General features: G+C 39.1%; 4 protein-coding genes across 7 annotated transcripts in view; 2 read left to right on the top strand and 2 right to left on the bottom strand.

Moving 5' to 3' along the window:
• Positions 1–17,956: 17,956 nt before the first annotated feature.
• Positions 17,957–57,321, bottom strand: heatr3 (HEAT repeat containing 3). The gene is made up of 15 exons (XM_052028442.1): positions 56,875–57,321; positions 54,020–54,192; positions 53,563–53,650; positions 53,104–53,216; positions 50,138–50,247; positions 35,809–35,949; positions 34,761–35,053; positions 32,076–32,166; positions 25,399–25,544; positions 22,524–22,606; positions 22,303–22,439; positions 19,734–19,822; positions 18,955–19,101; positions 18,541–18,717; positions 17,957–18,358 (listed from the first exon to the last, which is right to left on the bottom strand). Exons 1-15 carry the CDS (start codon positions 57,223–57,225, stop codon positions 18,245–18,247), a joined length of 2,253 nt encoding a protein of 750 aa, XP_051884402.1. The 5' UTR covers positions 57,226–57,321; the 3' UTR covers positions 17,957–18,244.
• Positions 57,322–59,395: 2,074 nt separating this feature from the next.
• On the bottom strand, positions 59,396–66,439 carry cnep1r1 (CTD nuclear envelope phosphatase 1 regulatory subunit 1). The gene is made up of 6 exons (XM_052028388.1): positions 66,320–66,439; positions 66,153–66,224; positions 63,578–63,651; positions 62,608–62,717; positions 62,161–62,215; positions 59,396–60,382 (listed from the first exon to the last, which is right to left on the bottom strand). Exons 1-6 carry the CDS (start codon positions 66,345–66,347, stop codon positions 60,341–60,343), a joined length of 381 nt encoding a protein of 126 aa, XP_051884348.1. The 5' UTR covers positions 66,348–66,439; the 3' UTR covers positions 59,396–60,340.
• Positions 66,440–66,504: 65 nt separating this feature from the next.
• On the top strand, positions 66,505–88,530 carry LOC127577439 (nuclear receptor coactivator 5-like). Its single transcript, XM_052028654.1, has 10 exons — positions 66,505–66,582; positions 68,874–68,938; positions 69,372–69,419; positions 74,713–74,789; positions 78,501–78,630; positions 81,089–81,288; positions 83,307–83,588; positions 84,460–84,525; positions 84,823–85,014; positions 86,855–88,530. Exons 2-10 carry the CDS (start codon positions 68,880–68,882, stop codon positions 86,893–86,895), a joined length of 1,095 nt encoding a protein of 364 aa, XP_051884614.1. The 5' UTR covers positions 66,505–66,582; positions 68,874–68,879; the 3' UTR covers positions 86,896–88,530.
• An 11,307-nt stretch (positions 88,531–99,837) lies between these two features.
• znf423 (zinc finger protein 423) overlaps positions 99,838–138,766 on the top strand; it is a 295,490-nt gene continuing 256,561 nt past the window's right edge. For 2 of the 4 annotated variants that reach the window (XM_052028341.1, XM_052028340.1), the window contains exon 1: positions 99,838–101,919. In XM_052028341.1, coding sequence (XP_051884301.1) covers positions 101,880–101,919 — 40 coding nt within the window. In that variant the 5' untranslated portion in view covers positions 99,838–101,879. The remainder of the gene's footprint in view (positions 101,920–138,766) is intronic. The other 2 variants (XM_052028339.1, XM_052028338.1) reach the window with 1 other exon arrangement.

The following is a 138,766-nucleotide window of genomic DNA, read 5'->3' as shown; positions in this document are numbered from 1 at the left end:
ATGGTGCTCTCCCTTTCCTCCCAAAGACCGTTTCAGAGGCTTGGTGAGCATCTCGCACATTACAACTCGCATTAGCAATGATGCTCCTTTCACTATTTAACTATGCCGTGAGGACCTTGGAGTAACAGTACACTTAGGAAGTTCTTTTCAGAAGAGCACTGGCTTGGCCACGAAGATAACACATGAACTTAATGTTGGATTTTGGGATTGTAATGATACAGCTTTAAAAATAATGCAGATTCTCCATCAGCTGACGACAAATTAAGAGAAATTCGCACAAGCGCCTAAACCCGCAAGATGTAATATTTTCGTTTCTCCGCAAATTGCGCTCTTTTGTAGCCTTCACAGCAATCGAGGTAAATTAATGTTGGCAAAAACAAATTGAAGTGTTTGAGAATTAGTCTAATTATAGAATAGCTTGAAAATGTTATGTCATGCTTTGTTGTTGATTACTGCTGAACAAACTGTGGCCCTGAAAAAATGTAATTTGACCTATAAGGGTTGTAAAGCCCTCAAATAAATATTAAAACGTATAATGGATTTTAAAATTAACATCTTATTTATGAAGAAGTTACTTCTAATATTTCACCTTCCATTTTAATCATATGTTTATATCTCAAACGTTCTTGCACTCTGTAAACTTTAAAAGGCTAAAACAGGAAGAGTACTTTTCTTCCTTGTTTGCTGCCGACGAAAATTCTTCAGTGTGATTGATTCTTTGGCCTCTCGATAAGTTCTCAGTTGAAGTACACCTCTTGAATGGTACATGAAAGCACAATGGTTAAATTAGAAATCCAGCACTTGACGAGTGATCGGGAGACCAGTTCAAATCCCACCACAACAGCTGGCAATTTTAAATTCCAGTCCCAGTTTTTCAGGTAAGGGAGTTGAAGAGACCATCAAATTACCCTAATAGGCTTCAGTGCTAGTTTCAGTTATGTTCCTGATGGAGTCTCCTGCTATCTTTTCCAACAATCTAGTGGGATTGGGGAAGGCTGTCATCAGCTATATTTTGGGGGAACGTCCTTTCTCCTCAAGCAGCCATCTTTTACATTCCGGGATGGGTGGGAGAAATGGCTGCAATTCAGAATGGATGCATTATGACGGTTACCAGCAAAGCTGGCACAGACTTGTGTTATTATTCTGAGACAATCATACACCACATCATAATTGATGGAGTGGAAATCCATCTTAATATAATTATGTACTTGCTTTCTGGTACTATACTAACTACAAGAGACCAGTTGATTATGCCATGAGCACAAGGAATCTAGCTATTATGGTAAATCCCAGAGCTTCCCCACCTGTCTGTTGGTATTTATAACAAAGGTCTGCTCTGGCAACCATGATATTGATCACCTGTTGGGTGCAGTTTTGCAGAGCGGACTGGAAGATCCCTTTTGCAACCTGCAGGGAACCTGTGACAAAAATGTTATGCTGATGGCAGGTTCAACAGCCATTTGCAAAGCTTGGTCTCTTGGTCCAGTGAGAAGGAAATTCACCTTCAGGGGGTGGCATTTGTCATGTCATCTGTTGCAAGTAACTTTTGGGTATGGTTTGGGTAAATCCTTCTGCAAGCAGCCTCGTGACCTGTGATCTGTCTTAGTCGACCAGGTGGCTACTGCAAGTTTCTAAACTATGAACACAGTTTTTCCTGCACCAGGTATTGCCTGATATGCTAAGTGTTTTCAGTCATTTGATTTCCAGCTTCCTCAGTATTTTGAGTCTGAGCGTTAACACGGATATGTAAAGGGATAGGGATCAGAAAGAACAAAATGGATGCTTGGAATTATCCCAGAAGTGCTTTACTGAAAGTGACACACAGATCTAAAGTGCGGCTTTAGATTTGGCTTCAGTAATACTGGCTAAGTTTGTGAACTTTCATTTCCCCAATATTGGGAAAGATGAATTATGTCAGATCTCTGCACACTTCAAATATTACTGTTTCTCCCAGATGGTCTTCATCTTCTGAAGCTGGAGGTCCTGCATTCAGATACAAAAAGGTAGCATTCTGATCATCTTATTGTCAAGGAATGTTCATTTCCCCTTGCATCACTGTGATTGGGGCTTGTGCCCATGACCTTTAAGGTCAAAGTCCATCGAGGTTAATTTGCAAAGTGAATAGATTTAAGCTTTACCGTTTAGAACTCACCAGTCTTCAGGCCTTCTGCCCACTTTTCTACATAGTAGCCAGAAGATAATGAGAAAACAAACCAGCACAGGATGATATTTATTTGCAGCTTTCTTCATCTGCATTTTCCAATTCAAGGCCTTTGTAACGGGTTAACAGAGGCGATGTGAACAGGCCATGTAAAGAATAAAGCCTGACTAGTATCTGTGTAATAATGCAGCTGTGGGAATTAAACAATGAAAAAAATGAGGAACCTGATGTATGTCAGAAGTGTTAAGGCAACACTATGTTATCTGTTGATTCCCTGTGGCATTCTCAAGAGTAGTCCTGTTTTCTAATGAGGATATCTCTTCTGGTGTTGTTTGTATGTCATCTGAATTTGTTTTTTTTTTTGCTTTATGACTGTAATAAGAACAAGGAAGAGAGTTGGGCCATTCAGCATCTCAAACATCCTCCATCGTTTTATGACCTAACACTGGAACATACCCTCCATCTTCCTTAATACATTTGGTTTAATAAAAAGAAAACTCAATCCCTATTTAAAACTTGCAATTCACCTTGCATCAATTCCTGTTTGGAAAAGAACATTCCAAATTTCTATCACCCTTCACATATATGTGTTTCTTAAGATATCTTTATTAGTCACATGTACATTGAAACACAGTGAAATGCATCTTTTGGATAAAATGTTCTGGGGGCAGCCTGCAAGCGTCGCCACGCTTCCAGCGCCAACATAGCATGCCCACAACTTCCTAACCTGTACATCTTTGGAATGTGGGAGGAAGCCAGAGCACCCAGAGGAAACCCACACAGACAAAGAGAGAACATACAAACTCCTTACAGGCAGTGGCCGGATTTGAACCCAGGTTGCTGGCGCTGTAAAGCGTTACGCTAACCGCTACACTACCATGCCTGCCCTGTTCACTCGTGGAAAAACCTGGCTCAACTTTTTCTCTTAAACAATGCTTTCTGATGCTAGACACTGCAATCAATGCCCTTGAAGTCTAACTATCACCCTGATACAGTACATCTATATCAAACTCCTCCCATGGCAAATAGGTCTTCTTTAAGTTGCAGTACTCATGGCATTATCTAACCAAGCCTTTGTTTAGCTGCACTACAATTTCTACTTCCTGGAAGACACAAAAGACAACAGATGCTGGAATCTGGAGCACCAAACAACCTGCTGGAGGAGTTCAGTGGGTTAGGCAGCATCTGTGGGAGGAAAGGAATTGTCAACATTTCAGGTTCACTGAAGATGACGTCAAAGAAATAGAAGCAAGAAAAGGCATATGGACTCTTGAGCCCATTGTGTCAGTCATAAGACCATGGCTGATCTGTTAAAATAAATCCATGTTAAGCCCAATTCCCATGTCCCTTGATTCCCTTAATGTCAAACAAGTCATTCTCAACATTTAATATTCTCAGTAAACTAACATCCAGAGGTTCTTGGGCTAGAGAGCTTGGAATCTTGATAAATATCTGAGTGGATAAATTTCTCTTCTTCACACTGACACTCTGTTCCCTACTTCTCGACTCTCCAACCAAAAGAAAAAACCTCTCAATGTCCACCCTTTAAGCCATTCTTGTCTATTTCAATGAGGTCATCCCTCTTTTTTTTAAAAGCTCCATTGAGTAAAGGCCCACCCTGTTCAATTGTAGAGAACAATCTCCTCAACCAATGATCAGTCTAGTGAATCTATACGACACATCCACCAAGGCAAGCATATCCATAATTAGCTCAGAGACCAAAACTGCATACAGTATGGCATAATTAGCAAACTTGGATACAAGCTATTATGTGCTTTCATCCAGTAGATTGTAAACATTGAAGGACCAGTTCTGATATGGCATCCAACTGGTTTGTCAATCTGAAAATGACTTGGCTATTTTCATTTCTATTTTTCTTTACTTTCAGTTAATCCAAAAAAAGATGCAAAGAGCTTGAATTTTGATGTTTGGCAGCCAAATGCCAATGCTTCCTCCTCTTCTCCAGCTTCAATTGGCCTTTCTATGATACCCTGGTTGAGAATTTTGTGGACAATGTTAGCTTGAAATTCCAGTTCTGCCCTGTGCTACAGAAGGGATGTCCACAATCTCATGGAGGGCTGGCATATTGGGACTGCAGAACAAACCCTGCTCGCACAACTTCAGAAAAAACATTGACAACCTCTTAAGCCATGACCTGAAACATGGACTCTGTTTCCAGACTTGCTGCCTGACCTACTGAATGTGTCCAGCATTTTTGTTTTTATTTCAGATTTTTGGCATCTGTAATTGTTTGACTTTCATTCCCTAGGCCCAGCTGGTTGTCACAGCCTTTAAAGTGACAAAAGTTATTGACATTACCATATATAAAAAAATTCTGGTTAACCTAATAACTTACACATTTTTTAAGATTAAAAGTTTAAGAAAAAGATTCTGATAAACCAAAAGAGAAAAAATTAAAATAAATCTATAATTACTAACACATGGTTTAATCTTCCTCAGCTACTCTTCTCCCAGCCAAAGCTGGTGGGAGAATGTGAGCTGTCGGGAGGATGCAAAGATGATCCCATTTAATATAGGTTCAGACAGATTGGTAGTTTGACATCCCTGCACACTTAAGCAAGAATCCTGAACTTGCTGACATTTACCACGAAACCCACAAGCCCTCATTTTACACGATAGCCTTTTAAATGACAGCTAATCAAATGGCTTTTGAAAATCCAGATATACTGCATCCACTTGTTCCCTCTTAATGATTCTGGCATATGTCCTCAGAAAAACTTCTTAGATTTATGAAGCACCATATTATTATGTTGACTTTGTCTTGTCATATTATGATTTTCTAAGTTTTTTGTTGCCATATTCTTGATGTTTTTATTGTTATTGATGCCTAGAAATCCATTTATCACAGCTTTGTACAAATATCTAATCGAGTAGAATATCTTTGTTACTTTATGCTTCATCAACACTGCTTACCATAGGATCATGGGCAAACCTGTGTTTTCTAATTGGAAAATTGGTAGAAATCAATTGTCACTCATAATACAACATTCCTAAATTCACGAGAGATGTAAATTTCCTCGGCGTTTTCACTCCATTAACATCTATAAACAACAGTGCAGGTTTATTCTGGAGGGAAAATTGGGTAGAAAGGATTCTTTCCCCACCCAGCCCCCTCCCCTTAATCTTTTTTTTCTAATTAAAGGGTTCCTGAGCTATTCCCTTGCCTGATCTTGACAAATTACATTAATGGATATTACTATGAGGCAAATGAGTTTCCTGTGCATACATTGGATTATGTTAGGTTACTTAAACTAAGGTGTAACAAGCATATCTTTGCCTGAAATGGTGGATGCAAGAAGATTTTGAATTTTAAAATTTAAGAGAATTTTAATAGCAGTTTCTTCAGCTGAAAAATGCTTTTTAAAACAATCTGCTTTTTTTTTTACAATTTTGCCGGCAACCATCAAAAGTTGGTTCTTGGGCCTGACAGAAACACAGCACACCAATGATTATTCTCCTGAATGCACTGATGGCATTTCCTGCAGACATATTGTATGCCAATAACACACAGGAACAAAAGGTCACATTGGAACCAAGGCTGCTCAGATGGTAATTATGGATAATGCATCAACAATCTGGTTATTCCTTCTATTGAATATAGACATAGTTATGGGCAATGTAAGATTATTAAGAAGTTTTATTGAGAAGACTCTAATTCAGTAAAGGTGCCTTGCGGCAGTTCTGTCACCAGCTTCATGTTGAACTGCAACTGCGCACAACTCCCTGCACTATTCTACCTCCAGTTTGCCATAGAATAATAGGCACTTGTGGAGTCACTAACACTTTTGTAGGAGAACCGCCGACTTCATCACCTCCAGCATCAGAGCAAGGTAGTAGTGAGATATTGGAATTGGTTTATTATTGTCACATATACTGAGGTACAGTGAAAAACTGGTCTTGTATACCGCACAAGGTAAAATACAGAGTGCAGAGTAAAGTGTCACAGCTGCAGAGAATGTGCAGTGCAGGTAGATGCAAGGTCATGACAAGGTAGATTGTGAGGTCAAGAGTCCATCTTATTTTACTAGGGAACCATTCAATAGCCTTATAACAGCGGGATACAAGCTGTCTTTGAGCCTGATGGTACGTGCTTTCAGGCTTTTGTATCTTCCACCTGATGGGAGGGGAGAAGAGAGAATGTGTCGGGTGGGTGGGTTCTTTTATTATGCTGGTTGCTTAACTGAGGCAGCGAGAAGTATAGACAGAGTCCATGGAGAGGAGGCTGGTTTCCCTGATGTGCTGGGCTGTGTCCACAACTCTCTGCAGTTTCTTGCGGTCCTGGGCAGAACAGTTGCCATACCAAGCCGTGATGCATCCAGACAGGATGCTTTCTATGGTGCATCATTAAAAATTGGTGAGCGTCAAGGGGGACATGCCAAACTTCTTTAGCCTCCTGAGGAAGTAGAGGTGCTGGTGAGCTTTCTTGGCTGTGGTGTGGTTGGACCAGGACAGGCTATTGGTGATGTTCACTCCTTGGAACTTGAAGCTCTCAACCCTCTCGACCTCAGCACTGTTGTAGATAGGTGCATGTGCACCGCCCCTCTTCCTGAAGTCAATGACTAGCTCTTTTGTTTTGCTGACATTGAGGGAAAGATTGTTGTCGTGACACCATGTCACAAAGCTCTCTATCTCCTTCCTGTACTCCAACTCATCGTTATTTGAGATATGGCCCACTATGGTGGTATCATCTGCAAACTTGTAGATGGCGTTAGAGCAGAATCTGGCCACGCAGTTGCAAGTGCATAGGGAGCAGAGCACTGAGGATACAGTCTTGAGGGACACCAGTGTTGAGAATAATCGTGCCAGAAGTGTTGCTGCCTATCCTTGGTGACCAACAGACCGCAATCAGTAAGTCAAGGATCCAGTTGCAAAGGGAGCTGTTGTGTCCCAGGTCTCGGAGTTTGGAGATGAGTTTGCTTGGAATTATAGTATTGAAGCTGGAGCTGTAGTCAAAAAACAATAGTCTAACATAGGTGTCTTTACTGACTAGATGCTCGAGAGATAAATGTAGGGCCAAGGAGATGGCGCTCGCCCTAGACCTGTTTCGATGGTAGGTGAATTGCAGTGGGTCGAGGTTTTCTGGGAGGCTGGAGTTAGCTTTTGTTTTCCACGCTGTCCAGACAGATCATGCCATACATAATTACATTGAGGTACTAAAAAAAAGATAGAATGTCAAATATAGTGTTGCAGTTAGCCGTTATAATCCCGCCCCCGGACCCCTCAGCCTTGCAAGGTCACTAGGTGCCAACTTTTATATGATGACTGAAATCAGATAACTGGGAATAGACAAAGCAAAAACCTTCCTGCTCTGCATCAGTCCACAGTCATCGCTGGTGGCAATTGACTAATAACATTCATAACTTTTTTCCATAATAGAAATTTTCACTAAAGAAAGAATACTGTGTGTTTAGCTGTCATATACTAACACTAAAAAGTAATTATAAAATTCACTATAATTATTAAAAATAGAGTCATCCAACTCCCTGTTAGATAGATTTCAAGTATATGGCCCATGTCTCAAAATCATAAACCCATTTATAAAGAACAATGGCTTAGAAATTAATTTGATGCTTCGTGGGAGCAGTAACATCACAGTGACTTGTTCATCTATGCCGATATACACTGGATCATTTGGATTATGGTTTTCAATAACAATCCTAATGCAACAGTGCAGACATTTTCATTAGGCTATACTTCCTAATAAGGGAAACAGTATGTGTGATGATACTTTGTCATTGAATTTTATGCAGCTGCCAGCACTTTGCTATATAGCTAATATGTCAGAACTTCAGTTCTTAAAGGGATCCTCTGCACAAACTGCTGCAAATGGTCTGCTTATGCAATTATGGAAAGAGATTTTGGCGTGGGAATGGAATGGTTCCATTCCACCACCCACTATCGACAGCCCCTCTTTGCCCACACACTACTGACCACACCATGGAGAGCCTGGAGGATGAAATTCTTTCTGAGAGGGAGATGCTATGTGGAAGGAATTGGAAGGCTTTCAAGAACCTTGACAGCTGGCATGAAATAGCAGCAGAACCCTCATCCACCAGTGAACCTTCAGGTAATATGGAGCAATGCAAAAAAAAAGTACCATGACCTGACAAAATGTGTCAAGGTGAGAACTCAAAGATTTCAAACTGCACATCAAATGTCCTGCATTCAGCTGCAAAACTCAGGCCCCCAAAGGCACACACATACTGCTATATTTAGACATACACAGACACACATACTCTCCTGCACTCAGACAGACAAACACATTTGGAGATGGCCACTAAGATATAGGTATATAGATCAAATAAGAGAAGCATGTCATTGATGCAGTAAGTAAAAGAGACTCCTCTTTGTCTTTTAGGCTTTCCCTTAATCACCAACTGGCAAAGCAGAGAAGGAGATTACTCTCAAGCTCACAGCCTGATCAGGACGGAGGAAGAATCCTCTTCCTCATGGATATTGGGCAGCCAAGTCTCATGACCCAGATACTGGAGAGTTGGTGTTGAATTTACCTAATATGCATACATCTTATGGACCCTCATGATCACTACGTAATGCACACGACTACATGTGTCTTTGCATGTAGCCATGAACTTTTGGTCTTTATTGAGCAGGTTCTCCAGTGAAGTCCATCACCACCACCCCAAAACCAACACAAAGCCAGGGGTAAGAGGGACCCATAGCATCAAAGAGCCCAATTCTGTTAAACTCTAAATTCAGATGAACTCTTGATCTCCCAATCAACCTCATCGTGGCCCTTGCACTTTATATGTCTACCTGCACCGCACCTTCTCTGTAGCTGCAACACTACATTCTGCATTCTGTCTTTTTACTACCTCAGTGTAATTATGTATAGCATTTGTCTGGACAGCATGCAAAACAGAAGCTTTTCACTGTATCTCAGTACGTGACAAACAAAACCAATACCAAAGATGGAGATTTTATTTTAATTCACTACCCAAGAGAGTTGTGGATGCTGTATCATGAGATAGTTAGATTTTTGGGCTGTAAGGAACTCAAGGGTTATGGGATTGGGAAGGAAAGTGGAGCTGAAGCCAACAATCAGATCTTATTGATAGTGGAGCTGGTTTAAGGCACTGTGTGACCTACTTCTCCTGTTTCTTATGTTAGAAACCCCTCATGGTCCAGGTCCACCCTTCCATGTTGCTGCTGAATGCTTCTCTGAATACTGGAATTAAGTTTTTCAGTAGATTCCACATCAGAAGTCCATCAAAGAATGGCCTTTCCTCAGTGACTTAACACCATGGATCTTTGTCAAATGAAAATATTTGACTGTTGCTGTATCCCCGATTCATCAGACCCACAGTGGTCGATGTATATGACTGAGCTGAGAACTTGTGGACTGTGGTCTTCAGAAGATCCTGTGGATCATTAAGTGGTCCCTGACTGAACATCCAGTTAGGGTCTATCTTCTGCAATGCTGTGTCACCTGCTGTTCCCATTGCTGATCTTGCTGCAGTTGCTTTCCTTCACTTTCTTCCCCTTCAGTTCCTTCTACTCATCTTCTTGATGATGCTGTTGGATGAGAGATCTGCTCTTTCGTTAGCTCAGGTGTGAAGGATGCAGTAGATAGAGAGTTGTGTAAGCCACCCCTACAGAGCTACATTTTGAGGAGGCCAGTGCCTGTTTCTACGAGGTCACGTGGCTTTCATTCCAGAGGCACTGAGCTGCTGCGGCTGAAGAACTGACAGGAACAAAGGACTATCCAGTAACCCTCAAGATCCAATGTTCAGGGTTATGGAGCTCCTTAAATACATTAGATTAAATGGTCTACCTAAAAATGAATGATTTGTAAGCTCCCTAGTTATCTGTAATTAATCAGATCTGATGATTAATGTGGAGTGAGTAGTCGTCCTTTTGATGAACAAAGAGCATTGTGGGCAATACGAGTGCCGCTTATCACCACTTTATCAATTAATTCATTTTAGGAAACCCACGATGCTGACATATTTGTGAACCTATGCAGGCTTATGTTATCTGCTAAAAGAAGGGTAGAATAATTCCCTTTTCCTTAAGGATACAGTGCCCGTGACTTCCACAATTCTGTGGTAAGCAGAACACTGTGCAATGAGATACAGGTCAGCCAACATTGCCTGGAATGATCTGGAGGCATGGAAGTTGAAGATAATAATGAACTTAACTTTGATAATGGAGAACAGACCAGGCGTGTCATCTAGTCATGAAGCCATTTGGAGCATTCCTTGTATTAAAAATATATAAATCTAATAAGAGTATATCGCAACTGAACGGCAAACTAACTTCTACAAAGACATTGATCTCCCTAATTGGTTTTGTTCAAGATGCTATATCAATTTTATCGAAAAAGATTTCTGAATGGCTACAGATGAGCTGTGGGGTTACCATTTTATCCACATGTACAACGGTAAACAGAAAACACCATAAATGCACTCAAACAATACAATTAAATATACTCCAATAACATTTTTTAAATATTTTTACTTAACAAAAATCAGGCTCAATAATCGAGGGGAAAAAAGTCAGAACCATCAAAAAAAAACTCCTACACTGTTTTTCGTCTTACCATTTCACAGAGAAGAGCACAGATATTAAGGAATCTGTGTGCCGACTTTAGATGTTAAGATCTCATCACAGACATTGTCTATTACTCATATTTACTTGCCAGCCAAAAATGCAGTTTACCTACCTTGTGGCTAGCTGACAGTATTCCATATCCATGTTATTATATCACTTCAGGATATAAAATTTGAGTTTCATTCTGCTTGCTTTATATTTGGTCCTTCATAATTCAATGATCCAAAATCTGCAGCCTTTTCATTGCCAAATAATTTCACTGCTGCTTTTATAAAAGCTGTATTTGATTTAACATCTCTAGCTGTCACCAATGTATTTACAGAAAGCTAATGTGTCCATGATACCTTTTTGGGCATGTGCAGATCTATATGGAGTCGAACAGAAACTGGCCCTTCAGCCAAACCATCTCTATGTTGACTATTGTACCTACTTATTACTAATCCCATTTACCCACATATGGTCCAGATCCTTCTATACCTTGACAATACAAGTGCTTGTCATGATGCTTCTTAAATGTTGTAAGAGTATCTGCCTCCACCACCATCTCAGGCAGCCCAGTTCCAGATTTCAACCATTTTGTGTGAAAAAATGTTCCCTCAGATCCCCTCTAAACCTCCTACTTCTCACTTTATACCCATGCTCTCTTGTTTTAGACACCCCCATCGTAGGAAAAAGACTCTTACCATCTACCCTGTCTATCTCCCTCATAATTTTGTATACATCTATCAGGTCACCACTCAGTCTCCCCCACTCCAGGAAAAACAAATCTCTCCTTATTGCTGAAATGCTCCAATCCAGGCAACATCTGCCATTGTTCCAATCAACTTTCCAGCATGACCAATATCATAGTGTAGCCTAAGACAATCCTTGCTATCTGCAACATCACAAATTTTCACACAATATAGCTGAACCTTATATCCAAACAGAATTTGTAATGAATGGTCAATTGTTGTGAAATGATCATGTCAAATAATTATTCTTTCTTACTCATATTGTTGATTTTCAGCAGTGGAAAGGGTTTGCAGCTTCAAGCTCCTGGGCATCAACAACTCAGAGGATCTATCCTGGGCCCAACACAATGATGCAATCATGAAGAAGGCATGCCAGCGGCTCTACTTCATTAGGAGTTTGAGGAGATTTGGTATGTCACTGAAGACTCTTGCAAATTTCTATCTATGACTGGTTGCATCACCACCTGGTATGGAGGCTCCAATGTGCAAGATTGAAAGAGGCTGCACAAGGTTGCAGACTCAGCCAGCTCCATCATAGGCACAACCCTCCCCACCATTTGAGGACATCTTCAAGAGGTGGCTCATCCATCATTAAGGACCCTCACCATCCGGGACATGCTCTCTTCATGTTACTACCACTGGGGAGAAGGTACAGAATTTGAAGACCACACTCAACGTTTCAGGAACAGCTTCTTCCCCTCCGCCATCAGATTTCTGAATGGTCCACGAACCCATGAACACCACCTCGATATTCCTTTTTTGCACTATTTATTTTTGTAACTTACAGTAATTTTTATGTCTTGCACTGTACTGCTGCAAAACAAATTTCACATGTCCGTGATAATAAAGCTGATTCTGATTTCTATCATTCAACACGTGCACGCACATCATCAAAGAATTCTAATGAATTTAATGGCAAATATTACCCTTTCATCAAGTTAGAAAAATGTAATCCTAAAGTAATTGAATTCTATTTGTTGCATTTTCAAACAAATGTCTGGTTCAAAGAATAACAATAGGTTTTCAGAATTTTTAGCACCCAAGACAATGAGGATTAGTATTATTTCTGCAGCAGCTATCTCTAACTAGGTATTTCCAATTCATTGTGAAAAGTGAAAATGGACTGCAGTGTGGAGCATTAAAAGTTTATTTGGATGTGATGGAGATAGGGAATGGCTCATGATACATTTTCATGAATTCTGCGGTTAATCTTTTGTGCATCTATTGAAATCTGCATAAATTAAACTTTGCTACTGATACAACTAACTGATTAACTTCTGTACTATTGTTCTGTCGTTCAATTATGAATGGGCAGTATCCATTAGAAACAAATCATCCCCTCAGTAAAATTGGGACAACTTTTGGGTGCCAAACAACTGTATACTTCCTCTTCCTTTCCTCACATTTTAACAGTACCTGCCTTTGTTCACTTGTCAATAATTTTCCATTTCCTCACAGTCGAGCATTTTAACTAACTGTGTTTTGCTTCCGTGACTTCAGAAAATAAAGCTGAGCTGTGTCGGTCTCACATTAGCAGTTCTTTTCACATATCTTGTACTTGGTGCTGGATTGAATAGCACTCTCTCTGGATTGGTGTGCATGACATGGACGTGCATCAACTTCATCCTTTTACATCAGTTTGTTTCTTCTTCCTCTAGCTATTAGGCTGCAAAAGTCAGGATTACCAAACAGATAAAATCTTTTCTCGGCTGTTAATATTTAAAGGATTTTCCCATTTAGTCCTTGATTAGTGGTGAAAATGTTTGGAACAGGTTAAATTAATATTCAAGTATTACAAGTGAACTTCAGACTACAGTTACTGTATAGTATTACAGGCAATCACCCAATAAATCTAACTCAAAAAACTTACAGAAATAGTTGTGATGTTTCTTTAGGATAGAAAAAATAACCACCATATGATTAAGATGCTTCTAATATCCTGGTTTCTAAAAAGTGCTTCTTAAATAGTTTTGAAAAATAGTTATTTCCAAAAACCTCAAGATACCAGTGTATTTGAAAGGTACCCAAATATGTATGAAATTATGGAATACACCTTAAACTACCCTCTTGCTCTATTGTTTTACCTGTAGGTATAGCTCATTTTTTCCAATTACTATGTAAATATGCTCTTCATTCTGAAAACTTGGAAACCCCTCCAAAGATGTGATCTTTATTGATCTTTTACAGAAGATTGAGATGCTTGCCTTGGATATCAACATGTTACCTGAAAGACATGAGGCCATATCTGTTCTGTTATGTCCCTCGAATTAGTGGCCAGGTGAGTTAAAGTAAAAATACTAGCATGTACATTTGCATTTACTAATATATATTTTCCTTACATCCTGATGACATTGGAGGCCATTCAGCATATCAAGTCTGCTGGTTACCAAAGCAATCCTATTCCCTCACTTACTTCCCTGTAACCTATTCTCTCTCACATGACCATTGTTACCTGTCTGATTCCAACCAGCCACCTACACCAAGGATAATTTACAGTAGCCTGTTAACCTATCAAGCAGCATATCAGGGATGTGGGAGGAAACTGGAGCACCTGGGTAAAACCTCACAAAGAGAACTCCACACAGACGGCAGCAGAGGTCAGGATTGAGCCCAGGCTGCCAGAGCTGTGAGAAAGCTGCAGTATCTGCAGCACCACAATAGCCCCCAAATGTTCCCAAAACCTCCCAGACATTAGTTTTTAAGGTGATGTCATTGTCACATCACCTATTGTCTTCAAAGCAAACACTACTGTTCATTTTGCACGTGAACCCAAGATAAATCTTACTTTCAGCATATTGAACAGACTTGCCAGTCAGATTTTTTTCCTGAGCAGTCTGCCCTCCCTTTTTAATCTTAGCATGCTAAACTTACTCATTCCATTTACATTTTCTGGGAACATATTTTATATTTCCTTCTATCTCTTGTATCATTTCAAAATGACCATAATAATCCTCACTTTAATGCAAAATATGTCCATTATGCTTTCTAGTTACCGACAGGTTGTAGATTAGAAATATACATACCAGGATACATACTGATATTTGATGTCTGATTTATGCTGTTAGCCAATCTGAGACAGCAGTAGTAGATCTATAATTAGTTTTTCAACTGACATTGATAAGAATACACATCAATTACCCCTATTGGAAGAACAAATGTACAAAGTTGTCAAAGTTGCAATAGCTACTTCCATCAATTCTGAACCTGAATCGTAGAATCATTTATCAAATTGTTTAAATGATCTTCACAACAACCAACCTGGAATCTGTAACTACAAATGGTTTCTTTGAACTGTCATATTGCCAACTGATACCTATTATAAAACTGGTTGCCATTGCATTTTCCACCATGAATTTCAGCAAAGACATAAGGACAAGGAATAGGATGGATACAAACTCTCCTTCGGTCTTTCAATAATAAATAGTTTTCCCTCACGCATGAAATAAAGCCATCCAGATGGCGCTGCAGATGGGAGAAGCTTCCTGGTTTATAATTTGAATGAAGTGTTTCTGTGTTGGGCATATACTTCCCAGTAGAATTTTTGAACTAAGCTGATGCAAGGGAGTACAGCTGTTGCTTCATAACCAGGGAACAAGAGGATCACTTCTGTTGCTGTTGAGCAATGAATCCTCAAGTCTGCCTTTGGGTTTTCAATAGGAGATGATAGGAAAGGTAAAGTAAGATATACAAAAGATAAAGAGCCACATAGAAAGAAAACGTGTGGGAAAGAAGAAAATAGAAAAATTGTGGAAGAGGTAAAATAGTTATAAAGGGACTCAGAAGAAAGAAACAGAATAAGACAAATAGCAGATGTTTTATGGTGAAAGAGCCTAATGTGTGTGAGGGCTGTGAGAGGTGTGTGTTGCATAAACAGCGAGTGTTTCAGGGCTGGAACTGCATCTAGTATTTGAGAGTTTGAGCAAACAAGTGAGATTATGCAATGTTCTCTTCCACTGGTCCCAGGTTCACAGTAACTCACGGCTCTCTCTGGCAGCAATCTCCCAGTGCCATTTCATTTCAGGCTTTGTGCAAGAAGCACAATGGAAAATTGTCCTCCAGCTGGGTTGCAATAACTAAATACGAGTTCCCATTGCAGCACCACTTCAGTGCCTGAAAGTCAGGGCAGAAGAATTGTTTGCCCTGTTTGTTCTGTGTTTCAAATAAAAACAGCAAAATATTATTTGCTGTCAGCTATTACTAAAACAAATGGCCAAATTATGCGATTACATCCATTATCTCCTTTACAAGGCTGTACAGATAGGTTTTATGACAATTTAGGGTCAACCATACCCATCCAGCTATTGTAGAAGGCAGTTAGAAATGATGTTAAAAACACAGCAGTTGATTTTCCCTCAGTGACCCAAAATGTTCATTTTGCCATACACTGAGTGAAACATGATGTTCTGGTCTACATCTGGATCCCTGGCAACCTCAGATAGCCCTGGGGACTGGCCAAAGACAGGAAGTCAAGTATTTTCTTTTCCCCTGACAATGCCCCCTTTCTCAGCACCTCCAAATTTGGTAGCCAGATGTCCTAATCACAGAGGCTTGACATGACTGCAGCTATCTTCAGATTTCTGTCCTTTCATGTTGGCACAAGGCTCTGCCAGGTAGTGTTGTATGCCATGGATGCCTCCTGGCACTGCTCACAGCCTGGGAATGAATTATCAGAACTACTATAACTCCAGCTGTACAGCTCCATTTAGTGCGAGGATAGAAGGGGTGCCAGGAAAATCAGTCTTGTGCATTTCATTTTAGCTGAAAGAAAAAATACCAAGAATATCAACCAAAACTATTGCCAATGAACAGGAATTATTCGCATTCAAGGCAATACCAGTCACTAAAATGAGTGTGGCATCCCTGTAGGTCTTGAAGCAAAGGATAATAGAAGCAACAATCTTTCTTTTCAACAAAGTGCCCCAATATAGTTACTGATAAAAAAAATATTAAGGCAAATTGTTATTTGGAATTTGAAGTCATCTTAAATTCCACCCGCTCCCCCCAATTATTAAATAATCCACACGGTGTCAGTTTTTCCTCCATATTTGAGTTTTGTTTTGCAGATGGTAAGTAGACTTCTATTCAGTCGCATTTCAGTTGGAAGAAGGCAAATTTTCAACCGTCTTATGCCTCTAATGACTTTCAATGCCTGTGGCACTATAACCTAACAAGTTGGACCTGGATGTAATGTGGCAAGTACCACTGGGAAACTGCTTCCATGAATCCATCTGATTCAACATAATCTGTTGAAATGAATACTTGTACTTTAATGAACCAGGTCCTTGAATCATCAAGTATTGGTGTCATAATTGCAAACATCCAGTGAAGAATGGAGGCAAGATGGTAGGAGATCTAGAACTGATGCCACTTTACATCACTTAGAAATCAAGTTTGTGAGAATTCTTCCTCGATGACATGGAAATAACTTCTCAAAGTGAACACAGGAAGATAAATAGAAATAGGAATAGATCATTCCGCTCCTCACATCTGCTCCACGTTGAATTAGATTGTTGCTGAAAGGCGTAACTGTTCATCACTATTTTGTTGATCTTAGTGGTTTGCCCTCTTGAATCAAAACACTCCCATATCCAATGTTCTTCAGCAGAATAGATGGCAATGAACAACTGCAATTTGTTTTTACAAAGCATTCAACATCCATTGAGTTGAAGTAATTATGAGAACTCTGCTTGTAGCACAATCTTAAAGTCTGGTTGATGGCATTTCCTAATCTAGTCATGCACCTGACTGGAGACCATCAACTATTTGACAGGCTGGCAAATAGCCATCTGGATTAGTTCCCAGGTATCCAAATACAGCTGGGATTCCAGGATGCTGATGTATCTAATGTGCACTAAGGGCTGAGAATAATACTTCACCTTTGCTGAGGCCACAAAGTATAGCTCCCTTCTACAAACCAGTTTGTACTTGGTGGAGCAAAAATATAACCAACTTCAATGGTTTGCAAGATTTCATTGACGAATCACTTCAGGCAGAAAGAGCAGCAAATATGAAAGATTGCAAAGCTCCTTCCATTACAGCAAGTGACAGTAGTGGAATATGGCCAGATAATTTGATGTGTAAACAGTTTTCAAACTTGTGCACCATATAAGGGTTGATTCTTGGTACGGTTTAAGCTTTATTCTTCTCTCCTCCCCCTTAGGATTCTGATGTCATTGACGAGAAAGATGCCAAGCTGTTAAGAATAATTGAACTACTCTACACTCTGGAGTATCTGGAAGGCACTGTAATGCATAATGGGAAAAAGAGTGCAGTTGCAATTCATCTATTCAAGATGTGCTATGTCCCTGATAATTTTCCCAATTGGAAAGTTTGCCAACCCACTGATTCTGAGATAGAGCTGAAGATAAATGCTTATATATAAAGTGTAACCTTTATTGCAATCAATCCTCTTCCATGTGAATTATCTTGATTGACGGTTGTTACCTGCACTATAGGCAATATTTGTCATGTTACAAGGTGGTTTAGTTATGTTTTCGAAAAGAGTTTTTAATTTGACCAACATAAGAAAATTAAAAACTGGTTTGCTTTTCTAAGTAGTTATGAAATGAACTATCAATATTACTAAATTAAAAGCTTTTTAAAAGTATACTGAAACTTTAATAAAAATATTTAATGCACAAATCCAGTTTTTATACACTGATTACTAAATATCAGCCATTTTACAATTGAATGTTGGAACAAGTTCAAGTGAAAATACAAATTTTGGCTCAACTTCAAACCAGCCTCCATGGATCTCTGCTTATTTTTTCATTAAAGCTTCACGGTAGGCAATAAATCGCCGTAGATTAATCTTCACGTTGTCAAGGACCAATCGTTGATCTACGGTGAGGTTACCTTTTCCTTCCTTTTGGATCTAAAACAAAAGTTTACAGTTGGAGAAACATAATAAATGTAAAGAAATATTTATATTTATGAATATTTGTTTAACAGCCATTTTACAGATCAAGATCAGTCACGGTCTTGCTTAAACAGAGTTTCATTACTACGTATACAGTATATTACTACTGCTAATACGGTGTATTTTACAGCAATTACCCTCAATTTGAAAACTGGTTGGAAGGACTTCAGGGTATGGACCAGCTTCATCTCATCTGCTGCCTTGTCCGCCTCTTTTCCATCAGCAAAGACATCAATGATGGCATCCAGGGCTTCACCTACGACTACGAGTGAAGAATCCTTGGTGACTACTTGGAGCAAAAAATTACCCATCATCTGGAATTTATAAACACATGGTATGATAGAAGGTAAAATATTTACCAATAATGTAGGCGACTGACATTTTTTTTAAACTCAGTTACACAGTGGGTGCAAAACTACTGCAACAGAGATCTTTCACATCTTTGTGTTTGCTATATTTGCATAATTAAATAAGTCAATATAATTTGGTTTAAACTCAGGAACGGAGTTGTGAAAACAGGATATTTGATGTTGTATATTATTTTCTGATACCTTGAGAGTTTCAGCTGTGTTATCCTCTTTGGCAATTACGTTACCACTAATTCCCATCATGGCAACCACATTGACTCGAGCACTGGTGTTTTCGCACTGGGCTCCTGCTTCACATAATATCATTAGCTGCTCTGCACTCATACATTGCTTTGTGATGGAAAAGAAAGGGTTAAAATGAGATGGGCCATTAAGAGAAGCTAGGCAAAGTATTAACTGGAACATCATTGACTTTTACGATTTTGAGTTATCAATTGTGTTTCAACCAGAAAAGCCAGTACTGTGACTATATTATTTCATTGGCTGAGGTGAGACAAGCTCATTAACTATATCATAATATAGTACATCTTTCCACCTTAACTTAGTGCATTTCTTATGAAAGCCTCCTTGTGATATTTCATCATTACAAATTTGGATAACTTTATGCGAGCTAGCCAAATTCCAGTGGACAGGATTTTTAACCTCAGTACCAGGATTTTGCAATTGCGATACAGAATCACTTTTGTCTCAGTTTGAAGTACAAACATACCAATACAAACTTTAGGAATGTTTGAATAAAGGAAAACCAGAGTCCATAATCATTTGGACTAACCTCATTTTGGATAGATCTAAGACACAAGAATTTCTCAGTTTAAAAATCACTAAAAAAGGGCATTTAGAATCCAACACATCACCTATTATGGCAGCTGCAATCTCTTGCTGACCTTTTATTTATTTGAAACTCATTTTGAAAGGCAGCCTTCAAACAATTTCAACTGTTGTTAGTAAATCTACTGTCTTACTTGAGGAAGATTATGGGAAGACATGATCTGCATCAATGACCTTATAGCACTTGTCACAGCCTCTAAGAACTCCGAGTCCTTTGGGACCTCTGCAACAAAATTAAAACAAAGATGTGACAGACACAGCAACTACATGAGGCAATCAAATGTAATCACATTAAACGTCTGAATTTCAAGCTATTCAAGTTCACTGCAGCATGGCTCTTGCGTATTACAGTAGATATATTAGGGCCTTGAATTTGTGTTTGTTTCCAGGGCGTGTTGACATCAAGACAGAGGTGGTGTAGGGGTTCTTGAAGAACATTAAGGTGGATAAGTTCCCAGGGCCTGATGGGATCTATCCCAGGTTATTGAGAGGGGCAAGAAAGGAGATTACTGGGGCCTTCACCAAGATCTTTGTATCCTTTGTAGTCACAGGCGAGGTCCCAGAGGACAGGAGAATAGACAATGTTGATCCACTGTTTAAGAAATGCAATAGGAACAAACCAGGAAATTAAAGCCAGTGAGCCTTACATCAGTGGTAGCGAAATGATTGGAGAAGATTCTAAGATTCTACGATTCTACTCACACTTGGAAAAGCACAGATTTATTAGGGATAGTCAGCGTGGCTACATGCCGGGGAGGTCATGTCATACAAACTTTTGAGGAGGTGACAAAGATGATCAATGAAGCTAAGGCAGTGGATCTACACATGTACCTTACTAAAGATTTCAACAAAGTGCCTCATGGTAGGCCAATCCAGAAAATTAAAGCACATGGAGACTTGGTAGATTGGATTCAAGATTGACTTGGCCATAGAAGGGTAGTGGTGGAGGTGTGTTATTCTGACTGGAGGTCTAAGAATAGTGGTGCTGGGACCTCTGTTGTTTCTGATATATACAAATGATTTAGACAAAACTGTAGTTCGGCTGATCAGTAAGTTTGCAGATGACACAAAAGTTGGCCAAGTTGTGGATAGTTTGGAAGGTTGTCAAAGGATTCAGAGGATATAGGCAAATTGGAAATCTGGGCAGAAAAATGGCAGATGGAGTTTAATACAGATAAGTACGAGGTGTTGCACGTTGGGAGATAAAATGTAAGAGGAAAATGCACAGTAAATGGCAGGAACCTTAAGAGCATTCATGTTGAGAAGGATCTTGGGGTGCAAGTCCATAAGCTCCCTGAAAGTGGCAGCACTTCATATCAGATTGGATGATAAAGGTGTACAGCATACTTGTCTTCATTGGCCGGGATACTGAGTAGAAATGTCGGGAAGTCATGTTGCAGCTGTACAAAGCTTTGATTAGGCCATTTTTGGAGTATTGAGTGCAGTTCTAGTGACTCTGCTACAGGAAGGATGTGGGGGCTTTGGAGAGGGTGCAGAAGGAGTTCACCAGGATTTTGCCTGAATTAGAGAGTACTAGCCATAAAGAGGGATTGGACAAACTTGGGATTGTTTTCTCTGGCGCATCGGAGGCTGAGGGGCCACCTGATGGAGGCATAGATAGGGTAGATGGTCAGAATAGTTTTCCCCAGGTTGGAAATATCGAAAACTAGACAGTATAGCTTTGAAGGCAAGAGGGGGAAAAGTTAAAAAGGAGATTTACAAAGCACATTTTTTTTATATGTACAGAGAGTGGTAGGTGCCTGGAATGAGCTGCCAAGGGAAGTGGTGGAAGCAGATACAATCACGGCATTCAAGGGGCATTTAGACAGGCATATGAACAGACAGGGAATGGAGGGATATAGACCATGTGCAGGCAGATGGGATCAATTTAGATTGACATCATGGTCAGCCCAAACATTGTGGGCCAAAGGGTCTGTTCCTGTGCTGTACTGTTCTGTTCTCTGATAGCCAGAGATATTTAAAAACTATTGATAAGGATGTGAATGATTCCAAAAAAATAAAATTGTTCAAATGGTTCAAAAAAAATTCTAACCATTAAAGATATAACTTGCCTTCATCCTACTAATCTCCATGCTGGTAATTTCCAATCAAATCAATGGGATGACTAATATAGGACTGGAGATGCAATTCCACTGTACATTGCTGAGAATGGTGGTGAAGAGGTGGCAAAGCCTGGCTAAACAGGAATCCAGCATCAGAGCGGATTGACATAAGTGCCAACATATGCACATCTTCTTCCAGGTCTTTTCAAGTCCAAGACTTGCAAGCAAGGAGAGGAAGGCAGTTAAACATCAGATGTTCCACCACAGCCAACATGACCTTGTATGTTATAATTTGCAACTGGATCAAAAATGGAAACTCTGTGCACTGTGATTTTTTTTTCTAATTTTATTTTGCTTCTGAAAACAGGATTAAAATGCATTTATGATACCACTGAACTTTAGGTTCCCTTTCCAAATACTAATTAAAAAAAAAGATTAATTTGCAGTTGATTGCTGAAAATCAGGCTTTGAACTCTGGTCCTCTACTGTCAGGAACTATTCAACATTTCATAACAAGGCACTATCTATTTTGTTAACCCGAGCTTAATATTCTGAAAAATAAACTGAATATAATCTATACTTGGAATACAGGAAAGGTGTAAGTGATAGTATTTATAACTATTGTTACCCAGTAACTCACCTGACTGAGAGAAAACAAGCTTTCCAAGATGCTGTGAAAGAGAATAAAGTGCATCTGGTCCACCAAGCCCCTCCACATCCAATACTGATAAAAGATTATGCAGGCAGGTCAGTGCTCTGCATTGTATTCGCTTCATTCTACAAAAACAAGGCAGTGTTTAAGGTTCTAACTTTAATAATATGTTTGTATCCATTAACCTAAGATGCAAGGTTTCTACTTACTTTTCAATCAAATGTCGCCATGAAGGACTTTCCATACATGCATCTACTGTTACACTGTCTGTGAATTCTGTCTTCTCCAAAACCTGCGGATTTATCAATTAAAACAAACATTAACCAAAAGCAGAACAGATTGTCAGCGCCCAGAGAGCTGCCAAACACCAGGGAATGAATAACAGCAACTTAAGAACTGCCCAGTCTTTGCACTGCAATCTTACTGGAATGCTTATTTCTATAAACCAGATGCTGGGAGATATAATCAGTAAGAACCTTTGTGTAGGTAGCTTTCTTCAACTTGACTATGTTACTATACAAGCAGAAGTTTGTATTAATTAACTGTGTCAAACCAGAACGAGGCCTTTTGTGGTCAATATAAACAAAATCTCTATGTGGGACCACAGGAAGCAGTAACAGTTTTACAGACACAACACAAAAATCTGGACTTCTGCTTCCAGGAACTTTCTTCTTCTAACATTCCTGAAACTCTCCAAACTAATCCAGTGATTTAGTTTGCTCCTGGCCATGTGCACTGCCAAACACAACAAGTGGTTTCTGGACCCACTTAAATGGACCAGCTCATTTCACCTGCCCATTCTGCATCACAACCAAAGGTTGAAGTTCCCCCTTGTTTCCATTCAAATAGGTTTTTATTTAAGGACAAAGCTCCAGACCTTGGTTCATTATTGTGCCAGATATTTAACTGATCTGTACAATATACATACATCTAGAAAACAAAGTAAAAAGTTTTGTCACATCAACTTTATGAATGCTCTATGTGAATATTTTGAAGATTCACACCTGAACAGCAAGTGAGAAACACTAACAAGGTAACAGTTTGATTTCTGTGCTGCTAGAATATACACCCCAGGGAAGAGAAACACATCAGCCTATGCCAACTACATAGGTATGCACAGGAACTGTTGTGGGGTAACATTATATTCTGGAAAGGGGTATCTAACAACTCAGTACAGGTTTGGGGCAACAAGGAGGATGCATTAAAAGATTCTTACTATCCTTCAACATTAACTTTATCCTTATTTTAAATTTATCCTGCATCAATCAGCAAACAATGAAGGTGACTAAAGTTGACAGATGGTGCTGCTAAACTAATCAATGTTCCTTGTTAATAGCTTTCACTATTGTCAGTTAGTCTGACTTCCTGACATACAGCAGTTACATGTAGTGATCCTGTGCACTTCTCCTAATCTTCCAACTTCCAAGCTTTAATTTTGAGAAATATTCTTCAAAGCTAATCATACCCAGCCCAACTACATCTTATAATTGCATAGATCTTATCCAGAGTCTCTGTTAAGAACCACATTTTAAATACATTTCCAGTGAACCTTATCCAATATTAAAATATATTATTTAAATGTGGCTAATTGGTATTGATTAAATATTATAATGTTTTGCCAGCTTTGTGTAAATTTTATTAAAATGGTAAGATGTTTTTTCAAAAATATATTACAAACTGTTAGTTTGAGCTCAAATTTCTGAAGCTAAATTGTCTGCAAGTCTTTCAATAAGATGCTTATTTCTTTGGAAAGGAAAGGTCTGAAACTCTTGATTAGAAAATGGCTAAACAATGTTTTTTTAAATCTCATGTTGACTTGCCAATACCAAAAACTTTAAGGGAATTGCAAGACTAAATATTGAAATCCTTGGGCAAGAACTTGCAGCCAGTTACAAGTCACCCACATTCACTGTGAACCCACTGTCCAGTAAGGAATTAAATTTTCTTCATCCGCTGGAATACAGTTGATTTGTCCAAAGCAGTCCCTATCCTAAATATCAAAGGCCCTTGCTGGAGGTTGTAAGAACAGGTCTGGCACCCAACTCCTGCCCAAGATAATAGTTAAAAACCCAGCTAAACTAGATCCCTGGGTCAAACCAGTCAACTATTTCAAATGGCTCTGAATGTTCCTGATATTCACAACATTCAAAATCTATTAAAAATTAATGAAACAATTGAACAATTAAAGATTCAGCAATTAAAACCCCAAGTAAAAACATTTAAGTACACTGAAGTAATTCATAAAAGTGTAAATTGTCTAATATACCCAACCCTTGCAGCCATCCCTCGAAATGAAGGGATCCTTGCAATCAGCAGATAGACTCCGTGTTCTGTGCAGAATTGCAGCAACTTTGTCCTCCACTGTGGACTCCTTGAAGGGTCCAGTACAAGAACACAACTGGCAAAACTCTTCACTAGAGTGCCCGGGCCTGCACGCAGCTTCCTGCTGTCCACAAGAAGGGATGGAACTGCCAGCATTTCCCAGCAACTTCTAGCTCATTAATTTTGAAACAGTCCCGTGCCCACAACAAAAGCAAAGACTGACAGGTAGCTATCGGGTCATCATTAGAAAGGTTATTGCTGCTTTAAACAAAAAGAGGACAGGTAGCAATTTAACATTCTGAAGTCAACTATCTGGAAAAAGGCAGTTTTATACTTTTAAACCAATTCACTAATTAGACCGCTGTATGAAACTACATTTCCTTCTATATTTATTTCAACCCTACTTGAAGATCAAAAAGAAATCTTTTAAGTTTTTCATAGCTGTGAATATAAATATGATCCAATACAATGGATTCAGGAAGGTCACTTTTGGGAGCACCGTTGGTACCAAACATACTTTAAAAATTTATGCATTACGTACGTTGATTTAGCTGACTGGGTACAAGTGAAATCTGGCTCCATACCTCCACCAATACGTTTGATAGCCAAACATGAAGGCAAGTTTCAATCTACTTCAAAAGCCAGTGATCAATTGTACAGTCTTCAGGAATACAAACCATCAATGACAAAAGGACACTATTCTAATTCATTGCTGAAAATACCCCAAGGTCTAAAATCATGACAAAGAGATTTGATTGTTACCTTTTTTGGAATAAGGTAGTTAATGAGTGCAGAGTGAACCTCTGCAGACAAGCAGAGAGGAGAGAAAAGTGTCCCGGACCCTTCAGTCATACAATTATCACTTTCATCACTGCTTGACATCTCCTCCCATTCATCATCTGAAGGATCTGAGGACAAACAGAAAAACAGGGGCGCTTTTGAGATTCTGATGAAAATCAGAAATAACAGAACAATACTCAAATCAATCATCCTGATGGGTACTTGTGCATAAAAATATCATGTCATCCATATTGGTAATGGCCACTTACAGAAGATTTCCTACATTAATGCTTTAATTAAATTCACTTGAGGATTGATTTCAATTGAAATTTAAGATTAATTATTTTGTTTTCTGTCCACAAAGTGACATCATTTTGGGAAATTTCTGTTTTTATGAATTAGATAATTTCAAGATAATTTGCAATGGATTTTGATTGGTTGCATCGATGCTAAAACCCTTCAAGAATCTCTGTGGCCAATTCACATTAACTTCAAGATTCAGTAATGTGTTTGGTCATGAGTTGGATTAACTACCATGGCCGACGTGCAGAAATTAATTAGATCAACCATTACCTAATGACAAGATGCTGAAGTGTACAAATTCCACAAGTTGGCCTTTTAATAAGTTTATTTTCTCTAATAGCTGAAGAATCAGGGAAGCAACTTTTTCAATTGCACAAATTGTGGACTCTGAATGGGAAAGCTCGCAGTGTGTTAGAACAGTCCAATTTTGACAGGTGCTTTGGTGAATATTTCATCAGCAGTTGGAATGGGGATGGATGCAGACACTCTTACAGTAGGGGAAAGCAGGCACTCTATTATCAAAGAGGATTATAGGGATGAGAAATTCAGTTTGGGGTTAAATAGGATACAAAGGTTGTATAAAGACTGGCTCAGCTAAATGCAGTAGCTGGCAAGAAGGATGGAATTACTGTCAAAGAATGGAGCTTATGGCAGAGGCTGCTGAGAATGATGGGAGTAAAATCACAGCACTGGATTTTAGTCTCTTGCACAACCAGATTTTTTCATCCCACTATTGGCAGCCATACCTTCTGCCACCTGGACACCAACTCCTAGGATTCCAGAGCCCCATCCCAAGTTTTCCACTCCTCCTCCTTCAAGACACTCATGAAATTGACTGCCTGAGCTGTTGTTGGTCACTGCCAGAGACATGCAACAGTACAACACAGGAACAGGTCCTTTGGCCCACAGTGTTTGCTGAACTAATTAAGGTAATGACACCAAATTAAAGTAATCCCTTCTGCCTGCACATTGTCCATACCCCTCCATTCTCTGCATATTCATGTGCCTATCTAAGAGCGTCTTAAACTCTTAAATCGTATCTGCCTCCATCACCACCCCTGGCAGCACATTCCAGGCACCCACCACTCACCATGTAAAAACTTGCCCCACACATCTCTTTTGAACTTTCCCGCTCTCACGTTAAATGCATGTTCTCTAGTATTTCTACCCTGGGAAAAAAGATACCAGCTATCTACTCTGTCTATGCCTCTCATAATTTTATGAACTTCACTCAGGTCTCCTCTCAGCCTCTGCTGGTCCAGAGAAAACAACTACTTTGTCCAACCTGTTTTCGTAGCACATGCCCTCTGATCCAGGCAGCATCCTGGTAAACCTCTTCCGTACCCTCTCCAAAGTCTCCACATCCTTCCTATAATGGGATGACTAGAATTGAATGTCATACTCCAGATGAGGCCTAACCAGAGTTTTATAAAGCTGCAACACCATGTCCCAACTCTTGAACTCAGTGCCTCGACTAATGAAGGCAAACATGCCATACGCCTTCTTTACCACCCAATCAACCTGTACAGCTACTGTTAGGGAGCTACGGACTTGGATCCCAAGATCTCGAGTACATTTTAGGTTAGTCTCTAGTTTTGTTTGATAATGGATCCATGAAACACCTTGGGATATTTATTACATTAAAAGCTGTTATATAAATCCAAATTGCTGTTAGAAGGATGGAAAAAAAATACAGCTTATCAAAGACTGAACCCAAGGTAACTCGTGCGACAACAGCTGCATTAAACACATAACTCTGGAATTTCAAAGCAGAACTGGTTTTATGTTAATCAGCCAGTTTGAAAGAACAGACTATTCATATCAACTAAACTTTTAGTGGGCAAAACTACAAGCTTCATGATACCATAAGCAGCATTTGCTTTGCCAGTATCAAACAGAAGGTGAGCTTATCATCAACAAAAAAATCTCAGACTTTGGTTTCATGTTGAAAAGCTACAAATGAAAACAATCATATTGCATTTCAATTGAAATAATAGACTGGCAAAGGCATCTTAAAAACAAAGAAATAAAATCAGTGTTTGTATGGTTGAGGCCAAAGAAATAGGGCTGTAATAAAGCAGCATTCAAATTCTACATTGATGAATATGGTTTAGGTCAGTCATCAAAAAGGAAACTTCAAATACTGGAAATCTGGAATCAAATCATAAAATACTAGAAATATTCAACAGGTCAGGCAGCATTTGCATAAAGAGAAATTGTCAACTTTTCAGGTTGATGACTTCTTGTCAGAACAGAGTCAAACACTTACAATGGCTCCTCATTCGTTCTAAAAATTGAGAAGTGATCAATACAATGGTTCTGATGAACGGTCACGGAGTTGACATGTTAGCAGTTTTTCTCTCCACAGACGATTTATGCCAAGTTAAGCAGGATGACTAGAAAAAAAGCAATTCACAAGAATATCTGAAGAGTACACGGAGCTTAAGAAGTCTGAAAGGCAGAGCCCACAAGTTTAAAAGCAGCACAGGAGACATAGGCCCAGTAAACTTTGAAAAATCGGAATTGGAATATTATTGTCATTTGTACTGAGGTACAGTGAAAAACTTGTATACCATTCATACAAATCAATTCATTACACAGTGCATTGAGGCAGTACAAGGTAATACAATATAGAATGCAGAATAAAGTGTCACAGCTACAGAGAAAAGGCAGTGTAGGTAGAAATAAGGCACAAAGTCATAACAAGGTGGATTCTGAGGTCCAGAGTGCATCTTATCGTACTAGGGAACTGTTCAATAGTCTTATAACAGCGGGATAGAAGCTGTCCTTGAGCCTGGTGGTACGTGCTTTCAGGCTTTTGTATCTTCTACCTGATGGGAGAGGGGAGAAGAGAGAATGTCCCAGGTGGTTGGGGGTCTTTGATTATGCTGGATGCTTTACCGAGGCAGCAAGAAGTGTAGACAGTCCATGGAAGGAAAGCAGAAAAGACAAGAGGCCTCCAGAGTTTGGTGAGCTTGGCAAGTGAGGGGGTAATTTTATTTCCATTTTAAAAATGCAATTTAGTTTTACATTTGAATTTCCTTAAGCTGGTAGTTTTAAATCATAGTGAACAAGTGGGTTCAGTGTTCCAAGTAATTGGGTAAGCAACTAGAACGGGTTAACTGAAGTCAGGTGACACAAAGTTTTGATACCCAAGGAACTCAATCTCTGGCCCAACTAACAGCACAGCACCTTGTGAGTTCATCATCCAGAGTGCAGACTTTGGTGAAGTAAATGTAAACCATTTAGACCCGTGGAGTAAATGTCCACAGCTCAGAAACCTCAACCCTGAGTTGATGAGCTGGAGTTCAAAATTCAGATACTGCGATGCATCAGGAAGGAGGAAAGCTAACTGTACATTTTGTATATATGTTGCCAAAGGGGAAATTCAGAGGATTGGAAAATTTTCAGGATTCAGCAGTAGACCAAAACATCAATAAGGACTAGGTAATTGGAATTAGTAAGTAGGCCAGTGAGAAACTTAACAACAGGTTATAAGAGCTGCTAAAATCTTTAGCTAAAGTTTATTGGAGTCCCATACAGACTGAGACAGGAGAAACTGAGCAGCTGGGAGGATAAGGACAGCGAAAGCCTGGGAACACCACCACCCGGAAGGTGCCCTCCAAGCCACGCGCCATTCTGACTTGGAAATATGTCACTGTTCCTTCACTGTCACTGGGTCAAAATCCTGGCACTCCCTCCCCAGTAGCATTGTGGATGTACCCACACGTCAAGGACTGCAGCAGTTCAGGAACACAGCTCACCACCACCTTATCAAGGGCAATTAGGGATGGGAAACTGGGGATGAGCAATTAAATGCAAAGCCGACATCCCTTGAATGAATAAAAAGCTAAATAAAAAAAAAGTATTTTGCGTCTGTCTTCACAGAAGGCGGCACAGAAAATTTCCCAGAAATAGTGGAGAACAACAGGTCCAGAGCAAATGCAGAGCTTAAAGAACAGGCGGCAATGACACAGCCAGTAGAGGCATTGCCTCACAGTTCCAGAGACCCAGGTTCAATCCTGACCTCCGGTGCTGTTTGTATGGAGTTTGCACATTCTCCCTGTGACCGTGTGGGTTTCCTCCCACATCCCAAAGACAGTGGGTTGGCCACTGTAAATTGCCCCCATGGTGTAGGTGAGTGATAGAATCTGGGGGGGGGGGGGGGGGGGGGGGTGAAGGAGTTGATGAGAATGCAGGAGGATTAAAATGGGTTGAGGTATGATTAATGTAAAAATGGTTGCTTGATGGTTGGTATGGACTTGGTGGTCTCAATGACCATCCAAATTAGCATTAAGATAGTGGTTGATCCTTTACCTCAATGCCACTTTCCTGCACTGATGCCATATTCATCAGAAGGAATGCTTCGCGAACATGATCCCGGGGATGGAGGAGTTTGTCTTATGAGCAGATTAGGCCTGTACCCCTGAGTTTGGAAGAATGAGTGGTGATCTCACTGAAACATACAGAAGTCTTCCGGTGCTTGACAGGGAAGATGCAGAGTTGATGCTGCAGTGTCTACCAGGAGGTCATAAACTCAAAAAACAAAATGGGGTTTGCCATTCAGCACAGAAGAAACTTCTTCACAGAGGGTGGTGAATCTTTGGAATCATCTACCCAAGAGGGCAGTGGATGTTAATCAATGAATGTATTCAAGACAGGGATGCATAGATTTTTTTCGATATTAATGGAATTGGAGGACATGGCATCAGTGCAGGGAAGTGGCACTGAGGTAAAAGATCTTTCTTTTCCAATCTTTTTATTAATTTTCAAATTAGTTCAAGTTAATATATAACATTAATAATTATACATATGGGGCAAAGAGATCAGGATAACCATCATAACAGCTACTATATATATATAATCACAAGGAGTAAAAAAAAAGTAATCTAGACCTCCCGCGCTCTTAAGTGAACATAATACAAAAGGAAGATTGAAAAGAGATTTAATTATATGAGAAAAGAACCCCCAAATCAAAAAAAATTAATAATAAACCAAAAGAACCCAAAAACTTCAAAAAAAACTGGACTGATATTTCTTCAATTAAAAAAAACACTATGTCGTTAACTCTGCTCCTCTGTATTCAAAGGTTATTGAAAGGGATCTGGAAAAGGTCAGCTTATATCATATGGAAATATTGAATAAATGGACTCCAAACTTCCTCAAATTTAAGCGAAGGATCAACAGTACCACTCCTAATTTTTTTCTAAATTTAAACATGCTATAGTTTGAGAGAACCACTGAAAAGTGGTGGGAGGTATTGGATTCTTCCATTTGAACAAAATGGATCGCTTGGCCATTAGTGTGACAAAGGCAATCATACGATGAGCAGAAGCAGATAAATGGCAAGATTCCATCATTGGTAACCCAAAAATTGCAGTAATAGGATGAGGTTGTAAATCAATATTCAATACAGATGAAATAATATTAAAAATGTCTTTCCAATATTTTTCCAAAAGGGGACAGGACCAAATGAGGTAAAAGATCAAACACGATCTTATTGAATGACTGAATCTGCTTCTATTTACTGTTGAAACCTTTCAACAAATAAAAGTGCAATGACTTTCCGACTTGATAACTGATCATTAATAAGCATAAAACTAGTGATGCAATAAACAATCTGGCCACTGGGGCGCAGCATTATTTCAGAAGAACATTTTGACCAAAGCAAACTATGGCAGGCCCGGTGTCTGAATTTAGCCACCTGGAGTTAAAGGAAAACTTAACCAATCAGTGAATTCAGTTACAATGACTAATAATTCTTTGATGTTAACATTCTGATGCAGAATAAATATCAGAGTTAAAAACCAACATTGGCTCCTCATACTTCTTTTAATAAAAAAGTGATCAATACAATGGTTTTCTTGACTGTAATATCATTTAAAACCGTGAAGCTGTATCTGCAAGCATTTATTCATTGTTATAAATTAACTTTTCTATCACCGCCTTAGCATGGTTACTGATCTTCAAACTCCAGACTGAAGAATCCTTAGTATACCTGGCTTTCTGCCACTGGACCACAGGATCCAAAATCCCCCTCCATTTCCACTGCTCACACACACTGGCAAGTGCTCAGACAGCATGTTAGCTCATTTCCCCACATTACTGAATGCCGTAACTTGTTGTTCTCTCTCCCCTTCATTTTCTCCACCACCAATCTGAAGGGTCACTCAGCCTCTCTAGGGATTCTCCACAATGTTATTCAGAGAACTACAACACTGAGACTGGATGCGCTTGTCACTTCACCTACAAGGTAGCAAGGATCTTCCTTTATTGGAGGAACATGACACAAGGTACATTGGAGAGCCATCCCAAACATTTGTGGATGAAAACAATTTTGGAAGTAGATTTCATACCTTCAGAGCAACACATGTTGACAATGATCTCCAAGGCATTCTGTTGAGCAGCAAGCAGAGCAGTGGCATGCCTCAACTCCTCACTCCGGGTCTATGTAAAAATAATTTTAGAATAATCAGTTTCAAAGATTTCTAGCATTCCTACCGAAAACCTAAAGATACTGAAATCTTTCTCAACTATACAATATTAGATAGGTTGAATCAGTAGTATCTGTATTCTGTGCAGGCCCTTTGTTTTTACATAGGTGTCAACGGGAAGCACAGCTATTTAGTTCAAAGTGAAAAATCATCAGGCGGATATTATCCACATCAAAGTAGTAATGTAAAACCAGCTGAAGTATAATTGTGCAAGTCTGAAAATAATGCTTTGCACCTGTGTGAATCTCAAGAGAAATAAGCTCAGATTTTCCTTTACAATATAGATTGTGCCCTAGTCCTGCCGCAGATGCATTGGCATTTACAACCAAGAATACACTTCCCCAGACACACAAACACTCAAAAGTCTCCAGGTGAGAAATTTATACAGGCACTGAATCAAATTCATTGAGTACCATATGTCTATGTGGATATTTCATATAATTTAAAAAATACACTATGACTTGTTTACAAAGAAAAGCCAATGATTTTGAAAAGCTTTAAAGTATACCATAATCACTAACTGGGCATATGTTTCATTCAGAAGAATTAGCTGTCATTCTTGACTAACTTCTGATAATTTGACAGCATCTGTCTAGTTACAGAATAAAATAACTTTTTGTTAAAAGATCAGTCTATTACTCATTATAACAGTTGCTATTAAGTGTAGAAGGTTGCTGTAGATTACAACAGGATATTGATAGAATGCAGAGCTGGGCTGAGAAGTGGCTGATGGAGTTCAACCCGGAAAAGTGTGAAGTGATACACTTCAGGAGATCGAATTTGAAGGCAGAATACAAGGTTAATAGCAGGACTCTTAGCAGTATGGAGGAACAGAGGGATCTTGGGGTCCATGTCCATAGATCCCTTAAGATTGCCGTGCAGGTTGATAGGGTTGTTAAGAAGGCGTATGGTGTGTTGGCCTTCATTAGTCAGGGTATTGAGTTCAAGAGCCACGAGGTAATGTTACAGCTCTATAGAACGCTGGTTAGACCACACTTGCCGTATTGTGTTCAGTTCTGGTCGCCTCATTATAGGAAGGATGTGAAAGCTTTGGAGAGGGTGCAGAGGAGATTTACCAGGATGCTGCCTGGATTGGAGAGCATGTTTTATGAGGATAGGTTGACCGAGCTAGGGCTTTTCTCTTTGGAGAGAAGGAGGATGAGAAGTGACTTGATAGAGGTGTACAAAATGATAAGAGGCATAGATCAAGTGGACAGTCAGAGACTTTTCCCCAGGGTGACAATGGCTCACATGAGGGGGCATAATATTAAATTGATTGGAGGATACAAGGAGGATGTCAGGGGTAAGTTTTTTATTTTTACACAGAGTGGTGGGTGCGTGGAACGCACTGCCAGCAGAGGTTGTGAGGGCAGATACATTAGGGACATTTAAGAGACTTTTAGGTAGACACACGAATGATAGAGAAATGGACAGCTTTGTGGGAGGGAAGGGCTAGATAAATCTTAGAGCAAGATCAAATTGTGGGCCAAAGAGCCTGTATTGTTCTGTCATGTTCTATTGGCATTTTTCTTTTAAAAAAGTAAATCAAAAGAGCAACTTTCAGTGCTGAGGGAAGCTCAGAATTTGTGTTGATGAATTAAAGACAGGCCAGTGTTTTAGCTTGCCACTGGGGAGTGAAGAGAACACGATAAGGGAAGCATTGGCTAACAGCTATTATTCTGCTTTCTGTGGACAGAACAGGTCAATATACATGTTAAATCCTTCCATTCTGCTCCTCAAATCAGAGAGAGTTGGTGCTGAGGCAGATAGCCAAAGTGAGATAATGTTATATACTATAAACCACTTCAATTTAAAACTAACTAGTAGGATGATCATCAAATTCTACTTTAATAAGCATACATAAGGGAATTTAAATGACCAATTACTCTGTAACTTGTTTATCACTGCAAGCTACAAAAGATTCATATTTACTCAGCAAGAAAATAACCCCTTAAGTTGCATTAATTTGAATTTTCTAGATTCTGGAAGTTCATTCACTGTTGCTTGCACTAAACACTCAGAAAACTAATAAGAAAAAGGTTGAAAATCATTCAAGCAGGAACCTTGCACAATATCTTTGTTCCCACCTTTCCACAAACGACTTTATTAAGAAAGAAATCAGGAAGCTTTAAGGCTTCTGAGCATGCAACTACATTAACTAAAACCAAAAACATATTTCAGCCATACTTACAGATTTCATCCATGAAATGAACTAAAAAAAACATGGGTTGCCTGTCATAAAAAGGATGATGGAAAGCATACTGCATTTGGTGCTCATAATATTGACTCTTCATTGAAGAAACTAAACACAATTTGGGTGCTAATTTGTAGAATACTCCATTTGTTCCAAAGGGTGACTCTGAGCTTCCAGTTAACCATCACTATAATTCCCCACCTGACTCTGACCTCTGTTTGAAGCCGCCTGACTTGCTGAGTATTTCCAGCATTTACCATTTTTATCATTGTTGACTGAAAAGTGCCTGGGAAGTATTTGAGGGGAAATATGTAGGTGCATTAAATAAATGTACATCTTCACAATTTACTTACTGGTAGGAAATCTGAAATGTCTTCACTTGTCACATTTTCTGCTTGACTTTGATGAGGTATTTTTCCTGTCCCATCCTCCAGTTTGGGAGTAACATTCTCATTTGTATCAATCATTTCCTCCTCCATTTCAGTCTCTGCCTCAGCCTTTGGGATTCCACATGCAGCCTGCCTGAGTGTTAGAATTATCTGGCTGGCATTCTTCTCCAAGGTTTCTGCAAGAATCCTTATAACAGCATTTATAGTGTCTGCTTGACTGCTGGAAGGGACAATGCTCTTCACATTCCATACCGTACCTAAAGGGAAATGTTATTTACAATCATTAAAAGTGTGAGATATACCAAGATGCTTCAGTGACTCAAACCACCAGACACCATTGCCCCTTATCACTCAGGATTACTCTGCCTAGAGCAATGTGCTGCATCAAATTACACTTTTTATTTATTAACAATTCATAATGCATGGACTAGGGAAATAAAAATCACTGCAGCAAAGCATGCAAATGCCATGAACAGTAGTTTTTTTTTCTATTTCACAATATTTAGCACTAATGATGAATGGAATTTTCTTGGATCTATTTTCCCAAATTTAATGCTATTCAGAAATTGAATCAACAACTCGCCACTGGAAAATCCATAAATTATGTAAATTAATCATTCTGTTAATCTACAACTGAAGTCTTACTTTTCTCATCACTGATCTGCCTTTACAATTCTAAGATGAATAAATGATTAACCGGTTTTAACAAAAGTAATTAACTGATTTTTTTTTGGTAATACAAGACTATACTCCAACTCAATTCCTGAAAAAAAATTGATACTCACCTTGACACTACAAATTTCCTCCAACTAGCTATTCAGTAAGACATTTCTCAAATGTTGTCCTGATTCATTTTGGCTTGTGATATTTAAGAAATGCATTACAAGGTTTTTGTAATATTCGTATTTCCAAATAAATCAAGAGTATATTTTGTTTATCAGATACAATTAGTATTTTCTTTGCTTGGACAAATAACTAAGATTTGAAATTCCTTTTCAGTTATTCTTTTTACCTGCTACGAGGGTCCTCAGGAGCAGATGTTCTGTGATATCTTCTGAGGATAGAAGCACCACTTCCAACACTTGGAGGGCCAGGGGAACTAAGGACGCCAAAAGCTCGGTATTGTCTTCAGTGACTGTCTGTAAACAATAAGCTGGGGATGGAAGCAACAAATCCACCTCATTTACATTCCATGTTGTGTATAAAAAGTTACATATACACAGAAAAGAAAAAGTGGTGTGACAACAATTCATACCAATTTACATCTCATTTCAACTGACTTATATGAATTGGAACTATGCATTTAAATGATCAGATTCTGGATTGGGGTTCACACATAACTTTCCTAATAGCATAAAACCAGAATGCATCCACAGCTAAGCAAATGCAACCATTGAGTATGTGAACCACACATTCTAGGTACATGCGGTCGCCTGGATTACGGCCACAAGTTGATTTTGTCCGCAAGTTGGAAAATATGCCGATCATACACAAAACTGAAGATTGAACTGTGGCTTTTTCCTTTTCTTCTAAGATTTCTTTGCAGCATCGAGTACTTCTGTTGACACCCCTACAACTTCATTCTTTTCCCTCTTCTAACAGCTGCTTATCTAGTTACACAAGGTCCTCATCGCTTGGCTGTTCAGCATGAGATTTAATCAGCAATAGCATCCTCATTAATCTCAAACTGGTTACCAAGAGCCACCACTTTCCCCTTCACGTCTTCTAAAATCTCGGAAATATCTCGGAAATCATGAATCAAGTTAGGATAAAGTTTCTTCCATATACCATTCATATTCATTTGCTTTACCTCGGCTCAAACATCGGCAATATTCTTCACTACATCATAGATGTTGTACGACTTCCAAAATTCCCTTAAGATCTTGCATTCTGCTGCATCGGTTACTTTAATAGCTCTAAAAAAAATGTCTTTCAGAGGTTGTACGCTTTAAAAGATGCAATTACACCTTGATCCACTGGCTGGAGAACTGCTGTTGTGTTCAGTGGCAAGTACACAACCTTGACATTTGGATGAAAATCATCCAAAAGTGCAGAGAAGAGAAAATGCAGATGTTGGAATCTGGAGCAAAATAACCAACAGCTGGAACTCAGTGGATTGAGCAGCATCCACGGGGTGGAAAGGATTTGTTGATATTTTGGGTCAAGACCCTGTATGAGGACTGTAATGCAGGATGCCCAGGGGCATTATCAATAACCAATCAAATCTTGAATGGTAATTCTTGGAAGCACAGTATTTCCCTACCTCAGGAACAAAATAGTTCATAAATCAGTCTTCAAAATCTACCAACATCACCCAAGCTGTTTTGTTGGACTCCCAGATGACCGGAAGAGAGCCATTACAAATTCCTTTAAGAGCCCAGGGGTTCTCAGATGGATAAATAAGCAATGGCTTAAGTTTGCAAAATCCTGCAGGATTTCCACTCAGCAACAGGGTCAGTCTCTCTTTTGGTGGTTTACGTCCTGGAGCTCTCTTTTCCTTCTTTTGGTTCAGGCATACATCTCGTCCACATTGAACACTTGTTTGGCACAATAACCCCACTCCTTAATGATCTGAGCTGAAGCATCAGGAAATGCACTTACTGCAGTGTGGACCCTTGTACTTTAATGTTATGCAAATTAGCAATTGCTTTCAATCTCTACATGCAACAAATTCTTCACTTTCATTGCTTTCTCTCCAAGTCTTTGGATAAGCTCTGTTTTTTCTTGAATAATCATCAGGCTAATGAATATTCGGTGTTGATTTTGATCTACAGGTCAAATTACCACTCGTAATTGATAATTGACAATTGACAATTGATAATTGATAATCTCAATTATCAAACCACTTCACTGCTTTGTAATGATGGCAGATTGCATCAGGGCCAATCTTTTAATGTGTTCAAGGATGTGTGTTTTGTCCTTTACCGTTGAACGACTGGAAGTCGATGCTTTGCCAACTTCTGATGGTGCTTCTCCCTCATCACAGCACTTAATTATATCCATTTTAACTTCCACTTTAATGGTTTTCCTTAGATACACTACCACCAGATGCATCTTTTGCATTTTTGAGGGGCATGAAAATGGCAAAATACTGCAGGAGTTATGCAGTACAATACAGTGTTTGTAAAGAATCACAAACACTGCTATCCAATATGGCACTGTAAAGATGACTGGCATCCATACAGGAGGCTGGAGCTGTTTTGCCATCAAGTGCTCTTATTTGTCCAGTGCACAAAGGAAGTTAAGTTCTGCTGTTCATAGAAACAAACTTCTGTACTTCAGAATTTACGGGAGCTCGTTCTTATGGACACCCCTACATACATCAGGTGTTCGTAACTTGGGGACCGCCTGCAGCGTCCAAGTTCAGTCCCCGTTTTGTGCTGATCAGAGAGGGGTAGCAACAGAGATGCTGCAATGATTCTCAATAATCCTGGTCTGAGGCAGGAAAAATCCACCAGGGCTCTCCACTCTGATAGCCACCTACAGACTGCCTTGCTGGCAACGAGACCAGGTAGAACTTGGATGAGAAGTGAACTGAGATCATTGTGAAGTGAGATGAACATTTTAGCAACTGCATCATTCTAATTAGGAAATGATCGAAACAAGGGAATGAAAAATTTGGTCAGAACAGGAAAACGATGCCCATCGTGCTAAACCAGTGGTGGCAGCTCTGCATTAGAGATTTTAGCCACTTGAATGGATCCAGTGAGCTAGGTGCCCATTAAGCAGGAGTCTGTTGTTTTGGCTTCAAGTACAACTGAGATGTTTAGAGCAAATCAGCTGCTAAATTTCATTCAGAACCCAGCTGACCAGGGAACCCATATTGTGCAGGTTAGAAGTTATCCACTCAAGGAGGCCTGTGTGGAGACTCACAGTGCATTCCTCCAATACAATCATCATGGGTCAGTCGCAGATACTCTGCGACAGCTCCAGTTCCATGATGCCTTTGTTCAAGCTGAGAAAATTATTTTGTGCCTTGCCTGCTCATGAGAGAGATACAAGGAGTCACAAGACCAGCACCCAAACTGGAAATACAACATATCCCAGACACACAGTGTGATTGCTTCAGCTGGCAACACTCAACAAGCAGAGGCAGCCCTTGGCCAAGACCACATACACTACTCCAGTCAGATTAACTGAGCAAGGTGTTTTCTGGAGAGGACACAATGCTACCTAGCCGGTCAACACATGCAGGCTTTGCCATGCAGCGTAACACTGCAGCAGAAGCCAGAGGCTGAAGCACTGCACCTTACGCTGAAATGGCGGAGCCAGCCCTGAAGGATTGCAGGGCTATTTGAGCAAGAACAACAAATACAATTTTCATCAGTTCCAAGTTAACTGATTTTTCTGCATCTGGGAGAGGAAAGATTTAGGGTCAGGGAGATATATCACATTTAAAGTCAAGATTTGAAACTACCATTTCATTATGTATTGCATTTTGGTAACTATTTTAATTTGCTTTCAGCTTGTTAGGCAGAAGATCGCTAATTGGAACCAAGCAAATCATCTGTAACTAGACAATTTTGAAATTATGTAAATTCCTTTTCATTATGTGTCAAGAGGACATGCAAGATTAATACAGAAGGGTAGAATACAGCATCACGTTTCTCAACAGAGAGCAAAGAATTCCTTCATCCAGATAAAATGCTCAAAACAGAAAGTTAAATCATTATGAGTGGCTGATAGATTGGGAGCCAAAGCTGATTTAAATACACAATTAAAGTACTAGATCCTAGAAATGATAGACCAAATTTAAAAAAACATTTTCAATGTACTTGAAAAGGGAAAGAGAGACTTATATAAACTTCAGTCTGCAAAAGATCTTCAGTGGTTACACAAGATTAAGCCCAGACTTGTAGAAAATATTGTCGGTATACAAGTTCACAAATAATATTGAACTCAAGTAATTATATCATTTCTGAACTTTATTAGTTATCCAACACGTAATTAAGACAGGAAGTTGGTTATTAACTGACAAAATGGTTGCAATAAAAAGATGCAAAGTATTCCAGATAATTTTATATAGGAATTCACATTTGGGTCAACCTAGAATTGCATTTCAATCATGTGATCCATTAGTCATCACATGAAAGATATTAAGCTCAGAACCGAATTCAAGTTGTGTACTATGATTAATAGAAAATAACAACAGATGTATACTTGGTCAAAGACCACCCTCTTGTTTCCTTCTGCATAAAGATCTGCTTCAAGAATAAAACATTCTCTTCACATTTTGACAGATACAGGATCCTTCTATTCACCCTCCCACTGAGAGAATGCCTGTCTTTCTGTTTATTGATACACAAATGGATGCGTATTTGCTCTAACATAGCAAATACCCAGCAGACACTGAACAAATAAACAGTCTGCAGTTAGTGTCAGAACATACAAACTTCATCAACACCAGTAAAAGAGACTGTGTAAATGGGGTGTGTTGGGTGACATGACAATATCATATCTACAATATTTACAACTGCTACGAACATATCACGATCTGGTCATTTCAAATTTCATCCGATTGTGTTATTATGACTCATCTGAACACAAGCAGAAAGTACCTTTCCAATTGTTCAGATCTATTGCAATTTTTAAAAAAACTGTTTCCATTGTTCTCTTAAGCTTTTCAAATAGGGACACCCTGTATGTCACCAGATGGCTCTAAATCTGACCAGGCCATACTTGAATTTTTTTTTTACATATCACTTCATAACCCCCATCTCTAAATAAAACCAGTTGCATTCATGAAGAAACAATTAACAAGATCCATGGATCTTACTTATTTTACAAGTGAATGGAAAACTTTACTTCCTGCAATCAGTAATCAAATTTACAAATGAACTGAAACAGGCAGGTATGTTTTAGCATGTGGAAATTGGTGGGAGTCCAAAAGGAAGGATATCAAAAAACCTTCATTACTAGATATTCAAAACACCAGAGGCAACAAGATCTGCTACTCTCCCTGCTTAAGACAGAGAAAGACACAGGACTATGGAGGATAACTGGACTGATTTCCAGAAAAAAAAGTTCACAGACATAATGAACCTAATGGCTTAACCAAGTAGTTAACCAGTAGGACCCCTTTCCCATTTAGGTTCAGAATAGACCTTATTGAACCAGCGATTTCCCCACCATGTCCTGAAGAAGCTGCAACCTCCTGGAATTAGTCTTCTTGGAAAAACCTGGTCAGACTGACATGTGGAATCCTGCTCCACTGATATCAACAGAGAAAATAGTCGTAAGGGATTAACTGATAGAATTTTTAAATTTTTAATAGCTTTAAATATTTTTAGTTGGTAAACTTAAAGTTTCAATAATATGATTTTAATAGTTTAATTTTTCATAGTCTTGAAATGTCTCAGAACGTCAGAACATTTTATCATATTGAACACTTTATCGGAGGGCCGACATAACAGGATTAAAAGGGGCGATGTCTGTCCTTCACTGCTGGACTTGGAGCCAGAACATTGCAGAAAGTACTCAATGGGAGTTGCAAAGAAAAAGCCATCATTTTTTCCCCCCATTTTAATATCTTCTGTGATAAATTATGGCGCAGGGAAAAAAATTCAAATAAAAATAAATTGTGTTATCTTTTCATCCCATTCTTATACATCTTGTTGTATCTTATACACATCTTTTTGAGAGTAAATTCATTAGTCTGTTCTTGACTGCAGGCAACACTGTGGCACATTTCCAGGGACCCAGGTTCAATCCTGACTTCTGGTGCTGTGTGTGTGGAGTTTGTACTTTCCTCCTGTGACCAATTGGGTTTCCCCCAGGTGCTCCAGTTTCCTCCCGCTTTCCAAAGTGGTGAGGATTGGTTTGTTATTTAGCCACGATAAATTCCCCTCAGTGTGTAGGTGAGTTGTAGAATATGGGGGAGTCGATGGGAATGTGGAGAGAATAAAGTGGGATTAGTGCAGGTCTGGTGTAAATAAATGCTTGATGGTCAGTGGGAATCAATGGGCTGAAGGACCCATTTCTGTGCTGTATGACTCTATAGGTAAAGTATTCAAATATACTCTGAAGGATGAAGAGAAGACATTCCTTGTTAGCTCTTCCTAAACTACTGACACTCAACAACTCCAAAGAACATAGAACATTACAGCATAGTACAGGCCCTTCAGCCCATGATGTTGTGCTGACATTTTATCCTACTCTAAGATCTATCTAACCCTTCCCTCCCACATAGTCCTCCATTTTTCTATCATTCATGTGGCTATCTAGGAGTCTCTTAAATGTCCCTACTGTATCTGCCCCCACAACCCCTGCCGGCAGTGCGTTCCACGCACCCACCACTCTCAGAGTAAAAAAAAACTTACCTCCGACATCCCCCTTATGCCTTCCTCCAATCACCTTATAATTATGCCCCCTCATGTGAGCCAGGTTCGCCCTGGGAAAAAGTCTCTGACTGTCCACTCGATCTATGCCTCTTATCATCTTGTACATCTCTATCAAAAGGATTTCTCTTCAGTCTATGAAAAGTAATAGAGCATTGAAACAAGGATGGGATCTGATGTAAACTGTTAAGCACATTTGTTAAATGATCATGCCTTCATAAAACAGAAAAAAAACATATAAAATTTCAAAGCAATTCCAAAGCTTGATCCCTATGATAGATTATATACTTTTTTTTAAATAGCAAGCATCAGTTAGTGAATGCGTGAACATTTAATGCTTTTCAGATAGCTTTCATCCCATTGGTAGAATATCAAAGTTAGAAAACAGTTTAAATTTTAAAAAGGTAACATTTCTTTTTTATTTTAAATATGAAAGCAGTGTGATTTACAATTATAGGTTCTGAGAAAAACACCAGGAAATATTGCATTATATCAATTATTCATTCACTATAGTCCAGCAATACATTTAAACTTCCTCACCAAGTCCTGAATAAATAGACTCAGCTCAACGAGTTGAATTCTTTGCTTGTTTTAAAGAAGTAACTTAGATTGTTTTAAAGAAGTCTCAAACTAGCAATATAAATTCCAAACTCCAATCTCTACATTTCATAGTTTATTCTTTATAGCTGTGGGGATTTAACTTCTCTTGTACTCATGAAAAATTTGAAACTGTTTGTAAAATACAGATTTATCCACCTTCAGTAGGCAAATGAAATAGATATTTTTCAGTTTTCAAGAATCAAATGCACTCTGGACAGGTTTCATACAAAGTCTTTTCTGATATTTTTAAAACTGAAATGAGCACACTACCTAATTTTCCACTTTGCTCATGTTTCTCTGAGAGCATCACCATGGGACATCAACTGATATACAAATAGAAGTTCCCATCTACTAATGAAATCAATGAGTCAATGAAACATTGTACAACATTTGTAAAGTAACTTTGGAGAGTGAAATCAATTTTAAAGCTTGAAACCAACAACCATCTTGGAGTTCACTTGAAGAATTTACAAGTGGTGGAAGTTATTTGAATTCACACAGTGAGTATTTGAACAGTGGCCTTAAAAGTGCAGGGAAGGTTAGCAGTTATCACAAACATTCTCAAGGATCAGATTACTATGAAGCAAAGTCAGAGGACATCTGCTGGTAACTTTATCCATTTGACCTGAATTAACATCTTAAATTCAAAAATGATCCCACTTAACATAGGCTTAACATTGGCTTAGTGGTATAAGCCATTCAAGTTTCCATCTGAAAGTGCAGAGAGCCAAAATACTTTGGAAAACATCCTCAACATGATAGGAGCAATCCATTTTAAAAAGAAGCTGGTTAATTTCTGTTCCAATTTGTTTACTTTCTTCTCACTGAGGCAACTAGCAATCATCAATGAACAGAAACCTCATGGTGCAAGTATTCGTGGCACTAAATATTTTAGGAGAATTAATCCAGTAGGATTATAAACATCTTACAGGCAATTCAGATATTGACAATATTTAAAATACAAAACATGCTTCAAGTCTGTCCTTTTTATTGAATTTACGGAAGGATGTGGGCATCACTGGCAAGACTGCATTTATTGTCTACTTCAAATTGCCCTTGAACTGAAGGACTTCCTCCAAATTATGGGTCTGGAGTCACACATGGACCAATAGTGTGACACATTTCTTTTCCTGAAGGTTTTATGACAAGTCAGTTGTTTTGTGCACAGCAATACTAAAACCAGTTTTAAATTTTAGCTGACAATCAATTCTTATTTGCATGGTTGTTCAATAACTTGATTCCAAAATTTCTAACTCAAGACTTCAAATTTCCAAAATTCTAGCTTTCGTGTAATCCTTCCTTTGGTCTCTGGATGCTCCCACAGATTCTGTTCATTTATATATTTATTCACAAAAAAGAGAGATCAAATTCCATTCTCTGATGATAGAGAAGCGCTGGGGGCTCAATGCAAAAAGAAAAGATTATTTGGTGCCAGGTTTCTAGTCCCAGCACTGCAGTGCACTCCCCTTCAAGCCAAAAAGCAACACTGCGCTCACAAGGTCATGTTCTGCCTCTGAGAATTGCACAGACACCAAGGTTGGGCTACTCAGAGGAAGAATATAGAAGAGTAATTAGAAAACTAACCCTGAGAAGTCTTTAAACATAGAATTTAACATTAATATCTGCCTTTTTTAAACAACTTCAAAATAACGTATTATAATAATGCCACCTGTAATCTGTAACAATCATTAAAATGTGCAATTGACTGAATCACAAAGAAGTGTTAATGCAATAAAACTTCTCCAATCAAATCAAAGTTCGCAGCACAAGGCACTGAAGATTAAATTTGAGAGCATACAGAGTGCCAAAACTGCTACAGAACAATCTACTGATGCATATATATTCCATCTAAGGTGGTTATTACACTTCCCTTTCAGAACATCCCATTAATGAAGTACTTTTAATGCGAAGTCAGCATTGTAATATCAGAAGGGCAGCATCTAATTACTGTATACAAGCTCCCTGATACTGCAATGAAAAAAAAAGACCAAATACAGAAAGAATATACGGATAGCGCTTTAAGCAACACTAAAATTCATTGCCTGGATTTTGCAGATATAATGATAAAACAACTAGTGTTCACCACATTACATTGGGCAGTGACAGCAACTATTGCTGTGATGTGATGCTTAGGGCCCAAGTCCCAAAATTGCTATTAATGATCCAGGGACTTCACAGACTGCACCTTTGCCCCATTTGCTACCATAAATGAGCTCAAATTACTTGATCTGAGGTACATTTATGCTTTTTATCAACAAGTAAATTAAAAACAGGTAAATTTTTACCAAGAAGTAACAGCGATCCAGAACCCTACAAGAAGTCCAGGTTCAACCTATGGAAGGCCATCGTGAGAACAAAAAGGCAATTCAGTGTGAAGTTAGAGACACAATCGGATACATGACAGCTGTGGCAGGGTTTGTATGCCATTACTTCCTATAAGGCAAAATCTAACAGAATAAACGGTAGTGATGCTTCACTCCCCAATGAGCTAACTCCCTTTATGCACGGTTTGAAAGGGAGAGTAACACACCTGTGCAAATCTCCACAGCATCTGGTGACCCTGTCTCAGAGGCAGATGTCAGAACACTCTGCAAGAAGGTGAACCCTCGCAAGGCATCAGGCCCCAATAGTGTACCTCGTAGGGTACCAAAGATCTGTGCCGACCAACTGCCTGGAGTGTTCAAGGACATCTTCAACCTTGCTGCAGTCGGAGCTTACAACCTGCTTCAAAAGGGCATCGATCATACCGGTTCCCAAGAAGAGCAGGGTGAGCTGCCTCACCTGGACCTGCTGCAATTCGCCTATCGCCACAACAGGTCTACAGCGGACACAATCTCACTGGCTCTCTGCTCGGCTCTGGAGCACCTGGACAACAGCAAAACATACATCAGGCTGCTGTTTATCGATTACAGTTCAGCGTTCAACACCATCATCCCCTCAGTACTAATCAACGAGCTTCAAAACCCGGGCCTCCATACTTCACTCTGCAACTGGATCCTCAACTTCCTCATCGGGAGACCACAGTCAGTGCGGATCGGTAATAACATATCCTCCTCACTTACAGTCAACAGAAGCGCACCTCAAGGATGCATGCTTAGCCCATTGCTCTACTCTCTCTACACTCATGACTGTGTGGCTAGACACAGCTCAAACACCATCTATAAATTCGTCAATGACACCACTGTTGGCAGCATGAATCTCAGATGGCGATGAGGAGGCATACAGGAGTGAGATAGATCGGCTGGTTGAGTGGTGTTGCAACAACAGCCTCGCACTCAACGTCAGCAAGACCAAGGAATTGATTATGGACTTCAGGAAGGGGAAGTCGGGAGAATACGCACCAGTCCTCATTGAGGGGTCAGTGGTGGAAAGGATGAGCAGTTTCAAGTTCCTGGGCATCAACATCTCGGAGGATCTATCTTGGGCCCAACACATTGATGCAATCACGAAGAAGGCATACCAGTGGCCCTATTTCATTCAGAGTTTGAGAAGATTTGGTATGTCACCAACGACTCTTGCAAATTTCTGTGGATGTACAGTGGAGAGCATTCTGACTGGTTGCATCACCGCCTGTTATAGAGGCTCCAATGTGCAGGATCAAACGATGCTGCAGAGGGTTGTAGACTCAGCCAGCTCCATCATGGGCACAACCCTCCCCACTATCGAGGACATCTTCAATAGGCAGTGCCTCCAAAAGGCAACATCTATCATGAAGGATCCTCACCCCCTGGGATATGCCCTCTTCAGATCGCTACCATCGGGAAGGAGGTACAGGAGCCTGAAGACCCACACTCAATGTTTCAGGAACAGCTTCTTCCCCTTCGCCATCTGATTTCTGAACAGACCATGAACCCTACCTCATTATTCCTCTTTTTGTACTGTTTGTTTTTGTAGCTTATAATTTTTACGCCTTTATGCCTTTAGCATTGTACTGCTGCAGCAAAACAACAAATTTCATGACATATGTCAGTGATAATAAACCTGATTCTGATTTTGAAGTCCCACCGTAAAAATACTCCGAAAACCTGCCAACTTGGTATACAAGGTCTGTAGATTTTTCATGGTACACCAAGCCAAAATTATTGCTCAGCAAACAACTGGCAAATAAAACTAAACCCAATGCACATTGCAATTTCGGAGCATGAATAAGGGATTTTAATATTTTAGAAAACTTTATCCTACAGAATTTTGGATTCTTCCTTAATCATCTCTGGATGTTCTAATCTTATTTCTGTGAGGAATTATTGATGTGATGCTCAGCCAGCTTGATGACATCACAGCTGCTGGCTGCCTGATATTCCCCACATCGAGGTCTAACAGCAGCAGAGGTAGGAAAGTTGGCATGGAATCTGTGCCACAGCAAATCACTGGATCTTTGAGGAGAATTTTTATTTCATGCCAGTAGGAATCACTATGTCTTTAACACTGAGCAAAAATTCTGGGCCTCAAAATAAATAATCGGTATCATGTGACAAGCATTTATACAATCTGCCTTTGACATAGTAAGCATTTACAAAGCATCTTCTAAAATCTCAGAACATCCCACAACACTTTAATGATCTTTTGAAGTGTAATTATTTTTGTCATTTCCACAGATAAGTTCGTTTCATCATGTTGGATAAGGGATACATTTTGGCCTGGAGAACAAGTTTGCTCTTCCTCAACTAGTATCACAAGCAAGAGTTTGCCTCACCCATACTTCAACCCTGCACTTAAGTCTCAGCCTGATTAAAAAAGATTCAAGATTCTAGCATCAGACTCAAACGCAGATTGTCTTGACACATGAACTTGAGTGCTACCTCTGAGCCAAACTTCAGTCTAATAGTTCATAAGCAGAAAGCATACAGCTCATTTTAATTTGCGGGTGTACAATAAAGGAAAACAATATTTCCAAACATATTCCACTAGATGCAAAAGATCTTTGTTGAACAAGGCCAGTTTCCTTGCCCCACTTTAACAAATGGAGTGATAGAGAATTGTACTATCATTTTTTTTTTAAACCAACCATCTCATTTTTCACAATGCAGGGTGTGAAAGATAGATTACTGCTGTCATCAGGCACTGAAAGTTCAAATGAAGCAATTTGGCATAGTGTAATCAGGCAATCAGACAGATCTAGGAAAAATGGGAACAGTATTCCCCAGGGCAGTTTCATGATGAAGCTCACCAAACCTCTCCCCCATTTTGCCACTCCCACTTTAGAAATCAGCCAAGAGTTCATTCATCAATCACTCAAGAGCATATCTGAAGTACAAAAAAAAAGTAATCAATCCAGCTCTCAGAAGCACATAGGAAGGCAGGGACTACTGCTGCCCAGACCTTGGTACAACCATACGTTCTGTGCCTGGTATGAAGTCTTTATCTTCCAAAACCTTTTTCCGCAATTGATCAAAGGCTTTGCTGGCACACTGAAGATGATGGTGAACTTCATCATCAGTGTCTGCACATGCCAAGTGGAGGCTCCCGAGATATGGGAAGTGGTCCATGTTTCCCAGCATCTCATTTTGAACTTTTATTGTTGGAGAGGAGTGGGGTAACATTGATCGAGGACTTAAGTTTTGCAGATGTTCAATATAAGGCCTATCTTCTCATATGCTTCAGGTAATGAGTCAATGATGCCGTGGAGCTTGGCCTCTAAGTGCATGCATACGTAAGCATTGTCTGCATACTGTAGCTTGATAACTGAGCTCTGGTGACCTTGGTTCTGGAGTTCTACTCACTGTAGTTGGAAGAGATTCCTGCTGGTTCTGAACATGAGTTTGACAATGGCTAACATGAGGGGACATAACTTTAAGGTGATTGGAGGAAGATACAAGGGGGATGTTGGGGGTAAGGTTTTTACGCAGAGAGTGGTGGGTGTGTGGAACGCACTGCCGGCAGAGGTCGTGGAGGCAGGTACATTAGGGACATTTAAGAGACTCTTAGATAGACACATGAATGATAGAGAAATGGAGTATGTGGGAGGAAAGAGTTAGCTAGATCTTAGAGCAGGATAAAATGTTGGCACAACATTGTGGGCTGAAGGGCCTGTACTGTGCTGTAATATTCTATGTTCTATGACCTATAACCACTCAATATTTTTAATTGCTTCTGTCAGACAAACTTTTAATATCCATATCTTCTCAAGTCAACTTGAGTCCATTGACAGCATTCTTATCCAAATCCCAGATTAATATTTCAGTGTAGTGCTGAAGGCAAGATGTTCTGTCACCTTTACTGCCTTTTCAAGTTGCAGTGGTAATCCTTATCCATCTGTGCCAGTGGCTCAGACAGACACACAAGTTAGCTTTCCTAAATATTCGTCTCTCAACAATATAAACAGATCAACTGATCATTCCATTCACTAGTGTTTTGGGGATCTTTTGCTACCAATATTACTGCCTATACTAGAGTATTTTTCAAAGGTCTTTTCCCGAATTTTATACCACTTGTGCAACTAAATATAACCACACTGATATAGCTAGTTATGATTTTGACATATATATCTGAGGAAGCTATAGTATAACCACATGTAGACTACAAAAATTGACATTGTGACTTCAAAATAATTATTTACCATGCACTTTTCTATCAGTTGGTGAGATTTCTGCCCTGGGTTGAACAAAACAAGCATATATCAGCAGTGTAAAGCCAAAAGAATTGTCAATAGAAGAATGCTACAGAAGAGCTGATTCCACAGGTTTCTGCAATGAACAGGAAGCCATACAAACCTTGGTTTGACAATGGAAAGCACAGAGAAAATCCCAACATACATATCTGCACTCTTGAGCAATCCTTAACAGAAAGGAGCATGTCATAACACTGAAAAAGATATGCAAAAAATCCATCTGATGACTGAAATTAGGCAGCTGAGCTACACGATCCCAAAAGCTGAATTAATGATAAAAACTATGAATGCATGTGGCCAATGTATCCAATTTGCTTAAGGTAGATGAAACCTTAGAAACAATGTAGCATGGATCTATGACTGATAAGTAGTCAATTATGAACTAAGTTTCAAGGAGTTGGACTGATGCTTAGTAACGAAAAAAAGTACTGAAGGGATACATGTATTCCAAGTATTTTCTACTTGAAATCTCAGACCACCAAGAAAAACCAAACTAGTTTCTTCATGTTACGTGCTCCTTTTCAAAAAAAACTATGTCCCACTTAGATCCAAATTAAGATGGCACTAAGTATTAATTGACCTGTCTCCATTCTTCCAAAATGGTCATCCAAATCTACCAACAGAAATATTAAAATAAAATGTTAACTGGTATTCAAGTTTTAAACAGAATCTTTATTAAAGATTGCAGAAGGAAGTTCCATCAACAACATTGATTTGAAATGCAACAAGAAAAAAAAATAAAAATTAACTTGTCCTACATGCACACAACACACTGAATTTTAATGGAACTTGCTTACCGGCGGAAATTGCCAATTCAATATTGTCATTGAACCGTCTCAGGCACAGAATACAGATATCCAATAAACCTTCTTTGTTGAAAACAGACACCGCCCTGCTGCTGCTTTCACTTAGAAAACAAAAGGAAAATGCCCAGTCAAACTACATTTACTTAGTTGAGACTCCTCCATGTCTGCATTGAAATCACTCACCTAATCAAACCAGGCTTACAGAAACACACACCTTATCATCAGGCTACCCAAGTGGAATATGAGGCACTATTCTTTTCATTTGTGTTTGGCCTCAACGTGGCAATAGAGAAGGCCAAGGACAGACTGATCAGTGTAGGAATAGGTAAGGGAGTTGAAACGACATGCAACTGGAAGCTCAGGATGGCCATTGTGGACAGAGCACAGATGCTCTGCAGAAGGTTGTCTAGCCTATGCTTCATCTTGCTGAAGTAGAGGAGGCCACATCACGAGCACCAAATGCAATAGACCAGTTTGAAGTATGTGCACCTTACCCAAAAGTGCTGTTCAGGTCCCTGTACAGACATGAGGGAGGAGGCATCGAGACAAATGTTGCACCTCTTACAGTTGCAGGGAAAAGTGCCAGGATATGGGAAGGGGTGGGTGGGAAGGGTTGAGTGGAGCAGGGAGTCATGAATAGAGTGGTCTCTGAAGAAAGTGGGGGGGGGGGGGGGGGGGGGTAGAGAAAGATGTGGCTGGTGGTGGCATCCCACTGGAGTTGGCAGAAGTGGTGAAGGATGATGTGCTGGTGGAGCGAATGGTGAGAACCAGGGGAACTCTATATCTATTCTGTCTGGGGAAGAGGGTGGGTGAGAGAAGTGCAGGAAATGCATGCAAGGGCTCCATGAACAACAAAAGAAGGGAAGCCATGTTTCCTGAAGGAGGAGGACATTTCAGAAGCCCTAGAGTGGAGAGTGTCATCTTGAGAACAGATGTGGTGGAGATGAAGCAACAGAGAGAAGGGGATGGTGTCCTTCCAGGAGATTATGGGAGGTGTAGTCAAGGTCGCTGCGGGAGTCCATAGGTTCATAGAAGATATTGATGGACTGTTTGTCTCCTGAGATGATAGAGAGCTTCAGAAAAGGAAGCGTGTCAGACAAACTCCAGGTAAGTTTGAGGGCAGGTTGGAAGTTGGTGGCAAAGGTAATAAAATTGACCAGTTGCGTACGAATGCAGGAAGCAGCACCAATGCAGACATCGATGTAGCAAAGAAAGAGTTGGGAAATGGTGCCAGAGTAGGTTTGGAACAAAGACGGTTCCACGTAGCCAACAAAAAGACAGGTTTAACGGGGGACCATGCAAGTGCCCATGTAGAAAGTGGGAGGAAGTTGTTGGGAGTAAGAACAAGATCTACCAGGCAGATGAAAGTGTTGGAGGAGAGGAATTGGTTGGTTCTTTGTTCCAGAAAGAAGCAAGGGGCCTAAGACCTTCTTGATGGTGGATGGAGATACATAGAGACTGGGCGTCCATGGTAAAGATGCAGTGGTTGGGACAGGGCATTGGAAGTTGTCGAAATAGTGGAAGGCATGAGAGGTGTCCTGGATATAGGTAGAAAGGAATGGGAAAAGGAGAGATAGGACAGAGTCAAGATATGGAGAATGTTAGGTGGTGCAAGAGCAGGTAGACACAATGAGTCTATCAGGGAAGTCCTGCTTGTGGACCTTAGACAAGATATACAAGCAGGGAGTGCAGGGCTGAGGTGCTATCAGGTTGCAGGCCATGGTGAAGAGAGCTCCTGATGCGATGAGAGCTGTAGGTCTCGGAGAGCCGTGACCTGGTGTTTGTTCATGGGGTCATGGTCCAGAGGAAGGTATGCAGAGGTGTCTGAGAGCTGCCGTCTAGGCTCTGCAATGTAGAGGTTAGTGCACTAGACCACAATGACACCACCCTTACCTGCTGGTTTGATGATGAGGTTGGGATTGGCGCGTAGTGAACAGGATGCTGCACATCCAGAGGGGTTAAGGTTGGAATGGGTAAGGGGAGGGAGAAGACAAGGTGGTCATTGTCGCATCAGCAATTAAAAGATCAAGAGAGGGTAAGAGGCCAGAAGGGGGTGAACGAGTGGAAGAGTGCTGGGGATGTGAAAGGGGTTGTCAGTCGGGGTGAGGAGAAGTTGGGCATGGAGGTGAAGGCAGTGGAAGAACTCATCACATCAGACCCAGAACTCTTCGAGGTAAGGCTGCTAGGGTTCAAGGCGGGGTCTTTGCTAAGGGTCCGAGGAGGAGAATGGGAGAGTTCAAGAGGGGGGAAGGAGTCAGGGGAAGGAAGGTCAGAGGAGAGAGCAGAGAGAGAAGGGTTGAGGATGGTGTGAGTGCTGGGATGTGGGATCAGAGGAGGGTGGGGGTGGGATGGTGGGGGGAGGAAATGAGAGAGATTGGAGGGGCGTGGGGGAAGAAGGAGTGAGGAGGCCCCCGTGGAGCGTTGGGGACCTGGGCCTGGAGCCAGACAGGAGAGCGGGGAGCTAGTTGGTAGCAAGACAGGAAGCAATACTTTTGTGGTTTCTGTGTTACAGTAGTACAAATCAATATCTAACTTCAGGCACAACTCAAATATTCCATCGGGCTGTTTCAGAGATGCCTGGTGCAAGAACATAGATCTGAAAACCATGGGTGTGCTACCCACAATTTTCTATCAGTTGAAATCCATGGATAGAAAATAGTTTGCAATGCACCCACCATTCCCTGATCCATTCCCATTACTGGGCATGTCCCTTCCCCCTGGCTCGGGCACTTCAATGCAGTTATAAACCATTAAATAATTTATTGGATTACACAATAATACAGGAAGTAAAATTGTTACCAATAGTTATCACTGACATAATCATCAAAATCACCTTTTCTTCTTATACGTCATTAATGATTTACTGTGATAACTAGATTGAGTTCTCAAGAAAATCTGCATTAAAAAGTTTACAGCAGTTGCTCAGAAAACTTGTGCAAGATGAAAGATGAACTTACCACAAATTCCAGAGAAGATGGATAGCCTCATTGGATACGTCCTCGATATAATTTTTATCAGAAACTTGGTTTTTTTGAGGATTGGCCATGTTGGTATCTAAACCCGTACAGCACTGCCAACAAAAAACAAAACTAACAACAGAGCAGAGTTTTTTTTCCCCCCAACAAAGTCCACAATTTTACAATGCAGCATGATGTCAATAAGTTCAAACTACAGAGTTTGAACCAAAGAACAAACTCCCCAACAATTCCCTACAAAATGCTTTTCCATTCCCAATTGTGCCAATGTGTAGATACGAGAAACACGACCTACCACCCCTCTGCCTGGCAGCATTGTCAAGGCCATTGAGTAATATATCTTACATCTCTGAATACCAATGCAGTAAAAAGACCCCATGGGAATGAAACTACTAAAAAAAACACAAGCATTTGAATTTATTTATTGCATTCAGAGCTTACCTCCCGCAACAGTGCAGTAAGGGGGGTCAAAACATCTTGCTTCACCATCTCATCACAAACATCATATCCTCCACAAGCGCTAAGATTTCTGTCATGAATAAACAATTCTTACTATTTGCTTTGATGTTTACAACTCTCCTTTCACTTCCTCAATAATTAAAATAATATTTCTCCTCTTCCCTTCTGAAAATCTTCCCATTTGATCTTACAAATACAATGATGAAGTCGACAATCATCATTCCTTAAGATTTAAAATGTATATACTGGGAAACAAGACATTTATTATTAAAGGTTGACCAATGGTTCTGAAGAAAGAAATGGCAATTTATAACTGATGCATTTTAAAATCTTAATATTCTAACCTGTTTAAATGAAATATTTAGTTGTACTGACTATTCAAAAAAAACCTCAGTTTGATTTGATACTTGCAAAAGCTTAAAAAACATTTAGCACTAACCTGAGTGCACCAGCAGCTGTCTCCCTGACAGCAACACTTGGATCAAGCAGCATAGGGCCCAAACACCTAATGGCATCTTTCTGCAGAAATGAAGGGATCACCTTTTTCTCCTGGACAAGTTTTGAAATACTTGCACATGCAAATTCTCGAACATCAGGTGACACACTCTGTAACTATAAGAACGTAATTTTAGTCCATCATGGCAGAAATCATGAATTATATTCACAGCTGCTTATACAATGGACTCTCATTTAACACAATCCATAGAAAGATTGTGACGTTTTGTTTGGATATTTTCTAAGCCAATATTCAAAGCAGTTTATGTTCATAATCTTCTTTTGAAATTAAAGTATACTAGCCTTCAAATGTTTAACAATCCTTTACTTTTCAAAGCAATTATTCAATGAAAATCATGCTGACATCAACAGGTTCATAAAATTAAAACTTAATGTTGATTAATCTTTACACAGAGAATTTCTTCTAATTTTGGTGTTAGAGACCAGGTTAGCAAATCCTCCTCAGCCAGGAAATGCCTGCAAAGGGGTAACACACCCTAAATCTGCTCATTAGGCATTGGGTTCCCAGAAATGTTTTGAGAAAGAATTAAGGTAAGATTTAGATGAATCAAAAAGAAATCTAAATAATTTTAAGCCCTGCTTCAACACCATCTGAACACCAAAATTTGTTTGTATCAGCATCGTGAACATGCAACTGAGTTGGTGTGTGAGACTCAGAACTCCTCTGTATAATTTAAAATAATTGGTGATTAAAATGCTCAGAATTTAATCTTCTCATGACACAGGAAGCCATTGGACCTGTCAGGTCCATATGGGCTCCCAGAAGAGTAATCCTATTTCCTCCTTGTCCTTATTTCCCTGTATTCCTGCAACTAATTCTCTCCCACACATGCCTATAAACGCCCCCTTCAAATATTATTTCTATTAACTTGGACTAAGGGGGAAATTACAGTAGCCAATTAAACCATCAACTTGACTCGAGGATGTCTGAAACCCAGAGGAAACCTACACGATCACGGGGGGATGTGGAAACATTGCAAAGATGGCATCCGAGGTCAGGATCGAGTCAGAGGATATGCAACTGTGAGGCAGCAGCACTATCACACCACCCTGTCAAGTTTCACGTTGAAATCTTTCTATTCCCATCCCCCAAAATATAATGATTCCATTAATGGTTTTCAATAATGCACAAACAGATCAGACACCTGCATTTTACTGATTCTGGGAGCATGTTATCCAACACTCTGCTCCTATTCCCCCACCCCATCTCAGAGACTCCGATTGTGAACACGTGAAAACATAGTAAAAACAAAGGCAAAGTGACAATCATACTTTAAGTTGAAAGTTGTTTTGTGAACTTTTGCCAAGGTTCATCAGATTGTGAGAGGGTAATCAGAAATTATTTTGCTTAAGGCAAGGCAAACAACTGGTACAAGGAAATGTGTTCACTACTTATTTTCCATTATTGTGCAAAGTCAGTAATTTGATCTGAAATTATGTTTAATTGGAACAGCTTCTCTGAAACTCCAGCATGGAAGTCCTCACCACCCTACAGATATTCCTCAGACACGAGCACCACCAACAAACACAAACTTCAACTTCATTATTCTCTGAGATCGTCAATTTGTGTGACAATTTAGCAGAGGTTCCCCTCGCACCCCCTTACTCCCATTTCTCTGCAGCTGTTGGCATCACAACTTGACATCACAGATTGACTTCTCCCCACTCTCACTATCCTGTAAAGGGTTGTCATGTCTGAGGTCCCCATTGTTGAAAAACCCTTCTCCACGGATGTATTTATTATTCGTACTTCCCACTGACGCCCAAAGCTTTGCTGAAGGAAACATTATCCACTAACTTTGTCCCCTGCCCCAACTTGTGGTTCAAAGATTTCTGGTTCTCTGCTTAAACCCTTCTTATTTCATGGTGATGTTTCTGCCCAACCTCATGCTCACCTCCCCCTACTTCACATCAATAGCACTGCAGAGCTTTATTAGAAGTCCTAAACTTCAACAGTACCTTTCTGGTGACATCATCTCGCCTTGCCCCTATAGTATTCAGCCTGGTCTCAACCTCCACCCCATTCTAGTGGTACACCTCGAACCTTGTTACTAACAATATTGCCCAAGGCAAGGGTCAGCTTTGATATGAATAGCATCCAGTTCTATCTCTGCACCACACCCTGGGCTCTGTTCTACCCAACTGTCCCAGAAACATTATGTAGCTGAAGAGGCAGAAATTTCAACTGTTAATGCCCCTCTAAAAGGCAGCACACTGGTCACTGATCCTTTCTTTGATTAGTGCCTTTCTAATCCTGGTGATGGTTTTAAGGGAGTTTACTTCACCTACCATCCCTGCCCAACTCCAGTGAATCATCTCTAGAACCTGACAAAGCTCACTCTGCAGCAAGTCTCTCAGATTCACCTCAGGCAGACAGTAACTTGTCCGAATTCTGCCATCATATTCTAGCCCTTTGTATTACTTTATCGTTCTTGCCCATAATAACTTCCAATGGTTTTCGTTCCCAACATCAAATCAAAATCTAAGAGTTGTCACATGGCCTGAATCGAACACACGCCCTGAACCCTGCGCTCTTTTCTTTCACACTTTTTTTACCATGCCTTCCGGCAGCTTGTCCAAACTTTCCTCCGTGAGCCCCGTCTTACTTACCCTCCAGAGATGCAGGAAACTTATAATTTTTACAAAAAATCATTTTGCTTGCTATCTGTTAATGCTGTTAGCGAATATATTGAATTTTAAAATGAATGGAGTCGAAAAGTAAACCTTATGGAATAGGGAGCCGCTTTTAAACTCTTAGAATATAAGTCCTAAACTTACTTTCTCAAGCAATTCCCCGGCTGGCGAGAAAACGTCTGCAGCCACCTCCTCCTCCAGCCCTCCGGTGTTATTCGTTTGCCCTATTGGGGAAAACTGCGGGCGGGCAAACTTGTTGGTTTTCCTTTTGCCCATGGTCCCGGTGTCTGGCTGCGCTGGGAACCGGGAAAACGGTGCACTGCTCGGGCGCGCCGCTACACCATGCGCGCAGCCTGAGCGCAGACCATGTCGGCGCCGGCAGCCGCCAGGACGTGGAGTCAGTCGGACGTCACGACCGGGGAGGAGACAAAGAGCGAAAGCAGCAGCTTGCAGGGTGAAGCTGGCGTGATGTTCCTGTCCGTATTGATGGTTCATAATAAAGCAGCCTTGCCGGGCTACTGTATGGACACGTTCTGACAGGTCAGGACTCAACACGTCTTAGTTCTAACCACTATTTGCTTTAGGGAGAAAATTCATTTCACGCAAAGAATTAATGCGATCCGGATGTGATTTTAGTGAGGCTACACCCTCCTAGCACGGACCTCTCTATGGGAATCAGATATAAATTATTTTTTTTCGCCTTACCATATGCTAAATAACGGTCTTCAAAGACTAAATCAGTGGAGTTAGTTTCGACAAATTTAAATAAAAGTTAGGAATATAATTACTATACCAAATCATGCAGAAACAATGGGGACGCATGTAATCGTGCCCAACAAAGGGGTTTACCAATTCCTCTTCCAAATTCCATCAGGTGGAATGGGTCAAATGGAAGGAGTGACAAAACAGAGAACGATAGAGCTAGCAGTTCTCGGAACTTGTTATTAAGTATTTTTTTTACCACCGCACTTTGAAAATCGTTACCATTAGTCATTATATGACGTGAAAGGGAATTCGTGATTAACAAATCAGGTGAAGGTTTTATTTTGTATAGGGTAGATGGAGGGGACCGGGGAAGCAGTCGAAGAGGTAGATCTCGAATTTATAAAGACATTTGATAAGTTACGGCACAAAAGATTATAATAAGGGTTTAGGTGATTGGGAGTACATCATCTTGCTTAATGGATTCACGAAAAGGCAAAAAGAGGGAAAAATAAAGAGAGGTTTCCAGGTTGGCAGGCTGTGGTGACCCACACAATCCTTTTCTGTATTAGCCATATATTAGAGTGGCGAGGTGGTGTCACAGGTAGTGCAGCTATCTCAACTCTGACGACGTGGGTTCGAGTCCGACCTCTGGTGCTCTCTGTGAAGTTTGCATTGCTGGGCATTAGGATCAGCAGCCTTCCGAGGCACAACTTTGAAAGGAGAACCTGTAGAAATTAACGAGATGTTTTCAATTCAAAACAAACTATATTTTCTGTAAACTATATTTTCCAGTTGTTAGTTTTCAAATGGCTCACTTCAGGAAATTGCTATTCCCACCTCAGTTGGTTTGGTAACAGTATCACGCTCCTGGCTAACCGTACGTTGGGAATGATGCTTCAGTGACCAGATGTAGATCGGAGGTTAATGGCAGAGTAGCAGAACCCTCAACACCTGCTCTACCGGCCTACATGAACATACAACAAGCTAATACTTGCAGGAAGTAAAATGGAGATTAAAATTAAGTTAAAAAAAGTATGAAAAGATCTCCAATGTTATCTGGCATAAATTGCAAATGATGGTGGTGACCTTTGCTGTTAAAAGAATAGCATAACTTTGCTGCATCATGGATATGAAACAGGACTACTACTAGACGTTATAAATTAGGAAGTGAAGGTAAAGGATTGCACAGCAAGGTCACCGTGCCCATGCAAACATTTTTCTCTAAGAGTCAACAGGTGGCAAACTACTTCCTGTTGGCTAAAGGAGCTTGAAATTAATTGCAGCACCCTGAATCAGACCATGACTGAGATCAGCAGATTCAATAATAAAGGAGCAAAGCTTTATCCCTACTTTGTTTGCATGCTTGATACAATGCCAATCATTGTACTTGCTTCAAATCCATCAGGAGGAACCATTCTCTGGTATGAATGCCAAGAATTATGCAGTTATAAGTATATACTGTATACTTGTCTATGTATACAAAGTTCATTTGTTTTTCCTTGGTCTCACCATTCTCTTCTAAAATCTAGGTATCAAATGAGTCATCTCCTGAGCTTCTTACGTCGAGCAACAACTCCAGTTTTCTTTGCATTTAGTCTTCAGTCACATCACGTGCCACACAATCTTTGAAATCGCCATTTTGTTCATTATGCTGATAATAAGACAAGAGAATATTTAAAATGGAGAGGTTTATTTTTAAAAGAAAAAGGTGTTTTGGTGAGATATCCCATATCAGCTGCCAGTGGTGGAATCCAGAGTAAGAGGTCAAGGGCAAGAGGTCAACTTCTAAAGCAATAAGCAAGGCCTTCCTTCGATGGGAGTAAAGTCCATCTTTTCCACAAAAGTATTAGGCAAGTCATTTGCCATTTCACATCTTATGTATTCAAATCCCATCTTTGTTACCTGGTATATTTCAAATGTACGATCAACTCAACTGTATTACATTCACTTCAAAACAAAATTCCATATAAATTGTTTATTGTTATGTACAGAAACCTACAAAACTCACGTGGCCAAAAAGATTTTACAAAGTCATGATGCTTTTAAAATTTAAAAATTTAAATCTTCAAGTTATTTAAAATACAAAGTGGTAACTGTAGAACCCACAAAACATTCGAGAATAGCAATGCAAGAGAAGATGAACAACTGCAAGATTGAAAGTTCATTTCTGTTTTATACAATTTTGCATAATTAAGTAAAATTTGAATCTTTATATGCAGCAGTTTGCAAAACAGTCTCTTCCTATGAATAAAATATTACACAATTTGGCAGATCAAAGTATTCAAGATGTCACCCAAAGCACTGGCAATCCGTTTGTAATTTGTCACCAGTCTAAATGGAATAAGGGGACAAATGTTTCATAATACATAGTGCTGATGAAAAATAAAAGGTAATATTCACATAACTTGTACAAAAGAAGGATCTGCAGAGCAAAAACAACGGACTGGAAGCATTAAAGCATGCAAAAATAGTTTAGCAATCACATCAGGATAGTTCCTGATACAGTTCAGCCCAATACTCTGAGAGAACAGCTTAAAGTTTTTAAATTCTTGATGTTAATTATATGAATATCTCACTCAATAGTTACAAAAGCCTATCAGTAATAAAATGAGCAATTCAACATAAAGAATACAATCTGTAACATTTTAATAAATTAGAGTGATTCAGCAAGATTTAAATACTTTCCAAATTGTATTTTGTACAGAGTTACCCAAAACTATCGGCCAGCTGTAATGCTAGATTCATAAAATCCATCTTTGTTGCTGAGCATTTTTGTATCCTATGGAACTTCACCAAGCTGAAATATTGATGTTGACCCAAAAAGAAACACTGCATCAATATATTTGTGCATTTGAGGCTACTTTCACCTTTTTATGGAACTACTGAATAACTGGTAAGTAGGGTGTCATTGAACATGAGGTCTGGGCTTCAATATTAGTTTCCCAGTCTAGAAAGGAGAAAAATGAAAGATAAAAATAATTAAAAGTAAAAAAAACAAAGAATTGGACTTGCAGAAAAATAACTTGCCACATAAAAACGCATAACATCTACTGCAAAAAGTACTGGCAATCTAAAAATCTACATCAGGATATGGACTAAATATCCAGTTAATACAGCAGATCCATGTGTCACCATATAGTAAACTCCAAATAAGTACAAAATAAAAAGGTCTGAAACCAACTAATCCAACACTCACATAATGAGGACGTCAGAAGCATACCTATCGTCTTTACTGAAAGCTTGATCAAACCTACCACAATAAATGCAAACAAACTTGTGGATTCATTTGTTTTTAAACTTCTTTAAATGGAACCCAACAACTCTGAACACCTCATGCTCCTCTTGCTTGACACATCCAAAGATTCAGTTGTCGGTTGGTACTTTTCTGGGTGGTGATTTCACAGGGACTTAAAATAAAACTGAACAAACCTATGTCAAAGCCACTAACAGACAACAATAAGGGGGAAGGATGAAACTGCCTCCTTTCTTGAATCTAAGGTACACAGACATATCATCCAACAATAATGTGACACAGATAGTAAATGTTCAGTGACAGTATAAAAAAAGTAAGCAATTAAGGTGGTAAATGCTGTCTTGGAATTCATTGCAGGGGCTTGGAGTACAAAAGTAAAAAGTCTTGCTGAGATTGTACATACCTTTGATAAGGCTTCATTTAGAGTGTTATACAAAGTCAGTACAGTGTTGATTCACTAGTTTAATTTCTGGGATTTGAGGTTGAGATTGGGCCGTACTTTGTCAAATTGAGATAAGTGACAGATGATCTCCGAAATGTTTAAGATTATGGGAGGGTCTAACAATGGCAGGCAAGAGACTTGTTTCCTCTATCTGAAAAATCTGCAAATAAGGGGTCACTCTCAGGGTAATTGGTCAGCCATTTATAGGAGAAATTAGAGGATTTTTTTTAAACTGAGAGAATGAGAATTCTGAAGAACTCTCCACCCCAGATGGCTTTTGTTTCTCAGTTATGGAGGCTATTCAAGGTCAAGTTTGATAGCTTTATTAACATTAGAGGAATCAAAGCATACAGGATCGGTTACGAAAGTGGATGACACAACAGCATCAATCATAATCTTACATAGTATTGAAAAGCTGTAAGGAGTACTTCTAATTCCCATTTTCTTTCATTCACCTGTTGCTCAATCAATTTTCTAATCAGGTCAATGCATCTCCAGTTCACCATAAGCATCAATTTAGGCAAATTTCCACAAAACTCGAAGGGGTGGTACCACCACACCCCCCCCCCCCCCCCAAAAAAAAACAAAAAGCAGTGAAGCATAGGAGTTCATAAGAGAAATGGGCATGTGAAATAAAAAAAATCATACAGGCCATCCCTGTATTATGAATGCCTGACTTACCCCCACATGCAAATGTGCTCCCACAGTGTTATTAAATTCAAAAGTCTGGCAGAACTAGTTTCCCCTCTCCCTCCACTTTTAGTTGTTGTCCTTTCTTATCAGTCTTGCGTGCTTTTGATGCCATTCAATACTGTGGAGCTACGGCTACCATATTGAGTGTTCATGTGTTTTCTGACTGAAGGACAAAAGCAACTGATGGACATTCACAAAAACGAAACGCATTCATTACCCAGGGACAGCCTGTACTTGAGTTAGTCCAGCTTAAATCAGCCGGGACACCAACATTTAAAATCCAAGCATTAGTTATGTACATTTTCTTTGTTTTTAGTCTTTGAAAACAAATACTTACATCATCACAAGACATATTGTACTCTGCTAAAACAGTTCGACATCTTGCAGCAATGCTGAAAGCAAATATGTTAAGAGAAACAATAATTCCAATTAAATTATAGTTACAAGATATGTCATGTTCCTTGGCAAGTATCATGCAAAAGATTACATATACTACAGATTATGTTCTTAGAGCCAAATTATCCAACAATACAGTAAAAAATCTAAAAAGTACAAGCTTAAAGAACATTAACTGCTAGTATGTTCTGTACGAGTTAAATCACTGCCACAATCTTCTGTTGTACACCTCTCTAAATATTATAAAGTATTGGTGCATGAAAAAAAGGCTCATTTCCACAGAACACAATTTCGGAAGATCATTCTCAATTACAAAGTCAAAGTCAACCATCTTTATATTTCTGCAAATCTCGTAGCTGACAATTTGAATAGTTCGCAAAAAGGATACATTGATGGTGCGACTACTCTTTTATGTATTCCAGCAAAAAATAAACCAATTAGAGTTATACAGCTGATTGTAAAGAACGGATGGTTCCATAGCGATGTGAAAAACGATACCTAAAAGGGATCAAAATATAATCAAAGAATTTTAGAACTATTTTAGCAGATAAAAACTAAATAGCGTGTTAAAAAAGATGCCAAACAATTATCTGAATTGTCAGCAACATTAATATAAAAACAACTCACCGATATATTAACTTCATTTTTAAAATTTGCTGAGATTGGAAACAGAAAAACTGACCTTTGAAAATGTTTTAGAATAAGACTAGTCTAGACCAGCTGACCCTGGTTGCAAATTTTTTTTTTAAAAATCAGCTTTAATTCTTTACTGCACAACCTCACAGGCAACAGCCAGCAGGCAATTAATTAAAATAAAATGCCAGGTTGAAGCCCAGAAATCTGAAAATTGCTTAATTCTTTGTTTTAGAAGAAGACATTACATTTCAAATAACAATTCCTACATAGGTAGCATTTTCCATAAGTTGGATGGTGAATTCATAATTGGAACATTTAAATTTTCACTCTACTGAAACACACAGCAATTTCTAGATTCAGATTACCTGAAAATAGTGTTCATAGCTTTTCATTCTCAATCCTGCCCCATAACGAATGCTCGAATAAATTAGCTGTATCGTCACTCAATATTTTGTTAGCACCATTTTATACCTTAACTGAATTTTAATCCATTCATTTTGGATAGACTCAGTTACAACTTTCTAAAAGAGTCTCTCCCCATAAAGCCATTATTATATCTGATGTGTGGGAATGTTATAGAAAAGGAGTACAGCTGCTGCTCGGTAGAAAACAGTTTTTCTTCATCTTTTGGCAGTGAATTCACAAAAGCATTGTGGAAAAACAAAAACAATTGCTCCCAACAAAATGTTTTGAGAATCATATAAATAAAAGCTTAAAATTACCTTTTGTGTTTCAGGATCTATTAACCAGTTCCAAGCACCTGTGGCAGTACATACTGAAACCACTATAAGGATCACTGCAAGTAAAGAATTGAATACAAATCAGAGAATTCTCAATGGATATGGTTCACTAAAATGACAGTAATGTATACATTTCCAAGGAAGGTAAAATTGCAAATGCACGTTAGTTATTTCAATGCACCTCACGACATGAGAATCCAATTTTCAGTGAATTCAATTCACTCCACACAATATCAAGGGGTAAGAGCACTGAACACAACAAAGTCAGTGGGTTTTGACTACATCCTGGCTGTAATGACCCTTCCCTAACCAAACTGTTCAATTCTGGCTAAGTACTGCCCTGTTAGTGTGTTCTCAATCATTAGCAAAGTAATAGAAAGTATTGTTGATAGTTGTATTTAGTTGGAGGTGGGGGGGAAAAAAAAAAATCACCCATTTATAGTTTTAACATGTTTATGAAAGTGAATTTGAGGCTGGACAGCCCACAGCATGTGGCTTGCATAACTCCCCAAAGGTATTCCACCACAGACGAGGCACATGCCAGGAATGTGATGCAATGCTCTCCACTTGCTTGGATGAATGCAGTTCTTGCAGCAGGCAAGAAGCTTGACAACATCCAGGACCCAACAGTGGGTTTGACTGGCATTCAATCCAACACCATCACTATCCACATTCTTCAGCTGCGATATGTACCACCTGCAAAACACAAAGTGGCAATCAAATGTTTTGTTCCAGTTTGGATCATACAGTAGGTTGACGATATTATTTCTAATGTGTGACCCAACAGAAGGTTCATTGTTTGAAACAATGCTGTGATACATTGCACATTGTCAGGATTTGGTTTACTGTGCAGGGCCCCAATTCAGGATGTTGTTCATAAGTATTAACAAAATAGTCAGAGCAAGTTTCTTTGTGGGATGTACATGCAGAGTAAGTACAGTTTTAATATGTCCAGTGAAACATGTGGTGTCCTGACTGATATTACAAACAATTTTCTTGTTTAAAAGAAAGGTGATAATTCACAGATTGAAAGATATCCTATTCTAAAAGTTTCCTTTCCAATCTCTGATAGCCATTGTGACAGTGATTCCCAACTTCATTTCTGGGAAAAAAACACCTCTCCCTTTTAAACTATGTTCCCCAGTCCTGGATTGCTTAATCAATTGAAAAATTTTCTCTCTATCCAGCTGATTAGTTCCCCATAGTAATTTGAAAACTTTAATTAAATGATATTTCAAACATTTACATTCCAGTCTTTACAACCCAAGTTTAATTAACCTTTCCTTAATTTAATCCATGGAGTCCAGGAGTAATTTTGGTAAATGCACTCACTTCAAAGCCAATAAAAGATAATGTCCAAAGCTGCCCTCAGTACTCCAGGTGTGATCAAAACAGGGCTTGATAACTGCAGCTTTCATTTTATCACCCTGTACTCTTACATACAAAAGCCACCATTCCATTTTTAAAATATTTACTATATGTATTGACCGTTACAATGTCAGAGATAGACACTTCAAAGCCTCTCTTTACCAGTTACAGAGTAAGTGACATGTTCTGTCTTTCTTGGGCCCAAAGCAGATGACCTCACACTTACCTACAATGAAATCGTATTTCTTCAGTTTATCAATATTTCTGTAATTTAAGGAACTTCCTGATTACAGTGCCCCCTATCTCTGTGCCACTGGCAAATGAATATTATTTCTCTCTTTAATGAAATACAAACAAAAAGTATAAATATTTAAAAGCAGACAAATCTATAAAGACCTAATATCTGCAGATATTAATATTGTACAGATTTATATCCATATGGTATATCTCATGAAATCCTTGCATTGGGCACAGCAGTCAGGATCTACATTATATTGCAGATAGGAAATACTGAATGCATGGAAATGGGTAAGGTGGGGAAATGTTCACAAGTTTAAATGTAGCCACATAATGCAACGAAGTCCATAAAGGTTCTTAAAACTTGTAACTGTGTTTAAGTATTCTCATTATGTCAATCTCTAACATCAATTTGTGAAATCGTTTAAGTACCGTCTTTTTTTAATGGTCTGTGGACAGTGACATATTCAGATCGTCTAAATTAATTTATTAATGACCAATTCTTTGACGTGTAGTCGTGTATTTAGATATCGTTAAGGATGCTGATATAGCTAATTAAGAGATAAGAAATCCAGATTCACAGCGAAGCGATTTACAATAGAAACAAGGCACTGGAAATATTCAGATTCCCAGTTACCTGTAACCTTTTCATTTTCCGATGACTTGCATTTTGTCTGCAGTTGCTGCCTTACCAACACAATATTTCAGCTGTTGTACATTAATCAATAAAAACAAGTTGCCTGCACAGGATCACTGTTCAACTGGTAACATGGCCCTTACAGTTTAACCCAGACGATAATACAAACTGCAGGGGGTGAACTGGCACCGGTTGCTACTGTCCTGGGGAAACCTCTGCCTTAACCTGCTCGCTGACGGACCGACACTGGAAGTGAACCTGCGGGACCCCCACCCACCCCCAGTGATGAAGCCCCCGCCGAGCCCGCACACTCACTCCGCCACCGCCCGGTCGCCGGCTGCAGGCAGGAGATGTACTCGGTCAGTCGCCGCTCGAAAGCCTTCAGGTCTGCAACACAAAAACAAACCCGTCTCACGCCGGCTCCACAGCAGCAACGTGGCCGCAGCCCGCACTCCCCGCCTCCCGCGGCACCGGGACCCTACCTTCCGCTTGCTCCAGGGAGTTCATCATCGCCCTCAGCCCGCCGCCGCCTTCCAAACGCCCCAGCGTCACCGCCGCCTCTCGCCTTCGCAGACGCCGCGGCTGATTGGTCGCTCGCCGCGGCAGACGTCCGCGATGGAAGGGGCAGACTGATTGGCGGAGGGCGACGGCACGTGATCTTGGTGGGGGTGGGGGGGAGAGACATGCGGGCCCGTGTTTCCGGTTCCGGTGCAGCTCGGCAGCGGGGGAGAGGCGGCTCCGGGAGGTGAGTCGTCGTTGGGTTTTAATCCGCCAGCCCCCAGACCCTCCTGTTGAAGCGGCGCCGGCGGGAAGCGGTCGCCTTCGGCTGCCCGGCGGGCTTTCGGTTTCCTCACGGTCGGCGGCGTGTGCTCTCGGCGTGTGCTCGGGCCGCAGATCTCCCTTTGTTACTGTACATGGCGGCCCGGCTGCTACTCTCGGTGTCGTCGGAAGAGGCGGCCAGGCCCCACGGCGCCTGGTCGGGGCCGATCGGCCGGTCTACTCGCCCACAAACCCCCCCTCCCCCCCCCCCAACCCCACCGTCTGTCCGTGGCCCTTCAGCGCCTCCCGCCTCGTCAGGCCTCCGATCCCATTTCGGCGAATCTCCGCACCCAGGCGAAGTGTCCCCAAACCCGTGCTGAGCCCAGGCGAGCGGCCGTCCCGGGAGATGGCAGTTTTCAGTCTTTTTTTAAAATTGCTGTTATTTTTAAATTTATCGAGAAACAGTTGCCTTTGATACAGGCTTTTTAGAAAAAAAGTTTTCATTTGCTTTTCGGTTGGGAAAAGATTTATTTTTAAGACGCAATAGGACAATATTTATACAAAGATCAATGATTTCCCAAGTTCGGGACTATTTTGTTTTGAAAACCAAACCCACAATAGTTATTAAATGGAAGAAAGCAAGAGCAGGAGTAGCACAAAAAACGCTGGTGGAGGAGCAGATCATCAGGCCCTTCAAGCCTGCCCCATCATTTAATATGATCACGGCTGATCTATGCGGCCTCGGCTCCTCTGTGATTTCTCATGCCCCTTTATTTCATTATCGTTCATATATTTATCTTTCACCATCTTAATACCTCAAATGTTACATTTTTATAGCTATAAAATTTACAAATAATGATTGAAACAAAAATGGTTAGATTTGCAGCAGGTCAATCAGATTTGCGAGAAGTGGTAAATAAACATTTGTTTAACTGTCCCTTCTGTTACCACTTTAATCGCTTTCGGGTCTCTGTAAGAACAACATTTAGAAGGGTTAAGAGTGCTGATTGAGAAAGTTATCCTGTCAGATACTTTTCAGAACATGAACTCTAGTGGTTGTAGTTATTTTATTCTTTGTTGTTGCGCAGCTTTGTTTCAGCATCTGTACTTTGCGTCCTTGAAGTTGTGCTACTAAATCAAATTTCCTAATCACTATATTGTATACAAGACAGTGTTGATGTGTTAGTCTTCCATTGTTGAAGAGAAACCTTCAGAGCTAACTTTCTAGTTGTTACGATGTTTCAGCTGTTCTGAGTGCACTGTTGACCTGCAAAAAAATTTTTTTAAGAACATAATGATTCACTTGACGTTGTTGATGGAGGTAAAACCCCAGGGTTTGACCTTTGTCTTACACGTGCTGCATGACCTGCTGAGTAGTTTCAGCATTTTCCATTTTTATTTCAGATTTCCAGCATATTCTGTGTTTACTTTTCTGGAGCTGCTACAGATGGTCTTGGTAGGGAATTAAGTGAGGGTACAGTTTGACCTTTCTTCTCCTTGTTGTCAAGGTGCATGAGAAAATTAATCATTTGGAAGAGTATATGTGCCCATTGTGCATTGGTGCCTTTCAAAGAAACAAGCTTCTGACATTGGTCTGGATCTACTTTACAGTAGTGTTTTGTTTAGAAGGGATGCATTTACCTAGTTTAAAAACAGCTTTCACTTTTAAAGATTTCTGCATAGGTGAGGTATGTGTATGTTCACATATGTATTTGTATACCTATAAGTCTACATGAGCAGTGGAGTGGGAATAAAAATAGGGAAAGTGGAAGGAATATGCAGCAAGTTAATAAAAGAAATTGTTTGAACATTGGATATTTCAACATCTGGAGCGTAGTTGAACTCTGGTTCAAGTCGAGGCAAGTTTATTGTCACATGGTGATGTACAGGTACAATGAAAAATTTGCAGCAGCATCACAGGCACGTAGGTTCAGACACGCAGAGAACATAAATATATATAAATGATGCCAGACAGTGGGGGGGGAAAAAAGACTCTGCAAAACTATTAAAGAGTGCAGATATAGTTACAACAAATTTGGAATGCTGTTAGCCATCCTGTAAGGACATTGCGCTGTTTAGCATCCTACTAATGGCTCAATGTTTTGATGTAAAATGCAGTTTCTTCAGAATTAGTGTTGCTGGAAGGTATAATGCCAAAGAAAAGATCTAGGATTCTGAAAGTATTCCAAGCAAAATGTGCAAATAGTCAATTTATTTCTTTATGTTATTAAAGAAAAAGTTTTTAAATAATGTTTTATCAACCACTTCTTTCTGTAGGTAAAGATGGCTACTTGGATAAAGCCTAGGGTGGCCCCAACACACAAACTCAGCGCAGATGGAAGGTAAGTGAAGTTTAAAAATAATACCTACTTTTCCTGAAAAATCTGTATAAAAGTCTGAGTTCTTTTAGTTTTGGAGTGTTCTTTCACTTTAATATTTGTCAATTTTTAGAAGTTTAATGAGACTTGCTGTTGTAGAATGTAGAAGTCCCATCATTTAAAATATTGTTAGTTTCCATTTTAAAAAAGACTGTTCTACAGCGTATGTTGGTTGTTCGGATAGAAAACCACTAATCCATTAGATAGAGCCAAACAAATATTGGCCGTTTTAAGCATGATTTTTGTTGATTACGTGTACCTTGTTCTGCACCTTTAGGCTTTACGGCCAGCCTTCTGTGGCAGTGCATAGAATGAGTTCTTTATTGTTATATTAAAATGGTTTCAAACCAAGGCCTGCAAATTGACTCATGATTTTGTTTTCCCTTTCTCCCTCAAGTACATATGTAGCTGCAGAATACAATGTTCCCAGAGAAGCTCTGCCAAGGTAGGGGAAAAAACTTCAGAAATAATGGAATAAAGTACTCAAGTTTAGAACATAAGGGATGGTGGTGAAGGAACAGGCTTTGTGCATCAAATTGGCATCATGAATTTTCTTTGAATAGAATGTGAATCTTTCTCTTTCCTGCCGGAGTACTTTGTGCTCATGCTGCCCACAAGCAAGAATGTGACTTTAGTAACTAATTGTGGCATCACTATCTGAAGAATAATCTTGTTACTGGCTCTGTTTCCATCCTCTGGTTGGCTTTGGGCAATTAGGATTTTTTTTTATTGTGGAACTGCAATTTCACAGCAAAATACAGAATCCATCAGAAATGTATTGAAAATATTTATTGTTTGGAAGTGTAGTTAAACGGTGAAGAGGTTGAGAGGAGATTTGATGTACAGTTGGGAGGAATTGCAAAGCTGTGGAGAAAGAGGGTGTGTGTGGCGCTAATGGGATTGCTGTACTGGGAATCTGCATAGATTCAATGGGCCAAGAGGCCTCCTTGCCATAACAATTGCATTCTTCTGGATGTCAAAATCAGCTATTGTAGAATAATCATATGAGGACAATGTGTAGATCTATAGGGTAAGAAGAAGGAAACAACAAAAGAAAACTGTCAAAAATGGCAAGGAATGGTCATGGGGCCTTAGCTAGATGTGTAACTATTGTTGATAGGCCAAAGACTGGCATGGATGTGGTGGGCTTAAGGCCCATTTCTGTGCTGTTGCAACTGTGACTCTTACTGCAGTGGAATTAACAGTTGTATTCTCACAATATTAGACATGGATTGGAATGGTGAAATTTGAGGAACAATTTATTTTCCCTTTTTAACTTTGGGAAGACCAAAACCATTATTCACAGCCCATGCTCTAAACACCTTGTCTTTGCCTTCAATTCTAACAACCTTCTCTGCACCAGGCTCTTCGAAATCAAAATATCCCATTTGATCTCAACTTCAAATCTTTCTTCCTCTTCACAACAAGGAGAGCCTATTTCCACTTGTCTGTATCTTTGTCACATCCGGCCTTGATTAATTCCAAATCTTTTATAAAAAGGAGAAGAATGTACCTTCAAGGTTGATGGTGAGTTTCTCCTTGCTTCAGTAGTGGAAAAGTTAGTTTAGATTTGAGGAACTATCAGAATTTGCTGTACAGGATTTGAGAGTGGGCTCCTTGTGGTTCTAAAGGAACTATGTTGTGCTTGATAACTTATTTAGGAGGATAGAGGTTACAGGTTTGGTGGATGAGAGTGATAGTGACACTGCTTCACACTGGTATTGTTTTATCTGCTATAACTGCATTGTGTCTGGCAAAAACAAAATGCAGGAAATTCTTGGAGGGTTCAATGGTCTAGAATTAGTGTTTCAAGTTGATGACCTATCATCAGAACTTCTGCCAGCATTACCTCTTCATCCCTGTACATATACAGTCTGACCTGAAAACTTAGTATTTTCTGTCTTGTTTTATTTTGGATTTCTTGAATCTGCAGTTTCATGCTTGATTGAAAGTTTATCCACTTTTATCTAACTGTAGTGATTAGCGAAAAGACTCTCTTTATCTGTATTCAGTCAGTTTTGACAGTTATCATTGCAAATTACATTTTGTTTTGAAAATGCCTTGTTAGAAAAGCCTTGCTTTGTATATTTTCATTTTCCAGTTTTAATTTCATGCATTCTAGTAATGTCCAGTGCTTTACTCAAAATCTATGCCTTATCATGCCTGTAAAATGATGTCAATCACAACTGAAACTGAATGTAATTGGTATACGTGCCCAGTTCATTCAGGACCACTGCATAATGATCACGAGTGAAGGGTCATCTTGGCCTGGATTTTCCACGTACTAGTGAAGAGACGGCATTTGCCACTGATTTCAAAGACTCTAGCCAGCAATGCTTCAGTAGCACGAATTTCCCCTTACCTGATGCATGTAACTGTCGGTTACCTTTTGTGGGGACTGTGATGAGCAGACAATCAGATTGAAGAATTCTGACGTGAAGGGGAGAAAAAGTTCTAATTCTTATGACTTTTTTTTAAAAACAAAACTAGAGCATAAAGATCAAGACAAACCAGGAAACAAAATTAGAAACTGAAAAATAAAATCATTTTCTTCATTTTAAAATGCATGGAATTTTTGAAATTATTATTCTGAACGAATTGGATTCCCACCCATCTAATGTTAGTTCTTCAGGACCGAGAGCATGATTTACTTATTGTGGTGGAGAATGCTGTTAAAATCATAAGTTACCTCATTTTAACAGTGAGGATGCCAACTGTAAGAAGTTGACATTTGCATCAATTCACTGATTATGTTGCTTGCCTTGGCAACAATGGAAGTAGTGCACACTGTTGTAGCAATTTTTCAGCAATGTGAATTTGTGCATTTGTGGGAATGTCAGAAGTTTCTCTGTTTCGCAGCATGTTAACGATTAATGTTTATAGTTTTGGTCATAATGATGAATTCCAGGCATTTTATTACCTCATCCTATGGGGCTCTTGACCAGTACCAACACATGATGTACTCACTGAGCCATCTGTGACTTTTATTTTGGGCTCCGACAGTCAGCCAGATTGGAGAAGATTGGAAAATTCCCATCAGCTAAACTTGATAACCACCCTGCTGTAAAAAGGCTGAGGCCTGAAGAATGCATGTAATTCATTTATGACTAATTGCAGCTTGCTGCATTTTGCTGGGGAAATCCTCTTGCTCTGAGAGAAGTTGCTGTACCTACTGTTTCCTCTGCTCTTTTGGATGGACTGTTTTCTGAGCAAGTACGTTTTCTTTGCTTCACAATATATTGCCATGAGTCATGTGCCCTGCCCCTCCCTGAAACAGTGCAATCAATAATTAATGTTTAAGTCAATTATTAGCACTGTCAACCGATGATTTGGAGGTATGACTTGGCTCTTAGCATAAAACAAGTTAGTTTCCCTCATTAAAGTTACGATAAGAAACAGGAGCATCTTCCAATAAATGCAATATAACTTTTCCAAGAAAATGAAGTGATTGGTTACAAAATTGTGGACAGAACCATTTTCAGTCACTTAGGATAATATAGATTCTCATCTACAGTGGATTGACCCAATCACCTCTATCTGAGTTGGGTGCAGCATTGTCACTGAATGCAGATTTTTTTTTACAAAGGACTTGGCATGCAATTGGTCTGGATTAAAATAATGGAAACAGTTGACCTAAGAAGTAAGGTATTGTTTTTAAAAGTACCCTCCCAACATCGGCACGATCCAGAATGAGACTAATCACCTTGCGAACTATAACAGGGTTGATGTTTACAGATTTGAACTGATGTCGTTGTCTTTCTGGTGACTTCAGTACTGTGAAAATAAATGTTTCTGCATGTAACCATGACGATCTCTTCTACTTTTGATTGCCAACATTAATTTCCATTTAAAACCTTCACTAATTGCTGCCTAGTTGAGAAGTTAACTTTATCCCAGTATGGACTTCTGGTCTGCATGGCTAATACATTTTCTCAAAGGTGTATGGTATTCGATTCCCAACTTAGTTCATGTAGGAGCATCATATCCCTGATTGAGTTATGTTACTCAAGCCAGATCTGGGAGAATAATTTGTGCTAAATCTATTGTGCTTCCCAGCTTCTGCATTAACGCATTGAATCGAGAATTTTGATCGGTATTTTGGAGGTTGTGATGCCGTTAGCTTATTGAGTGATTGATGGGTGTACTAAACTAAAAGAAAATTTAGTGCTAGTAATTATGAAATTGTTCATGGAGTAATTAACATGTAGAATGGAATTCTGGGTGGAGTAGTGGGTATAAAATAATACAAAACCATTTTGGAATTAATTCGATATTTTCACAACTTTGGGTTCATTCTAGTTGAATGAACTAAATCATTTTTATCTTATGAACTGCAAAATATTTTTGTTAATGAACAAAGACGTCTGATTACAGGCGATCACAGCCAGTTAGGCATCTTTCACGTGCACAAATTATTGGGTAACGATATATAAAGTTACTTTGAAAATTAATTAGAAAATAAGGTCTGTCAGAATCTGACAGCATTGACAAATTGCAGCTCTGGTGTGTATCATTCAGTTAATTTCTGTAGCACAGTAAAAACTTAATTCCTCCGAAACAGAAGGCACACTTTATGTAGAGCAGAATTTCAGTCATCTGATTGAATTCTTTGGTGGAGAAAGCATGATGAAGAACATCAAATCTGATTAATGTTAAATTAGTAGGAAAATTTATCACTGAATTTGCTCTTTTGTTTTGGTGGAAATATTTGCTTCCAAAATTTGACCAAACTTGAAATTTTCCACTTCAAAACTTCTTAAATTTATCCTTTTTGGGAAAAGAAACCATAATTTGTTACTTAATAATAAAAAGAAGCTCTGAGGTAACTATAGATTGCATAGGAGATTCTGGTGATTGCAAATTTGGAGTTAAAAACAGAAATCAGCAAGTTGCAGTCATAGTTGCCTTGTTCCTCTCAGTATCCATAGCGGTAGGTTTCCCAGTGAAATACATGAAACGTGAAGTTGTTGTTCATGCTTATGAAAGTTGCCAGGTAAAGTTGTAGCTTGTTTGTTGTAGCATAAGTTGACATCTAACAGCTTGGTAAGTCTTGGTGCCTGACAAACATTGGCTTGGAATATAACCTGATGTGAATCTTCACTCATTCCAATTCTTTTTAAGCTTGCTGTTTCGCTTATCTTTCAGCTGTGATTTTCATTTACTCATTTCTTGTACTTCATGGTTTAGAAAGCAAAGTGCTGCAGGTTTTGGAAATTGAGATAAAACACACAATGCTGGAAATGCTAAGCAGGTTGGGTAATATTTGTGGAGAGAATTCTTCAATCTAATTAATTGGCTGAGGAAATACATAGCCACATGCCCTTTTAAGATTCAAGATTTAAGGTTCAAGATCCCCTCTTGATTGTGCTATGCTGCAGTGATTTCCTTAAGTTCCACTGTGACAACCCAGATATTGTGATAAAAGTATTTGCTCTTTGTTGCTGTTCTTCACCTACTCCCAGTCCCAGAATGTTGTTAGCCCAAAAGTTGAACAAATGTTTGATCCCTGGACATCCTCAATTTTTCAGATTTCATCTGAATGGTGAGTACTTGTTCCTGAAGAAAGTGGAAATATTGTAGAGATTGTTATGACGCTTGCAATGAAAGCTGCTTTGTTTGACGTTGACTTTTTTACGTAATTGGTTAACTTCAAAAGTTGCACATATCTTTGTTTTCATTAGATAAGTATAACAACGTTTTATAGTGTTTGTAATCATCCTACTCCTGTCCTCTTTTAGAACTAATGAAGTGGTGGAATATTATGGTGGTTATCCTGAAGGTTACACTGCAGAGGATTACAACTACACCTGGAGTGGTATGATCAACTGTTATGCATCTACCTATTTGTAGTATGCTAAAAGTATTGTATAGAAAATTAATAAAATAGTGAAGGAATAATTAGAGGAGCAGTAGGATGATGGAAAGGATTAGTTGCTAAACAGGACGTAGGGATCAATACTACTACATTTAATATAGCGCACCTTAAACCAAGTGATCGTGTCGCTCTCTTATCACTTCTCCATTCCCTTCTCCACATAATTGCTTCTCACCCTCTGTGTTCACTTTTCTGCTGCTCAGTCACATGCAGTTGAGTAGTTCTTAAGCTGCAGGTAGAAAATTTTGTTGTGAAGCATCTAATACTAACCTGCTTATGGTAATGAGTTTATTTGCAGGAGAACATTTTCAGGGATGAATTTTGTTAGGATAAACCTTTTTAGATTAAAGTACTAGTAATAAGTATTACAGTGGTATGGTGAAAGATGTGTTGATGCTGGATTCAGCTAGTGACTTGAATACAAGTTCAGTGTTTGTGGGAGTAGGTGAAATTCATTTATTCCTCTTTGGAGATCTGAGTTTTACTGGTAAAACTTCGCTGTCCTTGAAGGTGGTGGTTGTGTGTTTTCCTGAACCACTGCAGTTTTTCTAATAGGGGTACTCCAGAAGTGTTTTTGGGTCGCTTTACAGCCAATAACAATGGAAAAAAACAACAATGTTTGCAAGTCGGGGTAATGTGTGATTTGAAAGAGAGCCTGCATGTGCTTGTGTTCCCTTGTACCTGAAGCTCTTGTCCTTATTGGAATTGGTGCAATCAGAATCATCTGGGCAAGTAACTGCAGTGCATTTTGTATGTTGCCCACACTGCAGACAATGTGCTGTTGATGAAGGGAATGAATGTTTAGAGTGAGGTGTAATGTACATTTGAGCAGGTTACTATTTCTTGGATGGTGTCGAACTACTTGACTGTTGTTGAAGGTGCATTCTTCCAGACAATGTCATCAGACCTTTGACTTGTGCCTTACAGATAGTGTAAAGGCTTTGTGTTGTCAGGTGGTGAGTCACTCACTCCAGGTTCCCAAATATCTGACCTGCTTCTGGATTATTGGTGGCCTTCAGGCAGTTGGTGGTAATGACATTGATGTCAAGTTGGTGATTAAACCTTCTCTTGTTTGAAATCTTAATTGACTGGCACATTTCTGGCACAAGTGTTACCTGTTGCTTATCAACTCCTGCTAAGATGTTGGCTTAGTCTTACTGTGTGAATGCATGGGCTGCTTCATTGCTGGGGAGTTGTGCAAGCAGTACTGAACATTCCCAGTTCTGACCTTATGATGAAGAAAAGCCATTGATGAAGCAGCTGTGCATGATTGGGCCGAAGACTCAGTCCTGAGGAACTCCTGCAACAATATTCTGAGGCTGGGATAATTGCCATTCAAAAGCCCAGCTTGCCTTCCTTTGCACAAGCCATCAATCCAGCCTTGGTTGTGTTTTTCCTCGTAATGTCCATTGATCGCAGATTTACGAAGTTCCTTATTGCCACACTTTATCAAATACTGCTGTTATGCCAAGGGCAGTCGCTCTCACCTCTCTTCGGGAATACGGCTCTTCAGCCCATTTTTAAACTTGGGTTATTGTGAGGTCAGAAGCTGAGTTGTTCTACGAAAGCTAAGCCAGGCATAATGAACAAATTATTGGTAAATACTGCTTGATAGCACTGTTGATGATGCCTTCATCACCTTTTGAGAGTAGAATGTGTGGTAAGTAGCTGGGTTGGATTTGCCCTATCTCTTGTGAATAGGACATAGTTGGGTTGGTAACAATGTTGTAACTATTGGAGCAGCCTGGCTGGAGGTGTGGCTAGTTATGGAGTGACGGTCATGAGTTCTACATGCGGGATGTCAGTTGGGGCCATACATAGTCTTGGTTTTATCCAGTGTTTTTAGCTGTTTTTGGTGTCACGTGAAGTGAATCATCTTGATCAAAAGCATTGGTGGGGATCTTTGGGGGGTGGAAGAAAAGTTGAGTTGGGTCAATTACTGTGCCTCCTTTTGGCTTTTCAGTGGCCCACTACCACCAGTCAAGACTAGGTGTGGCTGGACTCAGATTTCATTTGATTCACTGGTTGAGATTACTTGGTCTCCTTAATTCCCAGACCTCGTTATTATGTGATGAGCTGCATGGCCTCCTTCTAAGACAATGCCGACTCACAGAATAATGCCATTACCCTGCCTATTAACCTGTTCTCCCCACGTTTGCATCAATTCACCCCAGATTCTATCATACACCTCCACTCAGAACAGTTTACAGTGGGCAATGATTCTACCAACTGGCGAGTAGTTGGGCTGTGGGAGGAAAAGCGAGTACCTGGAGCAACCCATGCAGTCACAGGGAGAAGTGCAAACTCCATACAGGCACAGTGGAGGTCAGGATTGAACCTGGGTTGCTAGAGGTAAATGGCAGCAACTCTGCTGACTGCAACGATGCCACATGCTGTTTGAAATTATTTTTCTGTTGAAAGACTTAATTTTTCTCAGATAGCAGATATGCACATGAAATATTTACAATATAATGTGCAGATGAAAGTGGCTATTCAAAGCAAATAAAATAAGTAATATTGGTTTTTTTGAGTGATTAGAGCTGGCTAAGAATTTAAATTATTTGAAGAAATTGAATGCAATCAGTTAAAATTAAGTTTACAAGAATATGAGAATTAACCTTCAACTTGAAAGAAAAATGGAACCCAAGGAAAAGCAATACAGATAGTTCTGCTATAACACCTTGTGTTTTAGAAAATCAATCGTGTCAGTGGGGAAGGGGGGTTTGGTTTCTGACTCGCAATAACAAAGTTATATTTCCAGCAGGATTTTCAAAAATTAAGGTTTTTTTAGTAGCTTAAGTTTATTTTGTTACTACAAGCTTAAAAATTCTAAAGTCTATGTTACATTGTTTAATAGAGTATCATTGCACAAGTATCAATAGCAACTATTGCTTGTCAATCTCCATTGGTCACCTGGAGTGGAATTAGCTGCCTGTGTTCTTAAGAGAAAATAGGGTCTGATTACTGTGGGGAGGGTACATGTAAACAGCTTTTTTCTGCCCCCCAAGACAGCTTTTTTTCCTGCTTGTCAATTTCCAAAGTAACTCTTAAGAAGTTCTCTAGTTCCTGATCAAAATCCCATATAATACAAATAGTGCTCCCTAATTCATCAATCGTGTTGTATCCAATTTGCATTATGGAAACATGTTATAGCTGAGGTACCTGAATACAGTTCTGATATTCTGAAACTTTTGAATTGTTGGGCTGTGCACTGAGCAGAAAGCCACCCAGTGGTCCAATTATGTAATTACAACATGAGGAATTTACATTGCATAGTTTTAAGTATTTCCATTGGAATTTCCTAGCAGCATTGGGAAGGAAATGCATTAGGATGTAAAACTTGAATATAAGGGCAGGTGAATTTGAAATTGCTTTGAAATTAACCATTGCTTTAGAGTTGTTCCAAAACTGAAGTTTAGTGAAGAAGCATTTTGCATGATTTAGATATTAAATCATTTTAAATTGTACAAATAATGGAGCATGTTGTTCAAGGGTAACATGTAACAACCTATTGAATGTTGCAATCATTTAAGCTAAGTTTAATTCTTCCCTCCATGAGTTAAGCAGACATACTTGAGGCATTATTGGATAGAACAGAAATGAATCAGTTTGTCATATTCAAAATAATTAATTCTATTTTCTTGGTGTCAGAAGAAGCCTGCAGGCCTGATGATGGTCGTCGAGAAGAACTTTATCAGCAGTTCTATAAAGAAATAGAAGATGACTACAATAAAGAAAAGCATGCTGACTGCGTTGTCATAGCCCTAAGCAAGCAACAGGGGTAACTTCTCATTGGAATATTTGTTTACTTTTCTACTTTTTTGTTGGATAAAGGGCACGAGTAATTTGCAAATTCACCATGCAGTTCATTCTTGAGATAGCCACCATGATGTCCCAAGTTAATTGCCAAATATGTCATGTAACATCAGAAGAACACAAATAAAAGCTAATAATATTTCCAGATAATATGCTTTAATGATGTCTTCTAAGAATATTAGAACACCAAAAGAAAATCACCATACCATATGAAGGGATAGAATTCTTGATGCCTTATGTTTCTGTCTTTTAAGGTATTAAAATGAAACAAAACTCTACCAAGGTGGTTCTTCATTTCAATTACTTCCTTATCACATCTCCCACAGGCTTTGATTTGTGGCTTGGGATATAGTTCTTTGGTATCTCATCTACATGACCATTATTTATATTTGTTCCATGACAAATTGTTGGAATTAGATAGTGGAGTGGCAGAGTGTTAGCTGGTAAAAATGCATACCATTAAAGCCTGATCTTTTTCAGTTTGGCTCTGTTTTGTGTGCATGCAGTATTCAGTCCATACAAGTATGTGTGTTTGCCTCAGACCTTTGGGTAGCAGATGAGAGTGGGAGCCCCAGCTAATTTTCTGCTCTGACCCCAATCCTAGTTGAGATTATTAATGACAAACATATTGAACACATGCAAATTGCAAATTAAATTTAACGACTACTAGGCCATGTAGAGGAGGATCCCATATCATTTATAGACTGCCTTGATCACCTTAGCCAAGCACTTTGGTCCAGCACTTGCTTTAGTTCCTTTCCTTGATTTCAATATACTGCAAGGTATCATTGTTTGTATTTTGAGCCAAAATGCTCCTGTAAAGATAGCCTTTCAAAAAAAAACTTACAGAAGTCTTCAATTCTCAAGCTTCCATTGTTATTCTCTTCAAATTTCATTGTGTTTGAAATGAAATTTGAAACCTAGTGGTCAGCATTCTGAATTTAAATAAACCAACCAGAGGTTTGTATGGTGAGGTTGAACTTATTAAAAAGTAATCACATCAAGAGTCTAATAATACGCGTATTAGCCTGAAAAATTAGACCACAATGTAAGTAGGCAAAATCTGACTTTAAAAGCAAAACTTTATGTTGACTCTGCTGTGTGAATAAGTTCAAGATGAATAATTGTTTTAATAAGTTTTGAGATCAATTTTTGAATAGCCTTTTTAGTTTGCTGTGTGCAGAAGCTGCAAAATACACAGAGATATCTTTATTGACATTGGTATAGTTTTCTTTAGGGTTAGCTGATATTTCTAGCTGTGCTTTTAATGTTTGAGAGCCAGATAGCATATGAAATTAATGCAGTATTTCTATAAATTACTCTTTATGAAATATGGAGAGCCTGAGGACTCATTCATTAAAAACATCAGTTTAGATTTTGGAAGTTGAGCGTGTGATTATGTCTGTGTCACGTAGTAGTTAAAATAAAGCAAACAAAGCAAGGACATGATTCATTTCACAACAGATTTGTGTTGATAGGACTAAAAGAATGCCAAAATTGTTTGCATCTGATGTATTTGTGGCAGGCAGTTCATTGAAAAAGCAGTTGGACCTTTCCAACATCTACAGTTTTTGGATTTTCATTTAATGCACTTAATATTGCTTTGGAAAAGGAAGCTGACATAAAGTGTTTAAAACTTACTTGTACTTGGTGTCTACTTTAGTTGAACCAAGCTAATATTGCCAATACCCAGGTAGCTTTTTGGAGTTGCAGTGTATAAGATCAAAATTTTAAATGATCCTGCATGGAAATTTGGACTCTTCATTAGTCTAAAGGTGTACAAAGACTGTCATGAATGTTCTATTGTTGTGAGGGTCTATTTTACACAATTGATAAATTTTGCCTCATTTTTAAACTTGCTTGAGTTGTTCTATTTTTGAATTTTTCTTCTGTTAGTCATGGAATAAGATCCAGATTTCTGTATACGTTGCTAAAGTTCTGCTTGAGGATGCATCGGTTACATGAAGAATTAGATGTTTAGGTCTGTCTTGTAGTTTGGGATTATAGGCTTCAACTGGTTAACCAGCCTAATCCGCACTTAAAACAATCAGTGAGCTGTTGTATGGGATGCCTACCTATTTAACTCTTTCCCATCATGTAAAGAACTAATTTATTGGTCTTCAATCAGAATAGATTTCTTAAAAAGCAATTTAATGAAGCTTTCTGCAAATGTGTCTCAGTATTCAAACTTGACTCCTGAATGTATTAATAATTGAATATTAATCTCAATCATCAGCCTAATTAAAATGATGGCTGTCCACTTGGAGGTTACTACTTCATCTGCATATGCACTCAATTATTTAAGGCTTATGTCTCTGAGAATTGTTTTTCCAAAACTTGTGTGTGAGAATTCACAGCATCTTAAGTTTACAATCTTGCTTTGAGTAGCTAACCAGAAAATATTCATTTGTTTCAATTTTAAGGGATTATGCCAAACTAGTAGGACGACGAGTGCAAGAACTGGGACTTCTCGTGGATTTGGTATACCTTAAGTTAGAGTTGGCTCTAGATACTGCGCTGAAAGATGTTCGTGAAGAAGGTTCCCCATTTTGTGTCGTCGTCGGTGGAGAACATCAGTCTCTTTCATCTTGCACAGTGATTATTTTGTATGCTGGCCACAAAGGTACATTTTCAGCTTCCATAAATGTGCAGTTAGAATTGATGAGATGTAAATTTCCAGTGATGCCACCATATTGTATTGACATGTTGTCATATGTGACTTGCTATCTGGAATGCAGTGCTGTTGTTCCAAATTGTCTCCAGTATTTATATTTCTAAAGGTTCTGTTGCAATGTTCCTCATAAAATATTGGGTCAGAACTTGCTGTCAGTGGTGCATTAGCTATGCTTATTAAAAACAATTGTTTGACCAACAGCAGGGGAACACCCCAGCTTTGCTTGCTGTCAAAGTGAGATTCAAAAACATGCAAAAATATTTTTTTTAATTAATATATTTTAAATGTTATAATTGTTTATATTTTTAATAAGTAAATTCTTTAAATTGCATACAGATGTAAACAAAGCATAAAACTGAACTCGTAGTTCTTGGGGGCGGTTGTAAGTCACCTGATGCACGCAGCCGCCTTGTAGTTGTTCTTCTCCGGCCAAATTAATGGGCTTGCTTTTCCTGTGCTGGGTCTTAGTACCAAGAAATTAGTACCACCCGACGTATGTTATAAATCCATAAGCAGCTGATATTCTTTCTCCCTTGCAATTTTTGTGCAAGTGCACATGACTAACAATTGTATTACAAGACACCAGACTTTGCATGCAATGTCAAGTCAATAGGTTACTTGTTTGTTGTTTCAGCAGGGTTTATACACTGATTTTGAACTATATAAGGATAAGGTTACTGATTTCTGTTTAAAATTGGTTTGCTACTGACATCAGCTAATTTGCAATTAACATTACTAATGGATACATTTCAATTTATTTTTATTTTCTGACTCTGGGAAATGCCACTCCATGTACCATGGCGCAAATTTTAGTGAAATTTACTTTTTCACCTGAGTAGTGAGCTTAAATTCATCTGTTCATTAAGTTCATTGGAAATTTCGAGCATCATTGAACAGCTCTTGGAAGAATGTTAGAAAATTTTCCTCCTGTCCAATTTAAGTACAATGTTCCATGTTTTGTACATTCTTTTTTTAAAAAACAAAATTAGATTATGATTAATTTGACTTTACTCATCTGCTTTTAAAATTTTGCATTATTAGCACCTGAATTTATTTGAAATCTTAGTATTGATTTTACATTATTGTAACAAAGATATTAAAGTAATATTTTAATAGTGACACAGGCATACCTACACTTCACAATGGACATTCTCACCTTGACCTATAAAGACTTTAACAGTGCACTTGTGGAGGAGCAAGGTATCACTGAAATTTTTATATTTCCACGTCGAAGTATGTACGTACAGGCTCCAAGAGACTTCTCCATTTCATGCTACAATGATAGCAAATGCTGACCATTGCATTTGTCCAGCTTTTTGAGCTGGAGACCACACTACACGTCAAGACCAATGAATCAGTTGCATCTGATTGCATATAAATGTCAGTCTTCATTTACATAATGGTTTTTGTTACAATGCACAATTAAAACTTCTGTAAAAGACACACAACTCTTGCTCTGTAGACACTTCCATCTCTTTCTTTACCATTTTATGCTATTATTGACATTCTGCTTTTGCCATCCTCAACTCTAACCCCAGCTTCCCACAGTATACATAAATTCATAGCTTGAAAAGTTGAGATTGTCTTGCATACTTTAAAGTCTGGGAACTGTTCAGACTAGTTACATACAAAGGTGATACAGTCTGCTTGATTCTTCTGGTAGTTGGGGTGAAGGAACTTTGCAGGCCAAGTACAGACTCTGTGTTGGTGGCGAGGAGATAACTGACCTTGTAGTTAGCTGGTATTATGAGGTGGATGATTGAAATTCAAAATGAATTTGTGTAAGGTTTTGTCAAATGAGCTAATGGTTAATTAGATGATCTGTGTCGTGTTATGTGGCTAACTGTATATCCACACAGAACCTATTCTAAAACTTTAGTAGTGAATTGTGACCACCTGTATTGAAGAGATTCCTTTCCCAAGTTTAGAGAGCTTTGATCGAAAATAAAGTTGCCTCTATTCAACAGAACATCGTAATATGCCCTTGGAAGACGCCTTGGACCTGATTTCACGTGAACATCAGCGTATATTTGGTGAAAATCTGGAAAAAGAACGACTTGAGATTGCACACAAAGCGGCTAATTTAGCAGATGATTATCTTCATCGTGAATCTTACGCTGAAAGTCACGTTGTGCCAAGCACCATCCGACATCTCCTATTTCTGATTGGTGATGGAAAACATCTTTATGCTGAGGAGCTGCAAGCAGTTATTGAGTATTTGAACAAAAGAAAAGAGGATGTTGAAGCAGGTTAGTTCATTATTAATCTGTTTTCATGGTGGTACGTATTGATGAAATCACCTGAAGAAGCAAGTTTCTTTTTAAAATTAGTTTTTATTGCTAATGTTTTTAATGTTGAAGATGACTTATCTTAAACTATTCTATTTTTAATATTTGTGGCATTATGGGAAATAATCCAAAGATGACTGCCACATGGTGCTTTCTCTTTTGCCTAGTTCTGCATTTTGTAAAAGTGCATGAAAAGATTGAAAATCATACTCTATCTCTACGATCTATGTCACTGAATATTTGTGTCATTCTTAGTTCCCTTATTCATTTTCATCTACACACACACAAAATTGGTTTAAAGATTGCTGCACGTGGAGGTATGGCTATGAATGATAGGTTGGTGACACGTGCTGCATATGAAACCTCTCTGGTTTCTCATGCAGGTCAAAGACTGATTAATTTTGGCAAAGGATCATTCTACAGTGCTTTTAAATGTTTATTTTTTCAATATATTTGTATTCATCTACAGTTGGTTTTGTTACCTGATTATAAGATTTGACATTTTGTTCTGAGAGTATATCCACCAGTGCTTTTGGGGGAAAAAAAACTCTTATCCAGACTACCAGACTGAAAAAAAATTAAAACCAGACAAGCTGAGAAATATAAACACAAATAAGACTTAGTTTTGGCATCTTTGGAAGTCAGACTGTCAAAGGGCTAAGCCACATGTAGCCTCGGGGCTACAGTTTGAACAGTCCTGTTGTCGTGCAACACTGAGGATTGATTTAACTTTGTGATCCAGAGCTTGATTTATGCTTTTTTTTAAACCTGTGCTGGTCTCAAATTACTGTAAAGTTGCAATAGTATTAATCTGATATATTTGTCTTGATAGAGGTGAACAATGCTTGGCAAAACTATCAAGAAGAGAGAACTGAAGCTTATCAGTGGCCACATGAAGGTAAATGAGCAAAGTTCAGGATTTCAATATGGTGTTTTAACTAACTAATCTTGCTTTAGTCAAAGGGCTGACAAGTGGGTCTGTACTGCTTCAAAATTACCTGTTTATCACATATAAATAAAATTACTGGCCTTCGTCTTCAGATTCTACCAATAATTCCAAAAGAAAATCTGTGCACAAAGATAGCAGTTTGAATAAAATCAGATCATGATGACAGGAAGCAGAAATTTAGTGGTTAAAAATTTAAGTGTATATGTCATATTTTTATGCTTTAAAGTTGTTTTCTTTATTTTCCAGCATCTCTTGTTCAACAAGCTACTGGAACTGAGAGTTACTATGACGTAGGCAGTGTTTCACAAACTTCCAGCAAGCCCAAGCCCCTCCTTCCAACACCAGTCAGGCCTCCCCTTTTGGGTCATGCACCTCTTTCTCAGAAAAAAACGCCTCTTTTGGGTGATCGGCCAATTAGGGCTCTTCTGCCTGCTCCAGGTTAGCATTTTTCCCCAAAACTCAATGCATTCAGCAGTCTGCCACTCATTATTTTGTAATGCTTAGTTGCCTGCAAAATGGTAAAATTAGTTTTAAATAAGTTCAAAATGCTTCATCTTTGTTATCTCTGTTTCTGAGCCTAACTTCTCAGGGTATTGAACTCTACATTTCAAAGATGACTTTCATGGTTGCATGTTAAATAAAAATCAATCTTATTTGGGACAGTCTGAAATTTCTTCGTATTTTTCAATATCTTTCTTCATTATATATAGCTCTTTTTAAAGACAGTTCTATAAGAAATGTCTCATTTTACCAATGCCCTTTTGCAGTCAGTTTTGCAGCTCATTTTGCGGCACACTAGCCTGAATCAGAAGGTTTTGGGTCCAGGCCCCACTCCAGAAATTTGAGGATATAAATGTAGGCTGAGACTCCATTGTAGTATTGATGATGATGCTGCACAGTTGGAGGTTCAGACATGTCTCCTTCTGTCATCTCCACTGAGCATCAAAATACTGGCATGGCATCTTTTAAGACCACAGGAGAAATCCCTGGTGTTGTGCCCAATATTCAGACCTAATTTGGTATTACAAAAGGCAGATTATTTTGTGATTTAATACACAGCTGTATGTGGTAGCACTCTTCACAAGTATATCATTGAACATTTTGGGGTAAAAGCATTAGGAAAAGCAGAAGTAGGCCAAACAAATCCTCAAGCGTGCTTACCATTGAAAAAGATTGTGGCTGATTTGATTTTTGGCTCAGCCCAATTTTCTTGCCTGTTCCCCTTTATCTTTTGAATTCTTAATCGACTCAAAGTCTATCTCTGCCTTAATTATGTTTAATAGCTTGGGCTGCACTACTCTTGGAGTAGAGAACTCCAAAGATTCATAAACATCCCGAGAAGAAGTTCTTCCTCCACTTTCTTAAGTGGGATACCCCATTATCCAATTCTATACCCTTAGTTCTAGATTTCCTGATGTCCTCCATAAAGAGAAATGTCTTCTCAGTATCTACATCGTCAGATTTCCACAATCTTTTCAAATACTTCTAAACTCAAAAAAGAATAGACCCAATGTGATCAACCTCCCTCTAAAGAAAACACCTTCATTCCAGAAACCAATGTAGTGAATTTTTCTAAATTGCTTCCAATGCAAGAATATGCCTCTTTAACCAAAACTATGTGCAGTAATCCAGATATGGTCTCCCTAGAGCTCTATACAGTTATCACTAGCTATCTCTACATTTGCATTCTATCTTGTTCATAGTATAGACCAGGTGACTTTTGATTGTGAGACACAATATAAATGTCTTTTTTTAAAATGCCAGGAGCCATATTTCAAATTTTCAAAGGGGTAAAGTTCAAAGTAATTGAATGTGCTCAGCAACACTTTTTTAAAGTTACGCAGAGGGAACAGGAAAAATACAAACCTAGAATTAGTAACGGTGAATAATTAAACAGATGTAACTGTGATCGGATTAATAAAAAATTTAGAAGTGAAATCAGGCAGATATGTGACCCCTGCTAATTCGAAAGTGAAATTAGTTCTTTGGTATGAATATAGGAATGTATAGGACAGGTTAAAATAGTGATCAGAAAACCAGGAGATAGCTAGTGGAAAGCATAATTGCAGAAGCAAAGTTTAAAGAAAATTCTCCCTATGACAGGAGTTCAATTTGAAAAGGTTGTCAGTGATCATTTTCTGGTTAGCAATTGCAAAAGTCAGATGCTGCAGGGATCAGCCTTCGAGGCTTGGGCCTTAACAATTTACAATCTATATCAATGATTTAATGTAAAATCACTGATTTAATGTAATTTGCATCATATTTTGTTCTGTTGTAGGTCATCCATTAAAATTAGGTGCTCGACTCCAGTTGCAGTAAAGAATGACAACTTTGAAGCATTGGAATGCATACTGCTTTGGAATAGAGTTTCTACGTTCAATACAGCATTATTTGAAGAGCACCAGAAGTATACAGCACCATACCATACTAATACCATGGGACACCTTGATAAATAGTCACAGACTGTGAATTGTAAACTGTAGTATTTTAGCATTTTAGAATGATCCCATTGTAAGTTCAAGTTTCTTTTAAAGGTGTATGCCAATGTCATGTATAAGGACCATTTTTTTTGTAATTTATCAACGTCGCCATGAATAGTTTTGAAAAGGTTGGGAAAACCCCTTTGATAAATATATCTTTTGCAATGGTTGTTTATTATTTCATTTGTTGGATGCTTGTTCAAAAATTTCCCTTCTGTTCTTAAGAACCTTTTTTACAAGGTTTTATTGTATGGTGATTTTCTTTTATTACGGAGACATAAAATGTACTCTACAATGCTTTTGGATCACAGACTCCTTCCATGTGAGTATATCTATAAAAGTAAATTGAGCAAATATCACCATACAATATTATCTTGGCCAGACTTGTACAACTGTTCACTTGACTGCTTTTTTGTACTGAGCATTGTAACAGTGCTGCATTGATTTGATGAGGAAACAATATGTTCAGTATATTCCAATTAAAGTAATTAAATTTATTTAATGTATTGATATACACCTCTGTTAAATGAAGTTTCTAATTATTTTCAAGGGTTGCTGAAGTTGGGGGGGGGGGGGGGGCAGTGGTGGGGGGGAAGAACTGGTGAACCATTTCAGAAACCAGAGTTTTCAGTGTTACAATGTGAGACTATTTTAAAGGGATGTCTTTTGTAACAACTGAAGAAAAAGTCACTCTTTGAATGGAATAAAGGTTCCACTTTTTCTTCCTAATGCTTTTGTTTAAACCTGTAAATTATTTGATGCAACACATTGAAGTTTGATTTAAAGCAGGAAGAAAAGCTTTTTGTAATCCAACTCTCTTGGTTCATGTGTTCTTGCATTTGCACTTAACCACTTTATCAACAAACAATATTTTGTTGGTCCTTTGAATTTTTCCCCCTCAGTTCTGAAGTTGCAAACATGCTGTATTAAATGCTCCTTTTTGCATTGGCTATATATGAGGTTAAAACTTGCAGTACTATCTCACTGTCACTGTTTAATATTCTTTGCTCAGAATTACTGATCTCTCTCAGCTTTCACTTTTTTTCAGTTTTTTTTCAAACATTTTCCTTTAAAGCATTACCTTGTTATACCTTATCTTTTGATGGTGTCCCATTGTATGGGTTTTCACCTGACTCTCAATCTAGAAGAGAATGAATGCTTAAAAGTATGGATCCAATGCTTCTGGGGAAATCCCTTCAGTGAGATGAGTAACATCCTTTTTCACTTTGTTTAGACAAAGATAAAGCTAAAATTGTTGTCCTAACTTAATACTTTGGCCTTTATAGGAAAATGACCACATTCCATTATATGTACTGAAGGTTTGGGTGGTTAGAAAATGTTCATTGTTGTGTGGGGCAATAATTAAATAGAGGGGAATGTTAGAATTTTGTCAGATAATTGCATACTAACCAGCAAAATAATATTTTGTAATGGTACTGAAGTTTTAAAAAAAATTAAAAATATCTTAAGGACATTTGAATTACTTGTTGCCATCCTTTGCACTTCCATGTGATCAATGTGAAATCATGTAATAAAGTTTTAACAAGGGTAAGCATAATTTTGTGAAATATTGCTTTTAAGAAGTGGGGAGGAGCACTTAACTTTGGCAGTAATTTGAGTGGTGGTTGTTCACCAAGTAAAAATGTTTAATTTTTGAGGTTTTTTCTAATTTAGTTTGGCACAGAGGATTAAAAATTTCCCAAAAATATTCTTGGGAGTTCCTCACCAGTCTGATTGCAATTCATGTTTCATTGCACCATGCTGTAAAATGGAGAGGGAAATGAGGTTATTTGTGCTTCAAGAGTACCAAGGACTTCCTTTATCAAAAAAATTAAACATCTCATTGGGTAGGATAGTGGGCAAGTGCATAAAAATTAATCTTGCATCGTAGTCATTTCAGTCTCAACTTTGTTTGGTCTAAAGAGAAGCAGAATATGCTTCAAATAGTAATCTGGAGAATATTGAAGTGTGGCTTGGTATCTGGTACCACCTGTCTGTAGTGCATTTGGATATTGATGTGAACCATTCCCCCTTGCAATCTCTTCAAGCTGGATCCAGCAGGCTTAAAGGTTGCATAGTAACTGGATTCAATTAGCTGGATCACATCCAATCCACTTGCCAAATTCAGCACCTGATTGTTTTAATCCAATCTGAACGTGGACGAAGAGAAGTTTCCATATTCAAAGGTCTTCTGATAAGCCACAAGCGACTTGCTCTGCTTCACGGGAAGAGTCTTGCCTTTTAAGGTAGTGGATTATGAGGCCCCATCTCTGGGACACAGAACCCCAGAATGGTACAGCATGAAAGGAGCCCATTTAGCAAACTAAGTCCATGTGGTCTCCATGTAAGAGTAATCTATTTAGTTCCAATTCCCTGACCTCAGATAATTATCCAGGTGTCTTTTGAATGCTATAATTGAATATGCATCCTTTACTACCTGAACCATTCACTGTGTTATATATAAATATTTTGCCTCGGACCACTTGGTTCTTTTGCTGATTTGTCTTCATTTGTCCCCTGTATCTGATCCCTTCAAACAATGGGAACATCTTGCTATCCATACCATTTCATGATTTTAAATACCTCTGTCAGATTTCCTAGCAACCTCAACTTGCAAAGACCCCAGCCTCTCCTGTCTTTCTACATTATTGAAGCCCCTCAATCCCTGGAATCATTTATGACAAATCTCTTCTGGACCATTTCCAAAGCCTTCACATCTTGTGAAAGACACAACTGGCCACAATATTCTGGCTGTGGCAAAACCAATGTTTTGTGAAATTTCATGAATTCTGCTCTCGTTTGCTTTTGGAACTGTCATGCCACTTTCAATAATCTTACACCTGTACTCCTGGATATCTTCTTATGCATTGTTCTTAGAATTGTAGTTTCTATTCAAAATATAGACAGCATTTCTCTGTATGAAATTTCATCTGCCAACTATAGCCCATTCCACCTGCCTATCACATTTCGTAGAAGTCTATATCTTCACACAGTTCACTGTATCTCCGAAGTTATGTGTTTCATGCATATTTGGAAATCATACCCCATATAGCCAAGTCCAAATCATTAATAGTTATTAAGAAAAGCAGTGATCCTGATACAGACCTCTGGGGAACTCAACATTTACACTTACCACTTATGAAACCCACCATTTACACTTATCCAAAAGAAGTCTTTCATTTATTGCTCTCTATGACCTGTTCTTTAGCCAATGTTTTATCCACACAGCACACAGCCTTTTATTTCACGGATATACTGATGGTCTTCTGATAACACATTGTTAAATAGCCTTACCTTATTTTTAATCAGTCAAAATGTTATTAATCAAATGTATTAAGCTTGTAGAGATTAATTACAAACATTAAGATAAAGTGCAAGGAACAACTATTTACCTTTTTACTTGAGGTCAGTGATCCTATTCAAGTGAATAGGGTTGTGTAACCAATACCTGCGCTGAATGTGAAGTGCATGCAGCCCATTAGCTCAATATGTCAGTACTCTGCTACTGGGCTCCATGCTGAGTCTTGTGGTGGGCAGGAAGTCAGATGTACTGGCCTCTTGACTTCAGCAGCCACATGTTGAAATGTAGAGGTCAGATACTAGCTGGCCCATGAGGACGACTTGGTCATGATCCAGCCCATTTTGTTCTCAGGTAACAGGTTTTGTGAATGACAAAATACCTGCATACACAAAAAAAAGTTACAAACAAAGGCTGGCTGCAGCATTTTAAAATTTCTGATAAAGCAGTCTTTCGAGCTTCAGAGAATCCTCAGGCCATGTCACTAATTTTATTGAGTGAGTCCAATTTTAACTCTTTCAATGCCAGTAAGAAAGTTAAAGGTTCTTAAGAAATTGTGGAAAGTTCTTGTATTCTTCAGGACATAACGGGTCTTAGGTTATTAATGTGCATTACATTTCACTTCTCTCCAAGCACCTCTAAAAAGATAAAGTGCAAATTGTTTTATAATCTGAATTATCCGAGTTTATTCATGGAAATTAAACAAGTAGGGTACATTAAAAGTAGGATACACTTGGAATGAAGACAATAAATGATTTGGCTTTTGAAAAACAAATGCTCCTGTCAGTGGTGAATATTTGTTTCTGCTCCTGTAACATAACACTCCAAATTTTGCTTTCAGTTCTGCTTCAGGTTTTAAGGTTTGGGTCTTTTGGTCTGTGCTCATGGATTTAAATTTTTAGCCTTTGAAATCCATACACTTCCAATATCATTCTTGTAAATCTTCTCTGCATCCTTTCTGGTACCTCCCTATCATTATTATTATGTAGCAACTAGAGCTGCATGCAGTACTCCAAAGTGTAGTCCAACCAATGTTCAATACAGGAATCATGCAATTTCCCCATTTTTCAGTTCTGTCCCTCAGGATGTAAACCCTAGTTCTCAGTTTGTTTATCTCTTCCAGACTTGCGAACCTGTGGCAGAGCACTGTGAAGAATTTGCACTGTGAGATCCGTTTGTTCCTCTACTCACCTAGTATTGTGATCTCCCATGTTCCTCCTGTTATTACTACCAAAATATATTACCTCACACTTGAAGGGTTCAGATGAAGGATCTCAACCCAATTCATCAATTTTCCTTTTCCATCTACAGATGCTGCCTGACCTGCTGAGTTCCTCCAGCAGTTTGTTTTTTACCTCACATTTATCTGTGGTGAACTTAATTTACTAATTATTTTCCCATTCTGCAATTTATTGATATCCTCCTGTAATTTGTTGCAGTCCTCCTAAGTATTGAGTACATCCCCACTTTCTATCATTTGTAAATTTTAAAAATGTATTTTTGATTGCAAACAGTGAAGTGTTAATGTAACTTGTGAACAGCAGAGGTCCCAACACTGATCTTGGTAGATCACCACTTCCACTGTGAATAACTACCCTTTACTCCCACTCTGTTTTCATCTTGAAGCCAGTTATCAGTTCCTTCTGCTATTAATCCCAAGGTTCTGCATTCTCTTGCATTCATTCGTCTATTACGGGGTATCTGATCAATTTTTTTCTAGAAACGTAAATTATATCTAGTGTATTATCACTGAATACTCTGATGTCTTTCCATTCAATAAGGTTCATCAAACAAGATTTTCTGTTTTGAAAATCATGCTATTTGTCATACTTTACATTTCTAGATGGTTTATATTCTTTGTTAGGGATTCCATCATTTTTCCTGGCAACATTGTTAAACTGATTGGTCTATAAGCCTGGACATGTTCTATTCTTCTTTTTAAATATAAGCATTATATTAGCCATTTGCCAGTCTTTTGGCACCAAATCTTTTCTCATTAATTAGTACATAGGTTCAACATTGCCTATGTTCTCTCTTCCCTTAATTCTCTGATGTAGATTGTCCAGTCTAACTCATGTCCATTGAGCTTCTTGATGACTGGAATCCACAGTGTGATTCAGGGAGCTGTTCTTCAGCCATTGGGAAAAGCCAGATGAGGAGGACTCTGATGAAGACTTTCACTGTGGCAGACAATGGGTAAACCTTTCTGCAATTATTACATTAGATTTGTTTTGCTTTCCTGAAAGTTATCATTATGGATCTTCAAGCATGTTCATTCCAGAGAACACTGATTGCTTCTCTAGTCATTGATAAATTTACCCCCATTCTTGCTTCTCACTGAGGTGGGCCCTGGGATGTTTCAACCATGCAAGTTCTTGATAGCCCTGATGAATCCACACCACATACTGTATGTTGCAGTTGCCATCCAGCTGCAGGTTCTATTGCCCTCTTACCACCCATCATCTATTCTTTAGGTCACAAGTTTCTCGTTGCACCTCAGCCTTCAGGTACCTGTGGAGCAGTAGAATCTAAGAACCAGACTGTTATATTTACAGTTATTTAGCTCTTGGATCACTTGATCAATCTCATTATGGTGGGCATGACCTTACCATGGAAAAGTGCTAAGAAAAACTCTAACTGTATGTTGCTTTTGCTTGTATTTGTTAAGAGTAAAACTGTTCTCCAGTGTGGTTTATGGAATCAATGATGGCTTAGATTTGACTTCCAAATGTGTATTTTTTCTGCATATTGCAACTCAATTGGCCTTCGACCTTATCAACCAAGAAGGACTGTAGAGAATTCTTCTCAAATTTGGCTGCTCTCAGAATGTTTTCTTTGTTTTATTCTTTCTGCATGGTGGTATGCAAGCTATTTTTCCAACCAATGGTTGCACAACAGATCCAATCCCATACTCATCTAAGGCTCTTCTCAAGATCTCTCGTTGCAACACTGCAAATCACCTTTTATAAGTTTCCTGCTGGAGCGAAGCTGATCTACAGTAGGAATGGGTCACATCCACTCCAGAACCAAGATCATTCCAAGTGAGTTGCAATATGCAGAAAAAATACACATTTGGAAGTCAAATCTAAGCCATCATTGATTCTATAAATCACACTGGAGAACAGTTTTACTCTAACAAATACAAGCAAACGTGCTCTACCAACCTAGCCCAACACTGTTCCATGATGATTGATTCATGATGAGTCCCTGGAAAATGTGAACCACCTTGGTGTACTGTTCTTTATATGATTACGAACCCACCAATGTAGTTGACTCTTGATTTCTGAATTGCCTATGAATGTACATGTGTCAACACCAGCTGCAAATACCATGCCTACTAATGTCCAAATCAAAGGCAAGCATATTTGAGGGAAATTTCAAATATTAATTGTCAATTTCATGGGTAAAGTTTGTTTTCCTCAGAACCACCTTCTTCTATTTTAACCCAGATCTTACCTTTAATTATATATCTTCATTTGCATGAAGAAACTAAGTGGCACAAGAATAACTGAGTGAATACATTTTCTGAGTATCTGAGCTAGCTAACTAATGAATGCTACATTTGGAAGAAAATATTGAATGGCATACTTGGCCTGTGTTTTTCTATGTTCTTGTTCATCATTAGTTACCAACCAATTTAAACTTTAGAGGTTTTGGATTATTCACTTAGTTAAATTGCCAATGGAGTATTCAATTTAATGTCAGTGCCTTATCTCAACTAATCATTATTTGTCATCTTACAGATACCATTTCATGAGATCTTGACGTTCACATACTCTCTTTGTGAATTGACAAAAGACTGTAATTGCACATTCAAGGCAATAGTGAATTTCATCATCAGTGCCTTTATTGAGAGGATGCTCCTGAGATATGGGAAGCAGTCCACATTTTCCAGGGCTTTGCCATGAACCTGTATTGTTGGGGGCATTGTGGTGCAACAGGGTGCTTGAGGATCATTGTCTTGCAGGTGTTCAATGTGAGCCCAAACTTTCATGCTTTAGTGAACAAGTCATGATTGCTGTGAGGCTTGGAGCTTACAGGGCAGCAGTGATCCCTGTCCTCCTAAATGCTTCTGAGACCTGGACCACCTGCAGGAAATACCTCAAAGCACTGGAAAGATACCACTAATAGAATTTCCACAAAATCCTCCAAATTCACTGAAAGGGGAAGCAAACCAATGTCAGTGTCCGTTACCAAGCCAATATCACAGCATTAGGGTCTTAATTACATTCAGCCATCTGTGATAGTCATAGAGTTAAAAACAACCATCCTGGAACAGAATGATGGACAGTTTTCAGTTTGAACCAACAGTTGGAAGTTACCCTGAAAGTATTCTCTGAAAATGTTAAGAAAATATAAGCAAGGAGATAGATATTGACTTAATTGAAGGAATGCATCTCGTATTGATTAATCGCAGGATGGACTGGTCCAGCATGATACAAGGGCCCAATGTAACATTCTTTCATGTTCCCTCAGCAGAGTAATAATTTATGAAGTTAGCTGCTTTACTAAGACTCAAAGTTTCAGCGGTCTATCTGGGAAGTGGCCATCTGGTTGTCATGAGGTAAGAAACAATGGATCCACTCAAGACATTTCCTAGGCATCTAAGGCCTCAACAGCAGACAGAAGAGCTGGCTTGGGAAGCACAGTAATGCAACGAGCAGAGCTGCTGCCTCACAGCTCCACCAGCCCAGGTTTGGTCCTGATCTCCAGTGCTGTCTCTGTGGACTTAGCGTATTCTCCATGTGACTGTGTTTTCCCTGAATGTTCTGGTTTTCTTCCACATCCCAAAGATGTTCAAGTTGGTAGGCTAATTTGCTACTGTAGGTGAGTGGTGGAAAATGGAGGGAATTGATGGAATATGGGAAGAATGAAATGGGATTTGTGTAGGCTTAGGGTTACCAGGTAGTTAGAAGAAATGATTCAGAAATGTGTTGAGAACCTGCTTGTAAAAATGTAATATCCTCACTGGCTCCTGGGAATTTTGGTCTATGAGAGTTCACAGTGGAAAAGGAGCACTAGGAACAGTACTGAGTTCTTGCATCAGCAGCACACAGAAACTTGTATAAGCAATGGAAAGAGTGCACCACCTGACAAACTACCCACCCATCTGCCCCATCAGGCAACTCCTGTTCCATCTGTGCAAGAGTCTGTGGTTCTCACCTTGACCTCACTGGCCACCTGAGACTGCACAAAACTGTAGGTCACCTTTGTTCCTGAAGGACTGTCTGAGAAATGGGAATTTGAAATGAAATACCCTGAAGAATGTCACAGTTCAAGCATACTAACAATGGATGCCCAATAAATGTACACATTAAATATACAGATGTCATTTATTGTGATGGTGAGGAGAACCACCTGAAAAATATGTGTTTTTGGTGCAGCTTTTAAACCACCTTTTCTCTTTCAACTATCATCCAATACTTTCTCTGAGCAAATCTTGTTCCTCACATGCCTGCGATTTTTACATGTTAATATGATCAAGTTAGCAATGAATCTAAATATTGTAAAATCCACACTGATATTACACACAACACAATTTCAATTATTTAGCCAGCAAAATAAGAGTGTAATACTTATCATCAGAGTCAAATAGACACAGAAATTACAATGTTTAATTACAAAATGAAATCAAAACAAAAGCAGCATCTGTGGAGAGAGAAACAGAATTAACATTTCAGGTCAATGACCTTCAATTGGGTTATTGGGAATGGTTAGAAATAAAACAAGAGCTTCAACATACAGGGAAAAGAGAGAAAGGAAGAGAGAATAAAAAAGCCATATAAAAGAGTGTAAGGTCAGAAAGGGTAATAGTGCATGATGAAAGAAGGTGAAATGAGAGAATGAAACATCTGGGTGAAGGTATAAATGCAGAATAATGTTAATGTCAAGTGAGTCTTGGAAATGTAAAATAAAAATTCAGGAAGTGATGATTATCTGACATTGTTGTACTAAAGATTGAATGTGGAAAGAGTAAATTATCTAGTCAGAAGATGAAGTGCTGTTCCTTGAGCTTTCACTGATCTTCACTGAAAGAATGTAGGAGGCTGAGGACAGAGTTGTCAGAAGGGGAATGAGATCAAAAATTAACATGAAGGGTGACTGGAAGCTGAGGGTCATGCTTGGTTGCTGAACAGAGGTGATCCACAAAGGAGTGGTTTCCCCACTGCTCATTTGGGATTAGCAAATGCACTATACTAAATTGAATAAGGTATTTGTAATTCCATACATCAAGTGAAAAGTGTGTTTGAGATCTTGGACAATGGGGAGGGAAAAGGTAAAGACTGGTAATTGCAAAGAAAGATTCAGTGGGAACAGCACTGAGTATCAGGATCATTTTTTGCCTGATTGTCTGCACAAAACCAGAAGGGAATTAACCTTTCTTTTTCAATCTTTTCATTAGTTTTCAAATTAATACAGATTAATATATAACATCAATGTTTGTACATGTAATACAAAGAGATCAGGAGAACAATCATGGCATGAATAATCATAAAGAACAATAAAGTATAAAAAAACTGTAGATCCAACAATCTCTTAGTGAATGAATATAATATAAAAGAAAGGAAAGAAAAAGATTTATTATATAAATATAAAAGAAAGAAAAAAATCCCCAAAACAATAAGAAAAATTATAATCAATATATCAAACCAAACTAAGCTAAACAAAAAAAATTTCAAAAATAACAAACAGAAAAAAAAACTGGACTAAAATTTCTCAGTAGAAATAGAGCAATATTATGTCAACTCCATTCCTCTAAGTTGAAAGGTTATTACAAGGGGATCTATATCATGTGAAAATATTGAATAAATGGACTCCAAACTTCCTCAAATTTAAGCGAAGGATCAACAGTACCACTCCTAATTTTTTCCAAGTTTAAACATGATATAGTTTGAGAGAACCATTGAAAAGTAGTAGCACAGAAGGGAATTAATGTATTCTCTTCAAAACTTTCATAAATGAATAGAAATTAATTGATGAATACATATTCACCAGCTTAAAAAAAGGCAAATGTTCTGTAATATATTTTCAACTCTTTAAATCTTCTCTTGTAATACACAGAATGGAGATTTTGTTATGGTGCTCTGATTACTCAAAGTCAAGAATCAACTTAATACTTGTAGCCAGTTAAGTTTAAATTTGCTTTGAAGACAGATTTAGACATGTAATAAGCTGCAAAACTCTCTGATTGTATAGTAAATGATCTATAGAATTCTTGTCCAACCTTGATACTTTCCTGGCCAGTTTCTCCTGTGCTTACATAACTGACCGTATCAGAAAATTCCAAGGAGCATATCCGACGCAGTCTTAATTAACGATTTCGTCCATTTATAAACAGAACAACTCCTGCTTTAATGCCCGTTGCACAAAAAAAAGTTAATGTTAAAATTCCAGCATATTTTAACAGATTATTTTAGGAAAATAAAACCAAATTAATGGAAATTCACAAAGTTTTACACATGGTAATATTTTAGGCAACCTCAAATGAGTTCAAATTTTTTTCAATAAAATCGCTACCCTAAGCAGTATATTCCTTACAGCGCGCTGCATCACCGGAGAGAATTTAATTTATTTTATATGGAAAAAGTGAAATATTTATTACATTGAATTAAATGTAAATCCCTTTTTCTAAGGATCCTGGACTAAGCATCTTTTCTAAGCAACAGCACTTGCCTTGTTGCCGGTGCGTCTTTATTTTGTTGTTGATGTTTCATGTGGAATTTTTGCGACCAATCGTGACATGAATATCAGCAAGGAAATGCTGGAAATACTCAGAAGGTCATGCAGCATTGTGAAGAGACAAATAGAGTGCACTGTTCGGGTCAACGACCTTTCACAGAGCTGTTCTTGCAGTAGGAATGCGGTATTTTGCTACTGTATTACGTAAAAGTCTATAGTGAAAGGACTGTCCTAGTTATCAACATAAACATTTCTGAACATGTTGGTGTTCACAGTAAATGAGGTGATGGGGCCGACAACTTGATACATTTTCAATCCAAAGAGAGTCCATTGCATACTACAAAGATCAGTTCTTAATCGAAATAATTGTAAACAAAAAGCGAACCAAACGCGCACGCATACTTACCTGGTATTATTTGATCTCCACTGCCTTTGGGTTTTTAAAGAACAGAGGTGTGCTTTTCTCCGGTTTTATTAAATATTTTGTATTTCCACCAATAAACTTTCAATACTCTTTGAAGTATGAATCGCAGTAAAGCTACCATAATATACTGAATTCATGCTTTAATTTCTTGAGTGTTCCAAGTTCGGTTATAGCAGCAGGTTTTTGAATGTGGATGTAAATAAACGGTGAAAATTACATTTCCTTCAGTGAAGATTAATCATCTATTATTTAACCAAAATCGCGTTCGGTATATTAGAAAAATGATGACCAGATGGATATCAAGAGTAACTATTTCCCGGTTGTATGGGCTGAATATGTTCATTTTTACCCAAACCCATCGATATATTGTCACACTTCGAATCCAGTAGATATTTACATGTTGCTACATAGTTTGTAGAAATGTTTTAAGTTTGTGGATGCGGTGTTTGGTGCTTACCTGCATTCGAAAATAAAGCGAGTGTGACAGGGATTGTTTTAGGGTTCATTGTTTGAATCAGTTGTACTGTTCTTAAACATTTGAGTTTAATGTTCAATATAAAAACATTAGTGCATTGAAATGGTTTCCTCAAAGCTGTCTTTAAACTGCAAGTGGTAGTAGAAATCAATCGAACACCGCTGGACATCATTTCATGAACAAAAGGCTCAAAACGAACTGGAAAATTCAAACTTATTACGAAGGGCAATTCTCCTTTGCCTGTTTAATGCTGCGATTCATTCATTTTTTGGGGAAATTCTGATTTTAACTTTTGATGATTCTCCAAACAGGTTTTGCAATACAGACAATATTGCAAATAAAAGAAATAGAGGCCGCGAAAATATGCTTTTGGTTGAGAATTCCTATTTTAAACATATTGGAACAAAAGTAAATATTATGTATTTTCAAGTAAATTCCCTCATGCTCAGCGGCATTTATCCAAATAATTGCGAGTGCAACGAAAACGGCAATGTTTTACCAGATTGGAAATAATTACAGATTTGAGACAACTCCAGGAGGGGGCGCAAGCCTCCTGGCCAGACAAAAGGCACAGTGCAATAGGGAAAGGGACAAAATGCAGCTCGACATTACACTGAATGCAAGAACAAAAACTACTTAGAGCACTCTGCAATATCCAACACAAAATAATTTTATTATAAAATAGCTAAATTAAAAATTAAAATGAATCATTTTTATGACTTACTGCATTTTTGATGTCAAACTCGACTTGGTTTCATGCTCACTCGTAACATTTATCCCAGATAATCAACACATAAACCTAACCACAGGAAAAATGTTGTTATTAATGGAGCTAATTTATTACATTTCTCAAAAATCTGCCAGACTTCCAACCTGTCCCTTGCTCATCCATTCCCCCCCACCCCATTTCAAAATTGTATTTAAAATCACAGAGGTGGTCTAACCACGTCTCAGCACACACACATTCACATAAATAAATTCAAACCGATTATATTTGTTAGCCACATAGGCATAATTCCATCAGTTTATAATTAGATGTAAACGAATTACTAACACTAATACCCTTTTAATTCCACTGTATCATTACGGATATTTTTGAAATTCACTGTGCCCTGCAGGGAGTTACGTGCTGGAAGCTAAAGAATTTCCATTGTTCGGTAGGAATTAGGTTATTAAAAACTGTGAGTGCGAGATTGCTTCTGCGAATCAAAGGAGATGTACAGTAATGGCAACATTAAAGCAGTTTGTGGTTCAGCTGGAGCGACTTGCTTAAATGGACAAGAGTCTGGCGCCTTCCACTGCCATTACCGCTCTCACCATCAATATATCATGTTTTTGGACTCTGTTTTTGTTTTATTTTCGCATTTACTGAAATATTAAGGCGAACAGTGTAGCAATTTGAAACCGCTGTTCCCAAATAAAAACGGAGTTTGTAGGCGACTATTAAGTTGCATTATTTAAATAAATGACGCTCATCCTTTTCGTATAACGTTGGTCTCGGTGCTGTAAAACCAATTAGTTTCTTTCAGGAGCTCTGTAATAGTTTGATACAGTTGCTCCGTTCTTTTAAGCAAGGAAAACAAAACATAAACGATAAACAAATAACATTTTGCATAAAGTCGATCTAAGGGTGCTGATTTCAGAGCGTGTTTCAAGCTTGCATTTGCAAGCTAGGAAAAGCTGTTTGCAGCACTTTTAGCTCAAAGGATAAGTCAGAAGAGGCACAATGAGAGCGGCATTGTGTGCGCAGTCCAATCCAGGCTTGTCCAGGGCTCCATGCTTTGGGCACGATCGCACACTCAGATTTTTCATTATTCACCATGCGTGCTCTGCACTTGGACAGCGATTTCCTCCGTGATTACGTGTGGCGCGTCTCCCTGCGGGAAAGCTCCCCCGTGGAGAGGTCCTGATGGGTTTGGGCCTTACTTGAATTTCCCAGCTTATTATGTGTCTGCACTGCGCGCTAACGCAGTTCCTAGGAAGCCAGCTCGTCCGCTCCCGCCACAAAGAGCCGGCTCTGCTGCCGAGCGCCAAAGCCGGACGGCGGTCATGGCACAAAGCGGCGGCAGCTGCTGCCCGCCGCCACCGACACCCTGCTGAACATCTGCGGCACCCTCCGGCAGCCCGGTGCCCCCCTGAAGCAAACAGCCACCTTGTTGTTTCTATGTGTGCGCCGAGCAAGAGCGGAACGGGCCACTCTCGGGGCAGGAAAAACAAGGGGCGCCTGGCCGCGCCGCCACCACATTGCTGGCTAAACAGGTGATTCCCGCCGCCAAGTTTTTTTTTTGCCGCCGCTGTGGCGGAGGGAGTTGCAGCGTCAGGCTGGCCGTTGGTTTTGCGGGCGTCTTGTTTTGTTTTGTTCACTTTTCTCCTTTCTTTTCGGTTGTTTCTGAGGAAACTGCGTGCTCTTCGCTCAGTCCTCGAGGTCGCCGGCGTTGCTCGAAAGCCGGAGGTTTCATCGTTTACTGGATTCCGCGCAACAATAGAAGGGGGCAGCGGCACAGTTCCCCCCCCCCCCCCCGAGTAATAAGCCTTTGCAAAAAAAGAAAAACACCCCCCTCCCTTCCTTCCACCTCCGCCCCCTCCTCCCGGGTCCCGTAAATAATCACTTGTCTTCGTGCGGGCTGGCTGGATCCTGCATCCAAATCCACCAGTTGCAAAGAAGTTGTGTGTGGGTGTGTGTGTGTGTGTTGGAGACAAGAGGAGGGGGGGGGGGCAAAAATAAACACTTGACTGAAATCTAGTTTTAGCACCACCGCGAACAAAAAAAAAGTACGAAGGAGACGTCACACGTAGTCCACTCCGAGAGGTTGAAGTTGCCGCATTGCAACGGGCAGGAGGGAGAGAGAGAGAGAAACAGGAGAGATTGATGTTTGGAGCTCCGGTCACTGGCCCGGACAGCGGCGCCCAGGCAGTAGCTTCTTCCAGGAGAGCGAGGGACTGGACATGTCCAGGCGAAAACAATCCAAGCCTCGGGCTGTTAAAGGTGAGCCTCTCCTTGTTTTATTACAGATGGTGGGGGGGGGGGGGGGAGGAGGGAAGAGGGTGGGGGGGGGGGGGAAGTCATTTTGAACGGGAGGAGCGGGAACGGTCGCCGTAACGGACTTCTCCGCGCGTGCGGCGCTGCTCCCCAGTTGGAGGAGGCTCGAGGCGGCGGGGAGAGGGTGCGCGCGCACCGCCCGCCAACCAGCAGGGGCTCCGCGCGCATGCACGCACGCACGCGGCCAGGGGCGGGGCCCGAGGCGCGAAGCCCGGGTGCCGGCACCTTCCGATGCTGCCGGTTCTTTTTGAATTGGAGGGAGGCGGTTGCGGCCGCGCGGGCGGGGGACCGGGGGCGCCCCGGAGCCGCCCTTGGGTGAACTGCCGAGCCAGGTCCAAGGGGCAACGGACACCTGAGCCTTCGCAAAACCCTGGCTTTGAATTATCCATCTTCCTCCCCATGAAATAAATTGGTGTCTGACGCCACCGTGTAGTAAAAGCTGTGCCCATCGCACGATGCCACGATAGTAAAAGTACCGCCCGCGGATGCTGGAAATCTGTATTACGAACTTCAGGTCGACGACTTTTCATCACAACTGAAAGGTTGTGGACCTGAAACCATAACTTTGTTTTTATCTCCACAGATGCTGCGTGATCTGCTGAGTACTTTAGTTTATTTTCATGTCAATTACAGTGTGTTTTGAGGGTGGGTTGGCTGGTCGTGTAATTGAGGAGGAGCACGTCAAGAGCTGAAATTAACCCACAGTATCCCACCTACCTGTTACTGATTTGTTACACAATGTATGTAAACAACATAATTTTGTAAGAAACATAGTGTAGTTTTACGGAAAATTGACATACGTTTCAGTAAAGACATTTGCCCAAGCTGTACAAGCAAAATGGATAGTTGGGAGACGTAATTAATTCAAATGATCAAAATCTTAAGTCAACTCCTTGATTTCAATGGATAGCAAGTTATAGACAAAGCCAATAATTTTGCAATATGCTGATGTTGGAAAACAAGGTTTCTCAGTGGAATATTTTGATTAATTTTCCCGAGCCCTGTTCTTATTATTTGTTCAAGTGTCAGTGATGCTGGAAAGGCTGCATGAAAACGTATGCTGAAAGAAGGTGGTGATGGGCCACAGCAGCTTTGAATCATAGCAGTCCATTGGTATACATAGTATTAGGGAATTCCAGGATTTTAATCCATTAATAAATTAAGGAATGATAGGATCTCTTGAATTAGGTTGATGTGGTCAATATTTGGTTTCACGTTGGTATTGGATCAACAGGATGCCTTGTCGACAATGCTTCTCTATCAGGGCATTAAAGAAATTGGAGCGAAATAAATATGAAAATATTGAGTGTGTAATTGAGAAAGCAATCTCACTGACATGTTCATGTAACTGTGTAACCCACCAGGCTGAAGTTCGAATGCTTGACAGTCACTTAGATCCTGGGCCAGGATTATTTGCATTGTAATAGCTCTGATTTTTCAATGTATATACAGTATGTCTACTTACAGTGTAATTTTTGAAGGGTTAAATTTTTTTTGACAACAAAATAATTGTAGTATATTGCACTGAATTTTAACAATTATATAATTATGTCAGTCCCTTAACTGACATTAATTTTCAGAGGAATGCTGCAGTAGTCTTGGCTTTCTCTGTTTGGGGAGACCTGTTGTAGTTTTTCCATCCACTGCTCATGTTTGAGGTTCTTTCACTCTGGTTCCTCCAGCTGGACCTCTCTATCTTTACCTCTTTCCTGATGTGTCATACCTAGGGTTGTTCATGGTATTTTCTTAGCTTAACAAATGATTTGCAAAGTTGTGGCATAATCCCTTCACTTTTCTGTTCTTTAAGGACCTGAGTAGCCCATGTGCTTTGTTATCAACATTCTATGCTACCTTTGAGAATTTTTGCATATGGATATCACGATTGCAATGCACAATACTTTAAAAATTTCACCAGTTATAATATGCTGCTTTTTCATTTTTATTTTCCCAAAATGTGTTGCTCATTTCTTTCTGTATGGGGCTATATCTGCCCTGTTACTGAACCGTCCAAAATCCTGTCCATGTCATCCTGAAGTCTGTAGCTATTCTTCCCACAGTCTGCAACTTTGTTGAACTTGATATCATCTGGAAACTTATTATAAGGATTCTGGAGTGTTGTACAGTTTGGTGTCTCTTTACCTCAGGTAAGTTATACTTACCTGACAGGGAGGGAGAAATTAAAATTCATTAAGTGTATTTTAAGGATAAGTCATATGTATGCTAATTAGGTTATTGTCCTCGATTAAATCCTTGATATTTTAGCAGTAGTAAAATACAATGCTTGTAGAATGTTTTATTTGTACATAACATCATTGATTTTAAAAACGGCAAAATATAGCAGTGAAATTGTATGCTAAAGATGAAGTAGAATGGGCCTGATTTCTCTGGAATTGGAAGAATGAGAAGTAAATTAATTGAAATGTGTAAAATTCTTGGAGAGCTTGACGGCATAGATGATGTTCTCTTTGAGTGTAGAATTAGAGGTCAGGATAAGGAATTGGCCAGAGATGAAGAGAAATTTCTTCACTCAAGGATCTTTGGAGTTCTCTCCTCCGGAGGTTGTGGATGCTTGTTAGGTGAGCACATTAAAGACTGTGAAATTATTTAATTTTTTGAGCAGTAAAGGAGTCGAGGTTGATGAGCAGAGGGCAGGAAAGTAGAACTGAAGTTGAAGTTTAACGGAGCTCTTGTTGAATAGAGGAGCAGGCTTGACGGACTACAGATACATCTGTTAGATTATAGTCTTTTGGTTAATCATTACAGTTTTGGTTATATGAGAGCTTGCAGATGTTTTATCTATTTGTGAGTTCACTGATTTAGGATTACAATATACAACAGTGACATTTTGTTGCTAGAAAATTAGCGGGTAAATTTTTCAGAATATACAAATGAACTCAGAGTGCATACTTATAGGGATATAAGCATATACAAGTAAATTGTAAGATTTGGGGAAGGTTCAGGGAAGATTCTATTGATTGGGGAAAATATCAAATGTACCTCTTTATTCAAGAAAGGTGGGAAACAGAAAGCAGGATCTATTATTATTATTATCTATAATAATTAGAAACTATTATTCAATATGTTATAACAAGGTACTTGGAAAAATTTAAGGTAATCAGGCAAGGTCAATGTTGGTTTTGTGAAAGGGAAATCATGTTTGATCAATTTATTGGAGTTCTTTGATAAAGGATGTGCAATACTTGGATTTCCAGGAGGCATTTGATAAGATGCCACGTCAAAGGTTATTGCGGAAGATAAAAGCCCATGATGAAGGAGGTAATATACTGGTGTGCATAGAAGATTGGCTGGCAAACAGGAAATAGAGAGTAGGCATATGAGTCTTTTTCTGGCTGGCAAGATGTAATAAGTAGTGTGCCACAGGGATCAGTGCTGAGGCCTCAATGTTTGCAATTTCATATAAATGACTTGGCTGTAGGTACCAAAAAATATGATGGCAGAATTTGCTGAAAACGCAAAGAAAGGCTGGAAAGTATGTTGTAAAGAGGAGATAAGGAGGTGACGAAGAGATATAGATAGGCTAGATGAGTTGGGAACGATCTATCAAGTGTAGTATAATGTTGGAAACTATGAGGTTGTCCATTTTGTCAGGAAAAAAGGGAAGCACATTATCTAAATGGTGAAAGATTGCATGGCTGTGGACCTGGTGTCCTAGAGCATTATTTGAAAAAGGCTAGTATTCAGGTACAGCAAATAATTAGAACAGCTAACGTTAATTGATAAGGGAACTGAAAACAAAAGTAGGCACATTTTGATTCAGTTACATAGGCTCTGTTGACTCCTATTTAAGGAAGAGTGTTCATGCTTTGGAAGTAGTTCAGAGAAGGCTTCCTAGACTGAACTTATGTTGTCTTATGAGGAAAGGGTGGACAGGCTAGGCTTGTATTTGACAGAATGTAGAAGTGTGAGACAAGTCTTGATTGAGATTCTGGGGGGTCTTGACAGGTTGGATGTGGAAAAGATATTTCCTCATTGGGAGAATCTAGAACTAGGGTCATCCTTTTAAAAATAAGTGGTGTCCCATTTAAGACAGAGATGGGACAAAATCTTTTCTTTTAGAGGACATGAGTCTTGGAAGTCTTTTCATTAAAGGGCAATGGAAACAAAGTCTTTGAATATTCTTGAGGCAGCAGTGGATACATTCACGAGCAAGGAAATGAAAGATGAATGTGATTAGATGGGAATGCAGAGTTATGGGTATACTCAAATCACCCATGATATTACTAAATGGTAGAGCAGGCTTGGGGATGAGTGGCCTAATTGTATTCCTAATTTGTAAATTCATGAGCAGAGGGTGGCATTACATCACACCCCGAGACAATTTTAAAGTAGCAGGAGAGTACAATTGGTATAAGGTTTATGTGTACTTGTTTGGGTTCACAGGATGAAACAATGATGGAGGGGCCAGTCCACACAAAATGGAGTGAAATGTTGGTGCGATATCTACGTGTTTAAAGGTTTTCGTGCTTTTTTTGGACTCTGTGCACTTTATCAATTTAGTGATAGATTTTAAATCTTTTGAGAGTGTGATGCTACTGTCCACATGAAAAATATTTAAATTTAATTGCTGACGTGCCCTGGTTCTCATAAATGTGAGAATTTATATCACAGCTAGATACCAGCTCCTCAGAATCAATTCTGTTGTTATCCATCACAATTCAGTATGAAAGGAATGTGCTTTGTGAAGTCCAACAAGTTTTGGCTTCCATTACAGGATTTGGACAATCTCAGGGCTACTAGCTTCGTCAATAAATTGAAGGGTCTTTTCACAAATGATCCATATGGGGTTGGTGAATGGTCCACGTACATTGTTTTAATTACAAATCTTTTGGAAATTGGCAGTTGCCCTTGCAAGTTCATTTTAAATACACATTATAAACTATTAAGATTTGAACTAAACCAGTCATCTTTCTGATGTTGCAACTTTTGATATTTGTGACATAGTTATGCTTATATAACTTCTTTATTAAAGGAGAACAAACTCTAGGGGAAGCACTTTAAAGCAAGGCGGGTGGTGCTGAACTTTTATTTACTTTGTGACTAGAACTATGTAGGGCTGATTTCCCTGTTGAGTTTAATGTCAAGATGAAAGTGCACTCTTTGGAAGCATCATCTTTGCAGATTTCAATAAGGCAAAATCTTTGCGTAAAAGTCACTTAAAATTGCAATTTTTCTGTAAGTATTTACCTTCAAAGAATTGATTCTTCAAAGTGGTGTATTATAGATATGTTATAGGTATGGGGAGAAGATTTTGAAGGATGGCAGCTTTTCAAAGGTGGTTTACTATCCATATGGTACCTGACACAAAAAAAAACTGGATCACATTTCATGCCCCTATTGCATCTGCACCATATTATCCTCACTATTACCATACTCCCAGTTGTGGATCATGCTCCTGACCATGAATGGTAGTTGATTGATTTCTCAAAGTCTGGTGACATCTTTGATGAGAATAAAATCTGAAAGAAATGGCATTGTGACCTACCCTACATTTTACATCCAGTATAAATGTTACTAATCTATGGCCTGAACAGTGCTCCAATGACACCACAACTCTCACTCAGTGTTCGCTTTGATGCAGTTATTAATGGCAGTATCGGCATTTCTCGTTCTTGATTGGCCAGTGTTGTCAGCCTGCACAGTTTGTTGAGTGACTTGATATCATTTTCAACGCTGACTGAAAATCTATTTATGGTTTCATTTGCACTGCCATTACCTTTGCCTTTCTTTTTGAATTCATTAATTATAGCTTTAAATTATGTAAACAGCCAGTGGTGTGATTTGCCAGGTTCAGCCTCAGAGAAATGGTTACCACGTCACACATTTGTAGGGCCAAGAAGAGATCTGGAGCTCTGTGAAATAGTTGTCCTATGGCATGGTTGCAAATACTTGCCATCACTCTGCTTACTCAAAAACAGCATTGTAGATACTGAAAATCTGATTTAAAATGTTGGAAACATTTAGCAAATCAGGCAGCATTTCTGAAAAGAGAAACCAAATTAACCTTTCATGTTCTGATGAAATGTCACTGACCTGAAACATTAATTTACTTCTCCCTTAAGACTTCCTGATCTACTGAGTATTTCCAGTATTTAATGCTTTATCATTCAACTGATGATTGGGAAAAGGTTGACGGTGCGCTGTACATGGCTCTGCTTCAGTTGGCCTGTTTTCTAGGTGACTCTTCAAATTATAAGGTAGACACAGTTATTATGGCTGTACTGGAGCAGCTTGGTTCAAGGAGTAAGCAAATTCTGATGCATTGGTTTTATTTGGGATAATTGCTGTGTCTATTTTACTGGGCCACTTCCCTGATGCATGTGAAGTTAAACTCAGAAATGTGGTAGATGATAAGGAGGCGAGTAATAGACATTTAGAGAGCATGATCAGGTGCAAAGGGCAGGCTTGTAGCACATGAAATTTACTGTGCAGAAGACTAACGTTCTTTAGATTTCATAACTGCAGGTTTAGCGTCAATGAAGTACTTTTGAACTGTAGACAGTGATGCAATGTAGGAAATACCACAACCAATTCGTGCGTGAGATTCCATGTGTCGATGCGACAACGACCAAATAAATTAGCAAGATATAGCAAGAGAGAGATCTGAGGGAAGATGCATGTGCCCAAATCTTACAAGGTGACAGGACTAATTGAGAAGACTTCTTTATAAAATAAAATGTAACAGATCCTTAGCTTTATCACTGGACATTATGATACAGAATAAGGCTATTTAGTCCATCAAGTCCTGTGAAGCATTGTCAGTTGCATTCCCCAGCTCTTTCCCTTTATCAGTGCAGGTTTATTTCCCTCAAATGCATACCCACTTTCCTAGTGAAATCATCAATTTTCTCTGCTACCTTATGAGCAGTGAGTTTTGGATTGTTAGTATTTGCAGAGAAAAGATGTTTTCTCCTATCAGCTCTGTGTCTCTTAGCCAAAATGTTAAATCTGTGTCCCCTAGGCCTTGAATTACCAGCTAATGGGAACAGCTTTTCTTTATCTACTTTATTTAAACCTATCATAATCTTGTACATCTCTATCAAATTGTATTGTGTCTCCCTTCTGCCAGAATGCATCACCTCACATTTCTCTTCGTTAAATTCCATCTGCCACTTGGCTGTCCATTATGCTAGCCTATCTTTTATCTTGTTGCAGAGATTGGTATCATGCTTACTGTTTTGCCCAAGTTTGTTATCATTGGCACATTTGGGATTTTATCTCTGTAGTTTAAAATTCAAGTCATCAGTGGCGCAGAGTACAAGAGCAAATAAGTTTGCTGAAACTTTGCTGAACAGTGCTAAGGGTCCAATTCATGGCCATTTCTGGGCATCATAGTTTTGAGGCCTTGACATTCTTCCTTGAGAGGGTGCTGACCAAATATTTTTGAATTTTTCCAGGGCTGAAAGCTTTGGTGTGACCACACCTGGTGTATACAGTTTTCATCTCTTTACCTAATAAAGAAATACCTGTCATGGAGGGAGTGCAGCGAAGATGCACTAAACTGGTTCTAGGGATGGCGAGTTATGAGGAGAGGTAGAGTAGGCTGGAACTGTATTCTCCAGTGTTTAGAAAAATGGGATGAAATTTCATTGAGATTTGCAAAATTGTTCAAGGGCTTGACAGGGTAAATGCAGGGAGGTTGTTTTGCCTGGCTGAGAAGTCTTGGAACAAGGAACACAGTTTCAGAATAAGGATGGGCCATTTAAGGCTCGAGATGAAGAGAAATTTCTTCACTAAGAGAGTGGTGAACCTTTGTAATTCTCTACCTTGGAGAGCTGTAGAATTTCATTATTGTGTTCATTTACGTAGCGATTGATAGATTTCTGGATATTAAGAGAACGAGGGGATATAGGGATAATGCTGGAAAATTGTACTGAGGTAGAAGATCAGTCATGGTCGAGATGAATGGTGGAGGAGCCTGGAAGAGTTGGATGACCTACTCTTGCTTCTATTTCTTGTGTCCTTCTGTGGAGTGATGAGAGAAACTTTGGTTAGTCAATTCATACAGGAGAGATATTAAGTGAAGTATCGATGGAGGTGTGCTGAGACCCTAAGTCTGCTGGAGTAAATAAGACAAAATTTTCCTGTGGGACAATGGAGGTCACAGATTTAAGGTAATTGGCAAAAAAAAAGACAGATGACATGAGGAAGAAATGATAGGTAGCAAGCTTTTGTGATATGGAATACACTTTCTGAAAAGCTGGTGAGAGAAAAATGAATACCTACTCTGTAAAGGGATTAATAGATGGAGAAACATGTACCATACTTTGAGAGAAGTGTAGGGTGATGGTCTAATTATATAGTTCTTCTAAAGAGCTGGCAGAAACAAAGGGCTGAGAGGCCTCCTATTTGGTATCAAATTCCTTTCAGTAACTCATCAAATTATATTGAATACACCCTCTGTTTTATTGTTTGGCACTGCCACCACGTAAAATCTAGCATTCAAATCTGGGCAACTATAAGAGGCAGAGGACCATCAGCAGCAGCGAGATTATAAATCACCAGAATCTGCAAACCTCTGGTCCATCATATGCCTTGCTGCCATTCTTCTCTTCCATTAGGTGGTCCCTGGACATGAGGATGACTTGTTTCTTCTTCAGTTGTGTGGGTTCTGATGTAGCTGATGCGGTCGCCGTGGGTTCTGATGTAGCTGATGCGGTCGCCATGGGATCTGTAGATTCTGCCAGGAGTAGCTAAGTATGAAATTTGGGAGAAGGTGTGCTATTTCTGCCATTTATGCTGGGCTTCTGGCGGTTCCCGAAAACTGGATTTGGGATTCTCATTGTCAACCTGAAAGCTGCTCCATTTTGAGTTTATTATTGGTTTATTATTGTCACTTGTACTGAGGTAGAGTGAAAAGCTTGTCTTACAAACCGATCGAACAGGTCAATTCATTACACAGTGCAGATACATTGAGTTAGTACAGAGTGCATTGATGTAGTACAGGTAAAAACAATAACAGTACAGAGTAAAGTGTCACAGCTACAGAGAAAGTGCAGTGCAATAAGGTGCAAGGTCACAACAAGGTAGATCGTGAGGTCATAGTCCATCTCATTGTACAAGGGAACCGTTCAATAGTCTTATCACAGTGGGGTAGAAGCTGTCCTTAAGTCTGATGGTACGTGCAGTCAGGCTCCTGTATCTTCTACCCGATGGAAGAGGAGAGAAGAGAGAATGTCCCGGGTGGGTGGGGTCTTTGATTATGCTGGCTGCTTCACCAAGACAACGAGAGGTAAAGACAGAGTCCAAGGAGGGGAGGCTGGTGTCCGTGATGCGCTGGGCTGTGTCCACAGCTCTGCAGTTTCTTGCAGTCCTGGGCAGTGCAGTTGCCATACCAAGCCGTGATACATCCGGATAGGATGCTTTCTATGGTGCACCTGTAAAAGTTGGTGAGAGTCAAAGGGGACAAAGCAAATTTCTTTAGCCTCCTGAGGAAGTAGAGGCGCTGGTGAGCTTTCTTGGCCGTGGCTTCTACGTGATTTGACCAGGACAGGCTGTTGGTGATGTTCACTCCCAGGAACTCTCGACCTCAGCACCATTGATGTAGACAGGTGAATGTACACCGCCCCCTTTCCTGAAGTCAGTGACCGGCTCTTTCGTTGGCATTGAGGGAAAGGTGGTTGTCGTGACATCATTCCACTAAGCTCTCTATCTCCTTCCTGAACTCCGACTCATCGCTGTTTGAGATACGGCCTACAATGGTGGTATCATCTGCAAACTTGTAGATGGAGTTAGAGCAGAATCTGGCCACACAGTCATGAATGTATAGGGAGTAGAGTAGAGGGCTGAGGACGCAGCCTTGTGGGGCACCAGTGTTGAGAATAATCGTGCTGGAGGTATTGCTGCCTATCCTCACTGATTGCGGTCTGTTTGTTAGAAAGTCAAGGATCCAGTTATAGAGAGAGGTGTTGAGTCCTAGCTTGCTTGTGATTATTGTATTGAAGGGAGAGCAGTAGTCAATAAACAATAGTCTAACGTAAGTGTCTTTACTGTCCAGATGCTCCAGAGCTGAGTGTAGGGCCAGGGAGATGGCGTCTGCTGCAGACCTGTTTTGGCGATAGGCGAATTGCAATGGGTCCAGGTTGTCTGGTAGGCTGGAGTTGATGCGTGCCATGACCAACGTCTCAAAGCACTTCATGATGGTGGATGTCAGAGCCACTGGTCGGTAGTCATTGAGCCATGTTACCTTGCTTTTCTTTGGTACTGGGATGATAGTGGTCTTCTTAAAACAGGTGGGAACCTGAGATTGAAGCAGGGAGAGGTTGAATATGTCTGCAAGTATGTCTGTCAGCTGATCAACACAGAAACTGAGAACCAGGATTTTCATGCGTTGGTGGGGATGTTGCACTTTGTCAGGGAAGCTTTCTGAAACTATTTCCTCTGTCTACCTGATAAACTGTTGCCATGATGGAGCTCAGAGTAGAATGTCTGTTTTGGTAGTCTGATGTTGGACTAATGACTGGGTGTATTTAGAGCCTCAGTGCTGGGGATGATGACCTAGGAGAGGATGCTGATATTGGTTCACATCCTGCCAATGGATTTGTGGGATTTTAAGAAGGTAATGATGGTGGTATTTCTCCAGTTCTTTGTGATGCCTGCAGTATGAAGTCCATGACTCAGAAGCACACAGGTGGGCAGGGATCACTGCTGCCTCATAGATCATTAGCTTTATGCCGGTTTTGGTGTCATGATCTTCGTGCACTTTTCTTTAGATAGGCAAAGGATATGCTGCTAAACTGAAGGTGACGGAGAACTTCATCATCGATGTCTGACTTCATTGATAGCTGGCTCCATGTGTTCCAGTATCTCGAATGTTTAAGGACATAAGTTGGGGTTATGTTGGTAAAGGACTTTTTGTTCTGTGGACGTTTAGTACAAAGCCCATCCTCTCTGCTTCAGTGAACATACCAACAGTGATTTGGAGCTCAGCCTCTGAATGTGTACTTGTGGAAGCATTGTCTGTGAATTGCAGGTAGATGACTGAAGTTGGGATGACCTTGGTTCTGGAGTGGAGGTGACATAGGTGGAATAGTTCCCCATATGGCCAATAGCTTACCTCCAATCTAGCAGGAGGTGAGGTGGGGGCAGTGTAGTGAGAAAGATTGAGAAAATCTAAGCCAATGATGCCACTTTCCCTGACACTAGTCTGCAGTGAGGTTGTACCTGTTATGGACTATCATGTGACAGACATAAGATGAAGATGAATTTCTGCAGGCAGCCAAATTTGGGAAAGAAGAACCGCAGGTTGCAGGGAGACCCTTCCAAATCTCATTCAGATTTGTCTCCTTTTGTGAAGATTGTTATGCTTACGGTGTCTCAGAGATTCCCTGGCATGTCCTCTTCTCAAATGTGGGAAACAAGGTTGTGAATTTATAACTGACAAGTTGAGAACTTCAGGGATACTTTCTGCCCCTGACATCTTGTTTTGTAGCTGGCATATGGCCTTCTTGACTTTGCTGGTCAGGGTTGATAGTGAGGATGGACTGGATAGTTTTCTGTGAAATGAAGTCAAGGACAGGGTCCTTGGAAGTGGGCTCTTTCAGCGGGGTGAGCCCTAGGGCATGTGGGCCACAGATGGTCTTGATGACACTTAAGAATCCCTGAATGCATTGGTTGTCAGAGAGTTGCCTGACTTCCTCCGCTCTTTCCACTCAGGTCTTTGGCTCTCTGGTTTCATGAAAAGTGAGGTTGAGATGGTGGCTTATTGACATGCTCTTACCTCCAACCTCCATTGACTGGGAACCACCAACCTTCCTTGGTAGACTGATCTACCAACACCATTGTTTGCATCATCAAGCAAGTTGACCAATCTTGCTTTAATGAATGTCGAAGAGCAGGCCAGGAGGAGTTGCAGATGAAAATGAGATAGCGACCAATGAAGCTCCAGTACAGCTGTATATATAGTAAATCATGGAACATTATAGACTAGAAGAGATCATTTGGCTCATTATACCCATAGCAGCAGCTTGGAAGTCCATTCTAGGTTGATTTGAGGTTACAGCTTTTTTTCCCCTAACCCTGCAAATGAGTCTTCTTTGTGTCCACTTATCTTTTGTAAGTTAAGAGATTTGATTGAACCACACTTTCATGTTGTGTGACCCAGATCTGAATAACTTTGTGTGAAGAAATTTCTCCTCATTTCCACTCTCATTCCTTTACTGGTTATTTACTTTGTTGTAAACATGAAAATGCTCCAAGGATGCTCAGTCAATTGTAGAATACCATGGGAGGTCCTAAAATCTCTGATTCATAGTTACTGACCCACCTGAGGAAGTTGTTTTCTCCTAGTTTGGTCAACGCTTTATAATTTTAAGTAGCTTCATTAGTTCCCTCTTGAACATCTTGGCTTCAAGATACTTGTGGGGACATGATGGAGCAGATGTCATGATGGTGTCACTTGTGGGAGGGTCTTGAACAAGGTGACAAAGTTACATGATTAGGATGTGGCAGTTTAAAACTTGAGCTGCACAGGAACAACTCACAGAAGGTGGAAAATCTCTGGAATTTTCTACCGCGGACGGTTATAGAGGTGAGATCAGTGGGGGTACTTAAAGAGGAGGAAGATAATTTTTGGAAGATCGGGGAATTGGGGGCTATGGGGAACTGGCACAGAAGAGGAGATGAGGCAGTTAAGCCATGCTCATAGTACATGGCAGGAAGCCAAGTGGCCTATTCCTGCTCTTATTTCCTTATGTTCATATGTAAGAAGAAGAATCTCAATCTGGTCATAGTTGTTCCATCATCCCTGGTATTAGAGGCAAGTAGTCAGGGAGTTGCGGAGGCAGAAAGTCTGCAGAAGGACTTAGATAGGTTGGGAGAGTGGGCAAAGAAGTGGCAGATGGAATACAGCATAGAGAAGTGTGGGGCTATGCACTTTGGTAGGAAGAATAAAGGTGTAGATTATTTTCTAAATGTGGAGAAAATTCAGAAATCAGAGGTGCAAAGGGACACGGGAGTCCTAGTTCAGGATTCCCTTAAGGTTAAATTGCAGGTTGAGTTGGTAGTAAAGAAGACAAATGCAATGTTAGCATTAATTTTGAGAAGACTAGAATATAAAAGCGAGGATATACTACTGAGGCTTTATAAGGCATTGGTCAAGACCGCATTTGGAATATTGTGAGCAATTTTTGGCCCCGTATCTGAGGAAAGATGTGCAGGACCTGGAGACGGTCTGGAGGAGGTTCACAAGAATGATCCCAGGACTGAAAGGCTTAACGTATGAGGAGCATTAGATGTCCCTGGGCCTGTACTCGATGGAGTTCAGAGGATGAGGGGGGAATCTAATTGAAATCTACCGGATACTTAAAGGCCTGGATAGAGTGGACGTAGAGAGGATGTTTCCATTAGAGGAGTCTAGGATACGAGGGCAAAGCCTCAGAATAAAGGGATGTCCCTTTAAAACTAAGATGAGGAGGAATTTCTTCAGCCAGAGGGTGGTGAATTGTTGGAATTCTTTGTCACAGAGGGCTGTGGAGGCATTGGTTATTTCTAAGGCAGAGATTGATAGGTTCTTGATTGGTAAGGGAATTAAGGGTTACGGGGAGAAGGCGGATGAATGGGGTTGAAAAAAAAGCCATGATTGAATGGCAGAGCAGACTCGATGGGCCGAATGGCCTAATCCTGTGCCTATATTTATGGTCATTCTGTACCTTCTTGGGGAGTCTTGCTATACTCTAATGTTTGTTGCCCAGAATTGTACACAAAAACCCAGCAGAAGGTTAACCAAAGATTTACAGAGAATTACTGTGACTGACTGACTTCTGTGTTCAATTTTCCAATTTCCAAACATCACCTGTGCTTTCTTACCAACTTGTTATGCCACCGTCAAACATTTGTGAATATGCATCCGCAGATCCTCTGTACTTGTATCCCCCTTGTCAAGATATCGTTTTCCTTTAGATTGTGCAGCCATGCATGTTATTTCTACCAAAGTATATTACCTAATGCCTATTTGCATTATGAAGCATCTTCCTAGACGTCAATTCATTTCATTGGTTTTCTTTATCCCACTTGTCTGCTTCTATCCTGCTCGCTGTTTACTATATTGGTGAACTGCAAACTAAGCATAATTGTATGAAACGAGGAAAGCAATGGCTCTATTACCCACCCCAGGGATCCCACTGCGTCATTCTCTCCAGTCAGAACAACAGGTATTCACCACAGCTTTGTCCCTCCTATACCTCAGCTAATTTAATATTAAGTTCAAACTATCATTTTAGTACAGAAAATTTTGGAAATGCTTAGCAGGTCAGACAGGTTATGTGGAAAGAGAAACAGAGTTAATGTTTCAGATTGGCGACCGAAATGTTGACTGTGTTTCTCTTTCCACAAATGCTGCCTGACTTGCTAAGTATTTCCAGTACTTTTTGTTTTTATGTCAAATTTCCAATATCTGCAGCTTTTCTTTCTTTTCATCACTGTAATGCAAATGTTTTTCTATTTTATGAATGAATTTGTCATTGACATACTTCTATCAATTGTCTTTGAAAATCCATAAATGGAAAATCCTTTGGGCTACCTTTATTAAACCTATCCATAATTTCATCATGTAATTCAATCAGTTTAATCCATTTCTGTTTGCCTTTAGCAAATCCAAACCAATTGGCTCCTACTAACCCACATTTCTCCCAGTGAAAATTTGTGTTCCTGGTGAAGGTGTCATTTTTTTCTATGAATGATATTAGACCGATGTTAACCTGTTGTTACCAGGTTTATCCCTTAATCCTTCACTCCTCTGGCACAACTCCAGTGATCAAGAAGGAGCATTAAACTTATGGTCAGAGCTTAATATTTCATCATCCAAAATTCTCTGTAATCTTGTCACTATCTGTGACTAAACAGAGGACGCAGCATGCAGTGGATAGCATTAAGTGATCCCACAATCATCAGAGCAGATCAAAATCCTACTATATCCAGTTATACATTGTTATAGATAATCAAATGAGAGATGGAGACTCCATGGACAAACCTATCCTCAATGGTGGGTCTTGCACAATTGCAAAAGGCTGAAGAATTTGTAGTCCACTTCACCCAACTGTTTTATTCTTCTTATGAGGTTGGGAGGATTGAAGCAGACCTGGATTCCAGATATTTGTTTCTTTTGCCATCATGAAATAGAGCCCTGAAATCGTTGCCTACCGTCTACCAAGGTTATGGACATCTTCAGGATCAGAATCAGCTTTATCATCATTGACTTAAATGATGTGAAATTTATTGTTTCAGCAGCAGTTTAGTGCTTCTTATGACTAGTGGCAGGAAGGGAATCCTATTTATCATGGTCCTCATAGGAACTAATGAGATATGTATAACAAGGAATGAAATCCTGCTGAAAGAGTTAACATTTAAGGAACAAAAACAGAAGCTGCAATAGTTATACATTCCTTTCTGGTGCAAAAACACAAAAAGAAAGCAATCCAACCATGGCCAATGAAAGAATTTAAGGATACTATTCGACCTAAAGAGGAATCATGAAATAATCAGTAAAAGGAGCAAGCATGAGGATTGGTAGCAGTTTAGAATTCAACAAAAAAGGACCAAGAGATTGATTAAGAGAGTGAAAATAGAATATAAGAGTAAATTTAAAAGGAACATAAAAGTGGACTGTTAAAGTTTGCACAAGTATAAAGAAAAAGATTGATAACACAAATATAGGTCCTTTGCAGTCAGAAAAGGGAGAATGGGGAACTAAGAAATGGCAGAACAATTAAACAAATATTTTGGCTCTTCATAGAAGAGGGAAAAATAACTTCCCAGAACTGCCAGGGAACCAAGAGGAGGAATTCAAGAAAATTAATATTAGAACAAAAATAGTGTTGGAAAAATTAATAGGACTGAAACCTGATAAGTCCCCAGGGCTTGTTAATTTGTATCCCAGAGTACTAAAAGAGGTAGCCATGGATACAGTGAATGGTTGTCTTCTTCCAAAGTTATATAGATATGGAATGTTCCCTGCAGATTGGAGGGTGGCAAATGTAACCACATTACAGGCCATCCCAGGGTAACGAACAGACGTCCTGATTTTGTCCATAGGGCAGAAAATACACAAAAATCACTTGATATTTTTTAACCACACCTCCACAGTATTATAACGAATGGCATCAAAAACATGCAAGACTGATAAAAATGAACGATTACCAGAAGTCGGGAGAAAGAGAGGAAACTAGTTGTGCAGTTTGTAGGAACGAATGTATTTACGCATGTTGGACTGTTGAAAATAATAATATGGGAACTCATTCGTATGTACGGGTGTCCATAAGTCGGGTGTTCGTAACCTGGGGATGGCCTGTATTTAAAAGGAGGGAGAGAGGAAAAAGGTAACTTAAGACCAGTTACCAGGGAAAACGCTAGTGTCCGTTCTGAAGAATATGATAACAGGACACTCAAATAAAAATATCAACAGGATTAATAAAAGTCAATGTGGACTTGCAAAAGAGAAATCCTATTTGATAAACCTATTATGTAAAACTGTGGTGTGGAGTTTTTTTGAGGATTTAACTCGTACAGTAGATGAGGAAAAAACTTGTGGATGTGGTGTATTTGGATTTTCAGAAGGCCTTTCATAAAGCACCACATTAGAGGTTAGTTTGCAAAATTAAGGCATATGGGATTGGAGGTATTGTATTGGCATGGATTGAAAATTGGTTGACTGACAGGAAACAGAGCAGGATTAAATGGGGCTTTCTTAGCGTGATGGGCAGTAACAAGCCTGGTACCGCAGGGACCAATGCTTGGGCCCCAGCTATTCGCAATATGTATCAATGATTGGGATGGAAGAACCAAATGCAATATTTCTCAGTTTGCTGGTAGCATGAAACCAGAGGGATTGTGAGTTGTGAGGAGGATGCACAGAGATTTCAAGGCAATTTAAACAAGTTGACTAAGGGGACGAATGCATGGAAGATGCAGTATAATGTGGATAAATGTGAAGTTATTCACTCTGATAGGAAAACAGCAAGGCAGAATATTATTTAAATGGTGATAGATTGGCAAATGTTGATTTACAAAGAGATCTTAGTCTCCTTATGTACTAGTCACTGAAAGCAAACAAGCTGGTGCAGCAAACAGTTGAAAGTGCGATTGATACATTGGTAAACCTACCAAAGCACCACTTTGGCAGCATCCTGCAGTACTTTCCTAAGAGGACTGGATACTTTTTCATTGTTTTTCATTACCTTGCCATCTTAATGGTTTGTTCTTTGCCTGAGGTCCTCTAGCTGCTGGTTGTGGAGGAAGAGCAGGTTGGGCAAATGATTCCTCATGTTATACTGCATCTGCCATGTATTTGTTCCCTTAGTCATTTTGTTTAATTTGCCTTGAAGTCTCTTTGAACCCTCCTCACAACTTATAATCCCACTTGTTTCATGCTTCCAAATATAGATACGTATTGTGAGTAGCTGGGGCTCAAGCACTGATCCCTGTGGGACATGACTAAATCTCAGCAATCATGATGAAATGAGGCCTGCTCTGGTCCCCTGCTGTCAGGGCTGGGAGATTTTCTTGGGACTCTTACTCTAAGTTTTGTGCCCTGGCAGGGATGGGAATAAGCGGGAAGCATTGGCACCCTTCACATTATCTCACTTCTATATTGAATTACCAAAGTCTTACGCCAATAGTTACTGTGTGACTTAAAGTTTACACTTCAACTATGATAGACCCCAGCTACTGTTGTTTCTGAAAGCCATACCATTGTCTACAACTAACGGCTTTCATTAAAGGATAGAGTGTTCATAGGGCACCTATCAAGCACCAACAAAGCAACAAACAAGGCATCCCTTCCTTATCTAATTAACAGCTGTGTCTCTGAAGATTTCTGAGCACACCTAGAAGAATTATTTAGTCTCTTCAACTGGCTCCCATTAGGATTCTTACAGAGAAGTAGTCTCACTAAAGTCTCCATATCAGATGCTTGACTACTGTGCATCCAGACAACTGTCCATCTCAGTACTGGGCAAACCATGAAGGCACTAAGACTTTGTTGGCTAATTCACCACAGACTTTGCAGTTGCTTTGGCATGCTATTTGCTCAGCCACAGGGGCATAGTTTTGAGTCCAGATTTTGAGGTGTACGAGACTTTGTATTAATTGTTGACTTCAGTAAAATTCAGTTGCTGCATTGTGGTAACAGACAGTACTATATAAGCAAGTGGCCAAAATCTTGGCCTTCACCGGTCCAAGGAATGATGAAGAATTTCAGGTTACAAACCATCCTCTGGCATCTTTGCAGTGTACTTTCCAAACATTGGGTTGGCTCTGGAACTTGCTCATCTCCTTCTTTTAATTAAAGGTCCTAAGATTGAACCAAAGCTAAAGAAGTCTGCCCATTCCATTGAAACATGTCAACTCCCACTTGAGAGATCAGTTAATGATTTTACACGTGTGACTGAAATGATGACTTGATCTTTAAGTGGTAAGAAAGTCTAAAGATGTGGGCTCAGCACAATGCAGATGATTACACTTTCCAGTTGCTCTGAGGCACGCTGCTGATTACCTGGCCGACAGGATGGCTTCATTCCAAGAACTCCATTTCAGTATTGACTCTATTTGACTTTCCAAGAAAGCATCACTGTGGGTGAAGGAAAAGCCTTGCAGCATGTGCATCCTCTGAGTGGCACTAAGAATTCAGCTCCAGAAAGAATAAAGTGTAGAAATTGCATTGACTGAGATAACAAGACATTATGAGTAACTGACATTGGTAAATCATTTGTGTTGATGATTTATACATATCTGCCAGAAAACTCAGTTCACCCCTGCATCTGTTCCATAAGTTTATGGAAAGGAAATGCAAATATAATTCCAATGTTTGTCACAATGTATTAAATTATGATCTCCACAAAGTTTTGCACACAGACAATAAACAAAAGATTGAAGTTGGGTCGAAGGGACTGTTTCCATGCTGTATAACTCCATGAATCTAACTGATACTTTGTTCTTTTTGGAGCTGAATTCTTAGTGCCAATGGCATACCTCTATTGTAGAATGCCATTTTGCTTTTGGGTGACAGAAGGAAAGCTCTGGTTACACTAACTTGATGCCCTGCTGAGGTTTTGGATGACTTCTGTTTGTGCCTCAATAGAAGCATAAACCTGCTCCCTCAGCCACTGCACTGTGACTATCAAGGAACGTCTGAGGTTGGGCAAAATCAAAGTTGAGTTTATTGTCATATGCACAAGTACATGTATGCACAGGTGCAATGAGAAACTTATTGCAGCACCTCACAGGCACATAGCATCAGAGACACAACATTCACAAGAAAAATATAAATTAAAAATAAATTGCACAAAATAATAAAAGAAAGATTTCAACATTGAGAGCAACACGTACACTTCCAGCAGCTCTGTTAGTAGAAGAATGGATTGGATTCGTACCCAATGCTTGAGCTTCCCCAGCTCTTGCATGCTCTGTGTGTGTGTGTGTGTGTCTCTCTCTCTCTCTCTCTCTCTCTGCCTCACTCTCTCTCCTTCTGCCTCACTCTCTCTTCCTCTCTCTCTCCATCTCTTTCACCGCTCACTGTGCTCCTCGCTGTTCTCCCCATCTCACTACCCTCTCACCCCCCGAGTCTCACCCACCCACTCTCTCCACTCCCCCTCTTTCTGAACCCCGTCTCACTGTCTCATCACTCCCTCTCACCCTCTCTCTCTCCCCCCCTCTGTCTTCCCTTCTCTCCTCTCTCTCTGTCTCCCTCCCCCCTTTCCCTCTGTCTTCCCATCTCTATCTCTCTCCTCATCTCTCTGTCTCTGCCCTGTAGCGTGATTGTTTAAATTACATACTTCTCCAAATGAACTCCTAGGTATTTGCTACCAAGCTTTGTGAAAGGGCTATCTTTGCTTGGGCTGACATGGCTGAGATTGACAATGTGAATCAAACATCCAAGTATGCAAGATCACCTTATTTGCTATCGCTAAATATGGCTGTAAAAATGAGCTGCCTTTTACACTTCTAGTTCCTCAGCATGCTTTTGCATGATTTTGGATTGCAAAGCTGACTATCTTTTAAAAGTGGAGCACAAAAAGTAGGTATTTTGTCAAGCACTGAATATTTTTTTTGTGGATGGTTTGGCATTAATACCTTAAACAAAATGTCTGTATTTAGCCAAAGGATCTTCTAAATACTTCACAAGGAAAGTAAGCCTATTTTATGCAATTGGACAATTTCCAAACCGAAGGTCAGAGCTTGATAGAAAAAGTAACCCCCAGCCTTCAATCATATTCTTCCATTTTTTTCAATTAGTTTCTGAGAAAAATGAATTGACATGGAAAAATAGTTTTCATTTGCATAATGGAGAAGTCAACATATCAAATTGTTGTTATTTTCACCATTTAGACAATCTAAAACAGCCATGGGTGATTAAAACAAACAACTTGCATTTATATAATGTGTTTATTACAGTTAAGCTGTTGATACTTGGAAGGAAAAATATCTTGTGGCTGGAATTCACTTGACTATCTGAAGTTTTCCAAGATCTAACTTAAAGCTCTTAATTTGTTACCCATTGTGGTATTAAAATAAATAAAGATAATTTGGGTAAGTACAATAAGCATTGCCTTTTCTGATTAATTTGCACATCGTTTAAATATTCTCTCCTGTGGGTTTTTCTTTGTAACCAGAGTTCATATATCTCCTGCCCCCAGTCAGTTTAAATATGAGAAAATGTTTTGGAAAAATGAGTTGTGATCTTGACTTCACTGTCAGTAAAGATGTTGAAAGCACATTAGTAGTAATGTTTAAAAGAGAACTGGACAAATACTTGAAGGGGACAAAAATACAAGAAAAAAGGGAAAGAGCAGGAGATTGAGATCAATTAGAGAGCAATACTAAAGCACTGTCACAGAATGCGCATCTAAATGACTTCTTTCTATGCTGTACATTCATTCAGGTTTCTGTGGCGGGACTTAAATCCTTTCATCAGAAGGGAGTATTGCAAACCATGCACCAGACTTCATTTCTGGAAGGATAGATTTGAAAGGTAGAGAAGTTAGGCTAAATCTGTATCAATTGTTGGTGTCAATGAAAGATTATACAGGCATAAGAGAGAGTGCAGAGAAGCTTTACAAGGATACCAGAAACGTAAGTGATATAATCATCAGGGAAGGCTGAACAGACTGTGTCTCTTCTCTCTTAGGAAAAGAAAGGTGTAGGGTGACCTAATAGAAGTTTTTAGAATTATAGTTTTTTATAGAGTGGATATAGTGGGAATGTTTCCACTTGTGTGGAAGAGCATAACTAGAGGAAATTAATATGAGATAGTCACCAAGAAATCCACTGAGGCATTCAGAAGAATCTCCTAAACGCGGAGTGGTGAGAATGTGAAACTTGCTACTGCAATGAGTGGTTCGGACAAGCAAATAAAATGGAAGAGAGGGCAATGCTGATGATGTACTTAAATGAGGAAAGGCAGGGCGTGGCTTGAATGGAGCACAGGCGTGGACTGGTTGGGTTGAGTGTCTTGCGTATCTTAAGTAATCTCATGTTTCCTTTTACGGTGTATTTTCCTCTTTTGCACACCTCATTCATTCCTTGTAGGGATTCGCTGTGCAAACATGAACGATTATCAAACACCGAACTTTGGCTGATTAATTCTCCTGCCCATGTCCAGTCCAGTGGATTGAAGTGTCAGTTCTCCCACCACTGCCTCAACCTTAATTAGTTGACGCTACTGTAGGAGGTTGAACATCTTCCTAGTGTATCAGGCTCAGGTACTTGCTGAATGAGCTGGCTGAGAAGGCGGGATATTTCTGGTTCTTCCAAATCTTCACTATTTTTCCCTTTATATTTGCAGGTACGGCAGATAAAAACAGTTTAGTGTAGGTAAATTTGGAATGGAAAGTGTTTCCCTCAGGACACCAATCTCAATTGCACAATGCAACCGAGAATGACTTCCTGAGGGAAAACACTTTCCATTACTAAAAGGTCTGTTGTCTGAATTACGCACAGTATGGAGCACGGCAGGAAAAGTTGACTTGAACAGGTGAATTAAATATTACTTAAATAAAGTGCAGTCATAAACTGAAGTGCAACAGTGCTGGCTGGATAACAGATATACATTAAAATCTTTATCCAACATTGTGGAGTTAAAACCATATATAAGGTTCAGAGATTATCAGTTCTTCTGTTTAATTGGAATGCCAGCTAACACTGGAGAAAAAGCTTGTTTCATGACTTGCAATTCAGTGAATATTCTGGTGAAATTTGATGTAAATTTGTTTCTTTTTACACAAATAATACAGTAAATAAAACACCCTCAACTTGGATTTTTCATGTTTAACATGCTTGACAGCAAATGTATTGTTCATTGTGATGAAAGATAGCATTGAGAAAATAGAAAAAAATAGTTTGTTCAGAATTGTGAAGATGAATGAAAGTCATGAAGTAAACAAAAACAAACGAGAAAATGGATTGTGGTATGGGCTGATGTAATCTCATGAGTTGCAATTGCATGAATTAGGCTTCGCCCTCTAAATTGAATGACACCAGAATCCATTAGTCACATTATACCTTTTAAAGTTTCCCAAATTATATTCTCATTGATTTAAGAATGCAGTGATGATTATGAACTTACTGAATCAAATCAGTGTCTTGAAGATGATTTCTGTCTTTTACCCTGTCTGTATACTGATTTATCCTTGCAGACAAATAACTTTTTGCACTTACAAATCTGTAGGTTATTGGTGACTAAGAATGAAATGTGTTCGTCACCCTCTTGTCTTGGGTCAGGTAAAGCAAGGGAACGAGTACTGGTTCTGGAGATTTGCTACACTGAGGAAGTACTACCTACTATGCTCTTCCAGCTATGCTTCAGACCTCTGGTTTCTGTTGCTGTCTAATTATTGCTGGTTTTGTTCTTTTGCTATGTGCCCAAAAAAGAACTGGTTCAGGGCCCATAAACTGCTTCACGTTAGAATCTTAAGGAACAGAGAATGGATGCTTTTATTCCATCCATCTGGAATCAGTTTGATGTTCCTAAGAGTAAAGGACATTGTGTAACCCAAAACCCTTTCCTATTCGCATGCGCCCCTAGATTACTCCCAATTTGCATATCCACGTAGAAGTTTGAGCAGCAGTGGAGGGGGAAGATTTGTGTACCAAGAGTGGAGAAGCACAGTCAGCAGAGATGTTGTCCCTTCATGCATCCTTTACTTGAAATACAGATGCGCAAAGAATTACAGCCATCTTGTAAAGCCATACCATGGTATTTTATTAAAAAGCAAAAAACTGCAGATGCTGGAAATCTAAAATAAAAACAGACAATGCTGAGAGATTCAGCAGGTCAGCTTTTCTGTTTTTAATTTTAGTCTTCTTTTATATTGTGTTTTATTCTTTGCTTTTGGTGGGTAATTTTTTATGCAATATACAATAGATTTTTGGCTGATTGCATAGATCTTTGTAGGATTCTCTTTTGGTTTTGATAAATCTAAAGTTTGTTAGTTTCATGATTACAATTACTTTGAAGTAAATATAGATGTGAATGTTGTATCCTTGTTTCAAATTATTAACGTTGATCAGATGGCATTAGTGAATGTAATCGGACGTGAAAATCTGTGACATTGTACACAAAAGATTTGTTTATAATTGTTTCAAAGATCCAGGGTTCATGAAGAAGCTTTTGCCTCAAGTCAGAAAGCACTTCTGTTTCCACGACTGCCTCAATAATTTGACAAATATATTGGATTCTTCTGTATTCTTGTTTTACTTATTCAGAATTGAGATGGTACAATTTATTAAACCTCATTCTACTCACTAACAAATTTATTTATTTGTCATTAATAAATCATTATTGAATTCTTGTGTTGAATCTAGAACAGATTGCTGTGGGTGCTAATACTGTGTTCACACATGTAGTCGTTTCAGGGTACAACCAGCAGTCTTCTCAGGGGTGTCTTCATACTATAGCTAAATCTGAGCTGAACCATGCTGCAAGCAGGTAAGATCAGCCTGTAAACTTGTGTAGGTTGTTTCGCTAGAGTAGCTTGCTTGCCGTTGGGGTTGAGTGTGGTACCAAGAGTGATAAAAGTTGAATTTCCATCGATTTAGTTTACATTTGCTGAAACTATGGCAAACAGGTCTAAACGATAAATTCAAACTTAAGTCACCAGAGAAAATGGTGTGCCTTTGCTATTGAGCTCCTAACTACATGGATGGGATTTATTTAAAGTCTGATATGTGTTGAATTCACCTGAAAATATGTACCACAGCTGGCTCACTCATCCCTTTTTGCCATGTTGAAAAAGTTAGTGCTTAAAAAAAATGTGGTGCAGGTTTGGTATTGGGCTTAAATGGATCTCCTAACTGGGTTTGGAAGACCAGAGTGGACCAGTGTTGGACCTTAAAATTACTGCTACATATAGACCTTCCATTGTAGTCATTGGTAAAGCAATAATTCTATCACTTTGGAATGCCAGAGACCATTGGTCGTATTTTGGAATAAACTATTAAATATTTTGATTTCCACCTAAAACTTCCAAAAACCATCCTAGGACTTGTGTTATTCTGGTGTTACATGTAGCAATGTGAATGCATTCTGATTTTATTTTTAAATGAGAATAAATTCTTTAACTGGGTTTTTCAATTTTATATTATGTTCTGAAATAGTCTCTCAATAACACAAGCATTGGTTTACCTAGAAAGCCGAGGTTCTTCAATGTGTTATTCTGGAGGTGACTGCTTGTAATCTTTTGATCACTATTTTACAGGTTAGCTTAATTGCCCAAAAGTGACAGAAACTTTGAATAATAAAGACAATCAAAATTAGCAAGATTTTAGTGTCACAGTAGAACTATTCCTTAGTAGAAGGTTATTTTCTTCTCTTGAGTCTTTTTGGGGATTATTTTCATTGTGGAGGGCCAATAGCCCTTCAGAACAGCTATGAAGTCTGAACCCAGACAGTAACTACTTTTAAACTGTTTGTCTGCAGGAGGGCTTTACACGTGGGTCTCATCTGAAGACAGTTGCAGGATTCTTGATACCATCCTAGGTGAGATTAGCTTGTTGAGGAGATGCCAAGGATTAAACTTTGTGTTCTGGAATGATTGGTTCAGCAAATAAGTAGTAAATGTGAATTATTGGACATCTTCATTTTACTTTTTTTAAAATATTGAACTTACATTCTATTTCTGTTTATCTTTTATCAATCTCTTATGTAGGAGAATTCTGTTCTAACAAGGTCTATTTGTTTGAATTATCATTTTAGATTTGAAATCTGCTCCAACTGCACTGAGAGGTTGCATAGATATGTGCAGTGACCCATTTTCAAGAACTTTAACTAGTGCTGTTTGGATTAAAGCAAATAGACTAATATTTTTGATTGTAATATGAAATTATTTTTTTGAAAGAATGGGATTTTGAAGCCTCTGAACTATCATCCAAATGTCATCTGCATTAAATTCACAAAAAACTAAATAATAGTAATAAGAGTCAAAAGGAAGAGCTCATTTAAGGGGAATGTATCCTAATAATGGATTTTATGGCAGGAGTTTAGGCAAAAAAAAATAGGGAAGCTGAAATTGAACAGGGGCTTTGAGGAATATAAAGGAAGCAGGAGAGAACTTAAACAGGGAATCAGGAGGGCTGAAAGGGTTCATGAAATGCCCTTGGCGAGTAGGATTAAGGAGAATCCCAAGGCATTTTATACATACATTAAAAACAAAAGGGTAACTAGGGAGAGGGTAGGACTACTCAAGGACAAAGGAGAGAATTTATGCTTGGAGCACAAGGAAGTGGGTGAGGTACATTGTGTTGGTACTCACCAAGGAGAAGGACATGGAGAATTGTGAGATGAGGGAGGGGCATACTGATATTCTAGGGCATGTGGATATCAAGGAGGAGGAGGTGTTGTGGCTCCTGAAGAATATTAAAGTGTATAAGTCCCCAGGGTCTGATCGGATCTATCTCATGTTATTGCGAGAGGCAAGAGAGGAATTGTTGGGGCTTTGACAGAGATCTTTGTAATCACTTTAGCCACAGGAAAGGTCCCAGAGGACTTTTTAAGAAGGGTGATAGAGATAATTCAGGAAATTATATGCCTGTAAACCTTGCATCAGTGGTAGGGAAATTATTGGAGAAGATTTGTAGGGATAGGATCTACTGGTATCTGGAAAAGCGTAGACTTATTAGGGATATTCAGCATGGCTTTGTGAGGGGGAGGTTATGTCTTACAAATGATGAATTGTTTGAGGAGATGACGAAAATGATTGATGTGGGTAGGGCAGTGGATGTTGTGTATGTGGACGTTAGTAAAGCTGTCAACAAGGCCCTTCATGGTAGGCTGATCCAGGAGATTAAGGCACAAGGGATCTGTGGAGACTTGGAAGATTGGATTCAAAGTTGGCTTGGCCATATATGACAGATACTGGTGGAGGGGTATTCTAACTGGAGATCTGTGACCAGCGGTGTTCCGCAAGGATCATTGCCAAGACCTCTGTTGTTTGTGATACATATAAATGATTTGGATGAAAATGTAGATGGGCTGATTGGTAAGTTTGCAGATGACACAAAAATTGGTGGAGTTCTGAATAGTTAGGAAGGTTGTCAAAGGATACAGTAGGATATAGGCCAGTTGGAAATGTGGGCAGACAAATGGCAGATGGAGTTTAACTCAGACGTGTGAGATGTTGCACTTTGGAAGGTAAAATGTAAGAGAAAAATGTACAGTAAATGGCAGAACCCTTGGGAACATTTATGTACAGAGGGATCTCCAGGTGTAATTCTATAACTCCCTGAGAGTGGCACCACATGTAGACAGGGTAGTAAAGAAGGCATATGGTATGCTTGTCTTCTTCAGTGTGTTGATTATAAAAGTTAGCAAGTCATGTTGAAGCTGTGTAAAACTCAGGCCATATTTGGAGTATTGTGTGCAGCTCTGGTTACTGCATTACAGGAAGGATGTGGAGGCTTTGGAGAGGGTGTAGAAGAAGTTTACCAGGTTGTTGCCTGGATTAGAGAGTATTAGCTATAAGGACAAGTTGAACAAACCAAGATTGTTTCCTCTGCAGTATCGGAGGCTGATGGGGGACCTGATCAAAGAATATAAAATTATGAGAGGCACAAGCAGGAGAGAGAGAGGTTTTTTTCCAGGATGGAAATGTCAAATACGAGAGGGTACAGTTTTAAGGTGAGAGGGGAAAGTTTCAAGGAGATTTATGAGGTGGGTTTTATTTTACATGGAGTGGTAAGTGCCTGGAACGTGCTAGCAGGGGAAGTGGTGGAAGCAGTTATGATAATGACGCTTAAGAGGCACTTAGACAGGCACATGAACAGGCAGGGAATGGAGGAATAATAACCATGTGCAGAATTGGCATCGTGGTCAGCATGGACATAGTGGGCCGAAGGGCCTGTTCCTGTGCTGTACTCTTCGATGAGTTATAGGCTGTATATGTTAATCTACAATATTAAATCCATCTGAAATTTTAAACTTTCCAGTTGTTTGGTCAAATGAGGGATTAAATGTAGGATATCTTGTGCAGAAACCAGAGGTTTTTTAGGGGGGTTGGGAGACTGGGGAATACCTCACTGGTTTCAGTCGTTGCAACCGGAGCGATGTCAGTATTAGATGTAGGTTGGGAAAGTGATTAGGGGAGAAGAGAATAAAGCATATAAAGTGATTTGTTTCATCTTGTACGGAGCTGAATAGCTTGCTTACATAATGTAGTTTTTAAGGTAAAGAATGCAGTTTAACTCTGGTATTATGGTCATGGTTATACTTTGTTGAGATTCGAAAGTTTTTTGTGATTGGGGCATTATTTTGCATCTTCTTCCTCAATGTGCTCAAAAATGGGGTCTTACAAAAAGTACTTCACCACTATGCAGCAGGGTTTTGGTGGGAACTGTTGAGACAAGTCTACCCAAGGCTACTCACTGTGCTTGAATTACTTGACTCTTGGAAGTGATGGTAGATACTCCAGTCTGATAGAGGGAATAACGAGGATAATGGTAAAATAAGAATTACTTTACCACCGTATAGAATATTTCTTCACAAACTTTGGTAGATTCATTTAGTATTTCATTTTGGGGTCTTGGTAGAAAGAAAACAAAAACTCATTGTTGTTTATATATTTAATTCAAGAAAACAATGCTTTATTTCATTATTTTGTATAGATACCAGGAGGCCATATTTGGAACTACTTAATGTTCTGAATTTCAGACACTGCACCATTAGCCCAATTTTATGCTGTTATTTTTAAATTGGACATAAATGATTCTTGGTCTGTATTTATTGGGTGAATTTTATAAATGTAGGTCTTTTTTATGTATTTAGTTCTTATTCATTTTCTTTCTGTTTTTTCTTTCTTGCCTTGTATTTTTCCTTGTTTTCCTTCATTTCTTCCAAACTATTTCTGTTGTTTAATCATATGTTGTACCCTTTATTCTCACTGATTGCTGATGGAAGACCCTAGTCATTACATAATGGTTTTTTCCACCTCTCATCACTCTGGAGAAAAGACTCCAAGGTCAGTGACTAACAACATATAGCAACAAGTAGAAATAATTTGATGCAACATTTCCAATAAATGCAACAGCCATAAAATGCCCTTTTCCATTTATGCTATTGACATATGTACCACCTGAGCAACATGGATTTGTTCATTCAAAATAAACCCTTTTTGTTGATTGTAAATATGTAATTTGAAGTACATTTTTAAGCTTTATGTAAAATGATAAACTAAGTTTTGTCTTGGGCCTGGCACTTGAAATTGAGTATTAATGTCCATTTTCTAGAAGCCCTTATTGCAGATTGATGCAAAACTATATGGGAAGAAAGGTTTATCCAGGGTAAAAATATGTCCTTCTGATTTACCTTTTTTTTAATCACAGTAGCTGAATTTGGTTGTACAACCAATGTGTTTCATATAAATGGAATTTAACAGTTTAAACTAAGAAGTATTTTTATATTTCTATGGTTTAAATTTGATTTTATATTTGTAATTAGCACTAATGATGTGATACTACTTAAATCAGTATGTTTCATGTTTTTTTGGTTATTAGAGTTACTCTGTTAATTTTTTCATCTATTAATTTGAACTCAGCTGTGTTGTGTTTAGAATTTGTAGAGTCATTAAATCTCTGGTTTTGAAACAGCATCAGTTTGAATAGTTGGTTTACCATGCTCTCACTTTGCACATGTGATTGAGCAATGAGCAAGGACTGTGAAAAGTGCCAAAACACAATGAATCAGATTTTGTTGGAGCAGGGTATATGACTTTGCCCATGTATGTTTAAATTTTTTTAACCTTTTGTGGACAAAGTTGCTGAAACTGTGTGCTTAAACATGGCATCTGGGTCCTGATCAAAGGGTCAATCAGGTTGAATGTGAGATAAACTGTGCAAGGATTCAGAATCAAGTTTAAATTAGAGTGGGTGAATTCACTATCAAATCGGCTGTAGAGAGGGGAAAAAATGGGCTTATGAGAAATTAAAAAGAATTTAAAGAAAATTAAAACAATTGTGACAAACACTAAAACAATTTCACCACATTTAGTGGTGAGGTAGACAGTGGGCAGATTGTGTTTACTCCTACACCTTATTCCAAACCCTGAAGTTGCTTCACAAAAATAACAACCATTGCTATTAACTTCTTTGTTCCTTTGTCTGCAAGATCTGATCTAACATTAACACTTGAGGTCATGTCACTACGTATCTCTTATCTCAAAATGTGCAACCTACTTTGCAAGTATTCTGCCCAACAGAGCTTATATTTTGGAGACATGAGACTGCAGATGCTGGAATCTGGATCAGCAAACAAAATGCTGAAGGAATTCAGCAGGTCAGGCAGCATCTGTGGAAGGAAATGGACAGTCGGCATTTTGGGTCGAGACCCTTCATCAAGACTGAAAGATAGAGGGGAGATAGCCAGTATAAAGAGGTGAGGGGAAGGGGTGGAGCAAGAGCTGGCAATTCCTAGGTGGATCCAGGTGAGGAGGGATGATAAGCGGATGGAAGAGGGAAAAGACTGTATTTTGTCTTACTCCAAAGTAGTGACAAAACTCATTTGAGGCAAATGATTATTAGCTTGCCAAAAGTTTGAGAATTAATTTCCTTTGCATCTGCCTTCATTCTGTTGAATTAATGTCTTTATTTTTATTTAAGTTTGGCTCTTTAACTCTTTGCATTTGTTTTCTGTAAATTTTGTCTTATTCAGCTTAAGTTGCTAGATGTATCAGATGCATGAGGAAAGCAAAGAAACTAGTGTGAAAACATCAGAGTAAGTGACTAAATCGGAAATTATACATACACATTCCAGAAGTGCGGCACGGTAGTGTAGCGGTTAGTGTAATGCTATTACAGCGCCAGTGACCCAGGTTTGATTCTGCCGCTGTTTGTAAGGAGTTTGTATGTTCTCCCTGTGTCTGTGTGGGTTTCCTCCGGGTGCTTCAGGACTGCCCCCAGCGCATCCTCAGTAACGCAAAAAGATGCATTTCACTGTGTGTTTCGATGTACATGTGACTAATAAATAAATATCTTATCTAAAAGAAATCATAAAATGCTGGAAGTTCTTGTTGTGCCAGAATGTTAACTTCTAGCTGCCATGGGCATTTTAAAACTGGCATTTTACCAAGTAAACATAACAGATATGTTTCTTCTTCATTTACTTTCTCCCATGTCATAATTAAGTGCCTAAACACTTTTAAATGAGATGAGAAGTAATAATTTGATCTGAAAAAAACTGTGCAATACCTTTTGTTTTGCAAGGGAGATCAAGTTCCAATTGGATGATGATTTTCTGATGATTTCCTCTGATCTGTTACTACTATTTCCTGGATGTTATCAATTTGACCCTTTGTCTTTGGCCTCTTGTGTTTTCTAATACCAAACAAGTTTATTATCTTTCATCTAAATACCATGCAGCATCTGGCAGGAACTTTGTCTTTGGCAAGTTCAGTTTTTGACTGCCTCTAATATTTTCTTGCAGGCTGGCTTGTGACCTAAGGGAGCCATCTCATCTTAGGGAACTGGTGTTGTTGTGGACCTTACACCCTTGCATCAGAACATAGTACCTATAGGGATGGCTTTTACCAAACTGCTGACCTATGTTGACTCTTTCACTAGCCTCCTTCACAGTTTATAATTTTATTGTTTTCGTTGGCTATTTCTAGTCTTTGTTCTCTGAATTGCATTATCTTCAGTAATTTTTGCTTTACTCCTGCTTTTCATTTACTTTTGTTTTGTCCCGTTAATATTTGCTTCTACTTCTACTTGTACCAGTAATTGACCTGTACGATCAGTATGCAAGACACGCTTTTCACTGTACCTCGGTACAAGTAACGATAATAAACCAATACCAATACTGCCAGTCTTCTATTTTAGATCTGAAGCATCTTAAATGTTGGGTCTTTTTTTTTTCATTTTGCTAATGATAGTTAGTATTTTTGAAAATGTTTTGCATATTAAAATAGTGCTTGGAGATAGCATCTAATTAAATAGAACACTGAGCATCAGATTGGTGTAACCTGGTGGTAGGGTGGCCAGTTAGGAAACTAGTCATCCCTCATGTATTGCTGTTATCAATATGAACTTCCTCTTACTGCAAAAAGCCCCATTATTTAGCTTTTACAAATTATGAGCAGAAGCATGGTGAAGCATGAATATCATTCTGCTCTTCATTATATTTGTTGTACAGGATTACAAGGATCAGTGTTTCATGAAAAAAGATGCAGGGAACAATTTTTTAGTGAATTGTAAGAAGCATGGTATGTTTACTTTAAGCCATTTACATTCCATGTGCATACATTTGTTAAAGCAGTTCAAACTAATTGCAAGTACTCTAATTGTGTATGTTTTTACTCTTAAGTCCAAGGCTTGATTTTCCAACATTGTGTGATTTTTGTCATGGAATTATTCCTGCTAGGAGCACATACTACAGGGACTACCACTGTGATTTCAAAATGTGTTCCCGGTAGGCAAAACCCTGTGTTGGAAATATACATATGGAAAACCAGCCCTATAGAATCACAGTGTTGTGAATTAGAGTGACATGATCCAGCACGTTATTGTTTTGAAACATCCATTTTTCATGACCAGATGTTTGCATTCTCTGAGGAAGTTACATATTCATTTCTGCAACTTGCTGGATAGAGGCCATTTTCTCAGTGAGGCTGGATACAGTATAGATTGAATGCTGTACAGGGTTAGAGAATTAACTTCATTCTGGGGGTTGAAAGAAGCACACCAATTCTGGGATATAAGGCTGACTTTGCTAAATTAGCAACTAGATAGGAGGTGGTTGTGTTTGCTTTAGAGACTATAACAGCTTCTCATTTGCAATGGCATGATCATAAGGCTACTGCTCTCCAGATATAATGGCTTGAACGTGATCTCTTCATTTAGCTGGCAAGATGTGTGCTATTTTGACTTAAGATAGGATACCACCAATTAACTAACACAGTTGGTATAAAGAAGTCCAGGGTGTAGTTAATGCTTTGAAAATCTAAAAACATGATGGCAGCTCAGTATTAATTTTGTATAAGGTTAAGTATATGAAGCTTTTTTCCTTAAACTTTATCTTAGTTTTTTAGTTAGGTTTTGGGACATTAATGAGATTGTTTGATACCTTACCTTTGAATGATTTTGTTGGAAACTGGACAATTCTATTTCGAAAGGGGTTGTGGTGAGATTTGCAAAGAAGTGTATTGTAGAACTGGTGATAATGACCTGAAAATCTAGGTCCCTGGTTTTAAGGTTGTCGTGATGGCAAAGGTACTATTGTTGCCCATATTAGTCAGTGAAATGGACAGTAAAATAGTGATTGTTCACATAAACATAGTCGAGTGTGCAATTCCTGAAGCTGCCCTCTGTGATTCAGTGTGATTCAGCAACTTCGGATGGTCAGCATTTCTTGCATTTTTATTTCAGATTTCCAGATTCACTTTAGGTTCCTCTGGTAATTTCAAATAATTATTCTGCATTTATGCCTCAATCAGATTGACCTTTTGTTGCATATTACCATGCCTTTTTATCTTGCCCTATAATTATAATTTAATCTCTCTTGTCTTTCTCCTCTATCACAGAACTTCCCTATTGTTCTCTCCTCTCCGTCTCTTTTCTCTGCATTTTAATTTGTCCAGTTTTGATGAAAGGTTGTTGACCTGAAACATTAATTGTTTTTCATTCGCCAGAGATACTTCCTTACCAATTGAGTATCTCCAATGTTTTCAGTTTATATTTCAAATTTCCAGCTTTTTGTGACCCTGATCTTGTTTCTATTCTTCTGTCATTAGACGTTTGTTCGTTTTTCAGGAAAGAACACTAAATAATGAGAAGGAATAGATTAATTTTAATCTTTATGCTTTTTGCCCACCTCTTGAATGCAATTTGTAATGATTCTATCACAGGACTAAATAAACAGACTCACGACAGATCTGGCAGGAACTTTGGGTATCTGAATGATTGAGCATTCTGACATCTGATGTTTATTTTTTTCCATAGCCACTCAAAGTGCCAGTGGTCTTTTCATTTTACAGCTTGTCTTCAAGTTGAAAGTCCTTTATCAGCTGGCTGATCTTTCTACCAAAGAATATTTCCTTAATACCAGAATCTGAAAAGTATCTTAGCCAGCGTGAAAAGCTAGTATCTCCATGTGAGTTCTTGGATGGGATATGATTTTCAGAAGTTCCTAATATTGCCAGCATTGCAAGCAGATGAAGTCTGGATCTTATTGGTAGATTGGATACAAGCCAGGTAGTAGCTTTCTGCTTCATCCCTTCAGAACTGACACTGAATAGACTTGAGAAATGAGTGAAGGCTACTTTGAAATAGATCATACATTGATTATGCCAGTTCACATATACTTTCAAGTCTCTTGTATAATTGATAATTGGATTTATGGGATTGAAGAATAACTATCAGATTTTAAATTTGATTAATTGTGATATCTTTTTTTCAGTGTATATCTGTTTCTTTAAATAAATGATTTTGGATAAACAATGAGGGCTGATAAATCTTTCGGGACTGGCTGTGAGAAGTTGCTGTGCTTTGCAGTGTGAAGGAACCAAATTAAATAAATACTCTAGGGAAGCCTTAAAAAAACCTTTTTGAGCTTTACCCTCATATCTGTCAGATCTTCGTATAAAGTAAGGTAGACTTCTTAAAAAAATTATTTCCTAATTCACAAAGGCTTACATAGGCTGTGGAATTATTGCAGTTAGACTGTTTCTGTGTTCTTTTTCAGAACACCATGGAGCAAGACATGGTTTGAGTGAGTTTTAGATGCCTTATGATGATCTTTTAAAAAAGAACTGCAATACTATCCTAATGGTAAATTTTTTCATACACTTGAATGGATGCCTTCAGTTTTAAGATTTGTACACAAATTAGTAGCAACAGCACCTACGTTGTTAACAATGGTGGACAATCTGGATTAAAGTCCCACTGGATATGGTACCCATTCAGGAAATGACTATACCAACACAATACACTGGGGTGAAATTTGTCTTTGGTTGGTCTTGTTAAGACATGGTAAAGTATAAGCCACTAGCTGTGTTTCCCTCCTGCACATTAGACTGCCTTGTCTTTGGTGGAACAAAATGTGTGGGAAGAGAATATATCCAGCGACTAATACTCCTCCATGTATTTAGTGCTGATGACTGGAGGATGTCTGAATCATATTGTTTCTTTATTACAAGGTACCAGAATAGACCTAATTGTTGATTAATTCCCATTAGGCTCTTAAACAATGTGATGCCATTCTTGGATTGCCATGGTGGATACAGGAACTGGTTTGGATCGATCACTTTTGGTTCTATTTTCTTAGGAATGCCTTTGCAGCAGCAGGGGGCCTGTGGGAAAGGTTGGAGCTCACACTATTCATTCACTGTGCTCTCTTTGGCAAACACTGAGAGTTTGTGAGGCCATGTGCAAGTCCTCAAATTAAGTGCTTTTGTGAAGCTTTGCTGTTTCGTCAGTTCAGAGATAGTTTGGCAGTGCTCCATGTTGGCTTGAACACGCTAGTTCTTGGGTTTTCAGGATGTTGGATTACCGATTGTGCATATAAAATCAAATAAAAATTATTTTATTAAACTGGGCAAGTTTTTAAAAAAGTTTAGAGTTCATAAAAAAAATTAAGTTTATATAAGGCTAATTAGCCACTGTTGTTGGAAAATTGCCCCAGATGAGTAGGTAAGTAGTATAATTGGGGGGTGAAGGTGTTGATGTGAGTGCAGAAAGAATAAAATGAGTTAGATAGGATTTGTGTAAAAATGGGTGCTTGATGGTCAGTATGGACTTAGTGGACCAAAGGGCCTATTTTCATGCTGTATCTCTCTTTGGTTCTGTGACTTTAGTAAATTAAGTTCTCTTCAACTTTGTGCAATGGGTGGAATATACCCCTTCATCTTTGCTTCTATTTTAAAGGAATTTTAGCCTGACTGTAATGAGATTTGTCTTCACTTCCTATGTCCTCTCTTTTTGAGAGAGTTGTATCTTTCCTATTCATGATACCACTTCCTTAAACTTACTGAGTCAGAGATACCCCTTAGAGACAGGCCCTTCAGCTTACCTAGTCTACACTGACCATCAACCATTAATTAACTGACCATCAAAACATTAATTCTATTTTTATTCTCCATTCTCATCAACTCACCACAGATTCTATCACTCATCCACACACTAGGGGAAATTTACAGTAATCAATTAACCTGTCAACCCACACCTCTTTGGGATGTGGGAGGAAACCAGAGCACGTGGAGGACACCATGCAGTCTCAGGGAGAACATGCAAACTTCACACAGACAGTATCCAAGGTCAGGAGGTCTCTGATGCTGTGGCAGCAGCTCTACAAACTGTGCCACCATGCTGTTCTTGGTTAAATAATCTATATATCAAAATTGCAATGTGGATGCAGGACTGGCGGAAACATGAATCTTTGCAAGGGCTTTTGTCTAGGACACTGTTGTGTCTTCCCCCCCCCCCCCCCCCCCGTTCTCTTGGATGATTGTAACATAGAACAGTACAGCAAAGGAACAGGCCCTTCGGCATATGATGTTGTGCCGAACTAATTAAACTAGTAATTAAAAGCCTAACTAATCTAGTCCCTTCTGCCTACACAAGTCCATATCCCTCCATTCTCTGCATATTCATGTGCCTACTTAAGAGCCTCTTAAACTCCTCTGTTGTACTTGCCTCCGCTACCACCCTTGGCAGTGCATTCCAGGCACCCACGACTCTCTGCAAAAAAACAAAACACTTGTTCCACACATCTCCTTTGAACTTACCCCCCTGACCTTAAATGCATGCCCTCTAGTATTAGACATTTTTACCCTGGGAGAAAGATACCAGCTGTATAATCTGTCTATGCCTTTCATAATTTTATAAACTTCTATCAGGTCTCCCCTCAGCCTCTGCTGCTCCAGAGAAAATGACCTCTCCTCATAGCACTTGCCTGGTAAACCTCTTCTGCACCCTCTCCAAAGCCTCTACATCCTTCCAGAGATGGGGCGACCAGAATTGAATGCAATACTCCAGATGCGGCTTAATGAGAGTTTTATAACTTCCTGGCTCTTGAACTCAGTGCCTCTACTATTATGCCTTCTATACATATGCCTTCTTTGCTACCCAATCAACTTGCGCAGCTGCTTTCAGAGCTAACCTCAGTTTGTAGGCACGTTAAACCCCTTTCCAAAGGATGTCGATTATCACAATTGTAATTGGAGATTCTTGAAAGTGGATTAATTTTTCAAAACAGCATAATAGTGAGATTTCTGCTGTTCAATTAAGGGTAATGTTACCAAGTTTTTATATGTAATTAGAAATGTATTTTCGAAAACAATTGCTAATATACATTAAATTTTTAAGA

This window comes from Pristis pectinata, chromosome 13 (assembly GCF_009764475.1).
Source record: "Pristis pectinata isolate sPriPec2 chromosome 13, sPriPec2.1.pri, whole genome shotgun sequence".
Lineage (NCBI taxonomy): Eukaryota > Metazoa > Chordata > Chondrichthyes > Rhinopristiformes > Pristidae > Pristis > Pristis pectinata.
Note: the sequence above shows the minus strand (reverse complement) of the source record. Positions and strands in the feature narration are given on the sequence as shown.

Excerpts from the sequence above, each read along its gene's own strand:
- heatr3 (XM_052028442.1), bottom strand. The coding sequence starts at position 57,225 with ATGAACCATCAATACGGACAGGAACATCACGCCAGCTTCACCCTGCAA. Across the intron at positions 53,217-53,562 it reads TTACTGCACTGTTGCGGGAG|TGCTGTACGGGTTTAGATAC; the intron begins GTAAGCTCTGAA and ends TTTTGTTGGCAG. Across the intron at positions 19,102-19,733 it reads CTTCCCATAATCTTCCTCAA|CAATGTATGAGTGCAGAGCA; the intron begins GTAAGACAGTAG and ends TCCATCACAAAG.
- cnep1r1 (XM_052028388.1), bottom strand. The coding sequence starts at position 66,347 with ATGATGAACTCCCTGGAGCAAGCGGAAG. Across the intron at positions 62,718-63,577 it reads TAGATCCTGAAACACAAAAG|GTATCGTTTTTCACATCGCT; the intron begins GTAATTTTAAGC and ends GATCCCTTTTAG. Across the intron at positions 60,383-62,160 it reads ACAATATGTCTTGTGATGAT|ACTGGGAAACTAATATTGAA; the intron begins GTAAGTATTTGT and ends TCTCCTTTCTAG.
- LOC127577439 (XM_052028654.1), top strand. The coding sequence starts at position 68,880 with ATGGCTACTTGGATAAAGCCTAGGGTGGCCCCAACACACAAACTCAGC. Across the intron at positions 69,420-74,712 it reads CCCAGAGAAGCTCTGCCAAG|AACTAATGAAGTGGTGGAAT; the intron begins GTAGGGGAAAAA and ends GTCCTCTTTTAG. Across the intron at positions 78,631-81,088 it reads GCCCTAAGCAAGCAACAGGG|GGATTATGCCAAACTAGTAG; the intron begins GTAACTTCTCAT and ends TTCAATTTTAAG.